The following is a 144,179-nucleotide window of genomic DNA, read 5'->3' as shown; positions in this document are numbered from 1 at the left end:
TTTCTGGTTATCTCTGTCAATAAAGTATTTTTTACAGTCATGCTTCCCAGCGATTTGCTTTGTAATGTTGTATATAATATCTCGCATGCTTTGATAGTGCTTATCACCAGCAGATTCAACGTAGTACTTTAATCGCAAATCTGCATATTTCCAGTATTCAAGAGGCGAAACATCTTTAATTCTCTTCATGTCATAGATGTCTATTTTGATTAGATGTGTTGCACTGATACTGTCATCGTCGTTGGATGAGATATATGATAGGCCCCCGTCACTTGCTTGCGCTACACATGAAGACTTTGACTGTCTCTTCTTTTTCTTTTGCTTTTCAAAAAAAGCATCTATACTGTTGCTCCTTCTCATTGCGGTCTTGTTATTGTCACTCATATCTTGATCATCTGATATATTGAGTGGGTAATAGAAGTGCTTTAAAGTATATTCATCATTCGGTGAATTCTAGAATAAATATGAGATCACGATTAAAACAAAATATTAATTAGATTCATAACAGTTCCACATCGTAAAGATTCAATTATAAGTTACGAATAGATAAAAAAAGACAAACGTATGTGATTCTTACCTCCATGATGAATAAATGTTGTTTCACACCACTGGTCGATCTTAGTAAGTTGTTTAATAAGTAGACTTTTAAAACACTGGGTTGGATACTAACAGTCTGACACTGAATAAACTTATGCCTTAAAGACTTTTAAAACACTGGGTTAGATACTAACAGTTGGACACTGGATAAACTTATGGCTTGTATGGTTGAGTGAAACGTTTTATACGCACATTTTTATAATACAAGTTTGTTCTTGTCTTTAATTAATCATTTAAACTACCGTTGCTGTTTATTGCATGTAACTAGGAATGGACAATAAAAATACTTTGACAAAGGAAAGGTTGGGTTATTTATTACGGTGTTTCGTATAGTTAAATAAAAAAAATTCTTTAGATAATGTTCCAACGAACAATATATATATTTTTTTTTTGAGTTGAACAAGTAAGTTCTTGTCTGCAATCAGGTAGGTTTATTGTTTGTAACGAGGAATGTGCAACAAAAAATACTTTGGGAAAGGTTACTTGCGTGTTATTTATTACAGTGCTCCATAAAATAGAATTAAAAAAAACTTTGGAATCTTTCCGAGACGAAAATAATTTATTAACAATACATTGTCTTATTTTAAACGATGCTCTACTAAGAAATTCTCTTTTTTTTGTTATAAATATTCTAATGTTTCAAACATGATGTGCATATCCTTTGTCAATAAGAATTATCGAGTCTTTAATACACTTAATCAAACCAAAATCATTTTGATAATGCTGTAATATGTTAAACCTATCGTAATATCAAATATAGAGTTCTTAATAAACTTAATCAAACGAAAATCCATTTGATAATGCTGTAATATGTTAAACCTATCGTAATATAAAGTCCTTAATAAACTTAATGAAACCAAAATCATTTTAATAATTCTGTAATATGTTAAACCTATCGTAATATCAAATATAGAGTTCTTAATAAACTTAATCAAACGAAAATCCATTTGATAATGCTGTTGTTAAACCTATCGTAATATAAAGTCCTTAATAAACTTAATGAAACCAAAATCATTTTAATAATTCTGTAATATGTTAAACCTATCGTACGTAATGTTTTCATAAACCTATTTTAATAAGTTGTAAATATTCTTATTTTCCAAATATTATCTGCATATACTTAATCAATATCACATATTGAGACCTTAATAAACTTAATCAAAACGTAATTATTTTGATAACGCTGAAATATGTTAAGTTTATATATTTTGGTTTCATCTTATCAAAGTATGAATTTACTAATTGAAATTACGATAATTTGAATTACTAATTTAAAGTACGAGAAAATCTAATAATAATTAGAATAATAGCTTTGGTTTTAGAAACTTGTTAGAATTCGAATATACCTATATCGAATAGTAAAGTTAATAAAAAAAGTTATATCTGCTATAGTGTAATGCGTATTGGAACTTATCCCAATACGCATTACACTCATCCAGGAACTATATTCCAATATGAATTAGAATCCACAGACTTAGGTAAAAACCTGAGGTAGTGAGGTAGAGTCGGCGCATATATGAGTGCTATGAGATAGTATTTTGACCTATATAACGCAATTGGAATTAGTTAGATTTTCATCAAAATCCAATAAGAATCTTATTAGAATCCTCAAAAAAATTTCGGATGAGGGAGGATGAGGATGAGGATGAGGGAAACCGGGCTTCGCCCGGTTTCAGAAGTGAGGCAAAAACGGCATTCTATACTACTATGCTGCCAGCATCTTAGGAACTGTGCCTCGCTGCGGTGGTTTCCAGGACGTTTTAGATTTTATTTAGTTTTAAATAGTTTATTTTAGGTTATATTTATATTTTAAAGAAACAATATTACTATATTTAAACTAATTTTAAAATTCATATATATTATAAAATGCGTTATTTATTATGGTATCTGTATTATTAAGAAACATTAGTTAAGTGAATTCCTTTCTCGCTTATTTTGTGTTAAAATATATGTGTATACACAGGCATACTCAACTTAGGTACTTAAATATCTCTACTAAGGTAGCCTACTGTTCCATTCCTATTTAATAAAGTCTTTCTTGTTTAGAAATATAATATAGTTATAACAGTCAGTGTTTTGTGCTAATATGAATCATAAGTGATAGGAGAATGTCACTATCGTTACTAGGTATCTAAATACTTATACTAGGTACTTCATAGTCTTATTAAGACCAGAAGATGGCTTACTCTAAAATATCAAAGTGGGGATAGAGGTAGAGCTAGACGTACACTGCAGTAGATACATTAGGTACTTACTTATAGCAAAAAGAGAACAATTGGTATATCAAATGTTTATTTGTCTGGCTGCTCGTTCAAGCTAAATACCTTTTTTGCATTTGAAAGTCGATTCTTGGATAAGCTAACTTTAGATTCACTATCATCACGCTGAGAGCCGAGAAATTAAGGACTCGGGTGGTCGAGCGATGCTGATGCAAAATAGCGGATGAATTAAAAAATAATATTAAAAAAAATAAAAAATAGTATTGAAAAAAATAATATTTTTTTAAAGTTGTGTACACAGATATTTTAAACTTCTATTAAATCCCGGAAGCCGTGATACCCTATTGGTTAGGACTTCGGTCCTGCTTTCGGGCGGAGCGAGTTTAATCCTTGGCACGCACCCCTTGTCCGGGAATCATAAAACAAGCTCGTCGGGCGTCTTGTAAAGCCAACGAGAGGGACATCCCGGGGTGGTTTTTAGTTCGGGTATACAAGTCCCACATATCCTCTGTCCTGCTCCAAAGGACGGAGGTAGCCATAAAGCTTCTCCTCCACGCTACTATAAGCTACGCGACCCTAACTTGCATGCCTGATAGTTCTTAATAATACCCTCAAAGGTGTGTGATGTTCACCAATCCGCAGTTGTATAGCGTAGTGGATAACAGCCTTCTCATTCTGAGAACCGTGCTCTGTAGTACACCGGTAATTGTTTGATAATAATATTGTAATCTAGAACATTACAGCATATTAGCGTACAGCGCAAACAACATAATCACAACTGTCTAGAACTAAATAACTCATAGGCTATAATCGACAGAGATATTAAACTGTTTTACTCGCGTCTACACGACTACTAGTAGCATGGACGGGGGACATGTTTCTTCCCGGTGAGATGACGAACGCTAGCATGGGCAGAAGACATTTATATCCCTGGGGAAAGGATATAAATAAAAAAAAAAAAATAGTTTATTTCGGTAAGTAACAAAGTGGTATCAATATATCGCTGAAGCCTTCTTTTAAGAGTAGCATTACTACCCCTGTGTCAGAAGACTCCGCTCTTCCATTACAATTAAAATAAACTTAACAAAATACATTAAAATGAAGGTAGGTAAACAAACAAAACAAGAGATACAATGATATACAAAAGGACAGACATGTTATAAAGAAATTTAGATGATAATAAAAAAATTACAACCTATAATATACAAAATAAGTATGCGTGTTTCTGTGTATGTTTGTGTGTGTATGAATATAAATGTATCTTCACCCACAGCTTTATCAACTATCAGAGAATTGGCACACAAGTGGAAATAATATCCAGATAATATATGTGTAATAATAAACGGGGGTAAACTTCTCTTATTCCATATTCCCGTACTGTAGCAGGTGGACACGTTAATTATATCCCTTGTCAGGGGATATAATCGGGGATATAATTTTAGCTAGCCTAGCCTAGCTAGCCCTGCAGGTGGTAATAATATCCAAAAGTACACGTGGAATAATAAACAGGGGTTCTCATTTTCGCTGTTGCCGCCAATTGTCTGGACACGTTATTTCTTAATCGGGGGATATAATTTTTAACTTCTTGTTATGTAGCCGTACTGATTGGCACAAACGATGGTTAAGTCCTTACATAAACTAACAGAAAACTCAGCTACAAAATTTCGCTTAGTTAAGAATGACTGCGAATTAAAAACTCGTGATCCGCAGTCGAATATGCTGACCACTAGAACGAGTGAATCAATTATTTAATAGAGCATTTTTAGTAAACAGGTTTCCACTATCCACCGAGGCTGATAATACAGGACTATGTTGACCAATAAAACAATGAGGTAGAAAATATAATAGAGATTTTTTAGTTAATAGGTTTGCACTATGAACCTAGGCTAATACTAATTTCGCGAATAATACAAGACAATCCTGACCACTCCAGAAACGAGGCAGTCATTAATAATAGAGCATTTTTAGTAAACAGATTTGCAATATGAACCGTGGCTAATATTAATTTCACTGATAATAAAAGACTATGTGGACCACTAGAGTAACGGAGTATAATAGTAGAAAAATAAAAGAGAATTTTTCTAAACAAGATTGCACTATAAACTGAGTCTAATACTAATTTCGCTAATAATACAAGACCGCTGTTTATCAACAAGTCCCTATATATATCCGGCGCCGGGTGCGGCGTTCTCATACGCAACTTGTACGCAATACAAGATAGACGGTACAAGATATTGCTATTGGTTCAATTAACTCAAAATGTACCCTAAAGCTGTGTTTAGTTTCGGCGTGTTATTCGTGATTGTGCCTTTAGTGGTTGGCAACCCTTGGGTCCAGAGGTCGCAGCGCTCACCAGCAATATACACGCCTCCGAAATGTAAGTAAATAATGTAGGTACCTACATGTTAAGGTTAAAAATTATACATTTTTACATCTACTCTTCGATTAATATTTTTAGTAGTATACCAAATTTTATTAACATGAAGGAAAACGTCTGACCATTTAGCAAAAGAAATAGTAGATACATATATAGTTAGATTGTACAAGAAGTACGAAAAACAATCCATTTTATATGCGACGTTCATCCTTCTTAGTTGATATTTAAGTCCAGGATATATATTAAACTTCAATTGGAAGGATATGAAGATAAAAGTTACACAACACGACGTTAGTTTCAGGAGGCCGAGTTGTAAACCCAGCACATAACTCTAACTGTTTTAAGTTATGTGCGTTTTACGTATTTAATATAATATAACTTGCTTTAACGGTGAAGGAAAAACATTGTGTGCATGCTTGACCGTTCTCCATGATGTTCTTAAAGGCGTGAGGAAATGCGTATTGGTAGACTACCAATACGCATTTGGGCCATAAACTTTTAATTATCAACCCGATAGTGATGAAATATTATGCTGTAAAAAGTGTATATGGAAATGGAATAATATATTATAACTCATAATTAAAATTATATAAAAAAAGTCTAAATTTGTTTAGGATCGCACATTTAGAAAATTATTTACCAAAAGAAATACTAAAACAAAACAAACTAAAAGAAAAAGTATTATTAGGTACTAACTAGCCTAGTAAGCAAAAGGGCAAGCAACAGGCGTATCGCTAGCGAATAGCGATTTTTGCCAAGATATTAACTAATATTTTTTCTACTTCGTAAATAGTGTTTTAACTATACTTATAAGCTTAGTATACATCTATTATTAAATAAAGTATACATAATATGAAAAAAAATGACGGCCGAGTGGCGCAGTGGGCAGCGTCCCTGCTTTCTGAGTTCAAGGTCGTGGGTTCGATTCCTACAACGGTTTGTGTGATGAACATGAATGTTTTTCAGTGTCTGGCTGTTTATCTGTATATTATAAGTATTCATGTGTATTATATTCATAAAAAAATATTCATCAGCTATCTTAGTGCCCATAACACAAGCTACGCTTACTTTGGGGCTAGATGGCGATGTGTGTATTGTCATAGTATATTTATTTGTTATTATTTATTTATTAATATGTATATTCATGAATATATATGCAGTGCAATTTTAATATTACTTATATGCAGTGCGATTTTTATTAAGTACGTATTCGTCTGTGTACGCAAAAAGATGTTGAATCTTTTTGTATTATTATCCTTAAAGGTTCGAGATTATGGGTTACAGTAGCGTGTAATCTATACATACAAAAAAACACTGCCTACCCTATTCGTTTTATTTTAACTCGTACAGGAGGAGTTTTCCCTTTAGATATTCCATTTTTCTGATTTATGCCACCCTGGTCGAAATTAGTGCGCACGCCACCGATGGTATATTTATTTTATTTATTTAAACTCTTTATTTGTACACCACTACACTACACAGTTAGGAAAATAAAGAACGAATAGAGAGACACACTAAGACTGCAGTAGAATACAAAAGGCGGCCTTATCGCTTAGAAACGATCTCTGCCAGGCATCAGGATTAGGACAACAAGAGCGAGAACAAATAGGTGGTGGAAAACTATTATAAAAGTACATTCAAATAACTACATACGAATCGTTACATAAAACAAAATTACATAAAAAAAAAACCTACCAGTTTTTCAACATCCTACGCAGTTGTAAGATTAGAACCATAATCGTAAAACAAGGCCTAATAAGTGAATATGAAGTAAAATAACATGATATAATAAAGTACTATGATTAATTTGCGTAAATAAACAATCTAACATTAATAATACAAACCTTAGATAATTGCATCTTCGCACCATTTTATCATATTTTACGCGTAGTCACATGATCAACTATTTGACTTATTGCCTGAGCAGTGTTTATCGGAATGTTATTGAAATTAGGCATGTATAGATAATTTAAAAGCTTTTGTTTAAAATCTTTTTTGTTGTTGTGATAATTTAGAATATTGACTGTCTTGTTGGCTTAGTGGTGAATTATTAAAGGCTGCTTTATAACATTTATTCCGAGACAGACCTCACACGTCACTCTAAGAAAACTAATAAACTTATATAAAACTTCCATACATGACATCTGCCTTCTTATTTCCTAAGGCAACACAAGGTTTAGCATAGCTAAATCTAAACCATGTGTATAATTACTATGATTAATTTGAACCCCTATATGTTGCCTATATGTTAAACTAAGGTGAGAACATCATAACCGGCTTTCATTTTCCTCTCTGGCGCGTCAGTGTCTGTAGTGTTCTATATTCGGACGGAGACCTAATCGCTGTGGTAATATCGTCGTCAACCTCTCCCGCAATAATTTCCGAGCTAGGCTCACCAGAACTGGTCGCTTCGGCCGAGACTCCTTCGCCTGTATTACCCCAAATCACGCTAATAGTTTCTTGCAGACATTTGACATACGTAATCTGTGGCTTATTCGATCTACGTGCCTGGATAAAAAACGATCAATGATCTTTATTTCCGATCATTCAAGATGTTTACCAGAGACTGAGACCCTTCTGAATTAGTTACCGTTCCTATTTACTACCTATCCCTATTGCCACAGGAGTTAAACTCGTGAAGTTCTAGGACTATCTGCAAACGCAATTTGTCGGTTTTACTGTATTCAATACGGAGAAAATCATAACGCGAACGTAACGTACGTTGTAAAACGGCGGCGAGCTATCCCCAGTGGTGCAAAGACGATGTTTCTATATTTTAGTAAAAATTCCTGTAAAGTTGCATCTTATTTAACATTATTTCTAATTTATTATATTCGAAACAATGTTGGGAAAGAGTTACAAGGCATTTAATAAATTTACAGTGTTCTCCGCAGCGCCATGTAAACACACAACACACCATGTGTGCTAAACGTTGAGCCCTCTTCGGTCGTGACTTCTATTGGCGAGCCAAACGTAGCAGAGGTTTGGCGCAATTCCTTAGTTACACTTCTTGCCTTTGTTCTCGAGAACGCAACACAGTTTTTAGGAAATTAAATAGAATATCGAATATAGAACTCACATTCTTTATAAACTTGTTATATACGTAATCATTCCAAAGAATGCTCTTAATTCGGAAACATTAGTCGGCGCGAGTGTATACACGATAGCTTTGACCTTGTCTGGACACGTATGTACGTCTGTCTTGCTGATAACGTGTCCTAAATAAGATACCGACTCAAATGCAAATTACTTGAATGTTCTTTAGTATACCGACCTGTTATTACATCATGTAATATAAAAAGACATATAAGTGCGGAAGATCTCCAAGCAATACATCTAACCTCTGTATATACCTGGACCCGTCTATAGCCCAAACACCAACCTATATCTATATAACCCCTTATTTACATTAGCCGTGCGGCGGCGGCAGATCAGAATACGGTTGTCACCACCACTCACATTCTTTATGAACTTGTTATATACGTTATCATTCCGATGAATGCTCTTAATTCGGAAACATTAGTCGGCGCGAGTGTATTTACGATAGCTTTGACCTTGTCTGGACACGTATGTACCCGTGGGCAACGTACCAGGCGACTTAGGGAATATAACGAAAACGGGCAGCAGCGTTCTCAGTGCCATGACTACCACTACTCTATCTATCTACGTTCAAGCTGGGAGGTTTGGAAATTTACTACGATCACCAACCCTCCGAGCGTGGTGCGCTCCCAGCCTCCCATTGAGAGAGGCCATTAGTCCAGCAGTGGACTGTTACAGGCTATTAATGAACTCCTTATAAGTATGAATCACCGTGTTTATTCTTTCGAGCGCTCATCTATTTCAAATTGACAATATGGCTGCGATAAATTATCTTATATTTAATAAAACGGGGGACGTTCCGTGCAATCGAACCAGTAGATCTTCCACTTTTAGGTAGCGATACGATCCACTACAATATTTTTAGTTACCGTGAATTTATATTCAGCACATATCCGAAAAAAACCGCCCATTTCCCATTTTGGCAACGGTTGCTATCTACGCAGCCCAGTCGGAATGTTTGACCGGTGTGAGGATACCATCACGCGTCAATCGCTCCAGCACACGCTCCACTGGCCCGCGGAGCTCGAACGCCAAGGGCGGTGCACGTATGAACACTGGCACCGCCTCGGGTCGTAGAAAAATACCCAGTGTACCGCCAACGAATCGCCCCCAAGCCGTTCGCAAATACCTCACAATATCTGGAAATTTATTTCCAGATATTTCAATATCTGGAAATAAATTTAACTCATTTACTTCAACGTTATTGTACGTAAATACGGGTGATTGTACCTCTAACTCTAGCCTACCTAATGACAAGTTTTTCAATTTCGGATTAGGTACGTATAAATACTCATTAAGCGTTGGTATACCAGTGGGTAGAATTTCGACTTCACTTTAGGGGAGGGGCGAGTTCGAATCCCGGCACGCTTCGAAACCTTCAACTTTTCTTCAACGGTGAAGAAAAATATGGTGAGAAAACCTGCGTACCTGACGATTTTCCATAATGTTCTCAAAGGTGTGTTAAATCCACAATCCTCAGAGCCTTAACCTCTTCTCATTGTGGGAGGAGACCCGTGCCCCGAAGTGGACAGGTAATAGGTTGATTCGATGATGATGACATATGCATTTACCTAAGGGATGTAGCATGCTTACCGGGGGAACTTTCTAGTCCGTGTAGTCTCTTAAAGTTAAGTTATATTGCAATCTACAAACACCCCGATGTTCTTACGCGTATTGTTTTTGGCGCAGCCAAAGTATAACTTCTAAACCCAAAGCCGTACTCCATGTTATTAAAATCTTAACTGCACATGAAATGAGCGCATGGAAATGTTCACATAGAGTTCATGAAGTATATTTTGACACTAGTATAAAGTTCACCTACCCCTCAGCTATAGGACTTATCTATAAGAGAAGAAGAAGAAGCACTTTATTGCACGCATAACATAAAGTTTTCATGTTCTAATATATGTACATACGAGTTATACCAAAATGTAAATACACAAATACATACATCATTTTAACAAATATACATCTAAACACATTATGTTGGTTAACATTAAACCAACATTATGTGGATTAACATCACAACATTAAAAATATTATGTTGGTTTGTGTACGCTTCAAAAACTCAAAAAGTTCTGCACCGATCGAGCTGAAATTTTAGCATGATATATAGCAGGCAGTGTAAAAACAAAACATATTGTATATCCACAAGTATTAAAAAATTAAACTTATATAAATGTATTCTTTATTTTGTTTCTCATTTCAACCATTCAATCACAATGTGCCACAGTTAAGCGTGACAGGGTACATCTAGTTATATATATAAATATATATACAAGTAGATTTTAATACATAATACACATACAATAGTCCTTCAGACTCTTACATATCGGAAGGAAATTACTACTACGGATTTCAGCAGGCAGATTGTTGCAGAGCATAATAGTCCTAAAGGCGAATGAATTACCGAAGAACTTCGTTCAGTCCAACGTGGAAGATAAAGGCTGGAGTTCCTCTCTCCTATGAGAGAGGCCTTTGCCTAGCAATTGGGCATTGTTAGGTTTAGAACACATATATAAAGTATAACAGACTTAGGTTAGTTAGGATAAAAGAACACATAACGAAAACCTCTTATATCACAGATTTTATCTATATCGTAATAGTTCCCACAGTAGTTTACTACCCAAACTAAGATAAACATTTTACATTTGACAATATTTGTTGTCTCATTATGAAATTATCATAGCATACTCGTTAGAGTAAATCTTTTGGGTGTCTATATACATTTGTGCTACTTTTACTATTTATAAAATGAAATACCTACTCATCCTCCTTCCTCTCGGCTCTGCAAATTAAAAGCGCAACTTTATTTGCTCTGTAATTATTTTGGTTTCAAAGTTTTAATATTTTACCTATTTGATTTAGTTTTACAAACCTACACATATGAGATAATCTCGTTGTGAAAATAAATTAATAATTAAGAATGATTACATAGGTATTTTGAATGTAGAAAAAGGCATCCGTAGTGAAACATGGTAACCACCTGACCAACGAAAACAATGGTAGAGGAGGTCTGAACCTAGCCAGCACGGCTAGCATGGGCAGGAGACAATTATCTCTACGGAGAAAGGATAAAAATGTATATTCTCCCACCGCTTCATCAACTCTCGGAGCACTGGCGCACAAGTGGAAATAATATAAATAAATAAATAAATATACTACGACAATACACACACCGCCATCTAGTCCCAAAGTAAGAGTAGCTTGTGTTATGGGTACTAAGATAACTGATGAATATTTTTATGAATAATATACATATAAACACCCAGACACTGAAAAACATTCATGTTCTTCACACAAACATTTTCCAGTTGTGGGAATCGAACCCACGGCCTTGGACTCAGAAAGCAGGGTCGCTGCCCACTGCGCCAATCGTATTATTTACACATATAATATGCAAATAATATATGTGTAAATAATAAACGGGGGTAAACTTCTTCTATTCCATGTTCCCTTGATTTAGCAGGTGGACACGTTTTTATGCACCATGAGAGTTGATAAAGCTGTGGGAGAAGATATTTTTATATCCCTTCCCCGGGGAGATAATTGTCTCCTGCCCATGATAGCCGTGCTGCACGTTAAGTGGCTAATGATGTTATGTTTTTGTTATTCCAGCGTTCATCCTGGAGGAGGCTTGCGTCCGTCAAGGCGGTCTCTGCCAGCCCAAGAATGAATGCGGGGAACTAGCTCAGAGCCAAGTTGACTTGTGTCCTTTACAGAAACACCTCGGAGTCGAGTGTTGCTACGAATATGTGAGTATACCTTTTTTACGGTACTTAACTAAAACATTGTTCATAAATAAACTCCAATAACATAATAACAATTTTAGGTATACATTAAGATTGTTATTTAAAATTCGTAAGCCTAATAGGGTTTTTGGTAATACTACATGTTTATCTGCAAATAATAATTTCTAAAAAGTAGATTATTATATATTATTTCCTCTAATAACAGTTGGAGGTACAGTCTTTTAAATAAAACTATTAATCTAACATGTAGAATTTTTGTAACCGTCCAATCTCAATTTCACCCCTTTATGGGATCAATTTTGGTAAAACCCTTTCTTAGTGTATAACTACAACAACACGATACTACCCCCTTTTCACCTCCTTATGGATATATTTTCGAAATAAAAATTATGTTACTTTAGTCTTTATTACATTTTGTATAATCCACTATTTATCTATGAAAGAACCGTTAAAATCGGTTCAGTAGTTCCAAACATCCGGTACAATATACATGAAAAGATTTACAGACGAAAAATTTTATTAACGTTTGTTTAAGCAACCATCTCAGCTTAATACGAGGCGATTATCGCACTTTTTCTCCTTTATAAATACATTTTATGTATTATTTATTTGTGTACATATGTTTAAAATTACTGCTGAAGTGGTGGTGTCGCGGTCCAGAAGTATTGTGGTTAACTTTTTCTTTTATTCCAGTACAAGTTAGCCTTTGACTCCAATCTCACCTAAGAGTGACATCTATGATAGTAGCGGGGTAATCTGTTTGGTTTATGGTACCCCCAATGGTGTCTAGGTGGTATCGTACCGGTACGCTAAACAGCTTGACGGTACTTCTTTGTCACTAAGGTGGTGACAAAGAAGTGACTGACATTGAACCATAGGAGGCCTATATACCCATACATTGATAATACTGCAGCTATACTTTGATTACACTTGATGATGACGTATACATACTACTTTATTTATCCTTAAATACTTTCATATTAATAAACAAAAAGACACAATGTTTTTTTATTTGCTATATATTTTTGGATCAACAACTGATCCGATCTTAAGGAAATTTGGCACATATATACCTTGCTTAGTACAAATGAACATATCCACTGTTGTACGAGACAATATTAATCCTCGTAATATTAAGAAAAAGCTGAAGTCCTTCTTTTTAAGTCACTTATGTTCATTTTTATACACAACATGGTAAACTGGCAATAATGTTCTGTAGTTAACGTACCTACACTTAATTCTCTGTTAGTATATATTAAACCTGGGTGGTTTTCTGAGGCTAGCTATAAGTATTTTTTTTTTTTGTACACTTTAAGTAAATAAATAAATGACTTTAATTCCGGAAAAGTTACCGTTAAGGGGGATTTGAATAACCTTTCATACATTTGTACGGTTTCACAGCTATATCGAGCTTGGAGAAATCTTGCACAGAGGTAAAATGTATCCTGGTGAAACCTCTTAGATACTTTTAATTCCGGGAAATTTAACGGTTACCGCAGGATTTTTAAAAAAACGCGTAAATTTTCAAGTCAATTACAAAATGTATTAAAAAATGACGGAACTGGCAGGTCTTGAACCCGACATTTCATGTTTGACATTTCTTCTAAGTATTGGTACAAATTTAGTAATCTGTAAAATTAAATTAAAAAACTAATGAATTTTATTTGTTGTTTTCCAGAAATAAAAATCGAGCTTCGACCCGCAAATCTGCCTTCGCTTAGATTTCCTTTACCTTTTATTTATGAAAGTTAAACTTTACATAATTCTAAGAAGGGGTGTGCGAATGTTCTTTTGGTGAATATCGAAATGATTAATTACTTTTTTTTGAAGTTTTTTTTAAAACCAGAAGCTTTTTTTATTGTTAAAGTAACAATAAAAATTATACGTATTTAAAGGAGAAAAGGAAGAAAGAGAAGAACGAATAAGAATACTTAAATTTATTCTTATTCTTATTTGGTCTGACAAATATATAACGACATATTCAATAACATTATTATATTGTCGGCCTATAAGTCTTGAGATTATATAGATATGAATCACCTGGTATTTTATAATATAGATAATTTTGTAAATTTAATATAATATACTGGTGCCATGAGCACAATTAATCGGTGGACATCGAAAAGTAGGTAAAATATGCATTATTTACGAATCTAAGGAATTTACTGTAAAAAATCGTGAAAATATTTTGTAAATGAGAAAACGAAACGTGCTTAATAACTACTTATTTATGTATATTCTACCCTTTAACATTAACAAATATATGTATTCATACATATTGTCCAACCGTCCAATTTTTGCTTTACAAACGTTCTGTCAAAAGCGTGATAAAGAAGTGTAGGCGAATTTCAGCTATTATATATTCCGTACTCGAAAACGACTCTTGCAACTTGGATGCAACCGAGCAAGCAACTATTGTATTAAGTAAAGACCATTTCATTCGCACAAGTACGATGTGACGATTTTAAGTTTTATATTTTTATATTTGTGTAGACTCAAATAAAAGTTTTCTTTCCTTCTATTGTAATAACATAATGCCATGTTTAACTCGACTTACGTAAGATTGAAAAAAACATTAGGATCATTCTAATAATACTATGATATACCTACAAATATAATATATCTTATCGTTTGATTAGTTATAAGTAATTGGACGTTACGTGTATTCGCACACCACTAGCCTTTAGATAAAAATAATCCTGAAGGTTATTTATTTATTGTATAATTATTATTATGTAAGCACTTTATACTTAAGTACCTGTTATAAAATATTTGTAAGCTGTAAGCCGTTCTGATTTTGAATTTTTTATCCATTAAATCAGTACTTAATGATCGCAGGAATTGTTTTAATTCAATAAATATATATATATAATAATAAATATATATATATATAAATATTATCAAAATAATTATTATTACAGAGAAATAATAGTATATACAATCAAAACTACGAACATTAATATTTACAATAAATATAAGCCGCCTAACCGTCACTTACGGGGCATGGTACCCAAAACGCTGACTCTACTTGCCTTTCTAAATGCTGGCGTTATTGCCTTGCTCGTAGACCCGTGCCCTGTAGTTGGCCAGCAATGGGTTGATGAGATGAGATGAGATGACTTAAAAGCTGTGGCGACGACACCACTTCTACACAGCCACATGTAGCAGATGGGCCATTTCCAACCCCAGTTATGCAAAAGACAGTGGCAGCGTCCATGCTCTGTTCTTATCCGGGTCAGACGACACAACAGGTTACGAAGCAGATGAAAACCGATCGAAGAGGTCTGTTTTGGGGTAGCTTTCCATTCCTCCAGTTATTTTCTAGGTTAAATTGAGGCAACGAGGCAACTAAGGAAACATAATGGAGAACGGGCCGCAGCGTATTCTGTGCTACTACTACCAACCTGTCTGCTCAGCATGGTGATTATAGCCAACTACTAAAGGCCTAAAGGACTAAAGGCCTAAAGGACTAAAGGCCCAAAGGCCTAAAGGCCTAAAGGACTAAAGGCCTAAAGGACTAAAGGCCTAAAGGCCTAAAGGCCTAAAGGACTAAAGGCCTAAAGGACTGAAGGCCTAAAGGACTAAATGCCTAAAGGACTAAATGCATAAAGGACTAAAGGCCCAAAGGCCTAAAGGCCTAAAGGACTAAAGGCCTAAAGGACTAAAGGCCTAAAGGCCTAAAGGCCTAAAGGCCTAAAGGACTAAAGGATTAAAGGACTAAAGGCCTAAAGGACTAAAGACCTATGCGGGAAGTCGCAAAGCAATTTTAACTCTATGTTACTAGTTTCGTAATAAAAAGTATAGTTCATGCTTGCGGACAGACACAGACTCCGGTCTTATTGGGCTGCATCTTCCAAGACAGTAACAATGAATAGCGATTGCTTAGATCTTATTGACTAATACTAAACAGTAAATAAATGAAATAAAATAAGTTATCGAATTCTTTTATTCGGAATCTAAAAGGAGTGGCCGCGTCCCGCGCTAAATACTTCTCTGTTTTATCACATATTTTTAGTGGGCTTTATATTTTTTGAGATATAAAAGGATATACCCTTATGTAATATATCATTCTCAATCTCACGTGCCCTGTCTTGGGTCGGTAATGCGTTGATGATAATGATGATGATACGATAAATACTTAGACGATGATGATGAAAAGTTTGGATGGACGTTTGTTCCTCAATCATACCAAACGGCTTAACGGATCTCAATGAATGCGGTTGATACAGAAATGTATGACGCCTTGGGTAATTTTGTGTACCTATTCAAAAGGTCCGGGGTCATAAAATAGTATACTTATAAAGTTTATTTCTTATTAAATAATTCTAGTTGCAATGTAGATTGTAAATGTATGTAAATATGTAAATTTCAGTTGTAGAAAATAATAAATAAAAGGATAATATGCCACGGCATATTATGCTTATACGCATACTACGTACGCATATTACGTACGCCATTGGCGTACGCCATTTCTACAATTACATTTGTGGCACTAAGAAGTGTATGCATTTGACACTCAGAATCCCAGCAGATTTTAAACTAAATGAATCAGAATGATCAGAGTATTTGACTGGACTGCCATAAATTACTGTCATTTCTTTTGGACGGACATGTTATGTACGGACGTACGTTCTTAGAAAGCCGCCATTTTTTAAATAAATTCACACATTATGGCTTTTAATAATATTTTACTACATTTCATTTACTGTAAAACTGTTGTAAATATTTTTGTGAAAAAGTGTAGATGATCTGGCCAGGGGTGGAACAACCCTTTTAGCGCAGAGTTAGCTCCATAGTCTGGAATAGCGAAGATTAGTTTCTATCCCGGGATAAAATTACAGTTCTCGTGGGATAGATTTGTTTGTTTTCAACAGAGCAAGTGATTGACATACTATTTTGCCTAGCAGTAGTTCAAGAGTCAGAGAATAACATCCTTACTAAAAATTATAAATGCAAAAGTATGGTTATTTGTTTGTCCTTCCTTAACGCTCTAACTAAGCAACCAATCACCTTGATTTTTGGCATAAAGTTAGTTCAAAAAACGGAGAGTAACATAGGCTACTTTTTATTCCAGGAAAACCAACGGTTCCTACTGGATTTGTACAAAACTTTTTTAAGAGCGGACAAAGAAGAAATCATCATACAAACCATACCAATTGTTAAAGGCTATGGCACATGAAAATTTCCACGCGAGCGAAGTCCCAGGCAACAAATAGTTTCCTTATAAAAGTGCCTATCGCTAATAGATAGGTCTGTGTTTGAACGGGTTCTTTTACTCAATGTAGGTATTCAAAGCAAAGCCTTAGGCGAATCGTTGCCGGTACCTAAGCAGCTTTGTTCGAGAGCCGTAAAGCCAGAGTCACATAAGACTTGTCGTATCGTTTCGTGACTCTTGTACCTTACCCACGAGTCAGTGGCGTGCACTGCGTTTCTTACTAGGGTATGCATACAGCAGAACAATTGCATTTTTTTTATTTTATATAGTTATTTTTTTATAACACAAACTACTAAAATTAGTATTCTTCGCATCCTAAAACTCACATGAGTTTATTTGGACGCTGCACATTCCTCTAAAATCTAATAAGTTTAAATATATACAATATCATATTATAAACATTTAAAAGCAATACAGTATACAGCAGGTAGCAGACTAATAAATCCAGTGTAGGTAATTCTTAACCGCGTCGCTCAGTCGATACGAGATAAAAATGCTAAAATTCTTCTCCTATACGAGTTATATATCAATTTTTTATGGTGGGCAGTGTTTTTGCGCATGTATGAGGTGCACGCCACTGCCAAGTCACGTCACCGATAGTATAGATGCGTTCACGGTACACATTAAAGTTAAGTGAAGTCATATGTCATTGCGCATCATGTTAGTCTAGTGTGCACATCTTCTTTCTTATCTTATCTTATCTTGTATCTAATAATAATTATTAATTTTTGCCGCAATTGTTTCTAGAAACACTAAAAAGGCTGTCCGATTTAATTTTTTATTCTTTTGTTATGAGTCCTTCATTGCAGGGACGGTTAAAAAAAAAGTGTACGAGTATGTCCTATTATATTAGGTAGGGGAAAAAGTTTCTTCGCATTTTTTAAGAAAATTCAAAACATTTTTTAATATTTAACTGGAGCATGCAGGTACCATTTTTTTCGATAACTTTTTGCCATCCTGGAGGTAGGGATATAATCCCATTGCTATAGAAATTTTGGGGCTTCTGATCAAAAATCCGCGCCAAGTAGTTTTGGCAATGAATCTGCCTGGTGGTAATGAAAAATGCCCTTCTAATCGCACCACACACAGAATCACACAGAATCACCTTGTTGCGAGTTAACCCGGGTTTCGCCACAGTCTGTGAAGCCTGACTGGCCTTTGACCACGACCTTTTTCGCACGTTCTTGTCGTACATTTTCCACTTCTCATCAGCAATTATGAGCTTCTTCAAAAATGGTTCGATTTCATTACGTCGTAATAAAGAATCACAAATGAGTATACGGTTCATTAGGTTTCTTTCAGTGAGCTCGTAAGGCACCCAAATATCCAGCCTTTTTGTGTACCCAGTTTTTTTCAAATGCGCCAAAACTGTTTTGTGGTCAATTCCCAGTCCTTCATCTTGCTCCACTTTTTCAAAAATGGCATCCATTTTATCCGTAATAGGGCGACCAGAGCGAGGTGCATTTTTGACATTAAAATTTCCGGATTTAAAGCGCTTTTGTGCACAAATTTGTGCTTCTCTCACAGACGCTGCACTAGGTCCATAAACATCGCAAATTATTTCGCGGCTTGCATTACATTTTTACCTTTTTTGTAGTAAAATTTTAAAATGTAGATATCAAATTTCTTCATTAGATTCACTCATCTTCACAGTACGAAAAACAAATAAAAACCACACATTTTCCTATTTTGAATTATCTTCTTTAAAATTTAAACTTTTGGTGATACCAAAACCAGTCAGATACAAAGAGTATAGCCAAATAGATTTTATAACAAGTTCATAATATATACTTTAATGCGAAAAGCTTTTTTACCCAACCTATTATAGTACTTAGATCATAAAAGGAAATACCCTTGTCCTTTGAAGTCTTTCATGGTCTCCGCGATGCAGGCTACCCAGTGTGGAGACCACTAGCAATTCATTGTTGTAATCTTTTTTAAAAATAAAGTTATTTAATTTTTTTATCTATTTTAGTGAAGAAGAGTCCGGGTCACCGCTTTCTGCATCTGTATCGCATTATAAACACGAGTCGAGTGTGAATCAGGCTTTAGATCGCGCAAACTGCCGGCGGCATAGCTGCCAGCCGCGTCGATGCGGCCGTTGCCGCTGCCGTCGAGTTTATTGTGTGGATGCGGCCTGAGGGGTAGCTGCCAGCTTTAATATTAACTAGCGATTTTAAGTGACTACGCCTGCGTTACCCCAAGTCTGCTATTGCAAGTTTATGTAAGACCCAAAACCACATAAGCACTTTAGTTGATATTTAATCTGACTCTTTCTATAAGTTCAGAGATAATTATCATGGACCACTTGAACTTTACTTGGTGTTTCCTTGATTTAGTTTTTTCACACACTATGTGAGATATTTTAATATTATATTATCGTTCACAGTACCTGTCCTTTTCATTATATGGTGTTATTATATATTTATAATATTGCTGTAACTTATCTATATATAATTTAAAATTTTAGTTTGTAAGTAAAATTAATAAATAAAAAAAAATGTGGCAATTGTGTCTTACTGGTCAAGAACGACAAGCGAGAAAACAATAAAGTACGGAGCCAATTAAACTTCTCGCTGGTTTAAAAGTATAGATCTATGCTATGGTGGGCTGTATCGACTACTATCACTAGCTATTGACAATAACCGGGTGCTCTCCGAGGCTCAGGTGTTGACACCTCCAATTTACTAATTACGGACTGGTACTTAAAATTCTTCAACAGAAATACACAATTGTTAACTATTTTTGGACGCGGGATTCAAACCTAGGATCTCGTTATCAGTTAACATGTTAACCACTAGATCAGTAGTTAATACGAGATAGTAAAAAATGATTGCTTTTCGGCACCTATCTTAGTTATTATTTCTGATTGACCGTAGCTGATAACAATAAGGGTTGCGTTGTTTTGTGTTGTGTTGTGTTGTGTTGTGTTGTGTTGTGTGGGTTGCGTTTCAGTCAATGGTCTTCTCGCGAAAAGCTCCGACCAACATTTTAAGAAGCTTTCTCTTGGTTGTTGGATCAAGGGTCGGATACAGAAGGCAGTAGTCCTTGAAACGGCGCGTATTGTGAGGAGGTTCCTTACTCTGGAGCCCTGACCGCCGGTTGCTTGGGTACTCAAAAGCCCCGCAAGCGGAGGAGGGGGGTTTTTTTTTTATTAATTTTTAATAGTGTTTTTTATTTTTCTTTTATTTAAACTTAAATATATTTCACTTATGAAAATTGAAAAAAAAAGTATATAAATAAATGATAGATAAAAAAGGTTTGTAATAGCGTCAGCTTAACGCACGCCAGGAATTCCCCCTTAAAGACACTGAGTTGAGCCCCATATTCAATGATATCGTGGGAACGTCAACCCAAAGGTGCCTTCTGTGAGGCTTGGAAGTGACGTCGGGTATTTTGGGTTTTTTGGAGTAGGGTAGAGGCACGTTGAAGGCCGGGAATTATAGAACGGGTTCCCTGGGCGTCTAGTAAAGCGTGGCTAGCTACATTCTCTGTGTGGCTTTTAATATACATACTTATAATATACAGATAAACACCCAGATACGGAAAAACATTCATGTTCATCACTCAAACATTTTCCAGTAGTTAGAATCGAACCCACGGCCTTGGACTCAGAAAGCAGAGTCGCTGCCTACTGCACCAGTCGGCCATCAAAAATGAATAAAGTATTTTTTTATTCTTCAGTACGAGGTGTTGAAAATAGTTAGTTTTTCGCAAAAATATGATTTTGCTATAATGCCTATAACTTCTCTATTTATTTGTCTTAGTCCTACCAAACTATTGCAAACAAAGAGTTAATTCGGGATACTATGTATAAGGGTTTTCCCTGGTGTAGCGGTGAGCGCTGTGTTTATAACACATTGTTAACCAATGGGTCGGAGGTCTCTAGGTTCGATACCTGGGAGACCCACCAAGCTACACCGGCTTAACGTTTTAGTGTGGAACACACCAATAAAAAAAAAATCGAAAGTTCAAATTTATATCTAATAATTTTAATATCTTAAATCAATGCGCTATTTGAATGCCTTCAAGAAGACGTACTTAAAACCCCATTTTATCGATAACTGTTAAAACTAAATAGAAGGGTAAAAGCAAGAATTGCTTTTTAACAATGCAACAAGCACCATTTTTGTAATATAGGGGTAGGGGGAAATTAGGGTTGCTACATACAATCTCTAATATGTGTATTGAAACATATAATTATGATTTTCTTAAAATTTCTATGGCACACCTATAGTGTAGATATTATGAAAGGTAACAGTATTTTTATGGTAGCGAAAATGGTTACCTTATTATAATTTTACTAACCGTTTAATAGATTTAACACTGTCAATTGTCAGGTAAAATATCCAGAACTATAGAGAATTTAATATTTTTATAAATAATATATCATGCTTATAAATTATTATAAATTATATAGGAAAAATATCGAAAATCTTCTAAAATTCGTTGATGCATTGAAGGAAACGAAATTTCATTTTGCCCCATTATCTGTCAAAATTAAGAAGAACAGTAAAAAAAAAATTCCTTCGATATCAATGCAACAAGTACGAGCTTAGTAATATGGGGTAGGGGTCTTTTACCGAACTCAGGGCTGGCAAATGCTACCTAAAATATATCGTTCTTAAGTAGGTACAATGTGTACGGTACAACGATGCTATATATGTGAATTAGAAGTTATTATATAAAAGACTGCCTAGTTTACCTTTACCTATCCCTAGTTCACCTGGTCTTACCTGATCAGTGGTTAGCATGTCTAAGTAAAAATCACGAAGTCGATCTAAAACCTGTTATGAATTGCATTTTTCAAAATAAACCTCCGTTTTTTAAGTCGGTTGAAAATTAATTAGTACATAAATTATCTTCCTGGATTTGCATTTCAGTATAGCTCGTAATAAAAAACCCTCAATACCTTTGTATAGTGAATATAGATTTTTAATTAGAGTTATAAAGTTACTTACTCCATTCCCAATAGTTAATGGATTTGTTTTCGTATTTATTATAAGAAACCAAACTCAGCTGTATTATAAAATATCTCTTTCCTGTTTTTTAACTGGTGACAGCCCTGATCAGCCACTGTAACGCCATAACGTGACTTAGAGTGAAATAAAACAGACGTGCATTTTGCTGAACCGGGAACTCAGGGTATGTCATTTCTTAATTTGTTAACTATGTTTTAGTGTTGTTTATTTTATGCCCAGATCACTATATTTATAAAGGCAAGTACACAAAAGTTTAGAATATTTTTTTCTTACGTTTGCGAAGCGAACCCATGTTTTTTTTGTTTCTATGTAGCTATAGGAAAAGTTTGAGTTTTAGTTATACGTTTGGAAACTGCTTATATGTATTTTTTTAACATAATCGGTCGAATTTTGATGATGATTTTAACTTTATTCCAAACTAATAAACTGTTATTAGTTTTTAATACGTACTTACTTAATACATATTATAATATCGGCTAATATTTTAAACTGTTTTTAATTATGAAGTCTGGTATTTGTATTTCTATTCTATTTAAGTAGATAACGAGGATTTTTAATATTAAAAAAAAAATCAATCCATGGTGTTTTATTTTTATAGGTTTAACTATATTTATAGCTAGTATGAGTATCTAGGCACAAGTAGGTATGTGTTTTTATTATTCTATTTGGGCAAAAAATAGACAACATAAAGCAGATACCATCGAATGATAGCATTGAATTAAGTTAATATGAATTGTGATTACTTTGGTGCGGGATAAAATTATTGTACCTATGTGCTTCTGCGATAAACTTGGTCTTATTTTTTATCTTTCTCGTATTCATGTCAATTATGTATTATTATTACCCATACCAATATCAACAGAGCCTCTCAGAATGAGAAGGGCTTAATAAGTAGTCCACCACGCTGGCCATGTGTGGATTGTTAGAGTTAACACCCCTTTGAGAACATTATGGAGAGAACTCTCAGGCATGCAAGTTTGCTTACGATGTTTTCCTTCTATATTTAGGCAAGATCACTTTTAATTGCCTTAAGTAAAACCGCACATATCTTCGAAACGTTAGATGCATGAAAATTATAATATTATTTACAAATTATTATTCCTTTTAGTTTTTTTTTCCGAAATTGCAATGCAAACGTAAAAAAATTACTTCATTATATGAACTTACATAGAATCATATTTACTTACCTATTTATAATAACGGTCAAAATATCGAGAAAATCAACCAAGGATATGATTTTAAATTTTATTAAATCCCCACCCAAAAAATATTTGGATTGATAAGTATATGAACGGTTTACGTCTCTAATAAATGTTCAATTAATAAAATGGAACTAATTTTTACATGTGTTTTGATTCTAAAACTAATGATAAATACTACAAAATTACAGATGCAATATTGGTATATTGCTTTCTGAATATTGAGTAATATGTACAAAGACAAGTTTCCCCTAGAAGGTATTCGAAATTCAAATTAAAAAATTCTTTATTCGTGTAGGCATATAATATTCATATAATAGCAGGCGTTCGTTTGTTTAATTAATTAAGTATTCTGAGGTTATAAATATACTTGAGATGTATATTTTTAGACTAGGTAAAATATGAAATTTCGAGGAATTTATAAGGGGGAATTGTGAAAAATAATATTTATATATGTCTACATGAATAAAGAATTTTTTAATATGATTTATGAACTCAGACCACTAAGCTGTTTACTTAAATGTTTTTAATTTGAATTTCAAACCTTCAAAGTCACGCCCTCATATAATATGTGTGCACAAATATACAAGTTTTACGTCACTGTGTTGTTTCTGTCGGCTGAGGAGTTCTGTTCTCTATCTGTAATGATATTCAACAGATGTTCACCAAATTTGGGCCTAGCTTAACTGATGATACAACCTTACAAATAAAAAAGATTTATTGAAGTCGGTTTAGATATGGCAGAGTTATGGTGTAAAATCGTCTAAATCTTTCAATCGTTATCCTGCAGGCAATTCTATTGTTTTTTTAGCTTAAATATCTTAAATGTTAATCGTTCAATAATCTGTTTAGTAGTTTCCGCGTAATGAGCTATTAGACAGACAGACAAAAATTAAACTAAATATTTTTTTGGGTTTTCTATGGAACTTCTCCTTATTAAAATTTTCATAGAATATTAAATGAAACACTAATAGTTTTATTGTTAGTAGGAACTTTAAAATATCGTTTCTTAGTGGATTTATATTGTTGAACCTACACTTACACTTAAAATACACTATCCAAAATTAATGTTTCTAGGGACAGCAGTTTTGGCTGTGTGTAGATTTCTGAGTGGGTCATAACTTTAAATTTAATACCTCTTTGGTGAAGTTTTTCCAAAAACTGAGAAAAACACAAATTTGTTTATTTTATTCGATATAACTTGAAAAATGCCGGACTTTCATTCCCTATTGAAACCACGTAAAAGTAGATTTTCAAAAAATTTTAAACTGTCTCGTTTTCCTTGTAGTTACGATGTCTCACTATTGTTGATTACGTGGTTGGATTCCCGGGACAATAGTGGTCAAGGTATTGCGATTTCCTCAGAAAAAATGTCAGTTGCAGCTCAGAGTTATAAAATTAGGTCTGTCTACCCCTGTGCCAAAGTGCGTTAAGCCGTAGTGCCAGTTACTAACGCGATAGCATTTAAAGTCATTGAAGCAGCGTTGTGTTCTAATGCTCTTAATATCCTCTCGCCTCCAGCCCAGCCAGCCCAGCTGTGGGGTACTAGTAGACTAAGGGTAACCTAACTGTCTGACTGCCTAAAGGCAGATATTTCATTTACACGTAGCCGAGTGTTCTGTTCAAAATGGAATCGCTTCAGGCGAAAACAAAATAATTTTCGAAATGATTTTTCTGTAGCGTTGTGCTTGCGGCAATGCTCGCGGGCACTCATCTTGGCTAGTTCCATAACGACACAGCTTAAGTATCAAACAGTTCTGCGAAGATTGAAAACGGTTGCCTAAGGGCGATGCTTTGCATCGCCAGTTTATGAATTGTAGCCATAACAACGCAATGATTTAACGTGGCATACGTACCATTTAAAATATATGGAAAAAGATGCAGCGTCGACGCTTCGACGATGCAACGCACCAATGAGGCAGAGCTCAAAGCTTTTAACGGATAACTTAAAAAATACCTTAAATGAATTCTGAAAAGTATATTGTATATTCTGAAACTTCCACTAGAATTATATTATACATTTATCAATTTGGTGACGCTTGCCAGCTAACTTTAAAAGCCAACTTCATGCCAACTTCAACTTTATAGCTCCCCAACAATATTCTCACAAACATAACACATTGGTTCCTAAATCGTAACCTACTCTATGGCATGGCCCTGATTCTGTTTAGATATTCAAGTTGTTTTGACCATGAAAGAAATGTCGGAATATTTTTTTTTACCTCATTTAGTGTGCAGGCAAAATCAATGTTTATCACCACAGAAACTTATAACTATGACGTAAAAATATTAAACTTAAATCTAAATATGTCCAAAAAGACGGTCTTATCGCTAACGAACGATCTCTTCCATTAGGCTAGGGATCTCCCTTGATATGTATTTTTTACAAAAAATAAAAAGGTGTACGAGTGAATATGAAAGTTGTAGTATACGTCGTAAGTAAATGTTATCATCGCGTACGTAATTAATGCACTTCAAAATACTTTACACAAAATTGCTGAACTGTACGGTCGTTAAACTGTGATACACTGTTTGCCAGCGGCGTCGGCGTCGACGTCGCGGAATTTGCCCGTAGCATCTCGTTCGCCCTCGTTCATTCTAAAGGTATGGCCACACTTTTAAGCATAAATTCCTTTTTTTTGAACATGAAAGGAAAAAAAAACTCAAATAAAGGTGAGCATTTAATTAAAACAGTTAGATTTAAAAGAAAAGAACGTAGATCTTTTGATTAATGACAGTATTGACTATGATTTTGTCATGTCTAAAATAGTGATTGTATACTCATTAGCCCCATTTTGTGTGGATCTTTCTCATAGATACCATTACGCCACGGGGTGGCACAATTGTTATGTTGACGTACAACTTTACTCTCATCATTATTTACATGTTATAAAGCCGAAGAAATTACGCTTTTATAAATCTCAAGCTTCCATTTTTGTAATGGTTTTTTATCGCATGGACCTATAACCCACTATAGTACGCTCAAAATAAAATTAGGTATGATTAGATCCGTAGAAGAACCAGAGTTACTGACATAGCTCAAAGAGTCGCGAAGCTAAATTGGCAATGGGCGGAACACAAAGCTCGAAGAACCGATAGACATTGGGGTCCCAAGGACCTGGAATGGCGACCTCACACCGGTAAACACGGATAGTTGACCTCCGACGAGGTGGACGAATGACGTTCAGAATTATAAGATCGTGGCATTTAGAACTTACAAAAGACCTATGCCCAGCAGTAAATATGTAATATCATAAATATCTATTCTAGTATATAATACGTTTGTACAGGTATTTTTACTATAAATATTATTTATTTTCTACATACTTTATGCACAACCCACTTTCCAACTTTTTACCAGATTCGCAGTCTCAGGTTGCCTTTAAAAGTTAACTATTAGCAATTAAGGCCGTCTTATGTCATGTTTTTACTATTTCGTTGTGTTGCAATGAAGTTTTTCTATTTATATTCAATTCTACCTACACCTCTATAGCCAAGTAAGGAGAAAATATTCCTAGAGCACCACTGATACTGAAGCTATATAATCAATTTTAACTATTCTTGAATTTGTTTCTACAATCACTTTTATAAATGCTAAACTATGACAAGAATTTAAGTTTCTATTAACCTAACGACCGATCGCAATGTTGTGTCTATTTACAAATTCTTTTACTTGTTAGAATGCGCTAATCACTCGTCCATATTACAGACTAGAACTATTTATTACGGTTGTTTACAAATCCCGACCACGCTCTTCCCACCGGAACACAGCATTAAAACAATGGTGGTTAACAGCAATTAATAACAAATGAATACTGATCAAAATAATAATAAATTAATAACGATCGATATAATAATTTTAGGCGAGGCTTTGTTTCATCCCAAGGCAAATTAATTTAACTATAGAGGAAACAGGAAGGGCGCTTATAACCTGCGGCTACGCTTTAAGCCAGAGATTACGATAAACGCCATTGTGTTTTGTTGGTACTTAACGTAATTACTCACGTAGTCAATACGTTAATTTAAACACACTTTAGCGGTGATAGCTGAGTGGGTAAGGCTTCGACTTCCTTGTCGGAGGGACATCATTCCATGCCCTAGAAGCACCTGTAAATTTTCGGAGTTACGTGCGTTTTAAGAGCATTACCAGCAGCAAGTGTGATGGCAGTCAAAGGCCATCTTGTAGTGGTGTATATATAAAATTTAAAATTTTATAAACTATAAACTTAGGATATATACAAAATTGATAGGCGGGAGTTTATAAAATTTAAAATTTTAAAAACTCCCGCCTATCAATTTTGTATATATCCTAAGTTCTGATTTGATCACGTAGAGATACTCCCCATCGTCCGCTGATTGACTCTGAGCCTTCTTATGACCTAAAATAATAAGTAATTCAAAGGAAATACTCGTATATCCAAGGTTTCAACAAATTACCAGTTCACATCTTGGTGATTTCTCTTCAAAAGTTAAAAGTTTTTGCTAAAGCAAAGTTAATAGAAAAGTTGTTTTATAATATAAATGAATTACGATAGAAAGCTTGGGTATGAAATATTACTCTCATAGTTCTATGAATAGTTTTAATGGCAATGTGAGATGGTGGTAACAAAAAGGACCCTGCTTAGTTTGCTGTGGGCTTATCTTCTTATACGGTCGTTTGGAGCCCTCGCTATAGCTTTAGTTTGATGTTTACGAATGCAGTTACCATCGTCACCTATTACGTATATTATTTATTCTATGGACTTATTTGAATAAAGAAATATTTGACTTTGACTTTGACTATAAAGGTTGCCTGTAAGAGATTGCTTGCAGCAATAAGCTCACCTTTGCATGTCTACAATGTGTTTTACTGTAAACATCTCTATGTTTCTTTCGTTTTATGTTTAGCGTGCAATATAGTGCTATACTTCTTACTTATATCTACTTCTTCTTCTTCTAAAATAGGTAAAATATAATGTTATTTTTGTACACTCTAGTTATATTATGTCCTCTAGTAGACGACACCGCTTAAGCGGCTAAGTAAATTTATCGTTCAACTTCTGAAATTTTTTTTTTTACAATTCTGTCTTCTAATTCAACTACCTCGTTGGTTTATTGTTTAGCATCTTCGAGCACGGATCGCTTGGTTCTATGTTCTAATTCTGGGGCAGTTGAATAAAAGGTTATTTTTCCAAAAAAAGTAGCAAGCGGCGTAAGAGTTTGATTCCTACATGATAACAATATTTTACGTTATGTGAACGTTATGTTTTACGCTATAAGGTTGCAAAATCTGGACTCTTAAAACATACCTTCAAGAGGAACGTTTTCAGAGCGTTTTTCTTACTAGAAAGTCTCTGGAGCAATTTTTTTTTTGTAAATTCAATGTCCAGTCGCTACCATTTCATTTTATTAAAAAGTTAAATACTTTAGAAAACCTAACGCTCTAAAATGACTGATAAAACATTAATTTATCGCCACTTTATTATGTTCAAAAGTGTACAAAAAAATAAAATGAAAGAGAAGTCTTTCTTAAAAATTTTCATGACAATAATAATTGAATCGCCTCAGTTTTTGTTATAAAACAGGGGAATACGAAATGTCGGATTCGTGAGATTTTATAGGTAAAATGGGTCTTCGCGACCTACATCTGTCCCTATCGCACTCTAAGGCAATAGTTTTTGCAAATACCTATTCATCAGATTTGTCCTAGCATCTTATTAAGCGCATTATTCGATATTAGCCTAAGCTTTATATCCTAGGCTACGGTAGCCTCACATTTATATCGATATCGATATAAATCTAGGTAGATTTTGTATCTACTTTTCACAGAGCAAAAGATTGACAGGTTTTCTGGCGTAGTAGTTCAGAGATCAGAGAATAACAGGTGTCAAACAAAAACTACATAATAAAGTACTATATTGATTTTATTTAAAAGCATATTAATTATTACTTGTTTCAACGGTGAAGGAAAACACCGTAAGGGAACCCGCATGGCTGATGCGTTCTGCGTAATGTTCTCAAAGGTGTGCGGAGTCCACCAATCTGCATTGGGCCAATTAATTACAGCGTGGCCTTAACTCCTTCTCATTGTGGGGCACGTGTCCCGTAGTGAGCCGGTAAATGAGTTGATATGATGATCATAATGATTGATTTTATGTATTTCTGCAAAATACATAGCTCGGATGAACGATGGATGTTGGCGCTTCAAGGTGCTGGTACGAAAAGGTGTCACCGGGTGGCACCTTACGCCTTAAACACAAGCGGCCAAAGACGAGCGCTATACCTGACGGGAGCCCCATAAACTGCTGTGGACATCCATCGGTTGAGATGACAACAACGGTTAAACCTACAAGTTTGTAGCATTTTCTTGTTAAAGTTAAATTTTAATTTATAGTCTAAGTAAGCAGTATAAGAAAGCTTCAACGTAGCAACTTTATCTAATTACTAGCGACCCATCCCGGCTTCACACGCATAGATATAAATTTAAAAATTACTTTTCTTAAAAGGGCAAACTGTTTTTGGTGACTTAATTATAAAAGTTAGTTGTCGCTGGATTTTTTGTAGGCATTATCCAGCTCGGCAGCTCTACCTACTTTAAGGTACCTACTTTACCGATCACAACAATTTTTTTTTCTTTAAAAAGGTTAATTTTAAATATAGGCTAAATTTCATTTTAGTAATATTAACTGAAGGAATCATGTTTGTAAAGCAAGCAACTAACGAGATACTTAATACGTCGCGAATTACTTATTCTGGACTTTGTCTGACACTCGTGTGTCTTGATTCGCATGTGCCGACTGAATAGTCCATCGTATTATATGTATACTCAAAAATGACCGAAAATCGAAATGTATGCTAATAGGGTAACGCGGGTGAAATCGCTGCAAACATCTAGTTTCATCATTATAAGCTCATAATCGGCCCGCAACATGTTGCGGACATGTTGGTCTCCTCTCTGACTGGAATGGATTAACGCTGGCTAAGTGCGGATTGGTAGACTTCAGACAGCTTTAAGAACGCAATGGCGGACTCACAGGCATGCAGGTTAAAAATTCACGTATTCGAAACTCATAACTCATAAGTTAGAGGACAGCAATCGTACTCGGTCACCCCGAGAGGGAAACCGAAGCTTTAACCACTACGCTATCATTGCGTCCAGTACGCAGTAATTGTATCTTTATTCAGAAAATAAAAAATTATTGTATAGAAACAATTTTGTTGGAAACATTTTGCAAGTAATTTGTATAGAACCGAATTTAATAGGCGGCGCAACATAATACCCAATTGTACCTATGTACTGCACGAGCAAACATCTGGTACCTACTTCAATAATTAACGCAATTTGTTGTATCATATTAGTCCTGCCTGCGGCTTCGCTGTAAACGCGTAAATGTAAAAGTTTCTATGCGAAACAAGGACAGACAAGCCAAGCCATTTAGCGTTCCGGTACGAAAGTCTGTTTAGTTGTTTCGTTTAACTGCCATATCACTAACAGGTTAGCCCGTAAGAAACTTGTAGTGAAATAAAAAAGGCACTGACTTTGGCATTTGTAAAATTTATAGTTTTTATATAAATTCAATTCAATTCAATTTATTTAAAGTAGGCCCAGTTTATAAGCTCTTTTGAAACTTCAAGTCAGTCTGTTTGTAGTGACTCTACCACCGGTTCGGAAGGCAGATTTCATCAAGAAGAGCCGGCAAGAAACTCAGCAGATTGAACATGTGCATTTATACTGTTTAATTACAAATCTTTATTCAAAACCATTCAGTTATTACTTATAACAGGTATTATAAAATAGTTCAGTTTAGGGTTTTTCTTAGACTCTAGGAAAAACAAAAGCCGCAATTTTTTATAAGACAGAAATGTACACGAGCGTATTTCTGTCTTCAGTCACACCTAACGCAAATTATTAACACCCATTATGTTAAAAAAGTTTCAATTCATTGCTGCGTGGAAACAAACAGACAACACACACTTATAATATTTATAGATTTTCCGCGTTCGTCGTCCGCAATAAAAAATCCCGTAGGAACTGTTTGTTTTTGGGATAAAAAGAAGACTATCCTACTCTTCTTATTTATAAGAAACCCTATAGCAAAATTCAAGTTTTGGTTGCTCGTTTAGGGGTGTAAGGAGGGGCAAACGAACAAACACACTTTCGCATTTATAATATTAGTAAGGATTATGAACTTTGTAAGCACATCGCTCGTAACTTTATATAAAACTGGTCATAATATTTTTATCTTATGACCACGAATGTTGAAAACGATGCAAGATGGCGGCTAACACGACGTGCGACGATGCGACCGCCCCGGGGTGGACGGGCCCGAGCGCTTGCATTGCCCCGGGCGCAGGCCTGTTATACTTAAACCCAGGCCCGGAGTCCTATGCCCCCTTCAAAAGTATTGCTACATTTATAAGGCTCTTTACACTGTACTTCGGAATTTATAGCCATGCCAACAAGAGATTTATTTCATACACTAGCTGTTGCACGCACTACGATCGCGTTCATTTTATTTTTGCTCAGGCTCAAAATTATACAGTGACTTCTCCAGTAGTATATAATTATATGAAGTATAAGCTACAATAATTATATTTCGTGTATATACATATCTCGTGGCACACATGTGCATCATCATCGTCATCATTATCAGCATTTCAGCGGACGTCCACTGCTTAACAAACATTTCCCAAGAAGCGCCACCACACATGGCCTTTCTCATCCATCCACTCCCTTCACTCTCATTATGTCGTCGGTCCATCGTGCTGTAGGGTGCCACACTACCCTCGCTTGTTCGTGGTCTCCACTCTAGAACTTTCCTGAACAGCCATCGCACCTACGACAAACATGGCATGCCTATTACCATTACAATTGGACGAAAGTTTGGGCTAGTGACTTTGGTTCTCATGAGGATGTCTTCGCATGATCGCCACGAGATAATTATCTCTACTCGTGACACGTATTTATTCTATAGATATAGACAAGATAATGGGTAGACAATATGTCATTCTCGCGCATGCTAGCCTTGCAGGATGCAAGCTATCTCTGGGTCAAATTTTATAAAGATTAGTGAAGGTTAGGCCAAACATAAAAAACAAACAAACAAACTGACTCACTTTCGCAATTAATATTGATAAAATTGATTGCAAAAGTGAGTCTGTCGCGCAAATTGTATTCAAATCTGTTCAGTATTATTTTAAAAAATTACATTCTTGGAGTCACGACTGGTCTACCATTTTATTAAATGTATATTTATTATTCTTCTGGACAGCCTGCTGTCCCTTTTTTTGAGTCCGATTGATTGATCCCATTTTGGCAATGTAATTTGTGAAGCTGTAACGAGTATCTAAGGAACTTAAATTTGGATTAAATAAAACTCCGTTGCTTAGCAATTTATTTAAAAAATAAGGCATAGTGCCATTTGATGTTTAGATAAAAAGCGTTTGTATTCTCTAAGTACAGGAAGAATTTATTCCGCCATTATATAAAAATGGTGCGTTAAATGGTTGTGAACGTGAAAGCGTAATTTTGTTGATAACATTTATTTATTGAATGAATTTTGTATGAAAAAATTTCATTATTTCAATAAATCCGGTTTTGCATAAAGTTTTATTGATACTCCGTTCCTTTTAGTTGTAGCTTTATGAAATATAGCCTAAAGCCATCGCCAATAAATGGACTATCTACAAAGCAGCTCTCAAAAGTTGAAGAGTTTGTTTGTTCACCAAACAAAAAAAAATCTATTGGATGCCAGCAACTGCGTAGAATTTCTTATATCAGTGATTTCTCCCGAAAGATGTGCTCTTTGATATAATTTGGATAATATAGGGTGTTTTGTATTTATTCATTGAAATTTTCGTCCCCTGTTTAAAGGGGCAGCATTTCAAAATATACTTTGTCAGTAGGTACACAGGTAGGGTTCTCAAGGAACAGTTTCGCAAAATTTTAAATTTCAACGTTCAACGGTTTGAACTATACGGTATCTGTCAGGCATTTCAATCATATTTTATCAGCTATCTACTAGTCACTGGCCTCCCCCCACAATGAGAAGGGTTTAGGACGTAGTCCGCCGCACTGACCCAGTGCGGATTCGTGGACTTCACACGGAAGCAAGTGATATTTAAATGCCTTAAAATGTGCATAACTTACGAAAGTTAGAGGCGAGTGCTGGCATTCAAACTCGTCCCCCCGAAAGATAAGCCGAAGTCCTGGACTGGGCTATCACCGATTCTTTGTAGTGCCATAGTGGTACACTAATATTGGCTACACATACAATCGTATTGGTAGATGTTTCGATTACCAAGTAGGCACTTATGAGTATGACATAGGTACCTACTATATATTTAACCGCCGCGGGCAAGTTTATAATGAAACCATACGAGGTACACTGTGGCCCCCAGCGATTGCGACGCGCCGTGATACGAAATACAGTAGCTCTCTTATGATTATAGTAAATTTTAACCCGCCCATTTGTCAAGCGAACTGTTAGTACAGTTTGCATCACGCAAAAAGGTAACAGATGTTCGCACCGAGAGAACATGCAAAATTATATGTTTGACTTTTGGTAGAGGTAAAACGGGTCTCCGACATACGAAATAAAAGTGAAGTGCGCCATCAGATTAGCGACCCATAGTGCCCTGCGTACATGTATCATCATCAATAACCTTTAACAGTCCTGGACTAAAAGCCTCTCCCAACGGGAGGGTTCATCAATATTGCATAGAAGCAGGCGTTACATTGCGGAAACCCATAATATATTATGAAAATTAAGCTTAATTTGCTATACTCCGCGAACAGCAGCAGAATTTGTATGGTGCAATTTAAAATTACTTCAATCCGTATACTCCACACCAACGAACGTTTTGTTGGTTCGTTGGTACGCACGTTTCGCTCCCGAAACCGGAGCATCCTCAGGAGATGTTGACTTTAAAATGAATAATTGTTAAGTCAACAACAAACAAAATTAAAAAATTGTTAGGTTTCAGATTCTGCTGCTGTTCGCGGAGTATAGCAAATTAAGCTTAATTTTCATGATATTTCATAACACAATCACCAAGCTGTACAGACGGGCTTGTGACTCCTAAAAGTAAGAGATGCGTGCCGGGGATAAACTGGGCTTATCGACTAGCTTTAGCTTTCGGGCTGATGATTACCTGTTTTTATTTCAGACCTATCTTTAGGACTCAAGGAAGATCCTTCAGCTATGGATCCTCCGAAGTTCGAGTGCCGTTTCTCGTTTATGCGAAAGTCAAAGGAGCCGGAGGTTCCAGTACCCCAGGCCGCGACACCAGCGCACGACGAGGCTCCAGTTCACATCGACGTTGGTGGTGTTATATACACCTCCACCCTACGGACCCTAACCAAGTAAGTGCCCTTATCACAGAAGACAGGAAACAATATATTTTTATCACAGAAGCGGTGATAGCCAAGTGGTTAAGCATCGGCTACCCTTTCGAGCACAGAGTTTGACCCATAGTATTCACCCTTAACTTTTCGGAGTTATGTGTGTTTTAAGTTTAGCAATTGTATTAAATTTCACTTGCTTTAACGGTGTAGGAAAACATCGTGAGGAAACTTGTATGCCTGCAGCCAGTGGCGTGCATAGAGGGTATGCACAGGGTATGCAGATGATATAAAATTAAAAAGATCTCCAGTACGACTTTGACTTATACTATAATACTTTTCAAGTAAGTTAATCGACAATCTTAAAAGGGTTCTATATTCCATTGAAATAAGAACATACAGAATCCCCATTCAGTCAGTATTGTATCCCCATTCAGTCAGGGTTGTATCCAAAAGCAGTGAAAACGCCTCGTGTAAATTTTGCTAGCTCACAAACTTTTTCTTATTTTCCCATTTCATGGTATTCGTTTAGAAAATTAGAGGTAAAATAATTAGTGTATGGAACCGTTTGTTTTAAAAACACTACTAATGTGGAGTGGTTTATGATACTTAAATATTAGTCGTGTACACGGTTTCTGTATATTCTTAATTCTACGTTCTCTCCATTCTTTCTGCGGAATTAATAAAATACGGAAACAACCGCGGGCTTACAGCTAAGTAGCGAGTTATATTTTTGAAGCATTTTCGGAGGACATCGAGTCTACCACTTTACAACAAATGTGGCCTCGGGTGCTTCATTATAAAGCGGTATTTCTGTACTGCCTTAGGAAATCTCTTGGGCCTCCAATGTACGCCGCTTGAATACGGGGACCTATTTTATTTTACTCACCGACTTTCCAAAATGGAGGTTCTGTATTCGGAGCTTTTTATATTTATACCTACTACAGTTTATTCTCATACTTGCGAGTTTTTTTATTTTATCAACCTATTCATTTTACAAAGGCGTCCTTTCTTATAGAGCAGAGGTTTCAGAGTTTCGACACACAGCTCCAATGCGGGTCGGTGGACTTTGACCGTAATCATATGCTGTTTATACTAATCGACTTGAAGTGATAAAACCGAGACACTTGGCTGGAAACCACCAGTTTTCTAAGTTATTAGAGTTTTACGCAATTATAATTTCTCTTGCACGGGAGGAAAACGGGAGGAAACCTGCATACCTAAAGTTCTCGATAATGTTCTCAAAAGTGTGTGAAGTCCACCAATCTGCACTAGGCCAGTATGGTGGGCTACGGCCTTAACCTCTTCTCATTGTGAGAGGAGACCCTTGCCCTGTAGTGGGCCAGTAATAGGTGGATATGATGATGACGATGATGATGAAACCTCGTGATACGTAGTACGTACGTTACGTTACCACCAGTCCTAGTTTGACCCAAGAAAAAAAAAAACGTTATATATGTAGAGAATATAAAAGCAAAGAGTAGCAAGACTCATGAAGCACGAAATATCTAAGAAAAATAAATGTTAACTCCATTAATGGTGACAATGAAAGAACAGTATTTATAATAGACCCGTAAATTCCTATTATAAAAAGTAGTTTTGCACGTTAACACTATAACTTCCTTGCACCCTGCCTATACAAACTTTTAAAAAAAGGTACCTTAAAAGACATGACCAATCGAGAAATTAAGACATACATTAAATCTAGGCTAAAAGATTACGATTATGTGGGTACAGAGAAAATATTTCCTAAGAATATCTAATTTAAATAAAACAAATTACAAATTAAAATTGAAACAAAAAAAATTACACACAAACACACACGCACACACACGCATACAAACACGCGCACACCCACAAAGAAATCAAATTTACCTACCTAAGCACCCGCCTCAAAAATTTATATAATTCTCTTTTTTTTTTCATTTATTTATTTTTCTTTATATAATTTTCCCTGTAAAATTGACAAACGTTTGTTAATAAGACCATAGATATAGACACTGTCTCCTGTAACACAGTTTTAACTACCGCAGGAGACAGGGCTTCACACTCATGAAATGTATGCGTTTATTTTGATAAAATAAAGATATTATTATTATTATTTCTATCATTTTTTTTTTTTTTTTTTTTAAATTATTAACAATGCTTAAGAATAAATTAAAAAACACTAAACACATTATTATTATTAATGTTTAAGGGCCGATTGGCGCAGTTAGCAGCGACCCTTTATACCATTATTGTGAGGTGATGGTGATAACCACATTCGTTAACTTAAAACTAAAGCTAGGAGGGTTCCAAAATACCGCCAGCCCGCTACTATCTTAGACTGCATCATCACTTACCACTGGGTGAGATTGCAGTCAAGGGCTAACTTACTGGTCCGGGAAAAATGAAAAAAAATTACTGGTCCGGGGGTGCTGACTAAAGTGAAAACTCATATTTTTTGATGGGGTACCCCATTTCAAAACCCCTATTCATAACCCAATAATCCTTTATTGGGTTATGAATTGTATTTTATTTATGATTTGAGAGCCCGCTTCGCCGGGCTAGATTTTGCTTTATTCTATTTCAACAATAAACTTACATCATAAAATTTTTAATTTAAGTCTCATAATATAATAAATCATTTATTTCTCTCCGTATTCATTCTCTTCTATTCTCTTCTAGAGCGGGTGAAGATCATTATCTACACCCATGTACACCTAACAATAGAATACCATCATAGTAAATTAAAGCTGTATTAAAGTTTGACAGTTCAAAAATAGGAGTGGTCCGATCATCACCAAACTTTACAGGATTACTTGGCAGGGCACTTCAGAGATTCCCTGAAAGTTTCATTGAAATCGGTCCAGCCGTTTCGGAGCCTATACGGAACATACCTACACACTTTCTCTTTTATATATATAGATTAGAAACTTTAAGATACATTTAATAATATTCTTTCATTAATCATTGTTAACCATTTCGACTACTTTTGTATCATTCACTTCAAAATAAATGCAAGCTGTTTGTAATGCATTAAAAATTAAATAAAATAAAACATTGAAATTACTCGTATATCAGAAATTATCATGCTCGCTCTTAATTTGTATTCCAAATGTTTCCGTTTTATTTGTACCAGTGGTAAAAGCCTCGGACGGTATCATGGCCCGCGGCGTTGTACTGCCTTTATAATCAACGCCCTATGGGTACATGCGCTCCATTTTGTTCTGCGCCACAAAAACATATTATGGCGTATGTATTTTAAACAACTACATAACCAATTGCTTGTAATAAAACATATATTTGTAAATGGATACCGAAATAATTCTACACAGGCTTTGGGTACATTATTTACTGTATTTGAGACTTATCTGTGAAACCGAAACGCTAATAGTTTTTATGTAAACCACTACCATAAGGGCCTCATAAAAAGGCTAGGAGTCACTCAGCGGGCGATGGAGAGAGCTATGCTCGGAGTATCTCTACGCGATCGAATCAGTAATGTGGAGATTCGTAGAAGAACCAGAGTTACCGACATAGCACAACGAGTCGCGAAGCTGAAGTGTCAATGGGCCGGGCACATAGTTCGGAGAAAGGATGGACGTTGGGGTCCCAAGGTACTGGAATGGCAGCCCCAAACTGGTAAGCGTAGCGTTGGTCGACCCCCAACGAGGTGGACAGACGACATTAAGCGCGTCGCAAGTAGCTGCTGGATCCAAGCGGCACAGAACCGTGGAATTCGGAACTCCCTACAAAACCTATGTCCAGCAGTGGACGTCTATCGGTTGATGTGGTGATGATGATGAAACCACTACCATAGCTTTTACTGAAAGAAATCAGATATACCCCTCAGGCAACATTTAAATTCAAGTGAGTCCTGTCACTAATTTATTAGGTACGTATCGCATAACGTAGGTACTATGCGCGTGCTGGTATTTTATCTTAAAAAAAAGTAAAAACTTATAACATTTTGGTTTTAATATTTTTAAAGGGAGATTCCTTATGAAATATACTTATGCAGCCTCCAACAGTATTTCGTAATTCGTTTACATACAATAACAATTATCTTTTTTACTATATTCTAAACTATTAGGAATCTCCTAAGTTTAGTACCCTCTTTAGCACTAGGTGTGCAAAAGGGATTTTCCCATTTATTTATTTTCCATTAAGAGTTATTTAGTTACACACCGTTTCCGCTGTCTCCGCCGTCTGAGAAGCGTGCTTGCCTTTGTGCTTAAAAAAGATGTATCGCCTAAACGCTATTCCTTCTGGCCACATATTTTTCATCCATAAACACTACTGATAACTTACTATTATGGATATCAAATTTATAAGCTTCTTTTAATGTACTACCAAGAAAATTTACTTGCTGCCTTAACTGATGCTCAAAAAATGTTGCCATGTTTTTGGCGACCTTCCTGGCGCAGTGGTGAGCGCTGTATATTTAAAGTTAGAGGTCCCGGGTTCGATTCCCGGCAGGGGAGATGGGAGAATTTATTTTTCATGAATTTTCTCTGGTCTGGTGTGAGGCCTCGGCCGTGGCTAGTTACCACCCTCCCGACAAAGACGTGTCGCTAAGCGATTTAGAGTTCCGGTATGATGTCGCGTAGAAACCGTTTATGGGTTAAATAAAACTGCCATACCCCCTGACAGGTTAGCCCGCTACCATATTTGACTAGGGGAATATTTGATTAGGGGGAAAAAAAAGTTCTAAAACATTATGTTATAATGTTGATGACATTGACCCTCAGTCAGTTGACCCTCAGTCTTTAACATCCCACTTCTGGGCATAGGTCTTCTCTCTCATAAGAAAGATTTTCGAGCATATACCCACCACGCTTCATTTATAATAACCTGGGCTGACGGTTTAATGTGCATTCCATTATGGGTGAAAACAAGTAATATTTAACCGTTTATATTAAAAACTCCGAAAGCTAGTGCTTGGCGGGGATCAAACCCGATGCCCTAAATAGGGAGGTTTAAGTACTAACCACTAGGCTATCACCGCTAAAAATGTTCCTTATTTAACGGACGATCCCTTAGAAACTTGTTCATAAGTAATACGGAGGGACGCGACAGCATTGCCTCAGGATAAGAACGAAACCCTGTGGCTTAGTACCTACTCTCTCTTCTATTTTGATTGATGTCCTCAGGACATAAGGGCGAGGTGCACACGAAGCGAGTTTTGCCCCCGAGCTTCGGCCGGGAACTTTTGTATCTTAGATTTTTGAATAAATCCAATAATAATTTACAATTTGGTATTAGTAGCAGCAAAAAAACTTATTAATTCAACAAATAACGTAAATTACCATGATTTCAGCTTAAAGCTTTTTTGTATGTTACAAATATTTTATTTTAAAAATCTGAAGTTAGAGTTACTTTGCCGACTGTTACGTTTTTCCGAACGTGATATGTGAAAATGTATTTTTTTTTAAATATTATTTATTGACTGACTTTTCGTCGTCCTTCTTCGTGTTTATTATGGTTTTTTCTGGAATAAACGTCTATATTTGCCTATGATACAGTTAATGATTCCAGAATTCATGTCGATTGGTGGATTAAATAGGGTGTAAAGTAAGGCCAAACAAACACACTTTGCAAAATATATTAGTACGGATAATAGTAGCTGAATCTTTTTAAACGCTTTGGTTTCGCTTGTCTTGAAAATCAAAATGTTACCCATTTCAATTCGCCCAGTGGATAGGAACAAAGCGGTGTTAGCCCAGAAGGTTGGATGTCGACCTTCTCGAGGGGTGAGTTCGAATCCCAGCACGCATCTCTAACTTTTCTAGATTATTTTAGCAATTAAAATATCACTTGCTTCAACGGTGAAGGAAAACATCGTGAGGAAACCTGCATGCCTTAGAGTTCTCATGCATCAGAGGTGTGTGGAGTCCACCAATCCACACTGCCAGCATGTTGGACTAAGGTCTTAACACAAATCTGCACTGGGCCAGAGTAGTGGACTACGACCTTAACCCCTACTCATTGTGTGAAGAGACCCGTGCCATGTAGTGGATCGGTAATTAAACCATAGGTATAAAAGGAACGAGAAGATCCTTGGGAGAATTTTAGTTATCAACCTAGCTCAAAGAGTTGCGAAGCTAAACTGGCAGTTGTACTTTGCTCGGCGAACCGATGGACGTTGGGATTCCAAGAGTTGGAATGGTGACCTCGCCACGGTAAACACAGCGTTGGTAGACCCCCCACGAGGTGGACGGATGACACGAAGTTAGTCGCAGGGAGCAAGCGGCACAAGGCCGTGGTATGTGGAACTCCCTTTATATCCAGCAGAAGACGTCCGTTGGTTGACATGGTGTTAATACTAATACCGCATAGTTAATGTTTGCGTTTTCATTTGCAGATATCCGGACTCAAGACTTGGGATGATGTTCTCTGGCAAGATCCCCTTAATAGTTGATAAGCTGAAACAGCACTATTTCATCGACCGAGACGGTGCGATGTTCCGACACATTCTCAACTTCTTGCGGAACGACACGGTGCTGCTTCCTTACAACTACAAATACCTAGAATTGCTGTTTCGAGAGGCCCAGTTCTTTGAATTAGATGGTAAGGATAATAAAGTACTGACAAGCATGTGCGCCTATAGTATTATTTGGAGAGATTGCAATCAGGCCGTAAAGGAGTTATCCAAACTGTTTTTTTTTAATGCATATGAAATAAATATAACGGAACCGATAGGATTCGATCCTCTAGTAATGTACTGTTCTAAGGCTACGAAATTAGTATATGTCTTTTTATATCAGTCAGTCTGAAGCGCCATCTAGTAAGAAACATTGTAGTTACGATCTACTTTTTCAAATATACATATTACAATGAGACACTTATGAAGCAAGAGACGACACATTTTTTTTTAATTTTTGTTTTTATCTCATTTGCCAACATCAGGTATTTTTGTTTTTCTTCTGTATTCTACTGCAAGTTAGCATTACGTACTCGTGTGGACATACGTGAAGAGTTAAACAATGTAGACACTGATTTATATTCAATAAATCTTTTCACTATAATGTCGTGGTATGTCAATAACATATGTCCATTGGGCTCCAGTCTCTACTCTCACAGAAGAAAAAAGAAGAGATATACTGTCACATAACGCTGCTAATCCTTCTAATATGTATTATAAATTCGGAAGTTAATATGGAAGGATGGATGTTACTTTTTCACGCAAAAACTATAGATTATACCCGGGATTAACACATAAGCTGCTTCTAATCCCGGGAAAATCTACGGTTCCCGCAGGATTCATGAAGAACCTAAAAACCGCGTTCGAAGCCGCGGGCAACAGCTTTAACAGGTTTAATTATAAATTCCAAGTTTTAAATAGAAGCAGCTGTGACTTTGCAGAAGTTAATGATATGCCATGAACATGTTCACCCTCTGTTTGCTTAACGACAACTACACATCCGCAAACTAATAACTTCTCTACACGCTACCCGTGTTTGTTAGTTGGAGAGTTTTGCTCCCACGCCGGAGTTCCAGGATATGTTGACTTCTCAATGCAAAATTATTGCCAAGTATAAATTACGACAAATGACAACTAATAACACGGGAAACAATCTACAATACGATAACAAAAAAAATATATTATAATTTAAATTAAAACACCCCCTTATTTCTTCTGGTGTACATTATTTTACTAGTCCAGCACTTTTATTTGATACCCATATCGAGATTGAGAGAGAAAAAATGAAATTAGCCATTTTTTGGTGGCGGCCATCCTGGATATAAAAAATGTTATAGTGTATAGTTTTCAACGAGTCTAGCCTCCCATTGAAACATAAAAAAATACACACACATACACACACATATACACTCACACACGTACACGTCAAACTTATATACCTACATCCCGTCGTTTTTGCGTCGGGGGTTAACAATACAATATCGCAATCATTATTAAACTATTACCGTTACATATCACATCTTCCCATACTAAAAGGATTTAAGCATTCTCCGCCACGATATCTAAGTGCGGATTGGTATATTTAAAATCCCTCTGAGAATATTATTAAGAACTATCAGGAATATTCACTACTATAACTATCAACTACTAAATAACTATATCAACTATCTCACGATGTCCTTCACCTTTAAAATAAGTGACATTTTAAAACGCACATAGCTCAGAATAATTAGCGGTGCATACCGGAGATCGGTTTTCCCGATATTATATTATATTCGCTGAAGTATCCGAGCTCCAAGTGTTAATTGTTAAATTACATTTTTTCAGTAATGGCTCAGCAGGTGTGGGCGCTAATGGAGATCCGTGATTTAGAGAAGTTGGACAAGTTAGACAAGAACTTATCGTAAATTGCCAGGTTTGTGTAAAATTTATTTATTCTCAACTATATTTGTCTAAGATGGCTAAGATGGTATCGAGCACACATGTTATGGGTACGGCAGTTATAAATTCGAATTCAAATTCAAATTCGTAATTTCTTTATTCATTCATGTAGGCACAGGCACTTATGAAGCGTTCATACATATATGTTTACACAATTGGGATGGTGATAACTTCGTTCGCCACCTTAAACCTAAAGCTACGAGGGTTCGAAACGCGCCCTGATCTAAGAAGAGCCAAACTTAGCCGGGTAAATTTTTTTTTGTTATCACCATCTGACAGTAAAAATTAAGCTATGAAGCTAGCGCAATTCACACCCAAACTTTTATATCATTTAAGTAATCCTTAATATTATAATAGGATTTTTCTGTAAGCTTACGTTTTATTCTAGGTCGTTTAACTCATATATACCGATTAGGGGTAATCGGTTTCTACGCGGCATTTAACGCTAAATCGCTTTGCGGTACATCTTTATCGGTAGGGTGGTATTTAACTAGACACGGCAGAAGCCTCGTACGAGACCATACCAGCCAAAAGTCTGAATTTTTTAATTCCCATATTGCCCATGCACTTAAATCCACAGTGCTCCGCGCGTAGATAGACGTCGTATGGTGCTAAATCAGCGCCATCTCTGTAAACGTTTGTAAACTACCACCAAACTACCACGGACCTTTAAAGAACTACAGCGTGATTTATATTTGCATTAGTTAAGTAGCATCCGGCGATTTTAAAAGTTGTGCTTATTGTGATTCGGACAGAAATTTGCCAGTAAAGTTGTAAGTTTACAGTAAACTATGAAAAATGGAAGCCCCATTCGATTTTTTCTATTGCTCCGCCAAGATCTATTTTTTCGCCGATTCCTGCACGGCTAGCATGGGCAGGAGACCATGATCTCTATAATTATCTAGGGCAAAGTATAAAAATTTATATTTTCCCACAGTGGAAATAATATCCAAATGATATAATATGGTTAATAATAAACGGCGGTAAACTTTTCCTATTCCATGTTCCCGTACTTTAGCAGGTGGACACGTTAATTATATCCCTTGTCAGGGGATATAATCGGGGGATATAATTTTTGCCTCCTGTCTGTGCTATCCCTGCAGTGCATGGTTACCCACCGAGCGAAGTCCATCCCGGCAACTAAAATCTCCCGTGGCTTGACAGCGTGCGGGCCTTCTCCAAGCGGCTGGTCGGGGGTATGGGCCTCGAGGCAACGCCTCCTTACTCGGGTCATATTCGCAGCAGCTATGCTACCCTGGTATTGGTTATTTAAGCACCTTTCTAAGGGCTAGGGCCCGCCAGGTCAGGTTGACAGGAGAGGATAGTGTGGCGGTCTCCACATTATCTAACTAGATGGAGCCACAAAAATCATCGCGCTAGCGATGGGTTCAGAAATAATGACATTACCTACAACTTCCAAAGATGGATGGTAGGACCTCGGTCCCCGAGCACAAACACCCGATTTGAGGGAGATCTTCGTATTGTTACGGTCGAGCGTATCACTGTAGCTGCCGTACAATAGTAAAGTTCATTATTTAACAAGTCGAAAATCATTGAACTCGCCTGTATTAAGACACAACTTACCACTTAAAAAAAAAACAGTAAAAATAGACGGGCCAAGCCTATGACCCACGTAATGGTAAAAATAAAAGCCTAAAATAAAAACCAGAGCTACACTACCACTACTATACTGCTACAGTTAAAATAGCCCATTTACAAACTAAACTCACCTCTTAACTAGTGCAAATGTAAATCAGGCTTAAGACTTGTATAATGTAAGTTACTTGCCATAACTCTGAATGACTATTTACAAGTAAACCTACCGACAGATGAAGGATCGTTTGTTATGTCCTGGATAAAAAAATATAATGATCTCTGTCCTTCTCAAGGATGCAAAGGATTCTATATGTGTGACAAATTTAAATCAAGTGATTACTCACACGTTATTAGGTTAGCCCGTAGGTCCTGTGGGCGTATCGGTCTTTTATCTTTAATAGGGTAGTCTAACACTTGAATTATTTTGTATGGAAAAATAAATATACTTCTTTTGTTATAATATTTTTACAGAGTGAATCCTTTTGAAATATAATTTTGCTCCTTTGAATAGTATTCCTTAATTCGGTTACACGGTTACACATAGTTATTATTTTCAAAAAACCATCCCGATAGTTTTTTCCGTAACTTTATTCTTATTAGCGGTGAGAGCCCAGTGGCTTCAGTTTTGGAGGGCCGAGTTCGAATCCCAGCACGCACCTATGACTTTTCAAAGTTATTATATATAAGTTTTCAGTAATTAAAAGATCGCTTCAACGGTGAAGGAAAACATCGTGAGGCCGCCTGCACGCCGGATAGTTCTCTCTAACATTTTCCAAGGTCCAAAAGGTTAAGTCCAATCCGTACTGGGCCGGCGGGGTTGAACCCTTCTCATTGTGGGACCGTGCTCTGTAGTGAGCCGGTAATGGATTGATATAATGATGATAATGATGATTCTTAAATATATATTCTATTCTTTTAATTTTCAGAATCTTCTGAAGCGACAAGGTGTGGTGCACGCACTGGTGACGTCGAAGGTCATGAAATAGTATGCTATAACAAAGTAGCGGAATGCGTAAAAAACAGAACATTTGCCGAGTTTTGTGTTCCTGCGTACGTTTTTATAGTTCCTGCTTAGTATCCACTTGTATATAAATTATGTATACTCAATATGCATACATATTTCATTCATTATCAATAAATGTCCGAATCTTAGAATCTACAACTACTTTTTCAACCGATTGATTTTATTATAGACTATTATCGAAATATCAAAGAATGTACATACGATATATATCACAAATATTGTTATAATTAGTACAATTATTTAAACGTAATTTTTATTAGTAGTTGGCTACTTAAAGAGAAATACAATGTGCTTTCCATGAATATCAAAAGTTTTTCTCACTTAACCATCCGAAATAATAAAACTACAGAAGTTTATAGAATTCCGCTCCGATCGAGACTGTGAAAAGAACTTTTACTTCACAAAAAGATTTAATTCACCAAGCGATTTAATTCATGATCATCATCATCCTTTAAAAGGCACCCTTTTAAAGTCTCACTGCTGGGCACAAGTTTCGTGTCTCGTACGAGACACGGTTTAAGAGCGTAGACTCACCATGCTGCTCCAATGTGGGTTTGTGCGCTTTAATGACTATTACTACAATTAAATGATAATAGCCGGGACCGATGGCTTTACGTGCTCTCCGAGGCACGGAGGCTGGTACGGAAAATTCTTTTATTGAAAATACACAATTTTTTTTTTAATTTGGCCCGACCCGTGATTCGAATCTAGGATCTCGTGATTCGTCGTTGGACGTGCTAGCTACTAGACCAAACGTAACATGTAAACTGCGAGGCAGTGCAAAAAGCTTTAAATGTGTGTGTAAGCGCAGCATGTCTTAGTCTCACGCGAGAGTAAAGCGTAGACGTGGCACGTTCTACGCGCATATTCGTAGCGTGGTCAAAATATGTTGGGGAAAAAGTTTCTTCGCATTTCATAAGTAGACTCAAGACAAAGAATATGGTGGAATAGTCCCATGTTTGAGACACAGATTTTACTAGTGTTCCGGCAGCAACTCCCTCTGAGACCTACCCGTCCCTCTTGTAAACTTAACAATATCTCCTATGGAGAGGTTTGCTAAGTCTTCTTCATTTATTCTTTCCTTTACTTATAGTTCCCATCTAACCAGCGCGTACATAGGGCACTCAGCTATGGAGTTACATTTAGTTCCAGTATATGTTATAGATAACATGATCCCGTTGCTGTAGAAATCTTTGGACTTCCGATAAAAAAAAAGTGACAAGTAGTTTTAGCAGTAGCAAGACTGCCGGTAGATAACCATTTTATTACATTACGTTGTTACATTTTATATTTTATAACATAGTATATAATATAATAATTGATTAGACCGATTACTGACGTAGAAACAGCAAGACTTGTTTACTTCGCGTACTTTCATAGTGTGATGTCTTACGGGATCTTATCATGGGGCAAAGCTGCTGATATTGAAACTATATTCTTATTGCAGAAATAGGTATACTTACGGTAGCCTCACAATATATTTATAACAATATAGTATTTGTAAGACAACATATTAGTCTGTATAAACAAAAAGTGGATATAAACAGTCGACTTACAAGAAATGGTCATAAATTAGTGACATCTGCATATCGTCTGCGAAAGGTGCAAAAGTCATTTGTGGGATTGAGTATACGATTTTATAATATGATTCCTAAGGTAATTTTGGACCTACCAATGCATAAATTTAAAGAATGTGTTAAAACACATTTATAACAGCGAGGTTATTATACAATTGATGAGTTTCTTAATGACAAGGTTGCTTGGAAGCATCCGGCTCCGCTTTCATCTCTCACAAGATAGAAAAATGAATGTTAAAATGTAAAATGTAAATTTTTGATGTCGGAAAAGAGCAACTGCTGAGTTTCTTGCCGGCTTCTTCTCGGTAGAATCTGCCTTCAGAACCGGTGGTAGAGTCACTACACACGGACAGACTTGACGTTTCAAAAGTGCTTGTATTAGGCCTACTTGAAATAAATGAATTTTGAATTTTGAATTTTATATTACTACATCTCTCCGCTTATCGATGTAAACTAAATAAATAGACTAAGCATTCACATATCAATCTACTTATAACATTATATGAAATTATTTCATATTATAAATTATTTCACTATCAATATACCTTCTCCGAAAACAAAGTGAAAAAAGGACGTTACATTTTAATACTTTCTATAACATAGAATTAGAACCTTTACATAATACAACATTGAAATTCTGTTAACCCAAAAAAAGGGTCTGAGCATACGCGAATATTCCCATGTTTTAAGCCATTATTACGAAAGCATTGAACATGAACACGACACGAAAGCAGTCGGATGCTGGACCTTATGTATATCCTCCAGCTGCTTCGCTTTATAAAGCTTATCTCGTAGCCCTAGCGCAATTTTCCGTGATGGACATATACTTGGTTGCATCATTTTATCTATAACTATCCAATGTATCCCCGGTAACTTTCCTAAATCTGAGAATAAATCCCTTTAGCTTTTATCTATATCAAGTGTATCAACTCTTTGTATCAATCCTAACTTAACTCAAGCCCTCAACCCTAATATATTCTAATTGTGACAAAATACTCAACATCGATCCGGTAAAGGATAACTGATTACCCTCAGGATCCGATGTTGATGTAATCGGTGACAATGAGAGTAATCAGAGGTCAAAGGCCTGGACAGAAATATAAAGTCTAATATTTCTGTCCATTGTGTACTAGGGCTTTGTAGGGAGTAGAATATAGGGGATTTGTTGGGAAAGCTATTAGTTGGTTAGGGAGGCTGGTGTACTTTAGATAACTAGTCGGGCTAAACTATGACAAAGTGGGTGAGACGATAGCTGTAACAGCTTGCAAACAAAGCGGCCACAAAGATATTGACGGTGGATGTGTAAAAGAGGATCAAAAAGTTCAACCTGCGAAGCATTTGTGAAGGTGGATTTAATTGCAACTAGAATTATTCTAAGGCACCTATACAGAATTTCGTTTAGTTTCCCAGGAGCTTATCTGTTAAAGGGATCGAAGACTAACATACAGTAATCCATATGGCTTCGTACTAAGGCATTATACAATAATTTTAATGCATAGAATGCTACTGCTCGTAGTATGTTTACAATGAGCCCTTTCAGCCGGTTGTCTAAATAACTACCTAAAAATATTGCTTTATCTGTCAGGATGTTGGCTTAATTTTCTCTTCTTTGTAAACACCACTGCCTCAGTTTTGTCCACTGATAGGGACTAGCCGTGGTCAGACAACCACTGGCCTTGATAATATTAAGCAGAATTGATTCAACAGGATACTTCCTCCATACTGCCTGAGTTGTGGCAGAGGACAATAATATCTGCATATCGTAAAATGTTACAGAAACTGGTAACAGACAATTCAAGGTCATGTGTATAAATTCTATAGAGCAGAGGGCTGAGGACTGAGCCTTGAGGGAGACCTTTCCAGACTAGTCTGGGGGGAAGAGATATATATGTGTTTTACCAGAATAGATCTGCAAAATAGCAGACTACATATGAAAGGGGAGGTGACAATATTTCTACTTTCTATAAGTTAAAAGAAAGTAGAAATGTTCCATGCTAGTTCTAGTTCCACTCCTATCCAGTCGGTTTTTAAGAGGTGTTCTTTTACCTCAGCTAAAGTAGATGACAAAGCTATGGGTCGGTATGAATTTGAGTCCAAAGGATTTTTTTGAGGTATGAGAATAGGCATGACTGTTTGAGATAACCAAGAGGTTGGTAAAGTACCAGTTTCAAAACATTTCTGATTATTTTTAGGTAGTAAAGTTCATCTTGTCATATAGTTTAGCCAGGAAGGAATACGGAATACAATCTTCCTCTGAAATTGGATCTTTCAGACTCTAAGAGCGATTTGAAGCTCAGAGAAAGAAAAGGGAGCATCAATTTCATCAGTAGCGCGAGCTCGCGTAGAGCTAGGAAATGATCACTTGTCCATATAGTAAACATAAGTTGGAGCCAGTTTGGCTGCAAAGTAATTAAGCCAGTCATAAGGATTGTTAGAAGAAGGATCAATATGGCTTAGGGAGCGACGGAATCTCCTCACCAATGTCCAGACAATAGTAGAGGGAGAGCGGGGATTAAGAGATTAACAGAATTGTATCCAGCTAGATCTTTTCTTTTTGGATATTAGCCTTTTAACTTTAGCATTAAGCATTTTATTATTATTAAAATTCTCCAGAGACATACATGCTAAGGATAACTTCTCTGCAGCCGTCTTTTGCCAAACAAATAGCTGCATTCATCAGGCAGATTTTTAGGGGATTATTTTTTGGGGATAATGGGGGAATCGGCCGAATATATTTGAGATTTAAAAAATAGATCAAAGCAGGACAAGTTATTTTCATCATTTTCTAAATCCAGCAGAGTGTCTAACACTGCATTAAGTACCTTGACATCACAATAAGCAATAAATGTTTAAAAATTTTTGTCAATGTTTCCAACACTTGACAAATTTGATCACGTGATCTGGCCGCATATTTGTTAACCTTTAATGCATTGGCTTATGGTATTGACTGTACTAAGGTAACTAAGCCCTCAATAACTCACACCCGCACGAACAGATTATTCATGTTCCGAATTGATGCCTCTGACGCTGTATTATTGAAGGACTTGTCAGTGAACAAGTAATCCATACTCGAGTTGAGCATGGATTATTTGTTCACTGTATGTGTGATTTAGGGTAAATCTACGTTTAATTTATACACCAACACGTCGTAGCGCCGTGTGAAAATCGCTATCATGTTTGATTGCGTGGTTATAGCAACGTAACAGCTTCAGTACCAAACCATCCGTGTGCACAGACTGGAATGACTTGACCGCGTCCTTGGACGGCCTATAAATAATTCAAATCCACACAAAGTTTGGGCAAAATTAAACACAATATAACCTCTATAGTACAAAAATAATTATTTAAATTGGTTATAATATTAACCTTTAATGCATTGGCTTATGGTATTGACTGTACTAAGGTAACTAAGCCCTCAATAACTCACACCCGCACGAACAGATTATTCATGTTCCGAATTGATGCCTCTGACGCTGTATTATTGAAGGACTTGTCAGTGAACAAGTAATCCATACTCGAGTTGAGCATGGATTATTTGTTCACTGTATGTGTGATTTAGGGTAAATCTACGTTTAATTTATACACCAACACGTCGTAGCGCCGTGTGAAAATCGCTATCATGTTTGATTGCGTGGTTATAGCAACGTAACAGCTTCAGTACCAAACCATCCGTGTGCACAGACTGGAATGACTTGACCGCGTCCTTGGACGGCCTATAAATAATTCAAATCCACACAAAGTTTGGGCAAAATTAAACACAATATAACCTCTATAGTACAAAAATAATTATTTAAATTGGTTATAATTTGTCGGAGTTATGGTGTTAAATCTTCAAACACTCTCATCCCCTCTCCCAAAGCAACCGAGCTTAATGTCGGAATAAAAAGTATCTTACATTACTTCTAACACTTCCAAGAATATGTGTACAAAGTTTCATGAGGATCGGTTAAGTAGTTTTTGCGTGAAAGCGTAACAAACAAACATACATTGACATTTATAATATTAGTAGGGATAGGGATAGGGATGTAAAATAAAGACACGATTTCACACACAGTTACTAAACAAATATATTACTACAGATTAACGTAGACACCAATCGATTAAAATACAAGTTACAATATATTTTATAGATTCGGGCTCTATACATGCAGCCCGGTTAAAGATTTTCTGTGGAGGGTGGGTAAGAGTTTTGGTACAAATATATTTTCTAAACTCAAAGGTTGATAGGTAATAAAAGTGGTATAATGTCGGAATAGAGCAATAGAGTTTTGTGACACTTCTACTGACAGCGCCTTTCAAATATCAGAGCGTGATAAAAAATTGAATAACTACTCCGACTAAATATTCCACGTTTATTTTACATTACACAGCCAAACCAACAGGAACGGTTTCCTCAATTTCCTCGCGAAATAAAATAAAAGGCATACCCCCTTACAGGTTAGCATCATCCCCCAGTAGCAGGTGAGATTGCAGTCAAGGGCTAACTTGTAGTAAAAAAAAAAGAATTGCATATTACACAGATATTAATACAATATATTCCTCAAAAAAGGCAACCCGTGCGAAGTGTTTGCACCACATGTAATTTTATACTGTAAACAATAGTTTTATTTTTCGTCATTAGAGGGATAAATTATCTTTTGTTTATTGCACTACAAGTTAGAACTTGACTGCACCTGATGGTATCTCACCTGATGGTAAATGATGATGCAGTCCAAGATGGTAACGACCTAACCTGTTAGTAAGTATGTCAGTTATATTTAAACCATACCTCCCCTAATCTAAAAAACCCCCCTAATCTAAAAAAATATTGGTATCTAAAATATTGGTAGGGTGGGAACTAGCCACGGTCGAAGCCTCCAACACGACTAAATATGGAGTAGTACAAAAATCAATACCTACTATGGCCACTATGTACCCACCGCACCACAAACATGTCTTACGATCCAACTCCACCCGGCCAGCAAAGGCAAGACAGAAGCAGTCCGAATGCAGTTTAGAAAGCTTCTCAGGGATGACATACCAAAACCTTCTTTGGGTCCGCGCACAAAAGTGTTCGAAATTAACAGACTACGAAATACAGTATGTTAGATACTAATATAATAAAGCAAAAACTACTTAACTAAAGTGAGAAAAGTGAGTTTTTTTTTTATAATTTTACAGTAGCATGGAAATTGCATACAGCGGTACCACCAGAAACGTACCGCTGAACGACTCAAATTGAAATGTTCTCATTGGTTGACACATTTATTTGGTAAATTTAGTATGAGACGCGTCGTCTATTTTTTTTTCGATTCCAATGGTAAATAAAGTCGTTGGTTTTGCAACTTCCGGGTTCAAAGATGATAGTGAATTCGTGGGAACCTTTTTTTTTAATGCTTTAAATAGTGTCATAGTGTACGCAATGCCAGATCCAGCCGAAAATGACCAATTATGCTTGTATGGAAAAGGAAAATTTATTTCCGTCTTAATGTCTAACACACTTATATTATATTATAATGTTTGTTATAATTATAAACGACTTAATTATTATAGATAAAAACCATCCAATAAAATCGTGATTACAATTAATGTTAATAACATGTATAAGCAAAGTTGCCACATATAAAGAACTTTCTTACTTTCTAATGCAAAGCATAATATGATTAGCACTGTGTCCTATCGATAACAAGCAAATTGTTAGCATTAAATTGTTAATTCCTACGTGTAGGTAATTTAAAGTAAACTTCCCGTGCTTAAAGCTTACTTTGAATTAAACCTGCGAATCACCTAGCATATATCATATATCCAGTCATAAATTTCTCCCGTATTTGTGGCCATCCCATATCTCAGTATTTTGTCCTCGATCTTCACAATATATCTTATTCTACTTCCGACCCTATTCAATTAAAAATGGTCCTATTACAGTAGTAATAAGCCGGACCGAAAGCTTAACGTGGTGTCCGAGACACGGTTACACCAATTCTAATTAGAATTCTAACATCAATATATCAATTATATCAAATACTTATAAATAAAATGTAACGCTTTCTAAAGTCATACAGATGCATACCAAAAAAAAGTTTCTTCCGCGCACCAAGGTTTTTAAGGATCGTATCCAGCTACCAAAGAAGCCATATTATGTTGATATAATAAATATTGAGAGGCGTCTAGATAAAATAAGATTCATATTTTTTGAGATTAAAAAAGTATTCAGTCTTCCCGTAAGTTCACTAAAGTTCTAACAATTTTGACTATTATGTTACAATGTCAGTTTTTTGTTAACAATCAAATAAGAAAATTGTACTTATCCAAACAGTCAATATATATAAAAAATTACTACTAAGTTAGTTGTATAAAAATGGCCCTTAATCGTTAACGCTTCAGAAAACCTAGGAATTGAATGGAAATAAGATTAAGGAAGAAACGAGTATAACGTTTTTCACTTCTCCTAAAGTTTTTGTAAGTGGACTGAAACTGTTTTGTGTGCTCTTGTGCACAAAACTGCCGATTGATGGTTAAGAAAAAAGAAAATATACCTCATTTCTAAAAATCACTGGGCTTATTTGTATGCGGTTTCTTGCAGCACACAGATATGTTAATTAATAGTATTGTTAAGTAATAGTTCACAAGATGGCGCGGTTGTAAGGAGGATCTCCGAAGAAGATCTTCTTTGGGGACAAAAAAAATAACAAATCCGCAATAAAGCCAGTGACACACCACGCAACGCTCAAGTACGAAGGTGAAACTACAAGAATGGAAACAACACTATTAAATGACCGCTGTATTCTGCGGCTTGGTAAACAATGTATGTAGCTTATAGGTATATAGTTTAAAACACGTTAAAAAATATTATTCATTATCAGGATTATTTGTACCTACTCTAAGCTCACGTAGGTTCAATCAAAATCTTAATATATAATCTAACAATAATATTGAATATATTACTAACATATACGTTTCTTCCCATTTCAAATTTTATATAAGCAGTCCACTTTCGAAAATTACGTCACATACCAATTCAATAACAGTTATTAATCTACGTGTTTTATTCGTATACATTACACATTTACTACAAATATTATGTAAATAGGTATTTAAATTTACATAGTTAAATGTGCATGTCTATGTTATTAAATTGTAGGTTTTATATTATGTTAATTGAAAACTTTTTATTTAAAAAAATATTATAATGAAACAATTTGCTATCAGACATTTTAATTCGGAAATAGAGTTTTTTTTTTTTTAGTTTAAACCTCTGTTAACTATTGACAATAATTCCCGGAAACAAATTGTAGTTAAATTGTTTCAACTAAATATAACACTCTCGATACTTTACTGTAAATTATTTAATAAGATTTAGCACCAAATATTAATTTATTTTTTCTCGATATTAAACTAATTTGTATACCTGTTTCACATTCTGAAACAATAAATAAGGACATTTTTTTTAACATGAACATCTAGTTATATGTGTAATAAAACTCTAGAAATATTTGTTTACGTGCACTGACGTTATAAGAAATGGACTAAAAGGAACGAAAACGTAAAAACGGTATGATTTTCGCGCCAGGCTTCATTTGTTCGACTAATGTGATAATAATACTCTCCGCCAATCGGTTTCTCTTGGTTTTCCTAATTCTGAGGTTGCCTGGAAGAGATCGCTACTAAGCGATAAGGCCGCCTTTTGTATCCTACTTTTTAAGTGCTCTCTTGTTGTGTCTATTTTTTTTTCTTTTTGTGGTGGACAAAAAAAGTGTATAAATGAAATAAATAAAGATTATACGAACAAAATGGCATACTGCTTGGTAATAACATGCAAAAATTTCTTAACTTATATATGAAAATATGACGGCGTATTTTTTTCCAGGAAGTAAACTGTTGTTTTATCTTTTTAAACTATTATTTTACAAAGCTTTTTATTTGAAATGGCATTAAATCTGAGAACCGATCACGAAACTAATAAAAATAAACAATAAATAGCATATCTGTTCTTGCCAGTGAAAATCCTGAAAAAATCAGTCCAGCTGTTTGGAGAGTACTGGAACCAGCAGATGGACAGACAAGTTTTAAAAATGACTTTTTTTCAGAAGTACTGTTTACTTTCATAATCACTTAGTAAAAGCTGTTATTTTTACATTACAAACATACTCTTTTATTTATAAAGCTTAAAACAAACCATGATATTCAAATATGGGGGATATTTGAATATCATGGTTTGTTTTAAGCTTTAGAAGAAGCTTAAGAAGTTTCAAAAGCCAACTCATAATAGATTTATGTAAAATTTATTTGGTGAAGTGTTCATAAAAATTCAAGATATTATATATATGATTAAAATTGAAATGTATTAAATTATTTAAATTTCTATGTGTGTATAGGCTAACTCGGGACACTTTTTTCGTAAACTTTGTAGGAAGCTCGACGTCCATTTCTTTTTACGTCAGTGTTCACGTGATATAAAAAAAAAATTTTAAAGGATGTTTCTTTGATGGAAAATTTTCAAAGGATGATCTTTTTAAATACATAAAAATATAATTTCGGATATATGGGCGTCGTAGAATGTCGTTCAAATAAACCGGTGAATGTAGACTTCCGGGAGATTTCAAATATTCCCAAGAAAAGTAATGAATATATTAGTAATAAGAGATAACACACAAAATAGTGTACTCAGTGTAAAATATTTCCCGAAGTAATTGTTAAAAAATTGTACTCACCGATGGCTCGTAATCAAAAACATCCTTTACCACTGCAATTTCAAGAATGCTTAAATTACTTATACTAAATACTCATAAGCCTTTAATCCTAATGCTGGTCTAAAGCTCTCTTCTCATAGAAGACAGTTGTTCCCAGCCGCGACCTCATAGGTTTAAAAATTACACAAAAAAACCTGCTACTTTTTTTTAGAGTTGTTTTCATAACATGTCAGAAAAAGTTCTTAGTTAATTTTGTCATAATCGGCGCCATTTATTTTTTATTAAAGACACTAGTGCCAATTCTGTTGGAAACAAAATCCTAAACTAATTGGACAGGTCTAAATAAATAGGCTGTCCTTTAGCACGGGCATCATTTTGGAATGGTCTACACTACTTTTTGACCTGCCGTTTAGTTTTTTATGTACATCAGAAATCGGCACCAGTGTCAATATTGGCACTTTAGAAGACAGAATCACAATTACTGTCCAACTAGTTGGCCGCGTGAATTCCTCTTCCTTCGAAGAGGAACGTATTTCTAGATGGGCTCTTCGTCCGCCTCTGAAAACCTGAATGGATCACTCAATTCTTCTATAATGGCGGCAACTTGGAGTCTTTGTATTTCACTCATTTCGATCTCTTCAGCCGTCGGTTCCATTACAGCGGCTGCTTCGTCTTGGAGTCCATCCTCTGCTTGGTTTTGCGGTATGGCCTCAGGTTGGGGTTGGCGATCAATGCGTTCAAGTTGAGCTTGAAGTTCTGCCAGGGTCTCATCTTGAGCCCCAGCATCCAGTTGAGCCCCAGCCTCCAGTTGAGCGACAGCCTCCAGTTGAGCTTGGCGTCCTGCATCAACTATGCCTTGAGTTCTAGGTAAAAAATCTGTTAGAGGCCCAGCATCATGTAGAGCCTGGGGCCCAGCATTATGTAGAGTCAGGGGTCCAGCCCCTACTTGAGGCCCAGCTTCAAGTAGGACCGGAGGCCCAGCCCCCATTAGGCCCACGGGCCTAGTCTCAATTAGTTGCTCGACCCCAAGTTGGTCTAAGGGTTCAACCTCAGCTTCGTACTCTTCTTGAATTTCGTTACCTTCTGGAAAGTTCTGAAATGAAAATATTATATTGTAAACATCATAGTTTTGCTTAGCTATCAACTTTCCATTACTGGCCACGGGGTCGTCTCAAATACAAGGGAGTTTTGGCGGGCTTTAATGGATATGAGCCGATTTCATAGCATAGATAAGTGTAAGAAGAAAAGTGATTATAACCGGAACTGGTCTAAGCAGCGAGCCAGTGGATAAATTGAAAAACAACTAAATTCAAAAATGTTTTATTCGTGTAGAGCGTTTAAATGGCACTTATGAAGTGTTCATACATTTAACATGTACACTAATGTTAGTGATGGTGAGAACTGCATTCGTTAACTTAAAACTAAAGCTAGGAGGGTTTCAAACGCGCCCCGGTCTAAGCAGAGGCCCCAACAAAATTAGCCAGGTTTTTTTTCAGTTATCACCATCTCAAAGTAGAGTTAATGTTGAGCTATGAAGTTAGAGCAATTCATACCCAAGCTTTTTTATCATACATGAAATCCTTAATAGTATAATAGGATTGTTCTATAAGCTTACGTTTTATATAAACTTTGAACTTATTGAGAGACATCTCAAGGATTTCATCAATTACTAATTTTATGCAGCCTAGTAAACTGCACTGCAAGTTTATTTTTACTTGTAATATTATTAATGTTACAGTCCACTTTCTTTTGAAATTTTGTACATGTACATCAATTATACATATGTATTGATTATGCACCGTCATAATTTTAGCCTCTTTAAATTTATCTCTTAAAGACTTTCTCAGACCCCTTTTATATATTGCACGAACAGCCCTGCAGTACAAAAATAGAATCAATATCAGCAGCATTACTCCATAATAATATGCCGTAGGACATAATGCTGTGGAAATCACTAAAATACACAAGCCTGGCAGTTTCTTTATCTGTCATACTACGTATCTTTTTAACCGTGTACTGATTACCTACCCCTGTTGTGTGGTAAGTATACCTACTTACCACATACCAGAGGTAGGTAAGCATTACTCCGATTACAAATTACAAAATCTTGTCAAGTGTGCTATCATTTAGATCGAGTAAGCAGTGTTGATATTAATTGGTAAATCTGCCTTTATTTCGGGACAAATTCGTAAGCATCAGCGGCGATTTTTAAAGCAATAACAGATAATAAGCAAATACAGATAAGTAAATTGTAGAAAAAATTTAAAATGTACTTTAGTTTAATCAAATAACTTCAATGCCATAACAGAGGTGGTTGTGTTGAACCCACCACTAATGTATGCGTTTCTGTAATAATGGTGAATTTATCACATATCACAAACGCTGGAAGGGTGTTTAAGATTAAATTTTGACACAAAAAGCCTTTCAGTAAACTCGGGCTTAATCTTTACAAATATTATAAATTTTAGTTATTTGTAGCATGACCGACTAAGCGGAGAGTACAGAGATGAGGACCAAGACACGGATTTAATAAAATAACCATCGTCACTAATTAACTAACCCAACTGAATATGTTTAGTTTTTTTTTATTTTTTTCTGCCTTTTTTCCGCCTGGTTTTTTTTTCCCTTTTATACCCTACTTATTATTAGTGCAGTTCGTCAGGATTGTTTGTTAATTTTCACATAATATTATCGTCCAAAAATAATCATCTACTAAATAATCTTTTTTTTTCTGTTTCTTCCTCTCTTTTGCCCAATTTTCTTTATTTTTTGTCCCCCTTTTGATTTAGCGTAATATAAAAATGGAATATTTATAGAAAAATTTTATATCTATACTTATAATAAAACTGTAACTGGAAGATTTCTGTACATTTAATATTTTTTACAAAACAGATTTTTATTTAATTTTTGTCGGTCTGTCTGTCTGTCCGGGCATCACGTGCAAACTACTGAACGGATTTAAATAAAATTTCTCATAGTGGTAGCTGGTAATCCAGGTCAACATATAGGATACTTTTTATACCGATAAACAATAAGGTTACTACGGGAAACGGGATGAAAATTTTCATCAATTTTACTTCATAGCTCCGTTAAATTTGAACCGATTTTAATATATCTTTTTTTATTTTTAAATTTATACTAACAAGCATGTATTGTCTAATTTTAATGGAGATCTGATAAATATTGTCGGTGATAAAAGACATAACTCTTCACAGATAACAGCAATTCGCTAGGCATATTGGACAGCAATCGAATGCATGCGTACCATCCTACTTATATTGAAAATGCGAAAGAAATAAAATAATATAAATACTAAGTTTGAATTTATACCTGCAAATTCATTTTTAAATTATTCAAGTGAAACCTATCGCGTAGAAGTTGCGATGGGTATAGAACAACACGTTTGACGACGACGGGCCGCGAGTAGTTTGGAAATAAAACTGGACCTGGTAGGTAGCGCTGCAATTAGTTTCTAGTTTTTTTTAAGATATTAAAACGATCGATGCAGACGAAGTTGCATCCTCGCAGCATAAATTTATCAATCTTGTGTCTCTTTATATTGATTTAGCTGTTAAGTAGTAATAGTAATCACCTTTATTTATAGCTCGAAAAAAAAATGAACACGGCTAAAATTGCAGGCATCACGTAGTAAAAATAAGTAAATGGGTGTAGAGAATTCGCTATAGTTTGTGATATATCTCACAAAACAAATCAAATAAATTTTACAATAAAAGTAATTCGTGCATTTTAAATTGTTATTTTTGGATGTGTATTTTTAATTAATTAAATAAGTAAATAAATATACTACGACAATATACACATTGCCATCTAGCCCAAAAGTAAGCGTAGCTTGTGTTATGAGTACTAAGATGACTGATGAATAATTATATGAATAATATACGTAAATACTTATAATACAGTCAAAACAATTTATTGCGACATCGTTTAGAACACAACAATTAATTGTAACAATTTGAATGGGTAACAGTATCCACATCTGGCACAGTATAATGGTCAATGGCTATTATCGTAAAAGTAAACAAAGTTTAGGGTCTTTTATAATTCTTAGAAACAAAGCACATGCATGCCCTAGCCTCATGGCCCGCTTCGTCATACCTCTTAAGTCAGTTTGTTACTTATCTTTACAAAAGACGCACCAAAACATATTGTTGAGTTAACTGTGAAAATTGTAACATGTCGCAAAAAAGAAAACAAATCAATATCGAAGAAAAACCGCGTATTACATACATGTATTATCTTTCCTATTAATACCTGTCACCGGTTGTTACAACTATTGGTTTTTACGACTAAATATGAGTAGTCCGTTCGATGTCGTTATAACAGATTTTGACTGTATATAGATAAACACCCAGACACTGAAAAACATTCATGTTCATCACACAAACATTGTCCAGTTGTGGGAATCGAACCCACGGCCTTGGCTTAGACAGCAGGGTCTCTGCCCAATGCGCCAATCGGCCGTCATTGTGTGTTAAAAATTCAACCTGAGAAGACTAATTGCTAAACTGTAATGTAATAATATATTTCCGTGCAAATAAATAAATATCGCATAATAACAACGAAATCGCAATGCATCATCGTCCAGCGGAGGTAGATATATCATATGAATCTATCATTTTAAAATAATACTGTTTTAAGGGATGGTAGTTAGCGCCCTGAACTCGCTACATACCTAGCGCTCAGTCTTGCACTATAGCAGTATTATCGAATTTGGGTTTCATGATACACATTACCTTATGTTCGCCTTATTTTGTACTCTTTTTAATTTACTGGGTAACTGTTAATTGAAATAAACTTATTATTGTTATTTGGAAAGTCGATTTTCGACTTTCCGTATTTTACTCGGCTTAGACGTAAAAGATGAAAATTTCGAAAATCTGAGTTTCGAACGCAGTGTTTGGAGACGAGACTAACGAGCCCACAGTGGGATTTTTAAAATGGAAACTTCAACTTGTAGAAGGAGCCACGTAGAAGACAGGTGAATAACGCTGAATTGAAGGAGATGGTGGAAGCTGTCTGAGTCAAACTACCCCGGAATTAGCAGCACGTTACCCTATCTAAAATATTGACCAAAAAAATATATGAAAAATGGGTGCCTCATGATTTAACTATTTAACTGATCTGGAGAAAGCATGCGTATTTCTTTATTTGACAGTCCAAGAAATGTAGACGCAAAAAAGGAAATATATAAACCATTACGTACTGGTGCTTGAACGTAGTGCGTATGGAGGATAATTAATGTTCTTTTTTTAATGTTTGGTAGCGCTTTTTTAAAGGCAGTAAGCATTAACGATATCTTGGAGACGATGCGAAAATATTACTAAAAGCACTAGTGAGTATAAAAGTTCGGCTTAGCCATGATACAGGTCTTGGGAAAATCTGGCACATGTGCAGCTTGCATCCTGGAGATGGAAAAGACAGGATTATGTTCCCGCGAGATTTAAAAAAAACTTAAAAGTAAAACCTATCTTGACAAAAGGCCATGTCGCGGCTCAGTACGGAGGGTGATGTTTTATCCTGAGTGGCATTAAACAGAACTAAACTGCTATCAAGTGATAGAGAATAAAATGTAGAGCCAATATTAATATAAGAAAATATATACATAAAAAATATACAGTTTTTTTTTTACGGGTGGCAGCACTAAATCCTATTCCTTTTCTTAAATAAGGAACATAATTATTTAATCTGAAAATCACCTGACATTGACTATTCACCTAGGCAAATAACCTGGGCAAATAACATTGTGCATTTTTTTTTTCTTCTTAAGTTTAAAGATAGAAAGAGAGAGAAGAGACCTTCCTGGATCTCTATTGAATAATATTAAACTCATCCTAATTAATAACATAAAAATTTGGACAACTCTTGAAGCAGAGATAGCCAAAATGGATACATAATATGCATTCCCTACATTAAATGTATACTGTTTCTTTAGAAATAGAATATATTAAAAACAGGAAAATAAACTTCTCTCTAGAATTTTATAGGATTTGGAACAAATGCGATTAAAACTGGTTGGCAGCTAGGCACTAGCTCTAAATGAAAAAAAATTAAAAATCGCGTTCCAAATTGTAGATAAATTTTTCAATTACCAAATAAACTTAAGTGGAAAAAAACATATGTTAATTTTTCATAGATTTCCCTGTACATAAATCGTCACAATGTTGCATTGAATCTGCGATTCGTTAAAAGTTTCATTGGCGGTGGCACCGTGTGGTGGGCTTCCGATCAACTCGTAAGTACAAAGTGTTTAGCCACGTATCTGACATGAACCGTGAGGTGTGGTACACCCTTCCGGCATCTGTGTTTCCTGCCACATCGGGGCGAGATTGAATCAGGCATTTTCAAGTTTGACCTCATCATTAGAACTTTCCATCGGGCATGCTTGTATGAGTAGCTGATCTAAAAAAAGTTATTTGGCAATCGAAAAATCGGCCAGGCTGAAAAAGCTGTCTTAATTTAATCGCTAGCAGAAAATATTCTACAGTCTACGTTTTGGCATCTTTTAAGAAGGACCTATTAAAAAAAAAAATCGCAAAGCGCGCCCGCGACGTTTCTTACCTACATTATTTCAGCCAAACTTCCTTAATCAAGCGACACGATAGATGTATCCATCCACATAATCACCTGTTATATCTGTATCAAAAGTAGTTGAACGTATTAGCTAAGGTGAAACATTTAGGTATATATGATTTCATTGTTGTTTCGTTCAATGAGCGCCATCTACATTGGTGCATCGTTTGCCTTTTATTTCACTAGAATACCATAGATTATAAATAGCGCAACACTTCGTAGGACATAAGATGTACACGTCCTGCAATGTGGTGCCCAGTATCCATCAACCCAAAGCGTAGGTGCATGTATTAACACCGGCAACCACGCCCTTCAGACCGGAACACATCATTACAATATTACTGCTTTGCGGAAGAATTAAGCACTTCCCCAGACGAGCTCTTTAACAAAAAGATTTACTACTACTAAATTAAAATTACTACTCCCTAGCTAATATAAAGCGTTTCCCAAACAGAGGCGGTAGCGGCCGCGGTCGTTATGGCTGTCTTCTTAGCAAGAATGCTAGTAGCTAATGTGGATAACAAGACGATGTTTATGCCAGTATCCGGTTCAGTATTGTTGGTGAAGATATAACATCAAAGATATAGATTTCGAGGTTAGATTTTTGAAGATAAAAAAAGTGAGTGTCGAAAATCTTATTTTTTAAAACGATCGCGCGAAAATTGTACACGCAACTTGCGGTTACGGGAACATCATTAATGAATCTAACCGCGACACCCCTTAGAGAAGGGTAAGCTGCAGCTTTGGCGCCGACAGGTAGGCGGGGGGATTATTTTATACCCCCTCGACTTTTCCAAATCAAGTATTTATGAACTTCATTGATAATGCTCAGTTCGTGAAGTTAAGAAAAAGAAAACCAGGTTTCTATCTTAGCCTGGAAATAGAAGATGGTATAAACCTTACTTTAAAAAAAAAACAGAATGCGAAATCTCTCTTCCCTTACTTTGCTGCATTGTATCTTATTGTCCCGATACACCTCAATAATCCTGTCGTCGCTAATGTGCTGCAGATAAACAACTTAAAGTAACGTATGGTCACCGCGTACTTTAATTAAAGCTGTGAATACTACAATATTATCTACTCAACAACGTTTTTATTCCTTCAATCGGATTATGATGCGGCGACAGCGCGGACTGCTTACACTGGAAATTATCCTTTATTTTTAAGTATATTCAGTCAGTGAGTAGAACTTTTATTTCGCTATATGTAGTTCCGTTTAAATAAAACTTAGTATGTATTTTTTTTTTTTATTCAGTGTAGGTATGTTTCAATTTGGTAACTTATGCCGTTTTTAAGGAAAAAACCGGTGGCAAACGGACTGATGGGCGGACGCACAACAAAGTGGTCCTACAAGGGTTCAGTGTTCCGTCTTTTACGTCGTTACGGGATTGTTACGTCACACTGAATGTTGAAATTGAATCTATGAAGTTGACATCGTTGCCCCTGTTTACGCTGTTTACCTGTTGTGTAACTTTGGTAGATAGCCAAAAGGTATTTTACGAGTAACGAATAATATCAAAATAAGATTGAACGCAACTATTACTGTGTAGGCACTAACCTCCAGTAGGTCAATATCCGGGATTTGGTCAAAGTTGATGGCTGAAACAAACAAAACACATGTAATAACAATACAAAAGGCAGGCAGTCAGGCATGCTTATCGCATGATTGCAAAAATCAAACACAAAGTTACCAACTTCAAAGATTCTATCTATCCAATAATTCTGACATACGTAGATATTATATTCATGAATATTATGAATAATATGAAAACCTTGATTTTTTTGGTTAATTTTTGAGCCTTTTGAAGTAGAGACTTTGGGACCGTGGAGGCCGTTGACTCGAACTTTTTTTTAAGAATGGTTAAAAATGGCCTTGGCCAAAGAATTAGTTTAGCTACTATCTAAGGCATTATGCCTCGCTGCGGTGATTTCGAAGACGTTTTAAAGTTAATTTAGTTTTACTTTGGTACATAGGGTACTTTAGTTTATTAAAGGAAAATAAATTTTAATTAATGAATACGATACAAATATAATACAATTGAATTATATTATTAAATTAGTGTATAGGCCAAATATATTTCTCAAAAACAATCTGTCAGTAGTAAACAGGTTATCATAGCTCTACAAAATAGGGGGTAACTGGATTATTTGTGTATCCGTAGACGGATGCCAAACGCCGCCAAGCAAGCGGAAACTGTACAGAGGTGTCGATAGAAATCAGATAATGGTAATTTACAGTGTGCAAGTAGTTAAGTCTAAGTTACGTGCCGTAAGTAGGCCAAATAAGACCGGATGGCATATTCAAAATAAAAAAGGACAAAGTAAATAAAGTACTAAAAATTTGCCCAACTGTGGACCTCAAGAAAGCAGTCATTAAGGTGGAAATAAAAACTAGGTGTGCTACATATCCATGAAAACGTAGTAAACCTAGAGTCATTTAATGAGATCAACAAAATTGTAAGGCAATAAGCAAAAAGTTGCTGATGCTAAATTTATTTAAATATAGAAAATTTAAACGCGCTGGAGCTGTCGACGCCTCTGCTTGTAAATTATTTATAATATGGAAGGCCTAATAAGTAGAATGTAACAAAAAAGAGGTTTGAGGCAAATTTATTACGACCGTATTCATTATTGTGATAAACATCGATTGTCAATTCGTAACAAAACCTCATCTTTGGCCACTGTTTATAAGTATTGAAATTACTTCAGGCAAGTTTAAACTTTTATGTCCGTTTTCACTAACGGCTATCAAGGCAACGCCTCAGTCTATTAACAAAAGATAAACATAGAGGAATTCGTTTTGTTAGCCATAAAGATGACGGGCTGGATACCTTAAAAAATATCTGGATATCCGTTGTAATAACTTGAAGGCACCACTTACACAGATGACATGATACCGTGAAATGTGGCAATAAATACAAACTTTTAAAAAGACTTGGGATAGATTTAGTCAAACAAATAAAATTGAACTTTCTGTTTGTGTTCTCTATGATGATGTAAGGACGTACGGTTCTTAAAACAGTAACATAGGCTACTTATAATTTCAGAAATTTAGCCTGAAGGGGTTTAAATGGAGTTTAAACAACTGTATGAGGTTCTAGGCATCCGCTAAGGAATGAAAATTGGTAGGTTGCATAAAACTCTTATTTTTATCCTATGTGTTAATTAAAATTAAATACTTAAGAGAATGCTTACTTGTGGATTTTACAATATGATCAAACGTTGGCATTAAGTCGAAATTAAAGAAATTGTCTTCAGTCGGTTCGGTTACCGGCGCCGGTGTACAATTTGGCTGGTATTGGCATTGCTGGGTAGTTGAACTGCACGAGCCGAATTGAATGTTGGTATTCGGATGAGATGGGACGGAAGCATTGCCCTCAGGTTCAAAAATCTCATCCTCTGGATTGATGGTCAATATTGGTAATTCCCCTGTTGTGGTAGTTACTGTGTACTCCTGTGATGTGCTGGTACAGACATTGTCATAGTTCCATGAAGGTTGGTTTACATTTGGTCCTTGAATTACTGTATTAGCCTGGGACGTTGATGGTCCGGCGATGTCCCAGTCGTCGTCAATTTCTATAATCGGCAACGATTGTTGAATAACTGTTGACCGGTTTTGACGAATGACTGAATCATTTTGAGGCAATATAAAGCTATTTTGTTGATTCGGCCCATATTGTTGATTTTCGAAGCGTGATTTATGTTCTGAATTGGGGGGCTCTGCGTCAGAAGACATATTATCGGTTAAATTTCGAAGATGTTTAATGACGGTATAGCTTTTTTGTATGGCTTTTTTTATCTGGTCTTTTTCCGGTGGTATAATAGCTAACTCTGTCCTCGTATCATCACGATTCTTCAGATTATTTTCGTCAAGCTGCGGTGAAGGTAGATCAGTTACTAGGTGATAAATCACTTGCTCGAGTTGACGAGGGTCCTCCACGGGCAAATGCTGATTATCATTTCCCTGCAACAATAAAGGAAAACGATGTCATACAACCTTTTGAATTTTTTTATAATGTAAGTATTATTTAGAGAATATTCCCTCTATTTGTACACCACATATAAAGAAGTGGAGTACAAAAGGCAGCCTTATCGCTTAGTAGAGTTCTCTGCCAGCCAACCTTAGGATTATGAAAATAAGCGGAATACATAATTATACATACATTCACATAACTACATACATTACATAACATAATATAATACATAAAGTAATTATAACACGCAAATAAATCATCATTAACTCATTTTCGGCCTACTACAAGGCGGCACGGGTCGCCTCTAAAGGAATAATCCTCAAAATTAGATGATTTTGGCCGATTGGCGCAGTGGGCAGCGACCCTGCTTTCTGAGTCCAAGGCCGTGGGTTCGATTCCCACAACTGGAAAATGTTTGTGTGATGAACATGAATGTCTTTCAGTGTCTGGGTGTTTATATGTATATGTTTGGTATTTATGTATCCTATTTATTAAAACATTCATCAGCCATCTTAGTACTCATAACACAAGCTACGCTTACTTACTTACTTTTACGCTTACGGGCTAGATAGCGATGTGTGTATTGTCGTAGTATAAAAAAGAAAAAAAATCGGTAGTCTACCTCCACACTGGTCCTGTGCTGGATTGGTAGACTTCACACGCCTTTTAGCACGTTATGTGGAGCTCCCAGGCATGCAGGTTTCCTCACGACCCGTCACCGTTAAAGCAAGTGATATTTTTATTTCCTTAAACGCAAATAACTATGAAAAAGTTAGGTGGTGGAAAAGGAGGTGTGTACCGGGGACCGAACTCGTTCCCCCTGAAAGGGTGGCCGAAATCCTTACCCCTAGGGTATCATCGATTACACACAACTATAGCTTAAACTAATAAGAGACTAAATAAATAATTCTCTGCAAAATATAACGAGACAATTGATTTTTAAAATATCGCCTGTGAATTTCACTGCCGTATGTTATTTTGAAGCGTTTTCAACAATTCGACGGCATTGTGGTAAACGGAAGTTGTAAAGCTTGGCCTTGTGAAGAAGTATTGTCAGCGTGCGACGCGATCTTAGATAGGATTGATTGATTTTTTTAAATCTCCTTTGTCAGGTATTAATAGCACACAGTAGCACACTTATGAGGCATATATCTCGTCATGGGCAGGACTAAATTATATATTCTGCAATATATTTAGTAACTCACCGAGCATTAGGGCACAGGAGTAAATAGTATAGGTTTAAAAATTAACGGGGTTAAACTTCTCCTTTTACCTATTACCGTGCTTTCGCAGATGTTACCGTGCTTTGGCAGATGGATAAGTCAATTTTATACATTGTCAGGAGATATAATTTTTGTCTCCAACCTATGCTAGTCGCGCAGAAGCGAAAGTCCATGTCATACCCATGGTTGACTTGTATTGAATTATATTTATAAACGAAGATTTTTCTTACTGTTGAACAAGGCCTCTGCTTTTAACCGACTTAACAAAGGAGGAGGCTATCTACGGTTGATTTTTTTTTTGTTTATGTTCGTTATACAAGTATACAAGTAATTTACTGTATAATTGTATACAAGTATACAATTTTACAATAAATTACCGGTTGATATCTTGGGGATGTCACTAAAGAAATTCAAAGTTTGTATTAAGCGAAAGCTTATAGAAAAGTCCTATTATAGTATAAAGGATTACGTAAACGATAAAAAAGCTTTGGTGTAAACAATTGCTCTAACCAGGTTGCTTCTTAAATATTTTCTAATGACAATGTGAGATGGTGATAACAAAAAGAACACCCGGCTAAGTTTGTTGTGGGCTTCTTCTTAGACCAGGGCGCGATTGGAACCCTCGTAGCTTTAGTTTTAAGTTTACGATTGTAGTTATCGCCATCACTACTCACTGCTATGTACACATTTTGTATATAATAACGCATCAAAAGTGCCATCTATGTGCCTATTTGAATAAAGAAATATTTGACTTTGACTTTGACTTTATATCAGAACTCTATCATCTATAAAACATTTTTTTTTTTTGTTTTTTTGTGGTAAACTTCCCATGAAACTTCTTCAATCAAGATTCAAGATCAGTTGAAAAGATCCCGCAGAGATCGAGAGATCTCTTCAAATATTATGAGGACACGATACGATTTGAGTATTTTTTAAAGTAACTTGAGTATTTGCTTTCGAAACTTTTAACAATTACTTGAACGATAAAAACGCTTCGGTGTGAATTGCTGTAGCTTCATAGCTTAATATAAACTTACTGTGCGATGGTGAACGCAAAAAAAAAATTACCCGGCTAAGTTTGTTATGGGCTCTTAGCCTACCCTCGTAGCTTTAGGTTTAAGTTGGCGACCGAAGTTATCACCACCCCCTTACAATTATGTAAACATATATGTATGAACGCTTCATAAGTGCCTGTGATAGGCCTACATGAATAAAGAAATTTTGCATTTGAATTTGAAAGTCACAATTGTAAGTGAAACTGATGATTAATTCCATGGATGGCCATAAGAATACACAATAATAAGTATCACACGGGTTGCGATCTAATTATAGTATATGATTCACAATAAAGCTGCTTATAGTGAAGTGCGGAGAGATCTCCTCAACCATTTACGCTCCAGGTTCGGGAAGAGAAATATTTTTTAACAGGTTATAAGCAGTTATATATATAGTGTATTTGCAAATCTAGCCAATAAAAAGTGAAAAAATAAATGAGACTTTGTTATTTCCAGAACATTTTGAAATGAGAGACATTTAGATAATAGGTTTTATAAAATTTGAACGTAATCATAAAAAGTGTAACTAGACGTTGATTTATGAAATTATTCTAATTTCAAATAATCACTGTGAATCTAATATTATTTTAAGTTGTTTACACGTGTAGGTGTATGTGAACGCTTGTATTACTGTCTGAATATTATCAAGGACCTTCATCTTGTTTCAGTTGCCATAAGAATAGGTGACCCCATTTGATCTCAAGTATAATCAAAAGTTATTCTTTGTTTGACACGGTATATTATCAATAATACTTTGTGAATACATAATGTTTCTAAAAGTTATGACTAAAAGACTAAAGTTCTGGAATATAAAGTGATTCTATGTTGGACACGTAATTTTTAAAATAAAAATAAAAAATTAAAATTGTTGAAAAAATATTAAGCAGTGGATAACCATTATCATTTATGGGTTGAAAAAATAACTTCCGATTCTCAGACCTACCAAATATGCATAAAAAAAATAAGAATCGATCAAACCATCACGGAGGAGTGTGTCACCGAACATTAAACATTAACTCTACACTAATTTTATATATTCAAACTAAAAAATAACGTGAATAATTTAAATAATAGAAATAAACTTAAAGTAATTTCACAATTTTTAAGACAAAGAGTAACTTTATAAACGAAAAGTTACAACCGGCTTACTCTAAATGGTCATAAAATAGTTACATATTATCCTTTGCGAAAGGAACAGAAATAATATCGGTGACTTTTAAATTTTTTGACATTATTTGAATACACCCCATATTATTGGGTATATTAGTTTATAATACAATTCCTAATATAAATTTTGACCTATCAATGCATAAGATGTTCTAAATTCTGCTTATATAAAATTGATTTTTTTTTTAATGACAAGGTTGCTTGGATCATCAGCATCCGGCCCCGCTTTCATCTCTCACACGATAGGAGAATGAATGTGAAATTTTAAATTGTTATTGTTATAAAAGAGCAATTGGTGAGATTCTCGAATAACTCAACAGTACAGACTCTACCGTGAAGAAGAGACAAGAGATTTCCAAACCGGAGGTGGAGTCACACCAAACAACGAAATTCACGTTTCAAAAGTGCTAATTGAGTAAACCTACTTGAAATAAATGATGAATTAGTGGTTCTATTATTACCGTCATCTTTTTTAAATCTACTCAAAAAAAGATGTACGTCACTTGTGTACGCAAAAACAAAACAAAACGAAAAATACATATTGTGAACAGTACCATCAATCAAGGTACAATAATCGCATGTGTCAAAAATAACCTTGATTGACGAACTTCATTTGCTTGTAACTCTGAAATCCGGTGAAATAGAGTTTTAATGTTTTTGGTAATGTATGGTAATTATTAAACCCTTCAAAATGAGATAAATTCCATGAAGGCACCTTATAAGTACTATGTGAAACCAAATCTCATACTACGCCCGGCATTCTCCTTTGACTAAATTAGACAAAACGATTTATCCACCAAATTCCTGTTTCACAAATATTAGCCGTGCCAATCTAAAGCAACAGACTGGTTTTACGCAGCGTAAGCGATGTAACATGGGAGAATCGCTGTGCAAGTTCTTGAAACCCTCTGGTTATACGCGTGCCTACAAAAATGTGCTTCACGACGTCGACGTTACGTTCGCGGATGCGAAAACGTTCCCTGAACCCAGCCACCAAGCGACGAGTTCGAACACCGCGGGGTTTAGTCTTTAAGTATCAGAAATAACCAATGCAACGTCCCGGGTGCGGTAGTATCCAAGAGTATTTCCCATGTAAAAAAAAAGGTCGACGTTTCTTGGGAGGCGTGTGACTGCTCTGCATACTGTGTGATTCTATTGCATAGGTTTTCGTATGAGATCAAGAGTCCAAATATGATAATGCCTTGCTAATGCCAAATATCATATTACTTATTCACGGCTAACGGCAAACGGAAAAAAACATTATTTAATGCTTTACAAACTTTATAAACCAAAATTATTTATAAATATTTCAGAGGCTTTAGAGTTACATTATTTACTGTCTCTCAGACTTATCCGTGAGAGCGAAACGCTAATAGTCTTTGAGTAAGCCATCGCCATAGTTTTTAGTGAAAGAAATCAGATACAGGCCTAATATCACATGCAAAAGTAAAATCAAGTAACTCCTGACGTTTTATTAGGTACGCGTCGCGTAGCGTAGGTACTATGCACGTGTTGGTCATTTACCTTCCATAGAGTTGTCATAAGTAAACACTTAGAATGGTTTGGATTAGTATGTATGGAAAAATTAACAAGCCTCTTAGACTTTATATTTTTACAGGGAGATTCCTCATGAAGAATACTTATGACCCTTCAACAGTATTTCGTAATTCCGTATCACTCAAAAAAGTTGAACAGTCAGTCAGTAAAACCTACCTGGTGCCGCGTTTGTTTAGGTTTCTATTTTCTATGACTTGTTCATTATTTTGTTGCCGTGTTATTTTAAAACTATGATTACTCCTAAGATATTCATTGAAATAAAATTATCAATGTTGTTCAAAGCTAAATATTTGTGAAAAACAACGAATTTGTTCGAAACGCTCAGAATGAGTGGCACTGGCCCACCACAATAACCAAAAGCGGATTTGCAGACTTTACACGCTCTTAAGAATATTATGGAAAACTTTCAGGCCCGTGAAGACGCCTGTCTTCAAGATGTTTTCTTCACCGTTCAAACAAGCGATATTTAATTGCGTAAAACGCACGTAACTCCTAAAAGATAGAGGGAATCGAACTCGGTTCCCCTAAACTGAATTTTCACTCACATATATCTATCTGACTTAACACCACCTAACCACTTTATTTATTCGAGTAAGGATTAATAAAATATTTGTAAAAACACGTTCCAAATAATGCACAACTTTACAACGAATTCTATTGCCATAAAAAAAAGCCGTTTAAACAGTGCACGCAGCGGAAGCTTTCAAAAGGATTAATTTTTCCCGCTTTCGCAACATTTTTCAGATATGCGCCGCTTTTGCGTGATGTTATATAGCCTAGAATAAATAGACTACGTAAAACAAAAAGTATTTCTTTATTCAATTCCAACCAGAGCACGGCGTATCCAATCAAATAAACAAACAAAGCCCTCAGCTTTATAGCAATATTTAAGATATATATTGGTACTATAGATATTAGGGATAAACGAAAATTCTGCAAAGTTGTGTAATTATACCTCAGTTCAACAAATTAAAGAGTTTTTTTAGTGTTCTCATAGTATTGTTTGGAGATATTTTTGCATATCCTATATTACTTACGGATAAATTCACTACCTAGATCTGATTTTAAAAACGCACCAAAATTAATGTAACTTTAAAAAAAGATCATTGGCTAATCTGAAGGTAACACTTGTACGTACAAGCTCTTATCTTAAAATTAGTCAATAAAAATGGTTTTTAAACTATAACACAACAAAACAAGGTACGGAAAGGTACCTAAGTCTAACTTTCTATCAAGTTAATTCACGCACAAAGCTGTAACTCGAATGGCGACTTCACTTTGAATGGATTTCTTTCGTGCCATAATGATATATAGCGACGAGATGGTAATCTCGGTATTTTCGTCAACGTGTCAATACTGCCATAACAGATAATAGCATTAGATATACAAAGGGAGATAATACAATAGCACAAAAGATCCTCACCTCTAACCATGAAAACCAAACTGAGCGTCTTTTCCGATTGGGTTGATCCAAAATATATTAACTCGTACAAACTCCATGGCAACATGTAGAGTAAAATAAGCAACTAATATTTATATAGTTGCTTATTAATATATATAGGAAAATTCTATATATATATATCCCGGATTTTAGCAAAGCTTTTGGTAAAACTAAATTTTAACAACAAAGAACGCCCAGAGATTTAACAAAAATATTAGTTTTGACATATATTAGCCATGGAATTCTAACTGAGATTTTTATAATGTTATGCAGAGCCAACATTCAAACCACATACTAAAAATGAATGATTAAATGACCTTGAATATCGGATAGAATTTTTCCTGGATCGAAAACATTATTTATTTAAACTAGTCATTTCAATAGGCGTTCTTTCACGTACTTAATCAATTTTATTACATTAGCTTTCTAGAAAATATGTAATTTTATTGTATTGAAAATATATGGAGAAAATTAAAAGTAATTAACAACTTCATAATGCAGGCATCTACAGAGATGCCATAGCCGTACGTCCAAGTATTTTAACTTGACCACACTATGAGTGCGGAGTGCGATATGGAGATGTTATCTCCACGAAGTTTTTTACCCCTGAATTTGCATACGTCTGTAAGCTTCTGGATTTAAGGATATCACTCAATTTTCGATTGTTGATGATGGAGTCGTAGTGTTAGATACTCTGGGAGACCTTAACAAATGCTCAATGACCTGAGCAGAGTTTCTCAAACGGTGGGCCTACGAATGAACATGAGTAACATGAAAATAATGTCTAACACTTTCGCTCAACCCAGCGATCGTTCGGAGCTCTCCACTTGAAATATTAGACTAGCTGGTAAGGATATACTTAGGAAAACCAGTTAGCCAGGCCCACTTTCGAGAAAGCTACAGCTATAAGTACAGCTAAATCCAACGCGGATGAGCAGCGTTCAATTTAAAACTTCTTGAAAACGAATCTTCAAAATCTTGTAGCAGTACGTGTTCGAACTTAGGGCTCTGAAAGGTGGTTGCTTACTATGGGCCTCATAAGAAGGCGCAAAGTCAGTCAGCGAGGGATGGAGCGAATGATTCTTGGAGTACCTATCCCTATGTGATCAATACAAATGAATATATCCGCAGAAGAACTAGAGTTGTGTGTACGATGGGTGGTACAAATAGCTCGGAGAACGATGGATATTGGGGTCTCGAGATGTTGGAACGCCGATCGCGCCTCGATAAACGCAGCGTTGGTCAAACCCGACGAGGTGGACCGACGACATAAAGCCAGTCGCGCGGAGCCGCTGAAAACAAGCGGCCCATGACCACTGATAATGGCACTCCCTACACAAGATCTATGACCAGCAGTGGACGTCAATTGCTTGTTAAAACTCTTTCAACAACGGCACTCAAAAGCTCGCGTTAGTAAGAAAATAGCCCGCACAATAATATTTTTTGAAACTTCCACTGAACTTTTTGCCTGTACAACTTTCAGAGATGTATGAGATGATGATGAGTATGTAGAACTTCGCATTATTATTTGTGAATTGGCACTAATGTTTTTCATTTGTTGAACCAACTTTTGTGAAACTTTTTTTTAATAAATTTAACAAACAAATAAACTATGATACAAAGACTGACTAAGTAATGAACTTAACTTTCTTAAACTAAACTTACCTTAGGAGCCTCACAGACAGGACTCGAGCAAAAATTAAGTATCAATTGCCACGGCCAAAATGTTCAAAGTTCGTTTAACGCGCGCTTACACGACACTGTTTAAACCACAACACGGTAAAACACCTGTACTCTCGAACAAGCGGTCAGGTACGGCGCTTTATGATTTATGACATTCGTGAAGGCCACCTACGTTTTTATAGTGCACGCAAACACAGGCATTACATGCAAGGTGCATCTGAAAAACGTAGTTAGATCACTGAATGTGCAATAGATAAAATTCCCTAAGCACTTACATATAGGGTTCATATTTTGACTCTGATTAATCTAGGTCTTCCTGTATTTCGAATTGCATCTGTTGTTAATTTTCCAGAAGCTACGGGGGTATCATAGAGAGATGGGGGATGGGCGGAGCTAGCTCTATACGTCATGCCCTGCGCGTTATGCTCCTCGTTGATGTAAACTTATAGTTTAAAGGTGAGGAGGTGAGCTTTTTTAAACGCATGTGTGAAAGCGCGTATTTTAGGAACGTTAGGCCCGATTTGAATTTTTTTTTGCGTTTGATTAAGTTTTTCTTTTCGGCTACGCATTGATCAAGAGTGCTATTCTGATTTATGCTTTCCTGGTAACTTATGATATTCTTTGAAATCATTATTAATTCAAACATAATTAAAACTTATTTTATTTTAAGTATTTTGAGAAAAAGCAATATACATATATTTACTTATCCATTTCCCACAGTAGTGAGCACAAGGGTAACGTTTTTTGGGCGTAGGAATGTATCCGGTATTAAAGAAGCTACAGCCTAATTTTACAGTTTTATAAATCTGGTGTCGCTAGTTTTGTTTATGTTTAAAAGTGTTAGAAAAATAACGTTACATTACATTAAAGTCAAATCAATGGACACTGGTGGGGAAAAAATTAGAAAAACGCCTGCAAAATTTATAATAATCAAAAATTAAAACGGAGTTAGGTGTACTAATTTAATAAAAGTTAAGGATGTTGGAGTCGAGAACATGTTTTAACTACACCTATTAACTCTTTATGCCCCGTGCAAGTTTAATTGAATATGTAGTGATTTTGTTTTGATTTCTCTATTTTATTTAAAGCTTTACTAATTATGTTATAGGCTTTTGTGTTTTGACGCATTTTTTTCTATAATTCAATGAAGATCAGACGTTATGGCTTTTACAAAACGCGTTATTTTTATGATAATAATCCATTATATGGTTTGGTGGAAAAATTCATTGAATTCAATGTTGTAGGCAAGCTGTGTTGATTTTAGGCGGAATCATGATTTCTATCATCTTCAGGAGTGATTTTAGTCTATTCTCTTTCTAATATTATTGAAAATAAATGCGTGTTTTTTCAGTAAGGTTGTTTTTACAAATGCCGGTGCAAATGTTTTTTTTTTTCTAATCGGTGTAAAAGCTTTACGAAAATTAACCACCCGTTGGAGTATTGTTGGTTGATGCGCTAAGTTGGATCAAGTAATTCACCTTTTTTTCGCTTATGTATGTCTCAGGTACGTATGTCTTATGTATACGATTATATACTCGGCTACAATTTCTTGTACAGAGTTTTATATGATTACTGGGTGCAGCGAAACGTGACAATTAGACATAATCTTTCTCGACGACCTTCCTGGCACATTGGTGAGCGCTGAGGTCTCGTGAGGTCTCGAATTCGATTCCCGGTAGACCCAATTTGGGAATGTATATTTTTCAGATTCGGTCTGGAACGTAAAAGACGTGCCGCCAAGCGATTTAGCGTCCCAGCACGATGCCACTTAGAAACCTTAGGTTAGGGGGAGTATTAAAACAACTGCTAAAATCAGGTACCATCTTAGACTGCTTCCACTCGTTTACCAGCGGAGATAAGAATCAAGGGCTAACTTGTAGTAAATTAAAAAAAAAATCTGCGACTTGCTTACGTTGATTCGTAGGTCCACCTGTAGTAGAACACTCCTGGGGTCATTAAGCTTTGTATTAAAGTCTGCCAGAGTCTCTACCATTAGGACTACACAGTCGGCAAACTAAGGTTGAGTGATTTGTTGATGTAGATGCCAAGCCCGTTCCAATTTACAACCTTAAAAACGTCGCGGTAAATAGTCACGTAGAGAATATGTCCCTATCGAAAATTACTAGCCTAGTGGGTGACTTCGGCTTTACTTTCATAGGGCCGATTTCGAGCCCTGGCACGCACCTGGCACGGACCTCTAAAGTTATATGCGTTTTAAGAATTAAATGTCATTTGCTTCAACGGTGTAAGAAAGCATTGTGAGACCTTCATGCCTGAGAGTTTTCCATAATGTTCTCAAAGACGAGTGACGTCCAGAAATCAGTATTTGTAATAGTATTTCTCAATCTCACTGAATATCTCAGGTTTATAAGAAATTAGATTACCATGATCGGTTTTTAGTCGCGTCGGCTGGCTCTGTCCGACTGTCAAATCCCTCGCGAACACTTTTTAGTTGCTATTCACGATTGTATATTTAATATTCTCAGTTTTAAAGTGGCTTGTATCACAGTAATGTTCTACGGCGTAGGCGTATTATGACGTGGAATTTTTGTAAATTCGTCCTATTAAGTGGTAAAATAGGAATTGCAATTTTATAAGACTGTCTTTAATGTATTTTCGAAGCTATTTATGTATTTTATATTCTAATTATGAAAACAAAACTCTCTTTTGTGTTCAAATTTATGAATAAAAAATACAACTATTATTAAGCTGGTTTTTTAAACTATTTGGTTCATAAACCTAACAATACAGGCTCGTGTTATGCGTTTCATCAATGAGAATGGATTCTATCCAAATAACAAAGGGGTGAAATGTGGTTTGGAATGTTGTATGAAATTCCTATGTTTTTGATGTTTTGTGATGGCAATTTTTTTATTTCCTCATTAAATTTGATAAAAATTAAGAGTTAATTAAAATCTGAGTTTATATAGTAATACTAATGCAGGAGAATGTTAAGAATATCCTGGAGGGACAAATTAAAGAAAGCGACCGTGCTAAGTCGCATAGAGAAGAAAACCAAAAGTTGCATATTTAGTAAAGAAAAGAAGTACAGTAAGCATTACACCTGTAAGTTTTACTAACGTAAGGCAATTGCGGAAGTAGTGATAGCGACTTACAGCTTACCTGAGTAACTATAACTAGCTAACAAAGTTGTTTACTAATAGTACATAAAACTAACGTAAGTAATTAAAGATTTTAAACTAAGATTTTCGTCGTTAATTAATATTTCTTAAATATAGTTCAACGGGTACATACTACGATAATATTTTGGATTTGTCGATATTTCGACCCAGTTGCATGGATCGTGGTCACGACGGTACTGCGTAGGTACGAGATGTCAAGTTGGATGTCACGGGCAGAATCTGATTACCCACTTTCGTATTCTTTTGTGTATTCTAGTGTGTCGAACTGTTCGACACACTACACTAACAACGTCACTTTTAAATTGAAAAGCTTTACGATGGTTTCTTGCTTTGCATAATTCTACCACTGGATTCCACACACTTGCTATTTTAAAACCGTCCTCACGATTGAAGTTTTTGAAATTCGGAAGCACAAAAACTGCAACTGGGTCGAAATATCGACAAATCCAAAATATTATCGTGGTATGTACCCGTTGAACTATATTTAAGTAACGTCAGTAAAGCTTACTGGTGTAAGCTCAGGCTAATTGTAAGTATTACTTACCTCAGGGTTTATGTAATTGCATTCGTCCTTCAATTCTTCGTTATTGATCTTCAAGGAGAACTTGTTCTTCATTATCCTTATAAGTTCGATGCCGTCTTTCTCCGGTACCAAAGTGTTAGTGCAAACGAAGCTAGTGGTAGCTTTCGATGTAGGGTCCACTTCGAGAGCTCCCCTGGTGCTCATGTATATAAACTGACCATTCTTCGTCATAAGACGGTAGCAAGATTCACCCATTAAACGGTGGTTGACGTACACTGAAAAGAGAAATTAATCAATTAATTAGCATGCTCAGTGCCCCGCGCTTACTAGAGTGGCGGGTGGCAGTTTTGACGACCCTCCATTGCTGTGATTTTATGTGGGAGGTCCCGGGTTTAATCCCGCCGGGGGAAATTTGGGACGTTGTAATTACTAATTTTTCCCAGATAATGTCTGGTTCGTTCGTTGCTAGTTAGTATCCTTACAACAAAGACTTCCTGCCAAGCTATTTAGCGTTCCGGTACGATGCCGCGTAACAGCCGACTTGGGATATGGATTTTAAATAACATTTATATACGCCTAATGGAATTGACTTTGAAGCAAATTCCCTGTGAGCTCCGGTTTTAAAGTTTCCAATTCTTGATAGGAGGCTGCGGCCGTGCCTTAGCGTTTCGGTACTATGCCGGATATATTAGTATAACTGCCCTTTCCATTACAGGTTAGTCCGCTACTATCTAGGACAGCATCATCATTTAATACCAGGGTGAGATTATTTGGTAAAAACTTAGTATGCATTGGACATAATTTTAAATCCCTTTTTTTGTCTGCCAAGTTATATATACAAATTTATCTCAATCTATCTGTAATACCAAAATCATGTTTTTTATTTTTGCGATTAAGAATTTATAGCCCCTCAATGTCACAGAAAATTACGTGGAAAGGAGAAGAACAAGAAAGAGGTGTAGGGAAGAGTGAGCTGAAGTAAAAATAATTCCATGAAAAGCGATTTAGCTCTACGTGCATAGAAACTATCCCTATTTTCTTTCTTTAAGTAAGTTTTAAGTTGTGTATTATGTATTTAAGTATAGCGTTATCTTGTTTATTAATCATTTATGTGCCTTTATCTCTATATATAAAAGGCAAAGGTGACTGACTGACTGACTGACTGACTGACTGATATATCAACGCACAGCTCTAACCACTTGACGGATCGGGCTGAAATTTTCTACAAAGTTATTACAACGTAGGCATCCGCTAAGTAAGGATCTTTGAAAATTCGAACCCTAACAGGGTTAAATGGGGGATGAAAGTTTGTATAGAATCCTTCATTTATGAATTTATTTTTCACATCAACAATTTATGTTACATCCATGAAACTTTGATTTTAGGTGTTCGATTAAAAATCAAGGAATACATGTTTAACAAATTTTAATAATTCCAAATCCAAAGGCATCAAATAGGGAATGAAAATTTATATGAATATTTCAGATTTTTTAAGTAATTAACGTTCATATTTTTCTATTAGCAGCGAGGCTTTTTTTATACCTTTGCAGTTAAAATTTACCACATCAAAAATTGAACTTAACGTGAACGAAGCCGCGGGCAAAAGCTAGTTGCTTTATAAAATCGCGTCTTAAAAGAAAAAAATACAAAATTTATTATAATAAGTCAGGCGCAGGTAGCTCGTACTAATGATGCTACGGCTCGTAGACCCGAGTAACCGTAGACAATGAATGCACATTTGCGTTGCGCATCTACTAAAGGGATCGTTATAATTGATAGCCCACACGTGCAGTAATTTAGCCTAAACCTCCGCGTTATTAAATCAGATGGAGTGAATTTAACTCATTGGATTTTCAAGAGAACTAGAAAACTAGAAGTCCCAAAGACCCCTTTTAAACTTTAAATAAGAATTACATACGTTTATGCAGTGGCGTGCATACAGGGTATGCACAGGGTATACAGATGATACGATTTGAAGAAGATGTCCACTGCGAGCTATAGATACTGGAGGGTAGGCTTTTTATAACTCTTTTTAAAGTTTTTTACCTTAAGTTTTTTACAACTCTAACCGGAAATTTTCTCTAAATGCACGCCACTGCGTTTATGGCACCAGAAACTCAGCCTTTTTCATTAGTAATATAGAAATTATAATTTATAACACTTTTTAGTTTAATACTTTTTTTTTATTTTTTTTATTTCGATCCGAGATAATAATGATAATGCTGTAAAACCTACAATTAATTATTGTTATGGCAGAAGATTCTTTTTTTTATTTTTTATGAATTTTATTTTTTTATGAATGTTGCTACAATTAATTGCTGGTGTGTCGCATGAAAAAATAAGTAGTGTTTTTTTTTAAATTTGTAATAGCTTGACCTCACCTGATGGAAAGTGCAGATGTGACCTAAGATGATACGTGCTGGCCTAGGGTTTAGTGATTAAAATTGAAGATACAGAGAAACACGCGCGTGGTGAACGGAAGAATAAATATTATTCTAAGAAATCAGCAAGTGACAAAGACCGTTAAAGTTTCACTAAATACTTACTAAACATATACATAAATACTACGATAATATACACACCCCCATCTAGCCACAAAGAAAGCGTAACTTGTGTTATGGGAACTAAGATGACTGATAAATATTTTTATAAATAATATACATAAATAATTATAAAATACATATAAACACCCAGACACTGAAAAATATTCATATTCATCGCAGAATCATTTTCCAGTTGTGGGAATCGAACCCACGGCCTTAGACTCAGGAAGCAGGGCCGCTGCCGACTGCGCCAATCGGCCGTCAAAAATAAAATATAAAATAAATAATTATATTAACACACATAATATACACTCCATTAAACATTATAATTCAAAGTAGGTTTTTCACTTGTATAAAATAACGAGCTGTTAGAGTAATAATTTAGTTGCAGTCATAAGAATATCAAAGAGAAATGATAAGTTATCTCATTTCTATTTGCGGATATTTAGTTATGGTTATATGCAAATTGGTTTATCAAAGCAATAACAGTTAGCACGGCGATAGCCAGACGGTAAACAAGTAAATACTAAATCAGCATGCGTGTAAGTAGTAGGTACTTAATGGTGAGAAATTAAAAATAAAACCTCCAACTTCTCAAGAAAAGAATATTAAAAACAATACAAATTGAAAAATTTAGCACCCTTAAACCCCTGTACCTTTAGGTCCTTTGTTTGCAAAAATATTATATTCTAAAGGTAAAACTATTACTTGTCCATCGGGTATTTTTATACGTGTACAAGTGGATACTGGATAATGGATAAATAAATATTTTGAATACTGACAAATAAATTTTACGAACTGCTGGATACTGGTAATTTTTAGAGCGTCCCTAATACCGCGGAACTTTTTTAATACAAAAAAATCCCGACTTTCAATGTAGTGTAAACTATACTACTAGTCAAACCTTTTCATAACATACCCATATAAAGGTAGTTGTAAAAAAACATGCTCTAAAACACACACGCAGACACTATACATACCCGCACAAACACACTCACACACACATAGATACGTCAAACTTATAACACTGCTTCGAGGTTACAAATTGGATGAGCCGTTTTGAAGGAGTAGGACCTCAAACACCGTGACTCTAGATTTTAGAAATATTATAATATTTTAAACATATTGTAACCAAAGCAAAGCAATAATTTTTAACTAATCGCAATCCGCAATTAGCCAATGTGGTACCGTGGGATAGGTATTAAGTTTCCAATAAAGTGCCTGGTCTCAGATTTTAGCAACCGACAATGCAAAAATCCCTTCCTTTGGGAGAGTAAAGTATTCGCAAAGACGCGATTTTCCAATTATCTGCACCATTTGATATAAATGTTTTCATTGAAGTAAGATAATGGTGATAATTTTCAATATTCCTTGATTTAAAACTAAAGCTACAAGGCTTGGAAGCCAGGCCCGCTCTGGTCTACGAAAAGCCTACAAAAAATCTGCCCGGGTAATTTATTTTTAAAAAGAAAATATAAGCAGCGATAGTGAAAAAATATTCTTAAACAAACAATTTATACAAATAATACATGATAAACAAGTAAAAGTAGGTATATGCAATTACACGTGTTACAATCGTATAAATCAATTTAATGCCGTTGCAATACTTTCTATCTTCACACTTCATGCTCTTTTGGTCAAAGTGCACAATTGAATTTACACTATAAAGTATCGCGGCTTGAACAACTACTTCAATAGATTGACGTTAATTACCTTTACTCATACAATGTATGTTTATTAATGTTTTAATAAACAACACACGAACAGTTTTTGGCAACGGTATAAATTTCATAAGATTTAATTGTATCATCACTTACCAAAGTCGCAATTAAGCGCCAAATGTAATGTTTTTTTTTTATTAATAGCGGCCAAACGAGCAAGCGGGTCACCTGACGTTAAGCGGCTACTACCGCCCATGATTATCTGCCGCAGGGGAGGCACTAAGGCGTTGTGGGTTTATTAAGAACTTTTTTTATCCACCCCTTGAAAAAAAAATTGCATTGCATTTGAAGTTATAAGTGCGTATCAGAAATAAACTATTCCTGGCTTCTAGATGCTATTGCTAAAATATGTTTTTGTGTCTACGACATGTACCTCTTGCGGGATAGAAGTTGTAGCGCAAACAAAACTCCAGAACGCCCCGCGTCGTAAAGTAGATAGAATAGGGATTCTAAGGTGCAGATAAATCACTTTGGGATTGTCAGCAATTAACTAAATTTAGTCATATCTATTATATATTGATTGATGTTGTGAGACTAGCACACTAACTTGTCGTTAAAAAGATGATTATGAAGGTCTTTCTTTTATTTTTATTATTTGAAAATAAATGGAAATGGCACCATTTTTTAATAGTTAAAAAAATGTCTTTAAACCAGTTAGCGTATGATTTGTATGTCAGTGCATTTTTGACGCATAGCATGATATTGATAGATAAACAAAAAGAGTACGGTATGAATTCCGAGAGGCTCGTACTCGGTTAGCCTAGAGCCATTTTGAAACGGATTGCATTTTCAACGGCCTGCGGCTCACGTTTGTTTGCTTTTTTAGCCGATTTTTGCCATTTACAGTTTACTGTAAATTTACAGTTTACTGTAAATGGCAAACATCGGCTCGAAAGTATATCATAACTATCTTCAAATAGAAACATGAATTCTCGCTGCACATTAAAATAAATCTAGTAAATAAGAAAAACAAAAAAATTAGAAAAATGGATTAGAAAAAACTACTGTGCCGGCTTTATTTTTGACGTAAAACGACTAGGGTATAAACTTAGATATTGACGGAAGTAACGCTGACGTCAGACGTATGTTTAGTTTCCGCTATTTAAAAATAATAATTTGGATTGGTCGTAAGTATATTTCATATACTCCACGCTTCTTGATATCATAATCAATTAGGATTATTTATTTCCAATATTTTCAAACGGATCAATTGTGAATAGCAAAGCAAGTAAAAGTTCAAAAGTTTAAAAAAAAAAATTAAATTGCAGTTTTTTTGAAAATTTCTAAATATACTATTTCTAATATACAATATGTTTATTTATTACTTTTGTAATAAATAAATTATTGATAAATTTTGTGACTATTGCGACATTCTATAATATTCAATGACAAGGTTACATTGACATGAGCTGATCTAACCTTCAATTTTCTACTCTCAATTATTCTAAAATGTAATAAATGAAAATATTTATAAAATGTGAAAATAATATTAATGAATTTTAAATAGAATATAAAATGAAATAGTGAATATTAAATGAAATGGCGGAGTCCCAGGAACATTTTACGCGCGTAAAGGTTACACGCACACACTTTTTTTTGCTATCAACTTGACGGATAAAAAAATACATAAAAATAATATCTTTATTTTCTTATACACAATAGAGAGAGTGAACAATAAAGAAAAACTCTTACGTTTATGCACCCAGGAAATTATACTTCGTTGCAGTTAATAACAAATTATTCATTACGCATTTGAATTAAATGAATCTTTAATTCATTAAAATATTCATTGGGGACTAACTTCATCATAACGTGCTCGTTGCACGGTAAATTTTGAAAAATCCTCAGTTCTATAACGCGCTAAATGATTTGATTTCGGTAAGAACATTTAATACACCGTACACATAAATTTTGTATCATATACTTTCAGCGCCCTCGTCTGACCTGAGGTCAACATAGATATTATATACACAATCAGCTGATCATAATACCGTATTGTAAAATTGAAATGGTAGATTGATAAACATGAGGGTAAATCATGCGAGTTAATTTACGTAAAAGGTGCCGGGATGAATTCCGGAGTCAAGGGGTGGACAGAAACTCCGGTGCTGGTATTGAAATATAATCCTAGTACACGTGTTTAATGTAAACGCGTTTATCGATTTTGATCTCATATACGTTGCTGGTGCCATCTTGACGGGTAGCGGCTTTAGGTACGCATAATATTTGCATCGATAATTTGGCCGAATAAAGTTAGTCAAGAAATTTTGCGACTTGTGCTTTAAAGTGGGTGGGGTTCGCTTCCTTTGTAGAGACAATTATCAGAGGATTTGGCCGGGATTAGTTACCACTCTACGACATAGCCGCTCCGCCAAGCAATTAAGCGTTCCGGTACGATATCGCGTAGAAAAACTGATTTGGGGTATTTACTTAACATAACCCCTAACATGGTAGCCCGTTACGATCTTATGCTGCATCACACACTATCAGGTGTAACAGTCAAGGGCTAACTTATAGTGAAATACAAAAAGAAGAATTGTAGCAACATGCATTTTTTTGGAATTAGTAAGACTATCCGTATTTAAAACGCATGTCTTTGTAAAATATATATCAGGTATCGAAATCGTATCAAATACGATATAATTCCAATAACGGGTACCGCTCGAAATATATAAGTAAAATTAAAAAAAACAACGGAATTTCATGAATTACAAATATTTTTTTGAAAATTTAACCTCTATATCAGTATAAATATCGGTACAATATATTTAAATATCAATAGTTTCTAGTACATTCTGCGCCCTAGCTTACCGGTTCCGGGTTTTCTGAGTCCACGTTTTAATATCCGTGTTCAAAGAAACACAGACGAGATCAGAACTCCGCCAGAGGTTCTTTGAGCATCCTGAGAAGATTGCAAGGCAATATTATAATACGATCTTCATAGAACGTAAAATATAATATTAAGTCCTTTTGGCTACTTTACGGATCTTAAGGGTACGTTCAAAGAGATGGAAATTCATCTATTGCAACGAACCTTTAGAATCCGGAGCAAGTATTTTATATTAACTTAAATGAAGAAATTACTATCGTCAGGCGAAAACTGAAAATTGAAAACAGGAGTTCATAAGCTCTTGCTAGCAAAAGGGGAACACAAATTAATTTGATACAGTGCAATGCAAAGAATTCGCTGAAAACAACGTTGTATTTCATAACTTTCGCTATTAAAAAATCGCAAAAAGCAACAGAAAATGTATTGCAATACCTACTTATTAAATAACTCGCATTTTTAATATCAATTTTATACGTATATCTTTGTATATGACGGGAATAATATAGGGAGGGTAGGGAGAGGACCCACGACGTCTGGAATTTGATTGTAAATTTGCAAGACAGTAATAATAGGTCGGGTCGTTCAGGTGAGTCTATACTCGCATACATTTTAGGTATACTTTTAGTAGTAGTAGAGGTTTTTGTGACAGAGCTCGTCCGGGGAAGTACTACCACCATGCTCATTTCTGCCGCTAAGCAGCATTGTCGCAATGCTGTGTTCCGTTTTGGTTGCCGGTGTAATTTAAAGCACATGGCGGCACTTTGCAGGATCAGTTACTTGCATGCACTGCGAAGTGTTGTTCTATCTATAAACAGTGGTTTCTAGCTTACTACCTGGTAGGCATATGGTTGGTCCGCCAATTGTTACTTTATAAAAAAAAAAAGAAATTCGTTTACCAAATTTGAACAAGTAATTTTGCTATAAAGCTGTGAACAATGGAGCGGTGGCGAAAATTCGTGACCCTCTGTTTATTGTTTCTTGTGCATAACTTTTCCGTTCAACTGAGACCTTACAAATGTCAGAGCGTGACGTTTTTCACGTGGACAATTAATCGACTTTGTTTGAACCAAAGAACTCTACGCGAGAACATATTTTGGTTACGTCAGTGACATTAATTATGAAAGACTTCGCAATATTATCTCACAGAGTTAAAATTCGCAAGGCATTAAAGTAAACGCTGTATAACATAATAATTAAATTAAAATTTGTTTTCGTCATATAACTCAACAAGTTACAGAAATAGACATATAATCTTTACAGATACAGAATATAACGGTCAAGAATGGAGCTATAATCGTGGAATACACAACCTTGGGCTTTTTGATTGGAATTCTTCTTTTAATTGAAGACAGCTAAACAATCTAAATGATCAAAGCCAAGTTATTAGGACTACCGCTTCACTTTTGGGAAGCCGAGTTCGAATCCCAGCACGCACCTCTAACTTTTCCAAGTTAGGTACGTTTTAAGAAATTAAAGTATCTCTTTTTTCAACGGTGAAAGAGAACATCGTGAGGAAACCTACATGCTTGAGAGTGCTCCATGATGTTCTCAAAGGCGTGTTAAGTCCACCAATCCACACTGGGCCAGCGTGTTGGACTAGGGCCTAAATCCTTCTCATTGTAGGAGACCGCACGTGCCGTGTAGTGGGCGGGTTGATATAAATAAATAATAATAATAAATACGACAATACACATCCCCATCTAGTCCCAAAATAAGTGTATTTTGTTTTATGGGTACTAAGATGAGTGAGTATTTTTACAAATAATATACAGAATAATTAATAATAAATAAATAATAAATGAATATACTACGACAATGCGCCCATCGCCATCTAGCCCCAAAGTAAGCGTAGCTTGTGTTTTGGGTACTAAGATGACTGATGAATATTTTTATTAATAATATACATAAATACTTATAATATAAATATAAACACTGTACTTAAATATAAACACCTATGAAAAACATTCATGCTCATCACACAAACATTTTCCAGTTGTAGGAATAGAACCCACGGCCTTGGACTCCGAAAGCAGGGTCGCTGGAAACTACGCCAATCGGCCGTCAAACAGGCATATTCATCTTCTAGGCAAGCGCGCTCCACCTTAGGCTGCATATTCATTTACCATCAGGACTGCATTCACAATGCAGTCCAGCGCTCGTCTATATGTATAGATAAAAAAAAGTTACTGTTTAAATATTTAGAAACAGACACTGAAAAAAAAAATCCAATTGAGGGAATCGCACCTATTGACTCAGAAAGGAGGGTTCCTGCCCACTGCGCCAATCGGCCGTCATATGATGAAACAGTCTATAAATGATTACCAAATTTGTATGTAACAATCAAGAAATCATAAAGTATTAAGATCTAATCCACTTACTTTCCCGTAAAGCCACGATAACCCAGCGCACATCGTCGCGATGCATGAAGTTCATTGCATTCACGCCCCTCACTTCATCTACCATGTAACCAGTGACGAGGGCTATGCGGTGCTCACACTGGATTATACCGCCGTCGATGGAGTGGCGGGTGCGATACTCCATTGTGTAGTACTCCATTCTACTTTCAGTGGCGAAGGTTTCTGATATTGGGCGAATCATACCAATGAACACCTGCAGGACAAAGGAAATCCGCATCAAAATTGAGCAACGTAAAATTTTTTGCACAAATAGGCACATACAACCATTTCGTTCGTAACTTTGTTAACGCGCTCTGATTAACTATCTATTTCGCAGTATGCGAGATTTTTTATCTATTCGATCGCGTAAAATTTAAATACGATTAAAAAGAGCGCCATCTAGGGACCAAAGATGGCGCTTTTCTGACGCCATTGAAATCCGTGACAGAGAGAGCGATATTTATATTAACAAAAAAAACTGTCAAAGAATAAATTTATCAAAGACAATAGAGCTAGGACAATAACAGCCTAAGAACAGTAAATGTAACAGCTATCATTCTCTCTTTCTCGCAAACAAAATTAATAATCTTTTTTCCTTGATTATATATAAGCCTTGAAGGAGCATCAATGTATAATAAATTACCTGACGACATTAAAATAGAACAAAATTTCAATATTTTTAAGAAAAGACTGAAAACCTTTGTAATTGACAAAATCTGAGTATGAAGTCTCATCACTCTCAAGTTTATTATATAATTTCTCATTACACTTTGTACGTAGTTGTAATACGTAAACCTACATAAAATAAGTTGTAAATATTCTTATTGAGTGAAATTGTAATTTCTTTTGAGAAAAAAACCGTTTTTCTATACAAGAATACGAAAAATTGTCGAATAAATTTATAATTTACCCCTAAATCAATCAAGCAGTAGTTATTTTGGTTATACAAAATTTCAGTAAGGCGATTAAAAACTGCAAATAAAGTTTGATTGGAAAAGTGCACGGAGCGGCCGTAGTTTTAAGCGTAGCGTTTTAGCTCACACTCTTAATAAAGGCAACAAGAGTTTAATCAATTGTTGGCGCTACTCGTATGTTTCGCATGGTGTGCATTTACAGTTTGCTACGTTTCCGTTCAGAAAAGTTAGCAGCTCTCTGGAACGACGAAGTTCGGAGGTATTTTCGCGCTGTCTGAATCTTTCAAGTGGACAATGCACTCACATATACCAAAATACCCACTGGCATAATACGTTATGAACATTCTCGGTGTATCAAATATAATTTTAATTACTCCAGATATTTAATGATAATCAAATTAGTGATTATGAGATAATCTAGCAATCTCCAGATATTAATTTAGTACGACGTTGATACAATAGTGACAAGCAAGCTGAATAGACCCATACTCGATGGACATGGAAATAGCTTGAATGGACTGGAATTAATGCGGAATTTATTACAAACAGAGTACACTAGAGTACACAGATAGATGCCGCCTTGTTGACAGAATGGCCATCGTTTAATGCTCAGATCGGCATCCCATTTGACAATTAATTACGGTCACGAATGAATGGAATGCTTTATAGTTATCAAAATATCAGGTCCGGTCCACTCATATAAACCAAATAGGCGACGGCTTAAAGCGTTCGTTATAATAGGGCTGCAATGAGCGGCATCGGAATTTGGAAGCGAACTACAATAGTTGTAATAATTCGTTTGATTTGGATCTGCAAAATACTTTTATTTTTTTGAAAGCTTTATTGCACACACACGTTTTGAACAAAGTAAACACCTATACAGAAGAAACTAAGAATAGAAAATAGAGCGTGCAAAGGCAGTCTTGTCACTAAAGCGATCTATTCCAGACAATCTTTGACGTTAGGAAAAACGAAGGAACGGGTTGGTGCAGCAATTTAAGTTTAAAATAAATATGTTTTATGTATATATATAAAAAATAATTATAAACTACTTAATCATAAATTGTTATACTACACATAATAGTAAATTACGTACTATAATATTACATTGATAAGAACTTATACAATAATTCCCTCATTATAATATTTCACTCATTAATCAACGAAAATGATTTTAGCGCAAAGCACTAGACGGCTTTTTTAAGTTAAAAATCACACTCAATCTCTTAAGTGTAATAAAGTTTTTCACGAATTTACTTAAAAGGATGCCAAAACAGTGGACGTTGTCGAACCAAATCTAATTTCTAATTTGCAGGCCCAATAACTAACTATACAACGTGTAAATTAAAACCGAAATATTACTTCAGAGGCTTCAGAGGTACATTATTTTCTGTCTCTGAGACTTATGTAAAATCGAGGACTCCTGTCACTTTAGGTACGCGTCGCGTAGCGTAGGCACACTTCTTCTTCTTTTTGGTTTATTGGTTCTGCGCGCTGAGCGATTGAACCATTGTCAATTGCTTATTCTGTGGTCAAGTGCTATTCTTATTTATACATTTTTTTTTAAACGAGGAAACTTTTTACATTGAAAAAAAAAATAAGTTTTTTAAAAAAGGAAACAGAATTTTGAAAAGAATTATTACGATGTAGGCACACTTACGGTCTTTTATCTTCAATAGGGTTTTCGTATAGGTGATTTCGTATAGTTAGAATAACTGCTTTAGTTAAACTCGTCAATTGTTTTTATTAAATAAGATTAAGTTCATCTTCGGCATGCTTAAATGTCAGTAAACTGGCAGTGAATCAATTACTGGCGCACGTAACCACTGATTAAATTAGTGCAGGATGACTTGGTCTTCGATTAAGTACACATCAGCGTTTAGAACTCTGCATTGATTTGATTATGAACCTCTAAAATCAATCGAAATATTAATTACGGTAATCCCGACTGAAGGGTGGTTTACAATTAAAATCTAACGCGATTAAATCCTTTATGTGACAGTTTCAACTAACAGTGGAGTTCATCAAATCATTCCATCACCAGCCCACTACAAAGTATGGGTCTCCTCCTTCAATGAGAAGCGGTTAAGGCCTTAGCCCACCACGCCGGCCCAATGCGGATTGGTGGACGCGGATGGCATTTATTTGTTTATTTAAACTCTTTCTTTGTACACCACTACACAGTTAAAAAGAAAATAAAGGACGAATATAGACAAACACAAAAACTGGAATAGGCATGCAGGTATCCTCACGATGTTTTTCTTCACTGTTTCAGCTAGTAATATTTTAATTACTTCGAACGCACATAACTTAGAAAAGTTAGAGGTGCGAGCTGGGATTCGAACTCGGGCCCGGAGTTAAGCTACGAAATGCGTTATCACCGCATTCCTATGTGTGGCAGTGGAGTTATTGAGTCCGAAATCTAGATGATTACAATCATACCTATTTACATTGTTCATAATAGACGTCCAGCATCAAAATAAATGGATCCATCCCTAGTATATTAAGATAAATGTTCTGAATGGCTATTGTAGTGCTTTGATTTTATAGAGAGTGGCTGTTAGCTTATTTTGCACCGTGAACACTAAGCTTGAGCATGGGGTTATAAACAAATCCACTATAATCCTGGCGGTTCCAATGGTAGTGCTAAGTTTATTTCGCTATTTTGATCCACGAGGGAATACGCGCTAATCGTTTGGGGTGAAACGTGTACTATTGATTTTATTTGCTCTCTCTTCATCTTGGGAACGAATTGTATAAATTGAATTATTGCGGGTAGTTTGCAATATAAGTAACAAGAGGCGAAGCGTGTGGGGACTGGGGTGCTTCACCTTCGGGGTGCCTGAGTTCGATCCCCGGCATGTATGTCTTATTTCCGGAGTTATGTGCGTTTTTAAATTGAGAAAATAAATATCTCTTGTTTTAACTGTGCAGGAAAATATCGCGAGGAGACCTGAGAGTTCTCCATAACTTTCTCAAACGTGTTCGATGTTAACCATCCCGCACTTGGCCCGTGGGGAACTACGGCCTAATCTCTTCTCAGTAATGGTATCCTGATAGATTTCGCTTAATGAATAAGGATATCCTGCCGCCGCGCCGTGCCGCTATTTAGCTACCGCTTAAGACTGCGTCATCGCGTACCAAGACTAGTTATAAAAATAGTTTTAATAGCAGCACTTACTATGTCATTTCCACTGGCGTACGGGTTGTTTCCTCTGGACCTGACCCGGCGTCCGATTTGTACAACGGTGTCGACGTATACTCCTGCACGGTCGGACTTACGGAACATCCCATCCACGTGACAGGTAAGGTATTGGACAGGCTCGGAGCGCAAATGTGTCTGTTTTCGGATCCTGTGAAAAACATCATCGCATATTCCACCAGCCCACCAACCTGCGCTGGAGCAGCGAGGTGGGTATGTGATCTAAAACTCTTCTCTCTCTCTTTCTCTCCTATTAAATAGACGGCCTGTGCCCAGCAGTGCGACATTAATAGGATGCTGTACACCGTACTTTGGGGTTATCCATCATCTGCCCGCTAAGTGCATACCCTGTGCATACCCTGCATGCACGCCACTGGCTCTATAAACAACTTAGCATCGGGGATCTGACAACTGGCAAACTATTTATCGTTTCGGCTAAATAAAACTGCCATACCCCTAACAGGTTAGCCCCCTACCATCTCACACGAATCACTATAGGTGTTATTGCAGTCATTGCGACAGAGCTCGTCCTCTAAGCACCATTGTTGCAATGCTGTATTCTAGTCTGAAATACGTGACTTAAGACCATTTACCAGAAGACGTAGTGTTGGAAGATGGACAGACCAAGCGAGTGGAAGCCGCTGGTAAATGACCGTGAATTAGAAAATCGTTACAACCAAAAGAGGTTGAATGATAATGATTAAAATAAATTAACATATTTCATGCAAACAATGTTTCATGTAGTTAAAGTTCACAGTAGCTACTGCTCAACTTTCTATTGCTCCCGTAAGTTGCGGAATCGTATATCCAACATTGTACAGAGGGCGTCGCAAACATTGTTATTACTCTGCACGAGCCGACCGACCGACCCTTGGGCAGGAAGAGATTATGTTGGACTCCCCCCACTAAAGGGGTATACCTAAACTGTAAACCACCACGGAATGTCCCTCGTTGGCTTTGTTAGATGCCCGGGGAACCCGTTGTATACCTCCCGGACATTTATATATATATATATATATATAACTCTTGAGACGTCGAGTATGTTTGTTTTTAGTGACACACCACCGGCCGGCCTAAGAAGCCGCTAAGAAACTCGGCAATTGCTATTTAGAGAAGTTGCTTTTTAATTCAAGAGATTCACTTGTAAATCATCAACGACTCTGCTAAAATCTTAACATTCTCGCCTAACTAGTACTATTTTAGAAATATATAATATTTTCATTAGATATATTTAACTGCATTCTATGCAGTTCATAGATTTATAATTTCCACTCCGATAATTGGGCGACCATAATGAAATGCTACCCGTACATGGATTTGTACTCTAAAGAAAATATTTCCAAGAAAACAGAAATACTTAAAAAGCGACGCACTTCAAAGTAAAAGTTGCGCGTTCGTTAATTACACCGTTTGTTACAGGAGATTTAAAAACGAAATTGCTTTATTATGGCCATGCCACTTTGTCTGCTATAAAAGTATAGGTAATTTATTCATGAAGAAGTGTAAAAGGATATGCTAAAGGTAGTGCTATATGTTTAGTGGCAGATATTCTCTAATCTCTTGTACGACTCTGAATTTTCGAAACAATTAAAATAAACATTATTGTTATCCGTCAGCAACGTTATTTTTATATCTCTCCGTAAATCTGATTTGCCTATATAATATTATAACGAAATAAAATGTTAGCCATATCCAACACTTTTCTGAATAAAATGGATATCTTTTTTATTTTGCTGAAAACACTGAGCCGTGAGCTAGACGTGTATATAACAAACAAGGGGAAAACAATTAAATAGGATACACGGGTAACTGATACCAGTAAGTATTTCCTATTCGAATATTTTACCGAATTTTATAATGGCTTTTGTTTTTGTATTTCAATGGAGGAAAACACACCAGAAATAAATAGACAGTGAACACGAACAATAATCACACGTGTGATTGAATTACTGACGAGCTCGAGATAATTTATGCCCAGATATTAAGCTCGGAATATTTATAAAATCGTGCTCGCTGAACTCAATTAACCTCCCATGTACTACCCGCAAAATCAAAAGGTTGCACAGTTTCACGGCAAACAATCACGTTGTTCACAAAGAGCGCGCTTTGAACGGATGATTGTAGGGCATGGCGGTGGATTAAAATGAAATTTTAACAGTACAGGCGTTTAAAAAAGCCGTTGGATTTGCATCCTAAAAACAAGAATTTTATTTACGTCACGTGCGCCGTGTCATTGTTGGATTGTTAAATATTTACCATTTGGTAATATAGACTTCTGAAAAGACATATGTTTAAAAGCTATACCACAATTTAAAACTATTATTCTTTTGAATAAAACTGCAGTTTTGATAAAACTTTTTTTACAGATCAATAATAAAGCGGGATACTTTGTGCCAGAATTAATTATTGCTCTGCAGAGGTGTCCTGTCTTAAAGGATATAGTTTCAGATCATATGAAATAATAATAATGTCAAAGTATAAGACTAAACTTTCTTCATTAAAAAAAAAATTAAAAGACCTTTAATAGTTAAATACCTTTAGTAGTTAGAGTGATGTTATCTATAGTTATAACAATATCTAAAATTTACAAATAAAACACTGAAGCCTGGCCTAAAAACTTAGCTGAGTATAGTTTTTGTTATGTCATTTAAAACAATATTTATTACAGAGAACACTTATGAATAAATTACCTTAATAGAAATGCCCGTTTCTCATTCTTCAAGGCCTCAGCAGCAGTCTTATCTGAATCAATCTCCTTAGATAAAAAGAGCTCTCCGTTGGAGGTCAGTCTGCAACATTTGGGGAACAACTGCTGCCTCAACAGCTGGCGATCTTCTGGATGGACGATACTAAACAGGCTCTGTCCGAGTAGCTCGCACTTTAAACAAAAACAGTTTAAAAAAATTACAGTAGGTTACTACCACTATTCTAGAGCGTATCACTGTGTGATAAAATAGTTAGCAAGGATATCCAGAAAAAGTGTGACATAGCTCAAAGAGTCATGAAGGTGAAGTGCAAATTGCACCTAGCTAAGAGAACCGATAGATGCTTGGGCTCAGAGTTGGTAAACCCCCGCTAGATTGATTGAAGGCAGTGGTGTGCATACATGGCGATGATATCAAATGAACAAAATCTCTAAGGCTAGACATAGTAAGAGTTATAAAGGCTTTTTATAACTCTTACAATGTCTACCCTTAAGTTTTTTATAACTAGTCCTGGAGAATTCCTCCATTTTATATCATCTGCATACCCTGTGCATACCCTCTATGCTCGCCACTGATTAAAGGCCTCAAGCCAGACACAGAGAGCCTCTAAACAAAGGTCAATAAACCAATCATATAGACTAAAAAATTCCACTGAGGACTATTCTAATAAGAGGTTTTTTTGGCCATACTCAACACAATGGGCAAACGGTTTGGTGATATCAGCACAAAGAACGTTGCTGCCCGTTGTCCGTAATATTCCCTAAGTCGCCTTATCCGACAACTGCGGGAAGAGTAGGGCTGTTGAAATTTAGTAATCTGCACAAAAGACTCCATGTCCCATCGCTTCATTATCATGAAAATTTTTGAATTTTCAACAATCACTCGTTTGCCAAATTCTTGCAATCATCCAATCAGTAGCTTTTTGAATTTTTCGATTGTCGTGCACTCATTTTAGTAAAGTATTATTTAATCTCACCTCAGTATAGCCCAGGAATTCTTGGACGTTCGGTGAAACCACCACCACGAGCCCCTTGTAGGTGCTCGTTAAAAGGAACCCCTTCATACTTTTGAGAAATGAGCGAGTGAAATGCACGGTAAACTTCTGCCCTCGATACAAACTTTTCCCGAATACTGCAACGAAATATTTCAATTTAATCAATTTTCCAAGATACATAAAAGACTTCGTTCGACCGAATAAATATGAAGAAAATATTAGTTACTCGACCGTAAAGTTATTTGCATGTTCGACGGTAGGGAAAACCATCTTGAAAACATTACTGCATTAACTTTGAGTGAGGAAATTTTCTCTTTTAACTTGAAGAGCAATCTGCTGCCCATTAACTTCCCCGCGCTGGTCACAGGCCTCCTGTTTCATAAGAGTGATGATTTTAAGTGGGTGGGCTTCAGAATACCAATATATGCACGTTCTCCCGGCCAGCACAGTGGTTTAGTAGCACTTTAATAGGCTATGAACGAACCCAAAAGAAGTTTTGCGTATCTGTATATATTATAGACATAAGTGCGCGGGAAATACTGTTGTAAACTACCGGGCGAATAGAAATGTTAAATTTGTTCTACTGTTTATAAGTCTAATTAAAACAAGCTCATTTAACCCAAACAAGTCAAGAGTAAATAAACCCGACAATGTTATATGATGTGCTCTTAAATAAATTTTGGAGCATATTTTGTTACCAGGAAGCCAGAATGCCAGTAGGTATTCGAAGCCTAGAATTGGCGTGCATATTATTCTTGATCCTTAACATGTAATGTTTGCCATGGTAAATACTTATTTTTGAGTTTTAAATATGTGAGTTTCTTATTTCTAAAGCTATCTTTGCACGGAAAGACGCTTAGATAACCCATCTTGTTCTGCAAATAAAGGTTGCAGTGTCTTTTTGCGTAATACGCTGAAGAGAGTGTGGGTAAGCGTCTAAAACAAAACGTATGCAAAACCACAGTGCGCTGGCGTCTAACGTTAGTTGCATTAAACGACAAGGTTTGCGCAATAAATATACTTCATTCGTATACATGGAGATAAATTATTATTTATTGCGCGGTAAAAAGCATTCCGCCTCACGCAGAGACTGTTGACTGTTGTTTGTCTTCGTCAAACAAAAAATCTATCAGATTCCACGGTAATAGATTTATATGTATTAAAATAGTGTGCATAAATAGCAATGTGTTTTCCGCAGCGTTTGCCGTAAAAATAATTAGTGAGCTTAAACGCAGATATCCTGGTACGTTGATCAGAAAAAACATTTCATAGTTCCTCAGTAATATTATAAATGCGAAAGTATGTTTGTTTTTCCATCCTCTACGCTCTTATTAGGCAACCAATCGACTTGACTTTTGGGAAAGCGTTAGTTGAAAGGACATATAGCTTAATATACCAGGAACAGAAACTCTCCCGGATTTGTGAAAAACCGTAATAAAAGCGGACGTAGAACGCGGGCAGGAGCTAATATTATATATTTGTAATGTATGCCTTCAAAACTGTAATATCGTAGTGGGTAGGACTTCGACTATACTTTCGAGGAGGCGAGTTCGAATCTCAGCACCTATAATTTTTCTAAGTTAGGTGCGTGTCTAGCAATTAAAATATCACCGGCTTTAACGGAGAAGGAAAACATCGTGAGGTAACATCGTATTGTGCATGCCTGAGAGTTTTCCATGATGCTCTCAAAGTTGGGTAAAGTACACCAATCTGCACTGGGCCAGCGTGGTTGACTACGGCCTTAACCCCTTCTCACTGTGGGAGGAGACCCATGCCTTGTAATGTGTCGGTAATGGGTTGATATGGTAATGGTTGCCTGGAAGAAATCACTATAAGTGATAAGGCCGCCTTTGTTACACAAATTAAATTGTACCTTTGTTGTTTTTGCCTCTTTTTTTTTTCTTGTGTGCAATAAAGTATTTTTGATTGATTGATTGATTGATATGATGATGTTTTAAAGAAACAACTTTAGTTCATCTTCGGGAAATGTTTTTGCAATTTTATAAAATCAGATTGTCGTTAGCTTATTTAGATCATTTTTATATAATAATTTTCTTTAATATTCTATATTTAACAGTTTATGTTTTTTTTTTCTACATCGTATATCTAAATTTAGAAAGGTTTAATTGCTGGTTTGTAAAAACCAACGTCGCTAAGCTATAAGCAAAGCGCAACGCGAATCTTTTAATCCGGTCAAAGAGCTAATCAGTATAATGATATTAAGTATTTCACTTAATTTAAAAGTAAAGTATTTCACTTAGTCTACTATATATCACAACAAGTTTGAAGAAGTGGTTTAATCGTTGTAATGAATATAGTATAGGACCGTGTACGCCTATGTCTTTCATCTGAAGTTTGCTACCGCAAAGTTCGCTAAGTAATATTGGTGCAGCGTTCTTGGTGGTCTAAGCTGATTAACTCTCTCTCTTTATGTACTTAGAGACCAGTGCCCAGCAATGGAACATAACAAGTTAATAAAATAACTGACTGCGATGGAAATAAGCTTAGTTATAACTAGGTACCTAATTGGTTTCATATTATTGTAAACTGATTCGGTATAACGAATTTCTACGAAACCATAACACTAAACAAAACCAGTTTACATTTACAATTTTGCGAATGTTTGGAAATATTTGGTGTTTGAATTCTGATTTTGTTGCGCTGAAATTCACGTAAGTATATTATTTGGATCCTTGAATTTTTTAAAACAGCCTGAAATAAACTCGCGAACCAATCTTTCCATATCTTGGAAAGGAAACGAATTTATAAATATTTATGTAGTTAATTGTACACTTATATATTTTGATAAACTGACAAAATGGATGATATACATTCCAGTTAATAATATCGCCAGTTCTTTACTTTGGCTGGGACATTGGCTCACACGTTCTCACGTATTTAGATTTCCAAGTATCATTTAGTGAAATAACAAAAATAAATTTACTGAATATAATAGAGTTTTCGTTTGAAGATAATAAACAATAAAGAAATTAATTTTTACAGGGACAAGGCGACATACATGTTTAATTACTTTAGAACATGCTGTCCTTATTTGACTTCTTAACTCCTTGATTAATATGCGCCGCGACGCTATGTTATGACTCATAGCATATACAAGTAACATTTACAATACTAGCAAATTAGTAATGTATTCAAAATATTAGTATTTTGAATAGTAATATTATAGTAGGAGTTTCGTGAGCCACAGACTTAATTGCTTCATTTATTTACTAAAACAAACATCATACGCACTATCCTGTTCTCTTGCTGTAAGTCATGTCTACAAAGTTTGCATGTAAGAGATAGCTCGCAGCAATAAGGCCGCCTTTGCATGTCTACATTGGGTTTTAATCTTAAAAAATTTAGGTAGGTTTAAAATTTTAGGTAATCTTCTTTCTGTTTCTTTTCATTTATGTTATGCGTGCTATAGTGCTTCTTCTTCTTCATACGCTTACTTTTAATGTTATGATATTTAATACTATGCGCACGCAGCATAATTCGTAGAATGACTTTAAACGCCATTGTATTTTACTGTGTTTCTTACAATGTAGGGGATGTTCCGTTCACTGTTGCGGTCCATTAGATACAGTGACTATGCTCCTGGTAAGCAATACTTCTCATTGTATTTGAGTTAAATTATTCTATTTGCTCATTTAACTTTAAACGTTACGAAGAGGATGGGATTTTATTGATTTTGGTACTTACAACTTAACGAATGGTTAAAAAAGACCTTTAAGTCAATAAATAAATAAATATACTATGATAATAGACTCATCGCCATCTAGCCCCAAATTAAGCGTAGCTTATGTTATGGGTACTAAGATAACATGAATATTTTTATGAATAATAAACATAAATACTTAGATTATACATATAAACACCCCGACACTGAAAAACATTCATGCTCATCACACAAACATTTTCCAGAAGGAATCGAACCCACGGCCTTGGACTCAGAAACCAGGGTCGCCCACTGCGCCAGTCGGCCGTCAATAAAAAACGTACGTGTATTATTAAGAGACATTGATTTTTTATTTTACTCTGTTATTAGGTATCATATAATACAATATGAATTATGATAATGTCCGATGTCCGCATGTCGATCAATCCGCTCAAAACTTCCAGGTCTTGATGGAACCGAATTGCATTTCTTCGAGATGGATGATTTTGTCTAAAATAAAGCTATCGATTGCGTTGACTTGAACTGCTCATGAAGTATGTTTAGGATTCCCACAAAACCTGGTGTTTGTATAAATAATCTATATTGTAGCAGCGCAGGAGTGATAAGGGTACATTAGCTACCTATCCCTTAAATTTAGGGAAGGAAGGAATCTAGGGCAAGAGTGTCACTTGTTTACTGCCATGGTCAATATCTACTATCCAAATGTGCCAGTATTTGAAAAAAGAATCATCAAGACAAACGTACGTCTTCTCCGCATACTTATAATAAAGTTTGCAATTCAAACATGGATTATCAAACAGCTATTGGCCATGACATTTCTTGTTGCAGTTAGTAGAATCCAATTGACAGCTCACGGAATTAATACATCGGAACGGCTGAAGATCTAAAATAAGCTATTATCAGATATCTTATTTATCTGACTTCCGTTGATTCCGCTCGCAAACTTCGCTTACATTCTCTGTTCCATTCTAACTTGCCAGTGACCAATATCTTCTGTCTGGCAAGTTGGAACGAAAGAGATTTCGATGAAGTTGCCTGAAGCGTTGGTCTAATCAATTGTACTCTTGAAGTTTAGATACACGAACCTTTGCCTAACTTGAGTCACATGTCGCAAGATCGCCCGGAACGAAGTTATTAATTGGTAGAGTCACGAAGCTCATTAATAAGGAATCTGACACAGAGAAATCATTTCGTTGTGTTGGTTTGTGTTCAGCTTTAGCAAATTATGCTTCAGACTAATAAAAATATATAATGCGCCGTGGGAATGATAGCTTGGAGAAAATATAGTAACAGGAAAGACGGAAGGCAAAGGAACTAGAGGCGGGTCCTCAACAAGATGGGCTGACCAGTTGAAAAAGTGAAACTCGTGCCGGTTCTAACAGATCGCCAAAATTGCCTCCAACAGAAGCCGATGGAGAAAACTTCAAATCTGAAATCTCACTAGGACCACAATCTTCAGTAATGAAGGAACGACCATAGAGAACGAGAGAGAAAAGCCCATTTATCATTGATAGAGTAGGTATACACAATGATCGCTGCTCATCAATTTAAACGAACAAATATGGTACTACGAGCAAACATTTTCCACGAAACAGACAAGCAAATAAATCAGTATCATTATCTCTTAGAAAACACATGAATTACCACGGACTAAGAATGAACGACGTCGTATTTTTGTCATTAAGTTTAACGGTATTACCTTGTTACAACGGCTTTAAAGAAATACCTACCGACCGATGAGGGACAGTTTTATGTATTTAGTCAACACCTTCTTTCAAGACGGCAATACAAGGTTAAAGGGTATACGTGCAACTGGTGCTCTTTTAATGTTTAAGCACCAATAAATTGGTGACGTTTTGTTACTGTATAAAGTATACTTGCTACTGTATCGTTTAGTTACTATGGTTACAACGGAAAGCCAAGATTATGCAGAATGTATACCACAGAACCTATGCTAGTATCTAAGAATGCTCGAAATAGTTAATTTAGTGACAAAAGTCGTTCCGTTCAAATATTTCCTCGTTGACATAGATTATAAATTGATTTAGGTATCCTCTTGCGTTTTTTCGTATACACTTCTTTCTCGCAGTAACTTTCACTTTTATAACATTAGTAGGTATACAATGGCTAGGGAGGTAAATGAGAATAAATTATGGCGAAACCGAGGGCCGAACAAGTATGAGATAATCATATATTATCAGATGAGATCGCAGTTAAGTGTGATATGATTTAGAATTTTTAAAATAATTGTGTATAATAACCCACCTAATGTGAAGCTAACACCGCCGTAACAACGTGTGAGTCACATTATACCTGTTGCGTAGTATTTTAATACTAAAACGTTTACTAGCTACGGAATACTTTATGACATCAGATCTTTGATGTATTACTAGTTAATTAGCGACCTAGTTCGTGAACAGAATTTTGTTGTTTGTGAAACCAACACAGCTAAGGAATAGAAAATTGTTATTTCGGAAATCCGAGCAGTGTAATTGCCAGGGGAAGTGGCGGCGCTAGTGCCAGTTGCGGGGCGAGTGCCAGAAACCCAAAACGGAAATAGGCATTTTCCACCCTCACCTCAAGTAAAATACGCGAAGGAATATGTCCCAGCTTGTATTTATATGCAAGTAACCTTAAAATTCGTAGCCAGCAGTGACGGTGATTATTTGATTATTAAGATGATGGTGATATGAAAAAGATAGACAATTTTCTAATTCATCATCATCATCCCATAAACCACTGTAGTGGTTGTGGTGGTGGGATGATGGGCATGGGACTTGTAGACTTCACACGCCCTGGTGAACACTATATGGAACCCTCGGATAGGCAGGATAATGCTTGTGATATTTCATTGCTTAAATTAAAAACGCGCATAACTCTAAAAAGTTAGAAGTGCGTGTCGGAAATCGAACTCGGTACCCCGAAAGGGAAGCCGATCAGTCACTAGATCACCGCTTTCATAAATCGTCATAGATTTATTTACGTGTGAAGGTATCGAAGTTGCATTGTTGTTTTCAATAAATCTATTACACGCAACAATTAAACTTCACTAATGTTTTATTAATGGTAATAACATTAGGAGGATATCCACTTAATTTTGTCGGGTTATAGTATTAATTATATATGGATACAAAACATTCCACACAATAACAATTACCTTATGGAATGTGGTGAAACTAGAAAATGATTCGAAAAACAAAGCGTGGATAAACTAGATCGTATGCTGCGTCATAACACTTAAATAAAATAAGAGGCGATCGTAAAAAGTAGCTTTAGAAATACTGAACTCTACAACTGAGAGATAAATGACTACAAACAAATAAATCTATACCAATAATGTGATTCACTGCGTGGTCGGAATAAAGGGAAGATTGGAAGTATTTTAGAAAAGATTATTTTGGTAATTGTTTATAATACGTCGATACAAATTACGCAAAACAAATCTCTCAATAAGTTCAAAGTTTATATAAAAAATATATATATCAAGATAAATCATATTATAACATTAAGAATTACTGAAACGATAATAAACTTGGGTATGAATGGCTCTAAAATCATAGCTAACTATTAATTAACTGTGACATGGTCATAACAAAAAAAAAACCCGGTTAAATTTGTTGTGGGCTCCTCTTAGACCGCTCGTATGGTTTAAGGTGGCGAACGTAGTTATCACCATCTTCTCAAAATTATGTTAACATATATGTACGAACGCTTCATGGTGCCTGTGATAAGCATACGCGAATGAAGAATTTGTGAATTTGAATTCCGAATTTGAAAAACATAAAAACTATACCAAAAATATATTAATTACTAATTCTCTGTCAAGAAAATTACAATGCGTTTTCTGAAGCGAAAGCTTCTTTCCGCGTGTTCCGGTTCGAGATCTAAGTAACAAAGTAAAATGCGAGCGAAACAAGTTTCAAAGCAACATTTGTTCTACAAAAAGAAATATTTCTTTGTTATCGTAATACTATTATTTTGCTATTATATTCTTGAATTATTAATTATATCACAATTTAGGCGGTGAAAGCGCATTGAGTAGGCATGCAGGTTTCCTCAAGATGTTTTCCTTCACCGTTGAATTAAGTAATATTTTAATTGCTTAGAACGCAAATAACTTAGAAAAGTTAAAGGTGCATGCTTGGAATAGAACTCGGCCCCCCGAAAATAAAGTCAAATTCCTACCCACTGCGCTATCACCACTTCACTTTTACACATCATAGTTTTGATTAATTGCACAAAATGTAAACCATGGGATTTTACCTATCGGAAATTATGAAAAAAGTACGCCATGTTTATTACGTTAAGTTTTTTATTTATTTCGAACTTTCTCTACGAACTTTCGTACTTATCCGTACGAACCCTTAGTGCACGAGTGAGACGCAATACTTATCCGGTGTTTCTATTTCATATAAGAATACCTGTTGCTCACGTTCATCGCGTTTATAAGTTTTTTTACAATCCCGTGGGAAACGTTTTCCTCAGATAAAAAATAACCTATGCTCCGTTCTACAAATCATGTCGATTGGTTGCTTATTTATGCGTGAAGTAACAATAAACAAAGATACACACCGTCGCATTTCTATTATTAGTATTTATAATATTAGTAGTTTTAGAACTTTTTGTGACACAGCTCGTCCGGGGAAGTACTATCGCCATATTTCGGCCGCTAAACAGGATTGTTGCAATGATGCGTCCAGTCTGAATGGCGTTGTTGCCTACGCCTCAATGCAAATTGATGGACACAAAGTAGGCATGATGCATGGCCTGTGAACTGTTGCTCTGTTTAAAGATAATTGTAATAGTATTTACTGTTATTAATGATTTTATGATATGTTAAATTATACATTAGTTTTTGTTTTTTTAATATTAATAATTTATTTGTGTAATCTAGTTCAAGTATTAGTATGTATTTTTTTTTATATGCACAACCTGCAGTCTGTTATCCTTTTGTTTTCGTTATCCTAAGGTTACCAGAAACAGATCGCTACGAAGCGACAAGGCTCCCTTTTGTGTACTGCTTCTGTCTGTGTTTTTTTTATTCTTCTTCTGTATTTTTATTTGTGTGCAAGAGTAAGAGCAAGAGCAAGAGTAAAAAAAAAATGGTTTTCCAATTAGTCCATTATTACTATCAAACTATATATTAGTCCAAGGAAGCAAGAACATTTTCAACTAACCGTGATGATGAGAGCGCAGAAAATGCGCAGTTAGACGTAGCACGCTGGTCTTGTCCACTTTTTTGGCGGACGCAGCCACTGGCGGGACCATGGAAGCGAGTCGGTAGATCGATTGGGTCATTTTGTCTCGCCTTTGCTTTTCCGCTTTGTTTCGGGTTTCCCGGGAGCTTGGCCTGTAACAAAAGAAAAGAGATTTAATCGAATCTGAATATAACTTAAACTCTTTATTTTTCCAACACCCAAGGGGAAATAAAGGAAGATTAAAGAGAAACACAAACATTTTAAATTTAAAAATTTTTTTTTTACTTCGACAATACACATATCGCCATCTAGCCCCAAAGTAAGCGTAGCTTGTGTTCATCACACAAACATTTTTCAGTAGTGGGACTCGAACCCTTGGCCTTGGACTCAGAAGGCAGGGTCGCTGCCCACTGCGCCAGTCGGCCGTCAAGGCTCGATAAGAAGTACCAGGGTATCATGAGTGGTATTCACTAACGTAGCGATCTCTGCCAGGATTAGTATAAAGACGAGAAGAGAGGAGAAGTAAGCGACAACAAATAGGGGGTGTGAAATTAGTTTTGCTTCTTCACCACATTCTGTACCCTTACCAATATTCTGAATAAATGAAAATTTACCACTGAAGAAAGTGTAATTTTAATTGCTTAAAACGTCGTTAGAGGTACGTGCTGGGATTCGAACTCGCCCCCCTCGAAAGTGAAAGCGAAGTCCCTCCCTCTACCCTCTAGGCTATTTCCGCTTGGTTTTATTTAGTGTAAGTAGCCATGCCGTACTAACAAGATTTACAAATAAATAAATAAAATATATCTTTGTTTGTAGAGTAGTAAATAACCAACGTCTTCACTAGACCAGTTTGTAAAGAATTTATCGTCGCTGCCTGGGATCGAATCCGGGACTACGCTTTAAAGATCAGAATCACAACACAACACAAAGATCAAAAGGTTGCATAACATGTAAATCCATGTGCCAGATTTCATTATGATCGTTTAGTCTAAGGCAACAAAGTACGAAGTGATAAATGTTTTTGCTCCCTTTGATACAACATTTCATCAAAATTGGCTTAAAACTATAAAAGTGTCACTGAAAACCTAACAATTACAAATGTTAGGTGAACGATCACCTAACATTAATGGTCATTATTCGTTAACCTATAACTAAATTTCTAAACGCGTTATTGTCTAGGAATATTTGAGAATATAAGAATAACCGTGGACTTAAGTCAGAATAGTAGAAGTAATTCAGTGTTTCGGAGGCTATGATATTTAATAGGTGCTCTCAGTTGAAGTGTGATACAAAATATATCTTAAGTTACGTACGCCGGAACACATCCCAATTCCAACATAGACATAGTGACCAAGTTACCCCCCTACCCCATTCTGCTATGTTAATTATTCAAATCATATAGTAAGAATACATGCCTGACGCACACCATTGAGGTCTAGGTGAGTAGCTTGACAGGAAAATTCCTATTCTTACCGGGCTATATTCAAGTTATATTGGCATCAATCGCGTACAAAAGCTAAGTAAATACGGTAATTGATCCTGATGGAATTTTATACAAAGGGAGTCCATGAAAGCTTCGCAAGGCTCAGGTGCGCAATATTATTGTTATCCACGGCTAGCTACTGGACACCCATTGTTCTTGGCTAATTATGTAGTATTGTGTTTCTGTTCAGGCGGCGTCGCCCCATGTCGTGACGTGCAAGGTCATTTCAACTGATAAATTGGATGTAGACATGTTTACTCTCAGGTGAAGCTGTCATAGCGCATTGGGAAGGAGCTCGACTTCACTTTCGGGGGGCTGAGTTCGAATCCCAGCTAATCCCTCTAACTTTTCTAAGTTATGTGCTAAGTAATTAAAATATTACTTGCTACAAAAGTAAAGAAAAACATCATTAGGGAACCTTGAGAGTTCTACGTAATGTTCTCAAAGGTTTACACACCTTCCACCAATCCGCACTGGGTCATCGTGGTGGACTTACCCCTTCTCAATGTAGGAGGAGACTCTTGCTCTGTAGTGGGCCGATAATAGGTAGATGTGATTATATTGATGACTGCTTAGGTCGGTAGCGAGTTTTATGTTTGTGTTTTCGCCGGCCTTGTCGGCGTCTACATTTGGAAGTAAACTGGTAGGGCTAATCGACCTGACGTGCTTGAAAGTAACTGGCTAAAATGTTATCCACTCGTTGACCACAAATATTATTATATTATGTGCCATGTATTAATCATAAAGAACATTTTTAAAGTTTAGTTGTCTAGCATTCTCTTTAATGTGTATGTAAATATTAACACTCAAATTTGCACGCACCAATTCACTACGAACTTGGTTTCCACATTTTAAGAAGATATTTTTGTTCTACATAAGGGGTGCTTCAAGATAATTTTTAAAAGCCCTGTAAAAGCCTTCTGGTTACATTTAGTACAAAGGAATTTTCCTTCTTTGTAATTTATTTTATATAACAGCCTTGTTGCATTTAGACTCGTGTATATCGTTTGACGTCAGTTACAGGTAAGAAGGTAATTTCTAATGTAAGTTTGCCATAACTTCACCTGCCTGTTTATTCACGCATAGTACGCAAACTTCTGAACGGGTTTAAATTATAATCATTTAGGTAAGATTTTATCCTGAAATACAATGAGGCTCCTTCGGGATACGGGATGCATGTTTTTGTCTTAAATATGGCTTTGCCTGTTTAATGCGACCTCTGTGGCGAAGCGGTGAGCGCAGTGATTTAAAGAGGAACTTCCGAATTTACTTTGGTCTGGGTTGGTAGGAGGCCTTGGCTACTAGTTACCATCCTGCCGACAAAGACGTGCCGCTACACGATTTAGCGTCAGAAGTAACGATCATAGATTGCCTCACACCTTGCCAGCAATTGAGTTTGCAGTCAGCTAACTTGTAGTGAATTAGATCCGGGTTAGTTTTCTCTAAATCCGGTATAAATTTGATGCGTATTGTTCGAGATAGACAACAAAATTCTATTGGTAACAGCAAACCGCTGACCTACGAGTTAACGAAAGTTAATACATGCACGCAAAACCACACAAATGAGCTTCTGCCACTAATTGGCTACCCAATTATTTACCAACAAGGGTAAAAGTTGCTCTCGAAGCGCAATCGACAGATATTCAGTGTTCCAGCTTTAACTTTATGCATTTATCTAATTTCTATGAGAATTGGCCATGAAAGTGTAACTTAAAAGGCTATGGGAGAGGGGAGATGGGGAGGGGGGAGGTGGTAGCATTGTTTGCTTTGCAAGCGGGTGCTGAAACGTTCCGGTAGGGCATGTTTGTACCAGGATTACAGGAGTGCAAAGGGGCACAGCGCGTAGGTTGTACCTATCATCCTACTCATTTTATAAATGCGAAATTGAATTCTTTGGTTTATTTTATTTCACGTTTATAGAGAGTGACGAAAACTAATTTTTGTACTGGAAAAATTATCGGTTTATGATATTATAAAGACCAGCGCGACTGTTATTCGTCCGCGTCCCGATGGGACAGTTTATTTGAGAGTAGTGTGGCATTATATTTAGGTGTAGGTATACAGATATTAGTAATAGTTTATATTCCAGTAAAAACATCGGGGTTACTTTTTATAAGGTCCTTTGTCAATTAAGAGTATCTATCACTAAAAATAGCTTTTTTATTAGATATAGTCCTTTAAAATTTTAACCTCGCTAGAACTTAAATGTACTTATAAATACTCTTGATGATCTAAACTATATATTTGAATAAGAATGAATACGGCGATACTAATGTTACCCACTTTTGTTACTACTGAGAGAATATATCTAACTATGATAGTTATAAATATCCTCTCGCGGACTTTTTTGTAGGTAATACAATAATATACAGTAATAGGTTATTTGACGCAGTAGTATAGATAGTAATATTTATGTAGTGTCACCAATAATTTTCTCAGCAAACGATAAGTAATTAATTATGTCGGCAAAATTTTGCTACTATGAGCTACATTATTTCAATTTTGTTTATATTTTATGCTATAATTTATTTTCAAATGTCCTTGAAAATAAATTATAGCCTATGTTACTTCTTGATAGTTTAGCTTTTTTTTTTGGCGATGAAATCGTTAAACGATTTTAAAGATATCTTCGTTTGAAACTTTCGGATCGGTTAAAATCAAACAAATAAACAAAGTAACAAAAAAACATAGTATCTTTTCTCTTTAAAATATTACTATAATATGTACTTAGTATATATATATTACTAAGGTGAACTGAAAGCAGCGTCCTCTGTGCTACTAATAAAAAAAAAATCTCAAAACATTGTAATTAATTTAATATATACGTACGAGTATTATAATATAACACAGGTAAAGCCACAAGCAGAACTAGTAAATCATTACGTTACAAAGTTTAGACCACTTTTTAATAAACCGACGCCATTCGTATTTATTTTGCACAGAAGACAAATTAAATGCACTTAATTTAATACTCCCAACATAATTACAGCATCAATTGCACTAATATATTTCCATCTGTCTTGTCGCAAACGTCATTAAGAATTTGTACTACATATTTATTATAATAACAATATACCTACAGCTAGTTAGTAGCCGATAAGAACGCAGTTGTTATTTTTTTTTTTGTAAAGTATAATAGTGCTACCTCACAGAATTTAAACATTGCTGTGCAACATTGTTGCAATATACAAAGGTGATATCGCGACCATCAGATCATATGGTCCGAATATTGCCACATCCTATAAGAGTCCACTGGTGGACTAAAGGCCTCTGTAAACGGGAGGGTTTGTCCATAAGCTTAAAGGCTTAAAGGACAGTGCTGCCCGTTCTCGGTTACATTCCCTTAGTCGCATCGTACGATACCCGCGGGAAGACGAGGGGTGGTGACAACTATTCTGATATGCCGTCATCACAGGCGCACTTAATACAAAAATACGTTACTGACCAATTAAAAGCAATGATACTTCTGTTTTCCAAATTGTTATTTGCGAGGCAACAAAATAAGATGATAGTGAAATGGCAACTCCCACCTAAAATTTGTTATGAACGCTTTGATATTGCATTTAGGTTGAATTTGCATCGCAATATTGCTTTAAGTAAATATAATACCGCGAAACGTGTAGCGAGGCTGAAAGCAAACTCAAACAATCAATAATCGATTGATAGGTAGGAGTATATTTAGGTGCAGGATACCGCTGAGCATTTTTACGGTATTCAGATAGTTTTAAATTTTATGAATACGTAATGATAGTGTAATTAACTTAATTATTATTTCCATCTATATGTATTATTACTTAAATAAATTTGATTATTCTTAAAAAAAAAAAAACTTAATTATATTGTCATCATTATGATTGCAGCTTGCTTTTTCAGGGCATTGGTTACAACTTCCTACGGCTGGTTTTTTTATTGCAGACTTGGGTTAACGTTCTTGAAATCAAAGTTTACTTTATTAACACGTATATACCGTACGTAATACCCGTGTTCACTAACAACAAACAAGGAACAATGCGATCGAACCTAGGAAAGGTTAGGCAAAACAATTTTTGGTCATTGTTTGTGAATAAATTCACAGTCCCGGCTCGGAGAAAACACCTTGGCTTTGAGAGCTTAAATAGCCTTCAGTATTATTACAGACATATGTTTATAATTTGATGCAGGCCGCCAACCCTTATTGGGGCAGCGTGGTGCTCTGTTCCTCTCCCCTACGCAAGAAAGAGTCTGTTAAAAATTAATTAATAAGTGTGAGTGATAATGTTATATGGAGAAAGGGTACTAGCCACGTATAAACCTTCAAAGTCGATAACCAAATACACTACATCGTTTAGTGTATTTGGTTCAACTTCAGAACAGTCAACTTCCGCACCTCGTGAAATTAATGTTGCATAGCTATGATAGTTATATTCCTGACATATCAGCAGTACGGTTGTGGGAACGCGCGTTTTGAACATCATCGCAACATAGAGCGTTGCATGGTCCATGCCAAGTTTAAATTTAGCCACCGCTTGCCATTAAAATCTATTACAGCCGATCGCCAAGTCACATTGGGAAATAAGGTGAGAAGTACTTTCATTTACGATATTAACAATTGACAAATTTCTTCGTACTTAGATGCCTGTTGGATTATGCGCCGGAACTAAATGTATACGAGCGTATTATATTGTATTTTATATACGCAATTGAAGAATTTAGTTTTTTTGTTAATTTATTAATTTATGTACACACGCTTCAAAGATGCTTGCTGTAATTCTGCCCGGTACAGGTTTTACGAGTGAAAGAGAATCTGCGCCACGATTGTCCAAGTTTTAATGCTTCTTTTATTATTTTAAAGCTAGTACTTTAAGTTGATCTCATAAAATGAGGATCTTCGGCGTGATCATCATCAGGAAAAGCTGCTGAAAAGTGTGGTAATTTTCTTACGAATAGTGGCAGAAAATCAAATTCCTAGCAGTGGAATCGACGCTATTGTTATTAAAAAGTTTGTGCTAGAGAGGAACAAGTCTTAACGCCTAAAAAGTAATACTTTTTAATATTTTATTACTGGTTCATAATATAGTTTTTTTTAATTCTACTACGAATTATCTAATGACTGCAATCACACAAATGTAATTGAAAATGTCTTATATGGTAACGGGCTAAATTGGTATTGCAGTTATATTAAACCCATATATAATCAGTTTCTACGCGACATCGTATGGCTTAACGGCACGTTGTCCGTGGCCAGTCACCACAAGTACCCAAAATCGAATCCTCTAGAATCACCAACCAGGCCAGAGTGGAGAAAATTCAGAAACAATAAATTCCCATTTTGCTCTTGCCGAGGATTTTACTCGGTACCACCCACTGAAAACCACAGCGCTCCGTCGGAAAATTTGGTGAAGATCGAAATGCCATCGACATTAAGGGAATTTATGATAAAATTTTCTCGAAAGACTCAAAATATTTGCGAGAAAATATTATTCCTAATAAACGGTAGGTGTTTTGTTAGAATTCGAGGCCTTGAATTTCACCCCCGGCGTCATAGTTCTCCCACGTTGTCTATCGGTTGTTTTGGCTTGGCTCGCTGAACAATTATAGGTGCGCTAACTATTCGAGCGTGCATTTTATCCGGTGTTAAACATATTTTACGAAATGAAAATATTTTTTTTTTTGAATAAAAATATTTTTATTTTCTTAGCCCTTTAATTAAGACATTTAATTCTTGGGTATAAAATGTTCCTATATACCTACATACCCAAGAACTAAAAATATATACTAATATTAAAAACACGAAACGTAAGTAGAGGGTACATTGCCGAAGATCCGTTTGGTGTGTAGCTTAAAAATTTCAGTAATTATAAATAACACTATACATATTATCCTTCTTTACGCGGAGCGTAGCAAATTAACCTTCATTTTCATAATACAATAAACGCGGGCAACAGATATAATATAATGTGTATAACGTAGTAGGAGATTTTTGGAAGTAGCACCAATATTGTCATCCCAATTCGGTTATAGCGTCCCAAAGTTAGACCCCTCAGAACGGAGACGGGCACTGTCGTAGGAAACAACCCATTATGTTTGCCTCGTTAAGAAGAGACGAACACAATACGTTATCCGATTTATGATATCTGATATTATTAAAATCCGGGAGACAGCACAGATCGGATTTCAGATCAGTACAGATCGTACTATGGCTGAAATAAACACAGAATTGAGAACTTACAGAAACCGTGTAGACGACTAATATTGAGGCTTCAAAAACCAATCCAGTTTAGAGTGGTTTCTCGAACAAACGGTTAGTCACTTCATACCATTTAGAAGATGACAGTTTTTACCTCTAATGTTCTAAGCGTTAACGTAAAGTGTGAAAGTGGTAAAAAGTTTGTGAGCTAGCAACATTCCGTGGGTGTTAACTGAGATTACACTGTTTTTGGACACAATGCAATAATGGCTGAATTTTCTTAATTCAATAGAAATAAATAGCGCAAGTATTCCTCTCTCGTAGAGATTAGGTACATATTTTCCCCATTAGTCTAGTGTTATGATTTTAAATATATTATTAAGTTTGTCTGGTTTCAAATATATTAAGATGTTATTGTAATTTTAAAATAATTAAGTAAGTAGTTTGATTAAAAATATTTACTTTTAAAAATAAAAGGATTTCGTCTGAGTTCGCGTGGTATTCATTCGAGTCAGTGCTGGGGAAGGGATTTGAGAGACCGAGCGGAGAACACGATGTTCGAAGCGGCTTCCTTATTTTTAAAACACTTTGATTGGAACTTCGGAACCGAGAGGTGGTGTTAAAGAGTTGTATATTAATTTAGCTTGTCTGTAAAGTGAACTAAAATATATATTATTTACTGGTATTGGATACGGTGTTTTCATTTTACTAGGATAAACCCAGATAAATGAAAGACAGTTTATAGATTATGAAATGAATATCAGGAAGATTTTTCAACTTTAAATAAATAAATAAATACACTACAACAATACAAACATCGCTATCTAGTGCCAAAGTAAGCGTAGCTTGTGTTATGGGTACTAAGATAACTGATGAATAATATACATAAATTATATTATATAGATAAACACCCAGACACTGAAAAACATCCATGTTCATCACACAAATATTGTCCAGTTGTGTGAATCGAACCCACGGCCTTGGACTCAGAAAGCAGGGGCGCTGCCCACTGCGGCAACCGGTCGTCAAACTATGCACTTGCGTACTAACTGAGACTAAGAATTAACTCAGTAATAAGCTTTATTGTTATTTTGTGTAATGAAATAATAACAATGCTATGCTCGTAAAAGATATTAAATTCTACTACAATAACCGATACTTAACTTTCGCTAAGCTAAAAGTTCTCTATAGAAATGCCCCGACGGTAAAACAATAGCTAAAGAGATCGCTATGAACTCGTTGTTGAAACTGCAAGAAACTCGATTCTAAATTGAGAGATCTAATTATTACGTTTAATGCTACGTACCTACTTAGCTTGTAAATTTATATTTCCTGTTATGTTTAATGGTGCGAAAACGGGATTTCATCAATACAATATTTATTGCTCTATATTTGAGCTGCAAAGTATGAAGTACTTACAATTAATATCCTATAGAGCGTTCGAGGTTCCATTGACGTATATTAATTTTATCCTGGACTAGCTGTTGCCCGAAACTTCGTCCCTATTAATCATGGTGTTTCACACAAACCGCAGTACCGTCAGTTTCCTTGGGGAATCTTTTAGGCGACTTTTGACGACCTCCCTGGCGCAACGGTGAGCGCTGTGAATTTAATTAGGAGGGCCCGGGTTCCATTTCCGGCAGGAGGTTTATTATTTCTGAATTTTCTCCGGTCCGGTCTGGTGGGAGGCTTTGGCCGTGGCTAGTTACTACCCTATAGATAAAGACGTGCCTCGATTTAGTGTTCCGGTGCGACGTCGCGTAGAAACCGATTAGGATTAGGGGTATCCCTAATAGGTTAGCGCCGTACCATCTTAGACTGAATCATCACCACCAGGTGAGATGACAGTCAAGAGCTATCTTGTAGTTGTATAAAATAAAAAGGTCATTATAATAAGTTTAATCAGGTATAATATAACTTTTATGTATCATCAGTAATTTTCTCACGAGCACGCCTAGTAAATTTATGCAGTGTAACGTGAGCATCACTGGTGATAAACAGTTCTGAACTCTAGAGCTAATAGCATCTCCCGGCTATTTGTAATGAAACTAACAAGTTAATAATGCAAACTCAATTGTTATACGGAGAGCAATTGTGCAAAACGCATACGCCCATCTCTCTTAGAAATCGTCTGACATTGAGCTCAGGATCCTAAACATCAATGTCAGATAAATTTAACATGCCTCTCAGTTGCACGAAGCAATGTTATACGCTTAATAGCACAACAGACGTTATTTTTTAAATTAAGGTAGGTATCAATAAAACGATAAATTGATTGATAAGAAAACCTTTGAGAATATTTCTGAAGCCTTTTTAACTACTCTCATATCGTAATATTGTTATCATTAACACCAAAAAGAGTTTATATTGATTAATTTTTGGCCTTTTCCAGGGGAAAAAACACAGTTTTTTGCACATAAGAGTAATATATTTTTTGTGTACAAAAACCTTTGAACACAAATTAACTATACATAAACGATAAAATTAACTACAAAATGCTAGTAAGTTATACTTATAAACTAAAAGCGCCAATTCCGATATGGAAATGTCCGCTCACTATTTTATTTGCTGTTGAAAGTAAAGCATGCACAAGATGAAAAGTTATTTGCCTTCCATCTAGGCCACGGAGAGGGGGGTTTACGACGGACATTTAACCTACGAAATGCAAAATTGATATTACTAAAAAGGGGGAAGTCTAGATTATGTATTATTTGTACACAATAACATGTTATCTGTGTATAACAAGTGTTTTTTCTAAACTAATTTTAGTAGCCGAAATTTTATTATATTAAGTTTTATCGCAGAAATCCTTATTTATTTTATAAATTTTAAAGTTCTTTTTTTAGCTTGTTTCTTCTATTTCTAAGCAACCAGTACTATTTAAGCCCACAGATTATGCCAATATATTAATTTATCTTTCAATTTCTCAATAATTTAAAACATGCGTATTACCTATACCAAATAGTTTATTTCTTTTTAATTGCCGGATGTCATAGTTATACATAATCAACGGTTATTTTTTTTTAATCTATATGTAACTCTGCAAAAAAGTTTTAATAATAACATAACTAACTAGTGTTATAAATGCGAAATTGTGTCTGTTCGTTTGTCCTTCCTTCACTTCTTTTAATTTAATCAATTTAATTTTTATCTTAGAGTTAGTAAAAAGAACAGAGCATAGGCTTTTTTTTACCCAGGATAACCAACGGGTTCCAACGGGATTTGTCAGATCCTATAATTGCCTCAATGTGCACACTATTTTGCGGGTCGATCAGTAGGTACTCTTGAATAGATTGTATGTAATCATTATATTAAAGAACCAGTGTTAGCTTCGTTTTAAAATCTTTAGTATAACCAGGTCATAGAAGTGCGACCTAAAGAAAAGCTTGTCAAGTTATATACCTAAGTACTTTATAAACACAATGCCAAAATTTTAATATAGAATCACAGAACACTTTTACTCTAACAAAATAATTGTCAACGTTTTTTTTTTAAATTTTATACTTTATAAAAATATTTCGTGGAAAAAATTATATGACAAGCGTTAAAACCATAAAGATTAAATCATTATCTATATTCAACTATGCGTCCTCTTTAGTCATCGTTTTAGTTAACGTTCCATATAGGGGTGTTTTCTAGAAACCCTCACAAAAATCGAATAATCTCTATGAAATGAAAGCGGTCCGGAAATGGTGTACACTGAAGTAGACTGAATACAATTTCCTTTCTTGCACAATCGCCGCTGACCAAATCTGACGGTTCCTCTAAATCTGCACACGCCGAACGAATTGGTAGGTGAAAGTAAGTAGGTACAAAATAAAGTAATAAAATACAATGTTCATCGGGTTGGATCGAGTGGGCTTGCTACCAATCCATTGCGATGTTGCATTTGACAACGCTATTGATATTGGATTATATTGATATAAATACATATGTTATGCGGCCAATTTAATCTGTTCGCTGGGCGTACGAGTATCAACGTACCATTTAGATGATTGGCAAACACAATCACTCAAATACTATCCCACTGCGTTTAGGAAATTAACCTGAAACTATATCAAAGGGGAAATGGCAATGAAACTGTAGGATGAAAGTAAACTGCGTCGTTGCGATTGTGAATGGCATGTTCAATTACGGATTAAGAGGTCCTGGATTCGCCGGTCGGGATTCGATTTCCAGATCGGGCTATGCATTAGGCCTATTTGTTTTTTTTTATTATTAACTTTAGGCCAGCGCTAGACAACAATCATGCATGTTAGTAAGCAATGATGAGGTCTAGGTTGGATCGCGCTTGCCAAGAAGAAGCCTATTCACTCTTGCCTTGAAGGTACTCAAGTTATACGTGGCAGAAAACACTGTTACCGGGAGGGCGATCCAAAATCTTAGCGGTGCGTCTTAGAAACGTGGACAAAAAATTTTTCGTACTTGTTGATGGAATATCAACCACATAAGGATGCCAACGCTCACGGTTACTTGCTGTTTTGTGGTAGAACGGGGAAGGAGGAACAAGATTGTGAAGTTCATGAGCACACTCACCGAAGTATATCCGGTAAAACAAAAGATAAACAGGCAACTTGCAAAAGGCACTGATTACTTGTGGTGACCAAAACAACTCAGTCTAGCAATACAAAAAGGGCTTAAGGGCTTCGTGGCTATTGAGTAGTTATTATAGCGTTTTAACTCTTATCATTTAAAGACACTCACACTCGGATACCCGACGGCGGCTACATGCTACGCCATTGAGGCTGCTACGAAAGCTAGGGCGGAGTGATCGATTCGTGTAGTCACAATCAGAAGCGCTAGCCACAAATAATTAATGACGTGACCCTGACGTGGAACGGTTGTCTTACCGTATTAACCTGACACTACTTATTTCTTGTTTTTTTTTTTTAAGACTAAAGTAAAATGTAATTTTTTGAGAATTTTTAAACTAATGCACGCGGAAGACCGCCGGTGAGATGGGCCAACCAAATAAAGGCCGAAAGAAAAGCCGCCGACTTACTTGAGTGTACAAGAAAGTAACGTGCAACGTCCGCTCTGACAACAGAGTAGCAAATTTTGGACCTATTATGAACCATTACCTAGATCACTCAGTGACTAATAGATGTTCACTGGGGGCTAGCTTAGATTATCTTATTAATAGTTTGAATAGTGACTATTTAGATGTAAATAAAAATGTTATTCTCTTAATAGGAGACAGTTTGAATGTCAAAAAGCATCAAATTATAAGATGCATTGATAAATTACTAGCTTTACATAGTAAAACTCAATGTAAATTCATTATGTGTGCCTTTCCTTACTGTGGCACATTTAGTTCAAAGCAGAATGAACATATTTATAATTTAAATTTATTAATTTATAACCTGACATGCCGTCATAGTGACGCAGTTTTTTATTTTAACATCAATAAATGCATGTCTTCCCTATTGTCTAGAGATAGTTTAATTTTGTCTAAGAAAAGTAAGCATCACTTGGCATCTTTACTAGCTTACAACTTAAATGATACTGTTACAAGTATTGTAACTAAGTCTATTGACACCTCTACATATTGTACTTCAAGTATCACCAATATTTCTAATATTGACCCTAGTACTTGTTCTAGTACTATAATTAATTCAAATAGTTATTTAAACTAGACAGTGAGACAACGGGGAAGCTCTGTAATATGAACATTGTACATCAAAACATACAGAGCTTCACCGGCAAAGAATTAGAAATAGAACTGTTTGTTGAAAAATTCAATATACACATATTGTGTATAACTGAGCATTGGCTCACTGGAGCACAAATAGCAGTTAACATCGATAACTTCAAAATGTCAAGTGTGTTCTTTAGAAAGACTGGTATTCATGGTGGATCCTTAATTTTTGTACGCAATAATATAACTTGTAAGGAGCGAAAAGATATAGTTAGTCTTTCTGTGGAGCGCATAATTGAACTGTCTTGTGTGGAGCTGGAGCGTTTTATAATAGTGTGTGTGTACCATCCCCCCTCAGAAGATTTCAACCAATTCGAGGATGTAATGGAAGATGTCCTTAAGCGATTGTGTATGTCTACTAAAAACGTAATAGTATGCGGGGATTTCAATGTTGATATCTTATTACATAATACTACTACGACTAGGTTGTTAAACTTATTTAAATGCTTTAATTTGAATAATGCTTTTGATGAACCTACTAGAATCACAGCAACTTCAGCATCTTGTTTAGATAATATTTTTTTTAACTGTGATATCTTAGGTAAATCGATATTAAACAATTTAAGGTCAGATCATTGTGGCCAACAAATTACTGTTGTTGGTACAAATAGAAATAAACATATTGTTAAGTACAGGCCGATAACTCAGAGTAAACTAACGCGATTTAAAGGTGAAATATCAGCCAAAATTCCTGCTCTCTTTTTTGAAAACTGTCATCCCGACAATCTTTATCGCTTACGCTACGCTTTTCAATGAAATAGAAAGTGCATTTAATAAAGTATTTAATATTAAATACATAGATTTTAATAAAAAAATGAGGTTTAGTGATTGGGCGACTATAGGCATTTACAAAAGCAGGGATAAGTTGTATGAGCTATATGATGAAAAACAATACAATCAGACTCCAACTTTCCTTGAATATGTAAAAAGTTACTCCAAAACATTTAAAAATGTTTGTAGACAAGCTAAGTCGCTATACATTAAAGATCGGATAGTAAAATCTGAAAACAAAATACAAACAACCTGGAAAATTGTTAATAATGAATCTGGGAAAACTAAATCTCGAGACGGAAATTTTGAATTAATTATTAATAATAATATGGTAACTACTGATGCAGAAGTTGCAAGTACTTTTGAAAACTTTTTTCAGAATGTTCCTATTTTGTTAACAGATTCACTAAATTCCTCACCTACTGCAGCTCAGAATCTATTAAGAGGCAACATTAATGAGTGCAAAGTTTTATTTCATTTCAAACATATAGATGCATCGGATATCATTAAAAACTTCAAGTTGTTAAAATTAAAGAAAACAGGTGATATATGGGGAATGTCGGTAAAGGTAATATCTCATATTATTGACGTCATTGCTCCTCTTTTAGCCATAATTTTCAATGAATGTGTTGATTTAGGTACTTTCCCGAACCTAATGAAACATAGTAAACGCATTCCTCTATTTAAATCTGGTAATAAAAATGATATAAACAATTACAGACCTATCTCAATCTTACCAGCTCTTAGTAAGATATTTGAAAAAATTATATTAAATCAACTTTTATATCATTTTAATGTATATAACTTACTACACCCTGAGCAGTATGGCTTTACTAAAGGTCGTAGCACAACGGACGCAGGTGCTAAACTTATAAAACATGTTTATGATGCCTGGGAATGTTCACAGAACGCCATGGGTGTTTTTTGTGATCTATCTAAAGCTTTCGATTGTGTTGATCATAAAACCTTGCTTCTTAAGCTAAGCCAATATGGTATCCAAAACGTTGCACTAAATTTGGTTGCCTCTTATCTCAGCAATAGAACCCAAAGAGTTTGCATAAATGATGCAAAGTCTCAGGGTTCAAATACCTCAATGGGTGTCCCACAAGGCTCGATTTTGGGTCCTTTTCTATTTTTAGTGTATATAAATGATCTACCGTACCATGTCAGTGGAACATGCGACATTGTATTGTTTGCAGATGATACATCTCTAATTTTTAAGACTGATAGGAGTAAAGATAACTCTGACGAAGTAAACCGTGTTATGTCGCATGTGTCGCACTGGTTTACAGTTAACAACTTACTTTTAAATGCAAAAAAAACAAAGTGTGTCGAATTTATCTTACCAAATGTAAAGAAAATTGATAAAAATATAATGATAAATGGTGAATCACTAAGAATAGAGACTTCCACAGTTTTTCTGGGCGTGACCTTGGATAATAAGCTACAGTGGGGTGCCCATATAGATTCACTAGCGGGTAAACTAAGCTCGGCTGCCTACGCAGTCAGAAAAATTAGACAGATTACTGACGTTGAAATAGCTAGGCTAGTTTATTTTGCGTACTTTCATAGTGTTATGTCCTATGGAATCTTGTTATGGGGTAAAGCAGCTGATATCGAAACTATATTTATATTGCAGAAAAGAGCTGTACGGTCAATATATAAACTTAAATCACGCGAATCCCTCCGTGAGAAGTTTAAAGAAATAGGCATACTTACTGTAGCTTCACAATATATTTATAACAATATAGTATTTGTAAGACAACATATTAGTATTTATAAACAAAAAGTGGACATAAACAGTCGACTTACAAGAAATGGTCATAAATTAGTGTCATCTGCATATCGTCTGCGTAAGGTACAGGGATCATTTGTGGGATTGAGTATACGCTTTTATAATATGATTCCTAAGGTGATTTTGGACCTGCCAATGCACAAGTTTAAAGAATTTGTTAAAACACACTTATTACAGCGAGGTTACTATACAATTGATGAATTTTTTAATGACAATGCATACAAGTCTGTTTTTTTCTCAGAAAAGCGTTGACGAACGTTGCATGAAACGCGTCTGAATTGATTATTATACGCGTTATTCTACCGTAAGGTACCGAGTGTAAGGATCAACATAGCACACTTCTATCAAAATGTACATTACTACGTTCCTTCTCTTAGTAGTCAATCTACGTAAGGTAACGTAAATTTAATGCGATATTAATAACAATGGCTTCGTGTGATTCCAACACACAAGAGAAAGATAATGGAAAAAATTCGGAACTTAAAGGTCGGTAACCCATCCGTCCACGTTGCTTAACAAGCGCAATCGTCTAACTTAAATCTTCGATTTTAGTCTAAAATTACGCCTACTAAGTATTTATACTAAACATAAAAATTATTCACAATCAAAAACATTGAATGGGAAAACTTTGAAACCCTTGAAATCATGAACTGCTAATAACCTTCAAACCAGACATGTCTTTCAAGGATAACAGATGAACCAATATCGATTATATTTCACCTAGTTTAGACACCCCATGAACCCTGACCTTGAATTAAGAACCAGTTCAATAAGCGCATTTATTGCAATATACGTAAGTTTGAATTTTCTTGTTATCCTTCGGAGCCTGGAATATGTTATTGTTTCATCTCGCTCCTACGCGAATGTTGATCATGCTGTCCCAGTCATGTTGCAAAAAATATTGTTCGGCATCGATGTTATAGACAGCCGCCGGTGTTTGGTATAGGGGTCCTGGCTACCCTAATTGAAACATGAGTCTAGTTATTGACGATTCTAGAACCGCCCAGTGAAGCTTTTTGTTGAGTATTATTAATCTACGTAGTCCTTTACAGTGAAACAAATACACGTTATTCTAGGCCATACTTCTATATACCTAGTTTGCCGCTTTAAACATTTCATGAAAATGGTCTATGGAATAAAATATCACAGTTAAGCATTAACATAATTAGAAAAACGTTTTTCTCAGGTATTTATTCAATTACTTTTGTTTACTTATGACGAGTAGTTAGAAAACCTTTAATAAAAGTATAAAATTTAATGTATGCTGAACTCTATGGCTCATTAGAAATCATAAAAAGTTTAAAAGGACAAAAATAAATGTTGGTGCTCAATAACTTCCACCCAGTAAGTAAACAGAAGTCATCAAGCGAGAGGTAGAGTGGCTGGACAACAAGCGGCGTCAGACCGTAGACTTTGACAATCCTAGCTAACACTAAACAGCACCAAAACTGGCTACATTCCACCCTCTCAATTCACTTGTTCCTCTGAACTCCCGCACTGGCATTCAGAATGCTCCAGGATGTCTTAGTAGCTTCCAGTATGCCGTGGTTTCTAAAAGTCGCTGACATCTTTAATGTTTGCTAGCTGCGGCCTTGTAAGCAATGTAGTGGCATTTAGCTCAAGTAAGCTCCGCTAATATACTCAATACTATTGCAGTCATAAATCGAATAATATTACTTCTACCTTCTGTAATATGAGATAATTTCAAGCTTTACTAAATAAGAACAGGTAGGTTGATAAACCTGGAGTTTAATATCTCAATGTACTAATAATAAATGTGAGTCAGATTCTAAGAAATGCGTAAATACAAGTTTCATTACTATTTTGACGTGTAAACGAAGAAAATGAAAAACAGCGTTGTTCATAAAGCTATTTAAAGATGGAAATAATATAAAATAGACAATATTACTTCCAATTTCTCCAAATTCTGATGGATATCCTATTAAACTGTACATATATATGACAGGATACACATTAAAATGTAACAAACCTAAACCTAATGTATCTTGCTGGGGAACCAACGATGTACCTTAATTCGAGTACCTTGAGACTCAAGCTCAATGGTGCGGCAATAGGAATGGCTACCCTGATCTTGTAAACCTTGCGTTTGTAAACCCCCAACTAGGTGGGCAGCTTACAGAAGTCAGTGGAAGGAGAAGAGGTGCAGTGCAGAACCCACTTAGCATGAGATAAAGGCAAGATTAAAAAATAGTATTATGGAATTGTGTTTTCTTTAAAATAATCAGATCACTATCGTGGAAAACTAAATGCGTTTTTATTGAATAATAGATTTACTATTATCTATAGAGATCAAATTGAAAATTATCATTGTATACTCTAGCCCGACACCACCGTGCCCAGTAGTGGCCGTGCCCGTTATTGGGATGATGATGTCGTCTGTCACCCTCGTTTAGGGTATCGCAACGCTGAATTTACCAGTGGCGGTATGACATTCCAGCAGCTTGGGAAATCAACATCCTTCGAGCCATGTGCCCTGGGTATTCATACTTCGTAATCGCATTGCACTGACTCGCTCAGTGCCGTATACCAAGTGGCTACTTGGTATACGGCACAAGACCGTAGAATTCTGCGAGACCTACATAAGCATATGTTCAGCTACTCCAGGAAGCCCACCGTCCATACCTACACTAATGTTTATCTCCAAAAGATAGATTTATTTTAATTTCTACAAAAAAAGGTATAGACAAAATGTAAATCTATTTCAAATAATCCAGTATCCAATTTAAAACGTAGATACGTGCAATTCAAGACGGGGCGGGGCTGGTCTCTTTTAATAACATATAAGATAACGTGCTGCTCTGTTATTCGATTAAACGTAGGTACCAGGGCTCTATCAAAATAGAGTAGTTACCAAAATGAGGTTTTGGTAACTACTCTATTTTGGGGACAGCGAACGTGCTAGTAATAATGCCAACTGGTATTATTGGGAATTAGTTATAAAAGGTCAACAAATAGGCCGGAATACAAACCGGGCTATTCCTGGACCTTTTATGCAAGCGCACTCTGCCTCAAACACCGTAAGCCTCTTATGTACACAACGACTAAAAGCCGCGTGAATATTGCTGCATTTTATCTGATACTATATAATTTAATATACAGCGGGCGATGGAAAGAGTATCTACGTGATCAAATCAGAAATGAGGGGATCCGTAGAAGAACCAGAGTAACCGACATAGCTCAGCGATTCGCATAGCCGAAATGGAAATGGGTTAGGCACATAGCTCGGAGAACCAATGGACGTTGGGGTTGCATCAGTGGACTTCAATCAGTGGCGTGCATAGAGGGTATGCACAGGGTATGCAGCCGAGTTATAAAAAATGTAAAGGATTTATAGCTACGAGTACGTAGTGGAGATTTTCTTCATTTTATATCGTCTGCATACCCCTTGCATACCCTCTATGCACGCCACTGATTTCAAACTGTTGAAGTGATGCAGATGACATGTTTTAAATAAGTTTATTTTCCAGGTTGCTTGGAAGCAAGCCGCTTTCGTCTAAACACAAGATAGAACAATGATTTTTAAATTGTTAAATGATCTTGGAAAGAGCATCTACTAAGTTTCTTGCTGGCTTCTCTTGGAGAATCTTCCTTCCGAACCTTGGTAGAATCAATACAAGAAGACATACTTGACGTTTCGAAAGTGTCAAAGTCAAAGTCAAAAATATCTTTATTCAAGTAGGCCAATAGGTGGCACTTTTGATGCGTAAATTACATGATAACTACACGGCAGTGAGATGATGGCGATAACCATATTCGTAAACTTAAAACTAAAGCTACGAGGGTTCCAAACGCGTCCTGGTCTAAGAAGAAGCCCACAACAAAGTGCTTGTATTACTTGAAATAAATGAAATTGAATTTTGATTTATTTTTTAACCATCCACTGGACAGACGAAAACATTTTATATTTGTTACTTACCTGTTAATATTCGACGTTGAAAACAATTATGATATGCACTCAGTTTTCACTGTAGCTGCCAAATTAATTTTATTATTAACAGTTCAGTCAACCGTTTAACAAACTATAATTAAGAGCGAAATCAGGCAGTAATATTTACGAGTAGCATCACTTCAATACTCGGAGGTACTCCATTATTATTATTCATTTAATTAAAATTGTTATTGCTAGATTTCATTACCCTACTGTAGACATAATAATGGTAAATAATATGTGAATATTTTTGTGGATGCTGAAGTATTTTCTGTATCTGTTTAATTACATGCAAATGCCTTTTTCTTTTTCCATTTTATATAGACTTGTGGAAATAGCATCCTTTTTTTCTTTTAAAGATGCAAAATTTTGCTAAAATCTGATTAAGCCGTGCTTAACTCCTCATCATCATCATCAATTCAACGGATTGACGTCCACTGCTGGGCAAAGGTCATTTGTAGGGAGTTTTAAAATCCACAGTATTGGGCCGCGTGTTTCCAGAGGCTCCCAGCGACTCGCTTGATGTCGCCTGTCCACCTCGTTGGGGGCCGACCTACCCTGGGCTTACCAATGTTGGATCGCCCTCACCTTAGGACCACAACGTTCATCGGTTCTTATCAAATCATCACCGAGCCTTATATCATATTAATTGGGGTCGGCTCTCCTAACCTTATTTCGCTAAGTTAATCTGTTACTGATATCCAGTGGCGTGCACAGGGCATGGAATTTGTTTGGGTCTTTCAAGGCGTCTGGGACGTTTCGTCTCATGTCAACCGCAGCTGGTTTTTGCTTAAGTAACAAAGTTTATTTAAACACGACGTTTCTTGTCTGCTTTTCCGGGATAAAAAGTGTTTTTTGTCCAGCTCCATGGAGACACTTCAATATATACACAACATAAACAAACAGACACACTTTCGCAATTATAATATTTTACGAGCTAAAGGTTTGTTAAGCCCCGGAGATATGGTTCTTATTTTTAATCCGGGATAGTAAGTCTTTTATATCCTGGTAACGTTTGAAGAACTAAAGCATTAGTTCTCTGTGCCAAATGTCTTTAAAATCGGTTTAGCAGTAAGGCCTAACAGTAGTAACAAATAAATAAACAAACACTAATACACTTTCGCATTAACTATAACAGTTTGTTTATTTATTATTGACTTGTTTAATGTCGGCCAATTGCACTGTTCCTCTAGTTCAAATTGCCCTAGGTAAACCTGAATAAATAATTGAGAAAAGTGTAACCATGTTTTCTCTGTTCGTTAAAAATAGTTTAACGGTTAAATATAAAATGACTGCCAAGTTGGCCTAGTAGTTGGCATGTTCAACTAAGTATCTCGAGGTCCTTGGTTCCAATCCCCGGTCGGGCCAAATTATAAGGTGTGGTGTACTTTCTATTAATGTTTTCGGTACCAGCCCGAAGGAAGCTGGGGGTGTCCGTGCCTCCCCCGTGACTCAGAGAGCACGTAAAGCCGTCGGTCCCAGTTATTATCACTTAACTGTGGTAATAGGCGTTAAAGCACACCAAACCACATTGGAGCAGCGCGGTGGGTCTATGCTTTCAAACCTGTCTCCTTTTAGAAACGAAGCCGTAGGAAGTTAATAGTGGTTATAAAAAATATTTGTTATAAGTTTAAATTTAGAAAAAAATAATTAAAAATGTAAATCTTTTGTTTTATTCTCGAAGGCAACTTCAAATCTATAAAAATTTCATATCGTAAGTATAGTGCAGAAACAAGTAGAGTGAAGTGATGTCTTGTGTATATTGCTTTAGTAAATAAATGCATCAAATTCTATAAGCTATGCTATAATTTCGCCCCTACAGGGTACGGCTTTCCTCCCACAATGAAAAGGGGTTAAGGCCGTAGACCACCACGCTGGCCCAGTGTGTTTGGTGGACTCCGCACACCTCACTCACCTCACGATGTTTTCCTTCACCGTTGAAGATATTTCAATTGCTGAAAACGCACAAAACTTATAATACTTATAAAACCGCTTCATACACTGAATAACTAACTATACATTGCTATACTAACTACAACAATTTAAAGTGAAGCTAATTAACATACCTCAAAAAATTAGAAAAAGATTAGTTGAAATCCCTATAAAAATAAACCGACGAATCGTAATCGAATAATCCTCTATGGAATTCAGTGCGTTAAAATATTATGTACTCTTCCTTCTGAGCAGTTAAAAGCGTGTAAACTTTATAAAGCCACCAGTCCACGTCTTAACATGTTCAAATCTAAAAGGCCAAGTTCTGTTTGAGAAGCAAAACAAAGTTATTTAATTAAAATAAGTAACTCGTATTGAAAGCTAACGAATGAGTCCCGTACATGTGTAAAACTTTGAGAATAAGTCGTAAACTACCTAACTACTCCATTCACCCTACTACAAATACGGCATGTTTATCTTTAAACTGTACGACGTGTTAAACGTAAAACGCTTTTTAATGATCACATAAGTGGTAATACAAAGGTATTTTTTTCATACCCTTTTATTTTAGTGCGCAGCTATTTTTTATTTTTTAATCGGATCTGGAATCTAATCTCGAATCATATCTGAAACCCGCAGGGATTTCAGATTTCATAAAAAAAATTACAATTTACCGCCAGAGTTCCTAGAAATTAGCTTTATGATAATTAATTCGAAATAGTAATTCGATTAAAGTGTAATATTTTGAAAGCTAATAAACTAATAGAAATCGAAAATAAATCCATTTAATAAAATATAATTTAATGATCTGTTTATTTTAATTGATAAATATTACTGCGATCTTACCGTGACCATTAAAGTATGGTTATTTTATAAAAAAAAAACACAAATGATAATATAATTATAATATCATAAATGGAAATAGGCATTAGTTTCAAAAAATATAAGTCTAACTATTATTTTGGCTACACCAGCTACACGTTGCCGTCGCGCGCGGGGAAATTTAACACAAATCGGCCTACCGTAGCGCGGAAAGCGTGGACTTACAGACAACCGTTTTCCGTCGGGAGGCGCCTTCTCTTTATATCTAAATCCTTTACCTACTACGTGCATAGTTGAACAATGAGGATTATAACCGTATTATGACAATTATTTTAATAACCTACGCGATCGAGCATTGGCGTTTATTTTTTTTCCCGCGAAGATACTTTTTCAGTTATAATTATTTGATTATTTATTGAAACATTTCGATTGCATAATACAAAAGACCATATGAAACATACACTTAAGAATTTTACGTGCAAAAAGCGGCATCATCTTCTCTTTTATACAATCGGGCAGTGAATTCCTCAGCGTATTTGCTTTTAGTAAATACGCGAGTCCGAATAGCTTTGAGAGTTACAGTTTAATATTCTAAGTTCTCTGGTGGATCGCTGAGAGCCTTGGGATGTTCACGGGTCAAGGGATTTTAATCGTTCTTTAAGGTAGGGTAGCGTCCGAGCATGAAAAAGGCACAGGATTCAAAGGACACGTAGATATGAAGATGCGACCGTTTACTGAATATCATCCAAATCGCTAGAGTCTTTTGAAGCGCAACATATTTGCTTTCGGATAGTATTAAAGCAAGATCTCAGAAAGTTTTGGTGAATTATAATAAATGATAAACAATCAGCAGAAGAAAAAGTCAAGATATCCAGCTAATTAAAAAAAATATATAAGTATATTAACCAAGACCAATAGAACTACTATGAAGGGTTAAACGCACTTCTATTCCAAGTAGCCCTAGTAAAACCCTTAGAAACATCAGTAATGTTAAGCAGTTATGTTAGGCTTTGGAAAGCAAACTCTATCCAGATAAAGTCCTATAGACAGCAGTGGGGTATTCCAATATTATCATATAACAGTTAGACAAACATAATTCTATCTTGTGCACTTTTAATGCAAATACAGCTTGCAAATACAAGCTGTAATGACTTCTAGGGTAATACATCTCTCTATTATGTGTTACTTGCGACCTGCCCCGACTTCGCACGGGTACAATGCGGATAACAGAATTTCTTTATTATTAATTCGCCGCCGGTATTCGGCCGGCACCGCCGCAGCCGCTATATCCCTGCATTTTTAATCTGTAATATCTTCGAAAATATTTATTGAAATTACTTACTGTATACGGCCATATTGATCTATATTAAAGGCACAATGCATTTAAGGTATTTAATTAAATAAAGTATAACGCTCTACTGCTTAAAATAGCTTTTTAAAGAAGCCGATATTTCCAGTAGAGGATAAAAAATGGTTATTGTTGGTCATCTACCAATGCGGACTTTTTTGTAGATCTTTTTTTAGGTTATATTGTAGTAAATTATTTTGATCTATCTTGTTGGCTGGCAATTTGAGCGCAAAAAAACGTGTTCATTCACGAAATCACATTAGAAACTTCTAAAATTATTAGCGTTTCTACTACTTTAATAAGTATGATATATAAAACCTTTCTCTTAAATCACTCTACCTACTATTAAAAAAAAAACAGTAAAATTCTTTGCGTAGTTTTAAAGATCTAAGCGTGTATAGGGACAGACAAACAGCGGGAATCGACGTTGTTTTATACTACATAAGTGAGAGTTATAGTGATGCGATGATTACGTCGCGGCTTCGATCTTCTTTTCGATCTTCGACCAAGTTCAATGTTTTTGTGAATTTCAGCTCATCGACAAAGATGCATTTGTTTTCATTATAAATTAGGGCTAGAATATTAATAAATCGTATAACAAACCACACTAATACACACGAAAGTAGTGTAAAAAAGTATTTTATCGTATTTGATTCCCGATTCGTCTTTAGGGTGCCGATCCGGTTTTAGGGGTATTTAAAATCATGCAGCGATCCTAAGGAGTCAAAGTTCCTTCCGCTAGACAATAGCCTGTATACCCCGATTCATCGCGTCCACTCGCCCGCCTACGTTATTACTACGTTTGTCTAGTACCTCAGGATCGTAGCGTTACAAGTATATTAAATACATTAAAACATTTATCGAGAAATTGTGTATCAAATGCGATAAAATGCTAGTTTTGTGTGTATTAGTGTGACTTATTATAATCTATATTAATGTTTTATCCCAAAATTATAATGATAACCAACGGATCTTTGTCGATGGGCAATAATGGCTCTACTTGGATTTGCTAGAGTAGTCGGATCACGTTGCCCTAAGTTTGATTCTCGCGTAAAGCTAAAAAAATACATGTTGGGGCTAAAAATACGTATTATTAAGGAAGTTTTACATTCATGCTTATTTCTGACGCATGCTGTGTTTCGTTCTGAAGAGCGTAGTTACCGGTGTATAGGCACATGAGGACGCTGTGAAAGCGCAGTGGGTAGGTGCTCGACTTCACTTTCGCGGTCCGAGTGCGAATCCCAGCACGCACGTCTAACTTTAATATGTTATGTGCGTTTTAAGTAATTAAAAATATCACTTGCTTCGACGGTGAAAGAAAACATGAGTAAACCTGCATGCCTGAGAGTTCGACATAATGTTCTCAGTGGTATGCGGAGTCCACCAATATGCACCAACCAGCGTGTTTCTCATTGTGGGATGAGACTCGCGCCCTTTACGACTATAGAGCACGAGTCTCCTGGTAATGGGTTGATATTATGATGATAATGAGAGACAGGGTGGCATGTTGCAGGACGTGCTCCCGGCATGCCCTGCGAAGTGTAGCTCTGTTTATAGACGATGTTTCTCCACCTATTTTGTTTTGTTGTTAACAAATATCCAGTACCAGTTCTGAACTAGAAAATTGGCGCTGTCCGCCCACACGCCTCGGGGAGCACGATAAGTCGTCATTCCCGTTTATTGTCACGAACTTGTGACAGTACCTAACCGTTAAAGCGCGGCAAACCTCAATTGAAAAGCGCAGAGGATCAAAACTCTAATCCCTTTGTAGCATGATAGGGTAATGTATTCAGCAATGGGATATAGGATGGGATTAAAAAATATTGAGACTCTTTTTTGCACTAAAATCGATAGTCTTATGTAATGATAATGATGTAGGTCTGATAAATAAAAGTCTAAGTCATAATGCAGCGATTGAGACACCAAGGCTTGTTGTATCTCTGCGTGATCAAACTAAGGAATGGAAGATCCAAACTAACATCTTTAGTATTGATAAAGATCGCAAGATTGACCGACAATCATGTCGCCAGGTAAAATTGTTTCCACTCAGAATAACACGTTGCACCACTAGATGGAAAGACGACAAGCGTCTCAAGACCACGGACAATGTCCACCAGCAGGCATCCTACGGGAACATGCACGGGGTTTTTGGCCAGGATGGCCGGTTATAAAATTACTGCGTAGTTCCTTTTAGCATACCTTAAGACTTGAATAGTTCAAATTGGACTGATTTGTCTCTCTCTAGCATTGAGTTAGGAAACCGACAGTGTCTAGCATCTTAACTCCGAAACACGTTATACCTTATTTGAGCAGCGTGGATGGTCTATGCTTTTAAAACATCTCTTTCATGATGTGTCCCGCTGTTGGAAGTTTTAACGAAGATGAAAATCATGAATATGTATGACTTGATTACATCGATACAAAAAATATGAATGTAGGAAATAAGAAAATGGGAAAACCATTTATGCCATTACCTACTTGAGGACTAGCTCGGGCGTAGTGCTAGATTGAGTTAAAAATAATAAAGAAGATTATTATTAATAACATTGCTTGATTGAAAAATTTATCTGACGTTTAAAGACGACGCAAAAGCTATTTTTAATCATGAACTTCATACAAGTAGGTAGACAATAAAATTGTAAATAGGTACTTACAATTATAATGAAAAAAAACTACAAAATGATAGACAGTGTGTCGCGTTAATGATAATGACAGACAATAGCGTTTTACATAATCCAGGAGTTGGTGGCATTTTCACTTGTTTTATTTCTTCTTTGGGATCTATGTGTAACATAATATTAACTCTCGTAAAAACAAGTTCAATGAGGTAGCGAAAATCAGCTGTGATTACGATGATTATTCGAAAAAAAAACACAAAGACTATGGCAGGGCACGCAAGGAAATTGTCCTACAAAGTGCCGTCACGCCACGCCTGACGCGTAGGTGTTAAATGTTATCGTAATTACACCGGCAACCACGCCCTTTACAGTACACCTCAATGGCCTAGAATTGCTCCTTTGGTCTAGCTTGGATTCGAACATAAATTTTAAGTGTTTTTTTTATTTTTTGCGCCAATAAATTTACAGTAGTCGGCTGGAGTAAGTATAGATTTTAGCGCTGTTAATCATCGGTTCTAGTTACACGTTGTAGGTCGACGCTTTCGTTAATAGCCTGTGGATAAACTCATGCGCATAATATATGTCTCAAGGGGGTCTTAATTTATTTTTTACATAACAGGCTATACAAACTACGTAATTGAAATTTGTGCCACCACCTCCTTCGCTATTATTAATGCATCTCAGTTATATAATGACTGATTACGAAGTAGCTGTTACTAACAGACTCCTTCAAACACTTTCAGTGAAAAACAACACTTGAGATAATATAATTAAGTATATAATATGTCGCTGCCTTCGATGCGCGCGCACAATATAAGACAACTACGTAATATTTCATAATTATTAATGTGTTTTTAAGTAACGTAGCGCATAAAAATGCACCGGGCTATGGTAACTTTGTAGTGCAGTCACAAGATTAATATACGTTTCAAACATAAATATACTTTATATAGTATGGTGTATTGTGTTAATCACGGTCCAAACAGCCTACTCATAATGCATAAAAAACAAGCTATTTACAATGTATGCATCGACCGACAAATCGGTATAACATGTATCGATCATACTATGCCAATAATTATTATATGACGTATTGCGTCCAAGTATTTACGGTAGTATAATTTTAAAAATGTTAATATTTAAGTGATTATAAAACTTACCCTTTCGGAGCTTGGGCCCGGGGTGGTCTCGGGATAACCGGCAACATCGGCGGTAGAGTAGGCTGCGCTTGCGGCGGCGGCGGCGGAGGCGGCGGCGGCAGAAAGGTCGAGGCCTGCTGCAGTTCTGGGTTCGGGTAGTACGGGTAGGGGTGGAATGAGCAGCTGGGGTAGCTCCCACCACCAAGAGACCAGTCACTCATGTTTGCTTCGCGTCTGATTGAAGACTAATGCGTTGAGTTGGCCACGTGCATCGTTTGACGCATCGCGCGCGCACTGAACGCCCCGCGCTCCTCTCCTCACCGCCGGTATAAACAACAGTTTGCAAATCCTTTATCTTCAACGATTGCAGTGCGACGTGTACCGGCTGATAAAGACTAATGCCAATACTGCACACTTCACACGCCGGTGCAGCTACTTTAAATAACTTCCAACCTGCAACTCATCAACAAGTTTGACACGGTAATGGAGTTTTAAAATTGCATCGCGGTGTATCGGACACTAATACTAGCCTCTATTGTTATAACATCCTAGAGTTTGCAATTGATGGACAAGCGTAATTCTGCTAATCCTGTGCAGACTCAGTTCTGGCTAGATTGTTAGTTTATAACTTTAACTGAAGCTTGCTGTACGTTATTTTAAATTTGTTTCCTTTATAGTTTATAAAGATAATATTTGGGTAAGATAATGATGCATACATTTTACGTATGAGCTAATAATAGAATCATATTATCTACTATTATTATGTCCATATCAATACCATACAAAAATTCGCCAGCGTTTGAAATTTCTCATACGTCTAATTTCTCATATTATCATATCATACTCTTTGCTTCTCTTAGTTTTTCGTTAATACACGCTAAAGTTAAAAATGAACACATAAAAAAAAACTAAAAAAAATTACAGCAGCTTTTTACTGAAGCACATCGCATTGTGTTCATTCCCTTCGTCGCACGCGCCTCTAATAATAAATTGACAAAACGCATATAAAAATGTAGAGGTACAAAGGGCATTAGAAAACGGGGCCGTCCAAAAGTGCGTTCGGCAGATGAATGTTTGAACGCGGCTGGTGGATACTGGCTTGAAATAGCACCAAACAGAGCTGAGTGGCAGGAAATGGAGGAGGCCTTCACCCACAATGGGGCCTTGGTCAAATATTAAAATTAAAAAAAAAAATGGTTTTTTATCGAAACAAATTTGTAAAACTTATATTATTATTTAATTATATTATAATTATTTTCTAATTTATTATGTTATATTTTCTGTACTTGTATCTTAAGAATAATAAAAGATTTTCTAATTATATCATTTATTTAAAATAGAAAACTCCACTGTTTTTCTAGGAGTGACCTTAGATTGTAAACTACAGTGGGGTACCCATATAGAAAGCCTAGCGAGTAAACTCAGCTCAGCTGCATATGCAATCAGGAAAATTAGACAGCTTACCGATGTTGAAACAGCTAGGCTTGTTTATTTCGCATACTTTCACAGTTTTATGTCCTATGGGATCTTGCTGTGGGGAAAAGCTGCAGATATTGAAAGTATATTTATACTACAGAAAAGAGCCGTACGATCAATATATAAACTTGGATCACGCGAATCGCTTCGTGAAAAATTTAAAGAAATAGGTATTCTTACAGTAGCTTCGCAATACATTTATAATAATATAGTCTTTGTGAGGCAAAATATTACTCTTTATAAATCAAAAGCTGAAATTAACAATCGACTTACCAGAAACGGTCATAAATTAGTGATATCTGCATATCGTCTGCGAAAGGTGCAGAACTCCTTTGTGGGGTTGAGTATACGCTTTTACAACATGATTCCTAAGGAAATTCTTCACCTACCAATGCATACATTTAAAAAACGTGTAAAAACGCATCTAGTACAGCGAGGTTACTATACATTTGATGAATTCCTCAATGACAAGGTAGAATGGAAGCAGCCAGCCTCGCTCTCATCTCCCGCAAGATAGCAAAATGATTGTAAATGTTGATGTTGGAAAAGAGCAACTACTGAGTTTCTTGCCGGCTCTTCTCGGTAGAATCTGCTTTCCGAACCGGTGGTAGAGTCACACAAACATGCATACTTGACGTTTCAAAAGTGCTTATATTAGGCCTACTTGAAATAAATGAATTTTGAATTTTGAATTTTTTTGAATTTTATTTATTTAATTCTCTTACTCCAAACTTGTCATAATCTTCTTAACTAATTATTTAATTAGTGATGGATTTTTAGCAAAAAGTTAAACAACCTTAAAGAAACTTTAACTTAACTCTATATAACTTGAAACTCCAAACCCAAAGCTGAAATATTTACTTTACCTCTTTCCCAAATGGGGCCTACCGAATTGGATTGTGTAGTTATGCCTAATCTACAATTTCCAGTGCAACGCTCTCTAGGATTACTGGGTGAAGCGGAACATGAACACTAGATATTATCTGGCTTGATAAAGCTCATTCGAATACGCATCTGTTGAGAAAATTTACTGAGGTCACTGAACTTTATATTAAGGTCTCCCAAAATCTGTGCCATGACGACTACATTATCGGCAAACCGAAATCGATGAGCTGTGTACTCAACGATTAACGCCGTTAGTGTAGAAGGCAAGTGCGTTTTAATCCAGAACCTCTTTCGAACCTAAGTAAACGGTTTGCTGCACTGCAATGGATTTGTCTTGAAATGTTGTCCTGAACGCGGACTGACATGGGCGTTTTTGTGTAAACACTTCAACAAGTGGGTATAATGGTAGTCAAATACGACATATCTTTAATTAATGGTTTGTTAAAATCCCAAGTTTCAAGCTGAATCAAAGGCCGTCCAATAATCCGAAAACGATGAGCAAAGCGAACGGTTATACTTTTGGGTCTTCTTTATTAACTGCCATAGCATATAAGTGTACTGTGTAGTCCTTTGAAAAACGGCTTTTTCGGAAGGCTGGAAGTCGTCAAACATATAGTATCCCCCTATCTCTCTATATAATCCCTTACCTGCCTGTAAAGGCCTTTCAGAAATAGTTCAACCGTCCTAGGGATTAATTCGGCCAAACGTCTAGTTGAATGGTCTAATCTCTGAAGTAGTTCTTTGGTGCGATAGTTACAAGAACAGACATAAATAAGTTTTCAAAACGTTTGTTTGGCTTTCGTTCAAGTTATCATCTGAGCTCAATCCGGGGCCATTATTTTGGAATTACCGACATAAGGTTTTATTTTATTTATTTGTAATAGATTTTAAAACATGTGACATATAAACTGATGACAGTTTTTTTTTTTAATTGTTTTAATATTATTGCAATATCGTAAAGGAATACTTCAGCACACTTGCACTACAGAGTAATGATAGTCATACAGAGGTCTGACAAGCTTTCTAGGGAGAGCAATCTTGCTGTTTTTGCTGACCTAGTAAGGAGTAAGGTCACTGTTACGACGGTTTCTAGCTAAATAAAAGGCGTCTTTAATATACAGGAGTCCTGCTCCCATTTATGGGATACTCTGCTAAGCTTGATGCCTCGTATTCAGTGGATCGCCGTGCTAGAAGGCTCATCGGTGACCTAGGCTATAAAAAACTTCAAAAGTTTTGAGCATCGTCGCAAGGTTACGTGCCTTTTGGCACGGGCCGGAGCCAAGTGGCATAAAGTATATTTCGGAGAGCTTGCTCAAGAACTGTTGAATATAGTTCCTTCCTGACCTTTTTACCATCAAACTGCGAGGCACCGTAAGGATCTGCATCCCTCCTAGATTGACATACCATGGACGCGTACGAAGCGCTTTGCATCTTCGTTTCTGGAATGCCCTTCCATTCAGCTTCAGCTTCCATTTTCTCCAGTACAGTTGAATCTCTTCACATCAATAGTGAATAGGCATCTTCTTGGCATGCTCGCTCCACCTTAGGCTGCATTATCACTTACCATCAGGTGTGATTGGAGTCAGCGCTCGTGTATATATAAAAAACAACTCGCACACCGTAATATATTTTATTAACGCCGATTGCGGGAACGTCACCACTTACTTAATAGCCCCAGAAGCTCCGCTAACCACTACCTCGAGAACTCCTGCAACCATCTCGCAATGCGACAATGCGCATACGCAAGTGGGACGACGACGACGCGAGGACCACAGAACATGACAACATAATCCTCGCGTATATTATTATACTTGCTGCATCAAGTAAAGGTTCTTAGTTTCATATAAGACGCGTGGGTACCTAACTAATAGACATGAAGATCTCTTCCCTACGCATTTAAATTTTTCACTACCTTCAAACTACACGTCCAAATAAAATGTTGTAAAGGAATTTTCGACCAACCGATAAATTTGATTAACGTGGTTCAAACATGCTTATAAGAGAGAGCGAGGAAGAACGAGTCAGCTATGCTCTGATTTCTCAGTTAGGAAAGATTCTAAATTGTAAAAATTTGTTTAAAAAAAAAAGTCTTTAGAGCCGGTGATAGAACAATAAAATTGCAGCTTATTCTTAGTTATTACGGTATGCTGGGAGTATCTCCTCGTGATCAAATCAGAAATGAGGAGATCCGTAGAATGTTACCGATATAGCTCAGCGAGTCGCGAAGCTGAAGTGGCAATGGGCGGGGCACATAGCTCGAAGAACCGATGGACGCTGGGATCCTAAGGTGCTGGAGATCCCGCACCGGTAAACGCGCTGTAGGTCGGCCCCCAACGAGGTGGACAGTCCACATCAAGCGAGATTCTGAAAGACCTACAAGAAGAAGTAATAAATAAAAAAAAAGTGTGTTCGTGTAACCTTTACGCGCGATTGAAGTAAAACCTTATTATTATTTATTGATGAAAGAGTAAAATGTTCCTAGGACTCCACCATTTTACTTAATATTCATTTTATAAATATTTTCATTTGAGCCAGCAGTGGTCAATCAATCGGTTGAAAATTGAAATGACGATGATGATGATTATTAGTTATTACTTTTACCAATAAGTTTTGTTAAGTTATGTTTTCCGTTTGTTACATAATATTGCCTCTGTTTGTTTGGACTCTGGAACTCTGTTTTCATTTTTTGGAGGCCAACGATTACTGCAACACAGTATTAACTTACGCAGGATCATCGTTTTTATGTGTTTACGCAACCATTGTTATCTGTCCCAATAAAAAACTATTATTATTTAATATTTCCTATCACTATTACTATTACATAAAGAAAATCTTTTTTTACATTATCAAGCGGTGATAGACTAGTAGATAGGGTTTCAGCTTCCCTTTCGGGGAGATATAATTTGATCCCCAGCATCTTTAACTTTTCGGAGTTATGTGCGTTTTAAGCAATTAAATATCACTTGCTTCAACGCTGAAGGAAAACTTCGTGAGGAAACCTGCATGCCTGAGAGTTCTCCAATGTTCTCAAGGGCGTGTGAAGTCTACCAATCCGCACTTGGCCAGCGTGGTGGACCCGTGACCTGTAGTGGACCGCGAATGGGTCGATGATGGTGATAATGATTACTATTAACGTTAAACCTGGATAGCAGCTTCATTATTGTGCCTTTTGGAGTAGAGACTTTGGGACCGTGGGGTCCGGAGGCAAGAGCCCTTTTCAAAGAATTATCGAAAAGGGTTATCGAGACTACCGGTGATCCTAGAGCGGGCAGTTACCTTGGCCAACGAATTAGTTTGGCCATCCAAAGGGGCAATGCTGCCAGCATCTTGGGAACTGTGCCTCGCTGCGGTCGTTTCGAGGACGTTTTAGATTTTATTTAGTTTTTAAATAATTTATTTTAGGTTATATTAACGTTAATAAGATGCCTCGAAGCTTGTACCTATGACCCTTGGTTCGACCGCTCGGAGGAGACCTTACACAAATTTTAACTAGCAAATTCGAAATAACTCCGTTTTTAATTTGAATGTTACAATAAAACTTATTTCTGAAGTAACTAATGCAAAGGTCATACCCGTGTGGAGTGGTGTCAAGAATACAGGCTGGTCAAGAATACATACAAAAAATGTACACATACACAACGTACAAATACATTTTTACCTTTGTGACACTAGTGTCACTAGTGATAATATCCAGGCAGCCATCAACCGTGCTGTAATGTCATGCAAGATTTTTTTGCAAGACTCCTTGTTCCCAGTGTAATAAATTTGTAACTCTGTATTAGAGAGGCATAATAACTAACAACTTTAGCTTTCAACAATCTCAGCTGCTCCCGGTATATGCAATCTCTCTCACTCTGTTAACTTGTTACCTTTTTCAAACAAAAACGCTGAACCGACCTTGTTTTTTTTTTTTAAAGTATATTACATTCTGGAGAAGGAAAAGATAGTATTAGCAGAACTTTTTGTGACAGAGCTCGTCATGGGAAATACTATCGCTTATTTCTTCCGCTAAGCAGTATTGTTGAAATACTGTTAAGCACGTTGTTAATAATAATAATACCCGTTATATTAAACACGTGTCGCCTGGTGCGAAAGTTTTTGACATGATTCCCCTGATTTTGCACTTGGCTCCGGCCCGTGCTCTGTTAATTATACCTTCGTAAAGAAGAGATTTGAATTTAATACAAAAATATAATAATAAATTTAATAACAACAAAGTTTTTTATTAGAGGCATATAAACCCATATATTAGCTTTTATACACAAAGAAATCTATAATTAAATGTATACATTAAAACTTACATCTAACTGAAATAGTTAATAAACTTATATCAGATGTCATAGGTTCTTATATTTCTTTTTAATTTTTTTTTTTGTTCCAGTCTCAATGAACAGACAGCCAATAGTCTGAAATAGGACTCGGCATAGCATAAATAGCCTCATGGCTTAACACCTACGCCTCAAGGCGACATGTAGCATGACGTGCTCCTTGCATACCCTGTGAAGTGTTGCACTGTTTAAAGGCCATGGTTTTCCTACTATTATAGTAGAATTATATATCTTTATTAATTGCCAAATTGTGGGTACATAACAAGTTAACATTTAATTAAACAATCGCCTGTAATAGACAGTGTGCAAATGTTTAAAAAAAATTAAATAAAAATTACATTACAATTAAAAGAATAAAAATACAATAATCAGAAATGGGTAATAATGTCATTTTAAATTAATAAGGCAAATAATATAATTACAAATTACACTATAATAGTCTTTTTTGTTAAGGGTTCCAATACTAGTATATAGAAAAGAACTTTTAGAATGGAAATAATATGGTTCCCACGTAATTAAAAAAATTAAATAAACGTGTACGTAGTCGCGGAAAACTGTTATTAGGTGCATACTTAATATTTTACAGAATTTGAGCGACATTGCATGGCCGGATACAGGTGCAGTTAATCTTTATCTATATCTATACTTCTATACTCATACTATAAGTATAATATAAATGAAAGGAAAGATTTTTTTGTTTTTTTGTAATCAAGAAACAGCTGAACTGCTTTTAATAATTCTTTACTTTTAGAAAGCTGCGTTTTCTTAATAAAACAGAAGCCATTTTCGATTTATGTAATGATAATATTACAGCCTGAAATAATAGTATTTGTAAATCAAGTTTAATCGAATGCACCAATTAATTTATTAGTCATCAGTTAATACTATGTGCCACAAAAATAATTGTGTTTACTTGATCTAAAAAGTTTTGGGTACCATATACATATCTCTAATAAACAAGCCACCATAATGAATTTCTTGGTGAAACTTTTATTAAAATATAAATATTTTTTCCATGGTCTACATTTTAGAGAAATCCTTACAAAAAGGAGTAAGTTCACAACATACTAATTTATATTGTATTGAAGAATCGAGGTATCGTTAAAAAATATATGATTTGCAAATCAAATTGCGGAACCTACGGGAGGGGTTTGCGTCTATGAGTAAAACATCCATATGGCCATGTAGCATTAAGTTACTTAACTAGCGCGAGTGAAACCGTGGGGAACAGCTAGTAGTTCCATAAAAGTATGATATACCTATCTACTTACTAATAAATCTCTTCAACGCTGCCGAGCACTTGTTTACTTGCACACTTCATTTAATATGCAAATTGTCTTTGTCGGATCTATATTCAATGTAACTACAAATTGTGATAGACATTTGGAAAATTACAAGTAACATAGGACGGGCGGATTACGATTACGATGATAACCTCTACTTAATTACCGTTGTTTTTATCAACAAAACGTCAGATAAGTCAAGCTAAATATTGTATGCAGAGATGTAAGGTGACTTGATACCTTCACTTGTCGGCTGATATCCATTATCTTGTTATTTCGGTATCTTCTTCTTGATACATACATATATATGAATTAATTAAGCTTAGATACATCTTATATTTTTATTCACATCTATCGATATAAATTAAACCATTTTTTTAAGTGTCACGGTCACGCCCTCGTTCTTTATGAGACATCTATCTATCTATAATATATACGAGTATAAAAGAGAAAGTGTGTGGGTATGTTCCGTATAGGCTCCGAAACGGCTGGATCGATTTCAATGAAACTTTCAGGGAATCTCCGGATTGAATGTCAAACTGTTAAATACAGCTTATATTAACTATGATAATATTCTATTGTTGGGTGTACATGGGTGTAGATAATGATCTTCACCCGCTCTAGAAGAGAATGAATACGGTGAGAAATAAATGACTTAATATATTATGAGACTTAAATTAAAAAATTTATGATGTAAGTTTATTGTTTAAATAAAATAAAGCAAAATCTAGCCGGGCCAAGCGGGCTGGGTACGCTAGTATAGAATAAAATAGAATAAATTTTATTGATTTAACTGTGTACATTTTTTTGGTGTTGTAAGTGGGAATTGTTTCAACAGTTTGCCACTTTCTGGCGTGCAATTTTTTACATATTTAGAGTTGATATTACAAATTACTATAACATTAACTAATTTAGACACTAAGTAAGAACTGTCACAAAAATATTCGTTAATATTATAATACGCCTTACATATTAACCTATTTTTATTAACCTATTTTAAAAAATATTTCCGTCTAATTTTTCACCATGAGTGGTTAATGGTTAGAATTTTTACCACAAGCATAAGTACTTATGTGAACGTATTATAGAGCAACAACGTTAAGTCTTAGTCAGTTGGTTGCTGCTGTCTGAGGAGTTCTGTTCTGCCAAATCTTCACCATATTTAGGCAGAGCTCAGAGCGGTGATAGCCTAGTGGATAGAAACTCGACTTCACTATCGGCCCTCCAACAGTGAATTATCTTATATATATATTTCTTGTGTGCGTGTGTATGTGACTTAACTCCTTCTAAACGGCTGGACATTTTGGTATGCGTTTGGGTGGCACCCTGGTTTAGATTCACAAATCAGCCCGACAGATGGAGCTGGGGTCCGCTGGTAAATTTATATATTACTTGTTATAATTTATATATTCCAGGGTTAAGTGTACAATAGAATATTGATAGGGCATTGTGTAAAAAGTTAAAGGTAGTTCAAATGTTTTTTTATATTTTTAATTTTAATTAGAATTAGGACCAGGGTATGCTTTTATGCCTGGAAGGGCGTGTAGTACAATGACATGGAGCCTTTTACTATGTAGTGGCATAATAAGAGTTTCGACGAACTCCCTGGCGCAACGGGAGCGCTGTGCATTTATGTAGGAGATCCCGGATTCCTGGCAGGAACAATTTGGGAATTTATAATTTCTGAATTTTCTCTGGTCTGGTCTGGAGGCTTTGGCTCATGGCTTGTAACCACCCTTCAAACAAAGACGGGCCGCTTAGCGTTTAGTGTGTCGGTGCGATGTTGCGTAGAAACCGATTAGGGGTATGACTACCAAACTCCTTACCAGGTTAGCCCTCTACCATCTTAGACTGCATCATCACTTACCGGTATATACATCGGTGAGATTCCAACGGGCTGATTTGAGGTGGAATAAAAAAAAACGTAATTCTGACGCTACTGTTATTATTGTATTAAAAGCGTCTGGCAGCACCTAATGTTACTACATAATGAGCGCGTAAGGTGTTGAAAATTGTAATTGTGTTGAAAATGTATGAAGCATTTTATTTATTTATACACTTTATTTGTAAACTACAAATAGTAAAAAAAAAAAAACAATGCACACAACAAAAATAAACTTAAAAAGTAGGATACAAAGGGCGGCCTTATCGCTTAGTAGCGATCTCTTCCAGGTAACCTTAGGATTAGGAAAACCAAGGGAAACCGATTGGTGGGGTGTATTATTATTATATACATACTTACGAACAATTACACACTAATACTTATCAAGATTACACACATAAAATATTAATAATAATAAATATAAAAAAATAATAAACTAATATATACTAAAACATACTTAAATATGAGTAAGAGTTAATCACTGTCGTCTTTATTGTTCAAGATAATGGGCTTTAACAGCATTTTTGAATATGTCTAGTGACCTTGACTGTCGTATGCTTATTGGGAGTGCATTCCACAGTTCAGTAGCTTGAACAATGAATGAATGCTTATAAAACTTAGTTTTATGAAACGGCATGCTCAAAGTCAGCGTACGACAAGAACGTATATCTGACTGCACTCCAAGAAAATTAAATTTCTCCTTTAGGTAAGAGGGAGTTTTAGGGTTAAATAACACACAGTACAGAAGCGACAGAACATGCAGATCCCGGCGACGACATAAGCATAATTTATTAGCAAAGAAATGTTTCTTTCTTTCTTTCAAATCATCATCAGCCTTCTTCTTATTGAAGTTCGTAGGTCTGCTGGTGGAAAATCTTACTACAATAGGCCATGACTATGATGAAGTCGCGTGGAAACTGATTAGGGTAATGCGTTAAATATAACAGCCTTTTTAACAGGTTAGGCCGCAACCTTTTAGACTGGGCTAACTTGTAGTGTTATAAAAAAATCATTCCTTTACTTAAATCTAAAGCTAGGAGAATTCCAACCGCGCCCTCGTCTAAGAGGAGACCACAACAAACTTAGCCGGGTACTTTGTTGCCACTTCGAGATAAAAAGCCGAAAGTGTTCTATATAATATATGTTAATAAATATAAAATATTAAAAATTACATTCCTTTATTGCCATAATCTATTATTAATGCAAGATCTTAACTAAATTATTACCAATTTATTATTAACAATATGGCAAATGGCTGCAAACTCAGCCTAATGCTGTGCATAATGCATTCGCAACAATGTTCAGCGCTTATTTTCAATCAGCTACAGTATTAAACTGAGCAAACAACGCGTCACCCGTTGCGTTATTATTGTAACTAAGAGTTAGAAATTTTAATAAAAAAATGAAATAAATTGTAATAAAGAATAAATAAAACGATCAAAATCTGTACATATTTAACAGTAAAAAGTAAAAATATCATGTTCGTATCCATGATAAAAGCTGTCCTTTACAGCTAGACCATTTACATGGCAAAACTGCCTGCGATAGGATTTAGCTATACTATAACAATTGTATAAAACGTATTGTATTGCAACTTTAGTTTCACACCACGTTGATCTTTAACGCTTCTTCTTCTACTTATCTCCTCATTATTTATTTGATCACGTAAGCTTACTTTCAACATAGCTATCTCAACATGTCATTACTGGAAACACGCACTGTTTGAAGATCAGTCTTTAGGCGCCGGGGGTGTACGAAAATACCTCGCTAAGCTTTCCGACCGGCGCCAATTAGAGTTAGATTACGTCCCCGACTCTCCCCTTTTCATGAAATTGTACCTACGTTTTAATTCCCAGGTAGGTACATCAAATTTGAATGTCTACATTTCGTGCTTTAAACGATTAATGTATAGACACGTACATAAGTATTTGAAATAATTTATAACTTGCTCATTTCAGTGCCTGCAACAAACTTAATGCAATTTTCTCATCTAAGATATTGCCATACCCTTTTACGTACTTACTAAGACTCCTTGGATTTTAATTTTATCATTGTCGATGCATATCTAGGTATCTAGGCATCAGAT

General features: G+C 35.8%; 3 protein-coding genes and 1 long non-coding RNA gene across 5 annotated transcripts in view; 2 read left to right on the top strand and 2 right to left on the bottom strand.

Annotated features, from left to right (window-relative positions):
- The window catches only part of LOC120636272, a 1,533-nt gene extending 906 nt beyond the window's left edge, over nucleotides 1-627 (bottom strand). Inside the window, exons 1-2 of the long non-coding RNA XR_005659362.1 lie at nucleotides 578-627; nucleotides 1-453 (exon numbers count right to left, since the gene is read on the bottom strand). The exon at nucleotides 1-453 is cut by the window's left edge and continues 341 nt beyond it. This is a non-coding gene — a long non-coding RNA (uncharacterized LOC120636272). The remainder of the gene's footprint in view (nucleotides 454-577) is intronic.
- Nucleotides 628-5,007: 4,380 nt separating this feature from the next.
- Nucleotides 5,008-14,881, top strand: LOC120636653. Its single transcript, XM_039908216.1, has 3 exons — nucleotides 5,008-5,193; nucleotides 11,911-12,047; nucleotides 13,723-14,881. The coding sequence occupies exons 1-3, from the start codon at nucleotides 5,076-5,078 to the stop codon at nucleotides 13,726-13,728; spliced, it is 261 nt and encodes an 86-aa protein (XP_039764150.1). The 5' UTR covers nucleotides 5,008-5,075; the 3' UTR covers nucleotides 13,729-14,881.
- A 7,485-nt stretch (nucleotides 14,882-22,366) lies between these two features.
- On the top strand, nucleotides 22,367-45,758 carry LOC120636593 (BTB/POZ domain-containing protein KCTD1). Its single transcript, XM_039908139.1, has 5 exons — nucleotides 22,367-22,404; nucleotides 34,589-34,784; nucleotides 41,110-41,315; nucleotides 42,997-43,084; nucleotides 45,633-45,758. Exons 2-4 carry the CDS (start codon nucleotides 34,624-34,626, stop codon nucleotides 43,074-43,076), a joined length of 447 nt encoding a protein of 148 aa, XP_039764073.1. The 5' UTR covers nucleotides 22,367-22,404; nucleotides 34,589-34,623; the 3' UTR covers nucleotides 43,077-43,084; nucleotides 45,633-45,758.
- Nucleotides 45,759-55,501: 9,743 nt separating this feature from the next.
- Nucleotides 55,502-132,642, bottom strand: LOC120635990. 2 transcript variants are annotated; one of them, XR_005659323.1, is made up of 11 exons: nucleotides 132,261-132,642; nucleotides 104,498-104,670; nucleotides 95,621-95,775; nucleotides 94,630-94,817; nucleotides 91,919-92,090; nucleotides 87,806-88,037; nucleotides 78,355-78,608; nucleotides 65,763-66,531; nucleotides 64,126-64,166; nucleotides 62,556-62,630; nucleotides 57,015-57,069 (listed from the first exon to the last, which is right to left on the bottom strand). XR_005659323.1 is itself a non-coding variant. In XM_039907212.1 (10 exons), the coding sequence occupies exons 1-10, from the start codon at nucleotides 132,458-132,460 to the stop codon at nucleotides 56,512-56,514; spliced, it is 2,742 nt and encodes a 913-aa protein (XP_039763146.1). In that variant the 5' UTR covers nucleotides 132,461-132,642; the 3' UTR covers nucleotides 55,502-56,511. The 2 variants fall into 2 exon arrangements, 1 of the variants encoding a protein (XP_039763146.1); XM_039907212.1 differs by lacking the exon at nucleotides 62,556-62,630 and having other exon boundaries at nucleotides 55,502-57,069.
- Between the last annotated feature and the right edge of the window lie 11,537 nt (nucleotides 132,643-144,179).

The sequence above is a fragment of the Pararge aegeria genome, chromosome Z (genome assembly GCF_905163445.1).
Source record: "Pararge aegeria chromosome Z, ilParAegt1.1, whole genome shotgun sequence".
Classification (NCBI taxonomy): domain Eukaryota; kingdom Metazoa; phylum Arthropoda; class Insecta; order Lepidoptera; family Nymphalidae; genus Pararge; species Pararge aegeria.
The sequence above is the reverse complement of the archived record's forward strand: the minus strand, read 5'-3'. Positions and strand labels throughout refer to the sequence as shown.

Coding starts and splice junctions, on each gene's coding strand:
- LOC120635990 (XM_039907212.1), bottom strand. CDS start 132,460: ATGAGTGACTGGTCTCTTGGTGGTGGGAGCTACCCCAGCTGCTCATTC. Junction 78,609..87,805: donor TATCGTGGCTTTACGGGAAA/GTAAGTGGATTA, acceptor TTCTCTTTTCAG/TGTACGTCAACCACCGTTTA. Junction 57,070..64,125: donor CGGATATTGACCTACTGGAG/GTTAGTGCCTAC, acceptor TTTTCATTTCAG/AACTTTCCAGAAGGTAACGA.
- LOC120636593 (XM_039908139.1), top strand. CDS start 34,624: ATGGATCCTCCGAAGTTCGAGTGCCGTTTCTCGTTTATGCGAAAGTCA. Junction 34,785..41,109: donor ACCCTACGGACCCTAACCAA/GTAAGTGCCCTT, acceptor TTTCATTTGCAG/ATATCCGGACTCAAGACTTG. Junction 41,316..42,996: donor CCAGTTCTTTGAATTAGATG/GTAAGGATAATA, acceptor ACATTTTTTCAG/TAATGGCTCAGCAGGTGTGG.
- LOC120636653 (XM_039908216.1), top strand. CDS start 5,076: ATGTACCCTAAAGCTGTGTTTAGTTTCGGCGTGTTATTCGTGATTGTG. Junction 5,194..11,910: donor AATATACACGCCTCCGAAAT/GTAAGTAAATAA, acceptor TTGTTATTCCAG/CGTTCATCCTGGAGGAGGCT.